Source organism: Plectropomus leopardus, chromosome 8 (genome assembly GCF_026936395.1).
Source record: "Plectropomus leopardus strain MGB_pleo_1.0 chromosome 8, ASM2693639v1, whole genome shotgun sequence".
NCBI classification, from domain to species: Eukaryota; Metazoa; Chordata; class Actinopteri; order Perciformes; family Serranidae; genus Plectropomus; species Plectropomus leopardus.
Window position 1 is genome coordinate 36301739 of NC_142183.1, and position 112261 is coordinate 36413999.

Here is a 112261-nt window from a genome sequence, read left to right on the forward strand (position 1 = left end):
CATGAAATGACTCATTAAACAATCTAGATTTAAGCCATCCAGTTTGTTAACATTTGGAAAGCCTATGAGAGCTGCAATATTAAATTCTTTAGACCACCATTCAAAGTAGCAAAGCACCAAACCAGATGTCAGTCACTCTGTAAGCAGAAGTTACCAGCTGGAGCACACTTGACCACTCTTGGCTGCTGCAAGTCTCTAGTGCGGATGTCTCATAGGCCTGTAGGTCTAGGTATTTTATAAAGAGCTTTTCTTGCTTCATGCACTATTGAGCAGCTCTCACATGAATGACCATGGTCCCTCCTCCAAAGCAGTATGCAGTCTTTCTTAATACATCAATGCCAAAAATGGATGTCCTAGGATGCTACCTGATTGCTATTCGCTACATGCACCTGTTAAGTGACTGGCTGCCTGGACATTGCTGTTGGACACTGCTGGACTTCAGCTCTCTCTGCTGGAGTCGTGGAATGGAAGATGACAGCAATATACACGAACCAAATGATCTTACAGCTGGAAGTTTCAGCTCTGTCATCAGAAACAATCTGCAGCATCAGGCTCTTCAGCTGCCTGACGCTTAGCTGGCCTCACCAGATACTCAACAACTTCAGTTACTTCACACTAAAGCAGAGATCTTGTGCAGCTGTTGAGATGACACGACACGGTCTGACGTCACGGCAGTTGCACAAGTTAAAAACGTTCCTGATCACAACACCTGGTGGAAGTTTAGTGTCTTTAGTCAGGTTATATTTCATGCATGCCTGGTGTCACTGCTGATGTGTGACGGTGCAGCAGCTCACTAATGGACATCTAGTGACCGCGTGTCGCTTTCGATGTTAAGCTTTGAGCAAAAACACAAGAAGATAAACAGCATTCTCCATGTTTGTGTGAGCCAACTGACACGACAGGACTTGTTTACAAACATGTGTCCCTTTAACGTGTCCACACACGATGAGGACGGGCATTAAAGCTGAAGGAGCCCCTGTCCACCGCACCTGTCCTGTCACACACCTTTAACGCTATCATGCTGTAAAGTTCAGTCTGCTCTTTGTCAAAGCTAGCTTACTAGTTAGCATAGCCACAGCTAACACTGTACACAAAGACAGAAGCAGCTCAGTAAACAGCACAGCAGACAAAAGGACTCACTGTGTGCCGCCTGATAGAAGGCCTGCAGCACAGGAGCTCACCTACCGGCATTTCTCGAGCCTAGCCGCGGTGTTGTGTCTCTTCAGCCATCCTGGGAGTGATTTGCTAAACACTGAGTTGCGCTCATGTTGCGCTCTAGCACTTGTTCTTCTTCTTCGTGTTCATTGGCGGAGCGCAGCTTGACGTATAATGTTCATACTGCCCCCTGCTGCAGGGGAGGGAAACTCCTATCACTTTAAGCACGGATACACAAGTCTGCTGGAAAAAAACAGCTTATGCTGGTAGCCAGTTTCAGCTGGTGGAAGATGGTCTTATATTATCCAGTTCTTGCTGGTCTTTGGTGTGAACACTTCCTGGTTCTTGCTGGTCAGACATGCTGGGGTGAGCAGCCTGTTGAGTTGCACTTATATCTTTATACATATCCCATGTACACTTAACCCTCTATGGTACGCACTATGATCCCAGTTGGTAAAAAAATGTTTGGGGTGTTTTTTTGTCTTAAAATAGACCAAGTAAACATAATGAAGAGACATTTTCAAAAAATATTATTTTTTTAGTAGTTTTTAGGGTTCGTTGCCATATGGCAACACCATACCATAATGGAAAGTAATGAAAACATGAGAGTTTTGTTTAAAATTGTATGTAACATTTATTTTAAAACTCATGTTATAGTATAAACAATCCCCAGTAGCCTGAACAGGCATCAAGTACTGGTAATACCTGTCACTTCACTTTCATCCTCACTGTCCTCCCTCTCCTCACTGTCTCCATTGCCCTCACTGTCTCTGTCCTCACTGTCCCCACTGTCCTCATTCTCTGGCTCATAATCTTCACCCGTCTCACTGTCTTCATCACTCTCACTCTGTGTTTCCAGCAGCTCATTTTCCTCGTCACTGAATTCTTTGTCATCTTCACTATCATCTAGTGGGAGGGCTAGTTCAGCCTTTTTCCGCGATGTACCATAAAAAAAATTTGCATTCATTCTGTAAATCGAAGAAAGATGTGTCAAATATCATCATATGCAATGTGGAAAGGACTCACAAAGTGAATTATTATAGTTTAGAGACTATAGAAGCATGCCTGGCATGTTGATAACATTTTGTATATAGGCCTACTTTGCAATTGCATTGGTGTACAGTACACCAATGCAATTGCAAAGTAGGCCTATATACAAAATGTTATCAACATGCCAGGCTAGCAATCCATAATGGTACGGTGTTGCCATATGGCAACGTACACATTTTTAACATTTTCTATTATTTATTGATCGACTACAGTGCAAGAAACTACATGATAATGAACTTAACTAACCTATTGTTGAGTGTATATTTTTTTTCCCATTGAAAAACTTCAAAAAAACACTTCTTTTGTTGAATTTTTAGGCGTCAAATGGTGAGGCTCCTCCCGTCGATGATGTCTGCAGAAAAGGGTTTCAAAATGGCCTATAGAAAGTAATGTGACAAATTTAAACACTGCTATTGGTTTACTTAGAACCCCACCTCTTTTTTAATGCGTTGCATCATAACTTAGGATGTATTATCTGTGTGTAGAAGGCTTAAAATGGGGTTGTTGCCATGTGGCAACGCTGTACCATAGAGGGGCCCTTTGCTTTTCATACTCGCCCCTCATGACACTGTTATTTCATCACACTCAAGGACATTGATTTGGCTTCAGTGTTGCAGGAACTTCCATGGATGAACCAGACTATCACAAGCTGGTACAACCAGCTCCATCAAAAATTATGCAAAAGCATACCTAAACAAGCTGTTCAACCAGCTTAACCTGATCAAGCTGCTCTTTTATTAAGCATGCACAGGGGCTACTTTTGCAAAATATGGAGGCCAGAGGCCAGTTGAACATGTACGCAGGAGTCTTTCTAAGATTTGAGAACACTGGGCTGTAGCCTGGACCACTGTTGGGGTGCTTGGGGGAAACCTTCCCTGGAGCTTTTTTTTTTAAATAAACAAATTTTACTTTAATGCTTTTTATGTGCACTCTGACATTTTATGTATATTAAAATTTACTTGAATTGAAAAATGGTAGGGCTGCACGATATTGGGATGTTACAATATTGTGATTATTTTGGAAGATATTGCAATTGCAATATGAGTTGCCATTTTAGTGGGAATGCTCTTTTTTTCATTTCACATTTGTATTGATTTTCTTTAATAATACATTCTACACAAAAAGCCATGACTTATAAAAGTAGAAAACAGAACCTAACAAAACAAAAAAGGACAGTCTGCAGTATACACACTTCATTCATGCACCCATACACACCTTAAAATCAAGAGCTTCTAATTAACAGAAAGAAACTATCACAGTCTTCAGAAAACTTCTTTCCAAAAAGGAAAGAGGTGCTGGGGAAAGGTTTGCACCTCTTTCCAAAAAGGACATGGCATGACATGACATGGCATTCCCATGTAGGATGTAAGAACGTTCCTATTGCGACCCTACATTCTCAACAATTTCTGTCATGTATCAGGCCCATTCTAAATAGCTTTGATGGGTTGTAATAATATCTATGTATAATTTTGTAATGTGTAAATTTACTTCTCATATCTCTTGTGGCCCACGCACTATTAGAGATTATACCCTGCCATGTCGACTCTTCAATATTTTGTCCCAAGTCCCTAATTAGGTTGCCAAATTAATTAATTAATTGCCAAATTAACCTTAAACTATCACAGTGATTACTTTGTATATTTATAATGCTTTTATAGAACAATGAAGCACTGTGTGTTTTGGCTGGTAAGTCAAAGACCTTCTGCATCATACTGGGTTCCTAAACCCTTGTTAACTTTGAACAGGCCCCCTATACTGCTCAGTAGTTGGAGATATTTCCAGAATTCTTCATTTCCTAGCATGTTAATAAGTTCCACTCTATCGTAAAAGTCATGCTATTCTGTATAAAAGGTATTGCAGAATTAAGGGCCAAGTTGTCTCACCTTTAAGCCACCACGGGAGGTAGTAATAGCGCCAAAATGGTCTTTGTATAAACACTACAGCTGGGAAGATGGGACCTTGGCCAGTGTTAGTGTGACACTTTAACGGCGTGTTACGCGTGTGACCGACCACAGGAGATTAAATAAGCAGCTGTTAGCATTTAGCAGCAAACACCAATAAGAAGAACTGCAGCTGTAAATATGCATGTGTTGCACTATGAGATTTAGGGGGCTCCTTATCCTCCAAGCAGAGATCAGCAGCAATATAACAAATGCTAAATGACATGCATGTAATTGCCATGTTATGCCATTGTTATTATTTAGAAAGCGCTGTCAACGCATATGTTATACATCACACTGGAGGCAGGTGTCACATTAAATGTCACGCCCGTCACGCCTCTGTTGGTCCCCTGATGTCAGAACCATTGTCAATGTCACCAACATTTCCCCCAAAGTGTAAGTTTTCAATCTTCATGACCCCCTGGTGTCTGACTGCAGTATAGATCCTAAAGCCCGCCCCTCCATGTTATTGAATGGGACATAGGCCAAACTAAAAACTCAAAGTACATGCCAAATACATTTTTTCCAAAGATGGTTTCTGTCACTGAAGGTAGCTCCCATCTCTCTGATGTTTGTTCAATGGATCATTTTTCTGATAAATTCAGTTTTAATGAGTTATTGAATTCTACAAAAAAGGGATTTTCCACCATCTTTATATGCAGTCTATGAGCCAGACTGACAGTTTGGCCGAGAAAAGGTTGCTGTACCAGCTGTACCTCTTTATAGTGTCCAGTCTCCAGCGTGGATCCTTTAATCCAGCAGACAGCAGCTTGACTCCTGAGTCTGCTGGCTTATTGTAGCTCAGGTCCAACTCTTTCAGATGGGAGGGGTCGGAGCTCAGAGCTGAGGCCAGAGAAGCACAGCCTTCCTCTGTGATCAGACAGCCGGACAGCCTACAAACACACATAACAACACACATGTCCCACAATATGAGTATACTGTGAGGGCTGAAAAGGTCCTGCAGTCCTGCCACCTACTGTTAGCCTGGTAAGACCATCCTGATGATGTGAGCTCAACATTCTGTTTCAGTCTCTGTCTCAGTCCGAACTCTCTTTCCCCTCAAACACTTTCCAGAAATTACAATCCAGTACAAACCCATGTTCACTGTTGTTTGGCTGATGGAAGAGCAGATATGAGACGCTGCAAAGCCGGGGATCAAGGCCATGCCAATCAGAGTTCATAATGCAGATCGATGTTCACTATGCTTCAGACAGACAATGCGGACGCTGCCAGCTGGTGATCAGCAAGCCAGAGGTAGCTGGCTGCTCAATTAGAAATGTTGAAATATGCTGGGAACTTCACTGTGTTGCAAAAACCTTATGGGGACTGTTGTAGAAGAGTTACACCTAACTGTTACTAATTGACAATATATTTGTATAGTAGAGGCTATGTGGTGTTTGTGATTATTGTGACTGTTTGTGAGTGTTTGGGACTGTCTGTGTGTATGCTTGGGTTGTCTGTCTGTGTTTCTGTGTTTCAGGGGCTGGGCGTGGCTTCTGGGTGCTGGAGCATTGGGCACACTCTCTCACCTGCACCTCATCTGCAATCATCTCCTCACAGCTTAAATACTCCGGCTTCACTTCTCCTCACTGCCAGGTTATTGCCAGCTTCACAAGTGGTAGATCGGCAGTCTCAGTTTGAGTTTCTCTTTGTGCTTTTTTGATTCGCTCTCGTGCTTTTTGGATTTTTGCTCATTGTACCTTTTTGTGTTTTCTCCAGTGCCTCTCGTCGCCAAGCTCCAGCGCCTCACCACCCAGCCCCCCGCCTCCGTGTTCAGTCACCACCTCGGGATCTTCATCACCCTCCACCTCAATGACCTCACCTGCCATCGCTGCCCACATGGTCCCCGGCTCCCTTATCCAACTACCATTCCCTTCCATTACATTATTCTAATTAAAAACATTCTTTGTTACTTTGTTTCTCCTACGCTAATCCTGTCCGAGTGTTTGCTCTGGGGTCATCCCCCATCCACGGATCCCACACCACCACAGGCTAGTGGTAAAGTCAGAGGTGGTCTGGTCTTCTAATTGATCCTCCATGTGAGCCTTTAAAGATGTCTTCTTGTCTGATTGTTGGTTTCTTGTCTGTCTGGTTTCAAGGATGCTGTTTCAATCTGTCTGACCTCATGTTCATCATTGACCTCTGCAGTCCCTCCCTTTGTGATATAGAGCTCTGGGTAAATCTCATTCACAGGGGTTGGGCTTCCGGCTTTAGCGATCCCCTCAAACATACATTGAAACTTCTTCTGCAGGTTAGATTTGAGTTCACGCTGACAAACTGCAACTGAATATCCTGAATGAGCATACAACAAAGAATATCAATAAGTTAGAATAAAGATTAAAAAAAATATTGTAACATGTAATTTCCTTAAACATTGAGTACATTAATTAATGTTGGTCCATCTCTTGAGACATTAGTAAATATACCTTTCATCAATCATGTTAAATCTTTAGAGATCTTACTGCTCTGCAGAAAGCCAGCTCCTTCTGCTTCATTCTCGTCAGGAAGTGCAATGTGATCTTCAAAAATGTGTCTCGTCTACTCCTCCTCTGCTCTTCATCCTCTCTGTCCAACTGCTCCTTGTCCTCCCTCAGACTGTCTAAGCATTCTGGGTTATTTGAACTGAGAACCCTCGGGATTTTTGTCAGCACGATCTTCACAAAAGTGACAATGTTTTCCTCCAGCTCCTGAAACAGGGTATTATATAAATGACACAGTCAAACTAAAATCATGGAACTAAAACTCAAATCCACGAGGGACTATCTGACAGTTCACTAGTCTAAAAAGTTCAGCATGGGAATGATTGTGAACAGAGTCTATATAAAACTAGTTGTTGTACACGTACAGACGATAAATATGGAGTCCAGGTGTGTTTGATGCTGTGGGCAGACTGACCACTGGGAACCTCTGACCTCTCCCAGTCCACTCTGTGAAGGAATTATGAAAAATGTGCTCAAAATATGTTTGTGCACACCGTGGACCTCTGCTGTTAGAATGCAACAGTGTCTGTGTGCTCTAATGCACTGCTGGGCAGGATGGTTTTTAATTCCTCCTCTAACACCTGGGCCCTATATTCCGAGTCTATAAAAACAAGGTATGATTCATCGTGCTCTCTCACAGTCTGCTTACCCTGTCTTATACTCCATCTCCCTCATTAACTAGCCAAAGAGCATGGTCCTGTTGAAGCTCTCAAAGTCACTCACAGTATGTTTCCTGAGCTGGTCAACTTGCTTTATGTCCTCAAGGGATGTGCTGTGCGACTGTCCTAAACTCTTAATAGTCCTAAGAGAACCAACAGCGCAGTCTACAGCTCTTCTGAGCTTTCAGCCAACTGTTTTCTTCACCAGTCAGTTTGGTTCACTCCCAACAGCTCTCCCCAGCCCCTTGGTATTGCTTCCCCTCCCTCACTGTGCACTGCTGAAGTCCCCTGGAGCAATGCACTCAGAACCTCCAGTGGCTCCAGTGGAGCTTCTCAGTGTCAGACTGGTTGTACTGGTCAGCTTCCAGATAAAACATGACAACAAAACAGTTCAAATTCTCTGAGTCAACAGTTAAAATATCAATCAGGTAAATTTAAGGTGTCAGGGTACTCTGACATCACACCCATCTCACTCACTGATTGGTTAGTTTTGTGGAGATGAGAGAGTGGTTGAATCTCCCTAATTTCCACCAGGTTCGTGTGGGGTCTGGCTCCGATCTGTCACCGTAGACAGACCAAATAGATTACACTCTAGTCTATGTTCTAATTTCTGCTGGCTCCGCTGCATTGCGGATTGACTCCGTCTCAACTCCGGCAGTCCAGAGGCTTGCGGATCAGATATGCAAGGCTCCTATTTTTGCTGGACGCCAGATCACTTTGCATAAATTCAGCCAAATTTAACACAGAGCAGACAGGAAATCAGACAGTGATACAGCATTAAAACATCCACCTACTTTTCAGAATAAAACATTCTGTGTTTACATCTGATTGTATTTCACTTCACTACATCAACAACAAGTCAAAATGAGCAGATCCAGGCATGTTGTATGAAAACTAATCTCAAATGCATTTTTATTAGCTTTAGACTTTTATCCTCCAGCAGCAGATTGTCTAAAAACAAGAGGAGGCTCCATGGATGCCCCACTCTTCAGGGACACACAGCTGGGTCCATGTTCAGGTTCAGCATCAGGTGATTCTGGTCTCTGGAGGATCCTGAAACAAAAACAGCAATAGTACAATCATTAAAGGTCACATGTTTAGTTAAAATGTCTGTGGTCAAAATACTACAATAATACTACTCTTGCTGACTAGGTCAGGGATCTACATCAGCAGATGTGAACTCTGTTTATTACAATAAAACTCAGAAAAGAAACATGCTCTCTGTTAATTTGTTTTTCATACTTAATTAGGAGAAAATACTACCTGCACCTGGGTACATCTCCTCAGCAAATCTGTTATGACCTCTTGTTAACATGCCATATCGTGTGCTTCTTTACTAATTTAAAAACTAATCTTTGGTGACAAATCTGAAAAAAAAAAAAAATCAACTCAAAAATAGAAGTTCATAACTTATTCTGTCAAAAGCTTCTATGAGCTCCAGTCATTAGCTGATTTGTTCACTGGCTGAGGTATGGTGTGTTGTAGAAATAATTTACGACCAGTCCAAAAGTTTGCTGTGGTGGTGTGAGCTCAAGAGTTTTTTTTTGAGTCATACTGGTGAACTGACAGACACAGAGCAGGTCTGAGTCGATGAGCTGACCCCAAACAAAGGAGATGAAAGCACATATGCTGTAAAGGCAGGATGTAGATCAAAAGCTGCCCCCAGACTTAGTGACTGGCAAGTCTGCAGTAGCCAGATGTGTATTTGCTTCATCAGGTGTTTATCTTTCAGTTGACACAAACCTGGCTCAATGTTTGTGACAAACAAAGGGAGGACACAGTCAGAAAACAAATGCAACAAAGTTCAATAAAGTAAATAATGCAATAAAAATAAGTATGTAGTGAAATCCAACAGAGTGTGTAGGAGCCATTAGTTATGTCTATTTATTTTCCTGTTTGTGTTTTCTTTGTAAATAAGATTCACCACGGTTGGCAGTGCAGGTCGTCACGGTTTTTATCACATACTCGCCCGTTTTTGTCTAGATAGTCATCACAGTAGGTTTGACTGCAATGAAATCTGGTCGTTTATAAATGTTTATCGCTAAAAGAAACCTCAAGTGAGAATTTTGCCCGAGTTCGAACCCGAACTTTGAACTTTAAAGGTTCTACTCGTCTTAAAAAAGGCAGTTGCTAACAAGTGGCTAAATGGGACTACAGTGTTTGTCGGGGACGTTAGATGTCATCACAGCGGACACAGAAACTCATTAATCCCACATGTCCACGTTTACAGCCTTATAGAGTCACACTGGTACATTTCTCTGTTTACAATATTTTTCGACTGTGTTTTAACTATAAGTCAGTGTTTAACAATGTTATTGGTCTGAGATTTTCTATAATTATGGGATCCTTACCAGGCTTTGGGATCAAAGTTATTATGCCTTGTTTCATAGCGTGGCGGAATGTGAAATTGTCAGTAGCTTCCTTAAACATAAGAGAAAATGGACTTTTTAACAAGTCCCACAAATGTTTAAAAAAGTTGGCTGTAAGACCATCACATCCTGGTGACTTATCCAAAGCCAGACTCTCTACTGCTATATTTAGCTCATCAGAAGTAATATCAGTATCACATAATTCTGCAAACTCCTTGTCTATATGGGAGTAAGATATGAGATATGGTTGAAGAAGGAGTCAGCATCAACAACAGAAAAGGCTGATGGGTAAAGTTTACGATAGAAGGAAACAATTTCCTCACCAATCAAGGCTGGATCAGAACAAATTTGGTCATGAATAAATAAGGCTTTGATCGAATTTCTTTCCTGCCTTCTTTTCTGTAATTGACAGAAATATGATGTACTCTTCTCTCATTCCCCTATCAATTTTGCCCTGGATCTTATGTAGGCCCCTTCAGCTTTTTTTCAATAGATTTCATTAAGTTTAGTTTGTAGAATTCGTAGTTTTTGCTTATCATTGTCAGAAAGTGATGATCTGCAGCAGCTGTTTATTTCTTTGATAATATTGATTTCTGATCATTTTTAACTTCTGTTGAGAGACTTTCAAAATTTAATAGTGTGTTCTCTGAATTTAAACTTCATGAATTCCAATTTAGAGATGTAAGAAGTAATAGATTTATGTAGCATCACTTCCATTGTAATGGCTTTTATATCTTCATGAAAGATCTGGAATTTTAATAAACTAGAATTAAATTTCCAGTAACCCTTGTTTCTAAAACATCTGCCAGGGGTAGTAAAAGACAGCTTAATAACAGAGTGATCAGTGAGAGGAGCTGACATACAACAGTCAGAAATATGGCTTAACATTGGAAAAGACATTAGCCAGAAGTCTATTCTGGATTTGATTGTGTCGTTTGGTTTGAACCAGGAATATTGTTTGATATTTGGCTGTCTAAGGCGCCATGTATCTAACAGATTGTGGGTGCCACAAAAAAACAGATAGGTCAGGATTATAGGAGCTGTTTTGAGATTTGAGGATTTCTATCAAGACAGTCATCAATAACCATATTGAAATCTCCTCCTATAATAATGCTAGCAATTGGATAAATAAGCTTAAGGGATTCAATGGCATTAGAGACATCCAAAATCAACTGTTTGTTATGAGTTAGGTTATTAAAGCCATAAATATTGACCAAAATGCAGAATTGCTCATCAGTTTCAAGGACACAGATTAGCCAATGACCTTTATTATTTATTCTAGAGGTAGTCAATTTACCAGGAGAGTTACAGAGCACAATAGCCAAGCCTGCTGATCTAGTGGAACCTTGGTCAAAGATAATTTTATCACCCCACTGATTTATCCAGAAGTTTTCATCCACTAGTTTTGAGTGTGTTTCTTGCAGAAAAATAAATTTAGCTTTTTCGCCCTTACAAAATAAAAATATCGATTTTCTCTTAGTGATTTTTCTTAAGCCCCTAGCATTAATTGAGATACAATGAACGCCGCCACGGCTGTATCCAGATTTCACTATAAAACATCCATGATCAACTCAACGAGGTCCCCTGTTAGTATATACACCTGTATTTATGTTTGAAATGCCATTGTGCTGCAGCGTAGGGCTGCTTTGAGGAAAATAGTTCACTGCATTCAAGTCATTATTGATGGTGTTGATTTTCTGTGGACTATGTGCAAATTAAAAAAGAGAGATCATTGCTCAACTCACATGAAAGTGCAAGTGTGTTGTTTGTACCCAGATCCTCAACATAGTGCAGCATGTTTAAGAGCTCTCTCTTAAAGGAGCAGTACGCATATGTGGAAAATGAATAAAATGGAAGGTGCTACTGTTGAAACCGTACCCAAAGAAATGCAATCTGATGTCTCTGAAACAAGAACAAGACGGTCTACTCTTAAAGGGATCTCAATGATTATTGAGAGGCTTCAAAATTAAAGGAAGTGCAGCTTTGCACAAGCAAGTCATGTAAAGACAAAAATCACCACATTGCCAATATCAAAATTGCTGAATGAAAATGGAGCAAATAATGTAAATGATGCCGATGATGTAAATAATGGTGAAAATAAAGATGATGATGATGAGCATGATGATGATGGTGATGATAACACTAAAAAAACTGAGTTTCAAAGTGACATTAACCCTGGAGACAGTGAGTTGAATGTATCCAGTCAATAAAGGTTATACAGGAGTGGCCATTTGAACAGGTTATCTGTTTCAAGTGTTTCATCAGCACACATAAAGGCAAAAGCAGAAAAGGCAGCTTTAATGGAGCAAGCTGCTGCTCTGCAAAGAAAACACAAACTTGAGGCACAAGAGGAAAAACTCAGACAGGAGAAAAACAAACTGAGAAAAATAAAGGAGCAACTGGAGCTTGATGCACAAATAACTGCTGCTGCAGCAAGACCTTCTGTACTGGAAGGCAGCAAGGTTGGAGGAAAAGCCTGTTCAAATGTCATATGTGAGCAAAGGTCTTAAAGAGCAAAGATATGAATTTAACCCAAACACAAATGAATTTGTGCCAAGATGGAACACCTTGACTTTGAAACGAGGCTCAAGAGTGCCACCTATTTTCTCAACATCTGATGTGAGGCCTAAAGTAAAAGTGCAACTACTCTACAGCATGAGTCTCAGGATGCTTTCACAGCCCCAGTAGCTGCATCTCTAAGAATGGCACCTACACAGGAACAACAAATACAAAAAACAAAGAGCACCTCATTAATGCAAAACACAGTTAAACAGGATGCAATTTGTGGAATAATGCAAAAGCAAAATGAAATCACCTCAGTGCTTGTACAACAGCAAATGTCAGTCACTATGCCACACAGAGACATAACTATTCGACGGTGATCCATTACAGTTTATCTTCTTTATAAGGACTTTGGAACATTGTGTAGAAGAAAGAACAAGCAGCTATCAAGACTGTTTATATTTTCTCGAGCAGTTCACTAGGGGGCAGCCCAGAGAGCTGGCAAGCAGCTGCTTGTATTTGGCACCACAGCAAGGATATCAAAGAGCAAAAGGTCCTCTGAAAGAACACTTTGGCAGTGAACACTGAATAGCAACAGCCTACATCAGGCATGTCAAACTGGTCCACAGGGGGGCCGGTGTGGCTGCAGGTTTTTGTGCCAACCAACCAAGAGCACACAGTTTGACCAATCAACTGTCTGAAGACGGAGATCAGTTGATTAAATGAGTCAAGTCTGGTGTGCTGCTACTTGGTTGGAAACAAAACCTGCAGCCACACCGGCCCCCCTGTGGACCAGTTTGACATGCCTGGCCTACATGGACAAAGCATTTCAATGGCCTGTTATTAAAGCAAAGGATGTTCAGGCACTGCAGGAATTTACACTGTTCTTAAGAGGTTGCTGATATGCTATGACAGAGATACAGCACATGGAGGAGATGAACATTCCATCAAACATGAGAAACATCATAATAAGGTGGCCATACACGCTGCAAGAAAGATGGACATCAACAGCTTGTGAAATACAAGAACGACAAGGTTACAGGGCCACATTCCCAGATATAAACTCTTTGGAGATCCAAGTCAAAGTCCTGTCTCATCCACTCTGGTGACATTTCAGATGCACCTCCAAGCACTTCAAAGAAGGCTGTAAATGACAGCAAGCTGTTACCCAAAAGCATAGTCAAAGGAAGCAGTTCTGCAACAACCACTGCTTCTCCTGACCATACTGTAACTATAAAGCCCACAGTGCACAAAATGCCAAAGCAACCCAACACAAATATGGAGTAATCAGAATCCTGCCTTTATTGTGAAGGGTCCCATCTGTTACCAATGTGTTCAAAGCTAGATAAAATTTCTCAAAGGGAGAAAAATGAATTCCTGAGAGGAAAAGGAATCTGTTTTGGATGCTTAAAGGTTGGTCACGTGAGCAAGTGTCACGGGATGTGTGTGTGTGACTGAGCCTTTTTTTTTTGTTTGTTTCTGCACAAGTCTACCGTCTTCCCCTTTCTCCTGGGTGCACGATCTTAATTTCTGATTTGGAACACCTGTTGGCACTGGGAGAACGCGCTTGCTGCGCGCACTTAAGGGTTGTGGGGTTTCTCGCTGGGATGGTGGGGCAATTGAACACAGGTGTGCAAGAGGGAAGCAGAGCAAGAAGACTAGAGGAGAAAGCACAAGGAGTGAGCCAGAGAGACGGACGAAGTGTACCATAGCGAGAGGACGAGAGGGTGAAGCAGCAGCAGTGGCAACGGGAGAGCCAACGACGCGTAGCCCCGTGAGGAGAATCAGGAGGCGCACCAGCAAAGTAGGCGACTGGGAGAGCAGCGGGGGCTCGGCAGCAGAGCGGCTCCAGCAAGGGAGTAAGAAAAAGAGAGAGACGCGGAGAGGAAGCGCACTGAGACACGTGGAGAGGTGAAGCACGCTTCGCCTCTCCTGTCAGTTAAGTACCTCTCCGCAATTTTGCCTGATCTTAGTCATTTGTCACGAAGAGAAGACCACGTTTTAGAACTGTTTTTATCCGCCAGAATTACTTGCCTGGGTCATTTATTTTGTTGTGTGTTTTTTTTTTTTCCTTCTCTCTGGTGGACAGATGCTGTGGGCCTAGGCAGCAGTTCAGGTCCCTGGTGGTGGTGGTTTCTTCACGATCCTGTTTTTCGTTGGTGTGCAGTGTCACGGGTGGTTAGTTTATGGACCCTTTGGTGCCCCTGCTGCCTTGGTAAGCCCCAGCCTTGTCCTCATTCCTTTGCTTCAGTGCTGATTTTGTCACTGATTTTTTTTTTTTTTTTAAATTCAAGTTTTGCTTTGTTTTCCTTTTCTGTTTTTTTTTTGTTTTGTTTTTTTTTTTTACTATAACTTAATGACACAGTGCATGGACTCCTAGCCTTTTTGAGTAGTCTGTAACATCTCGAAGCTGCCGAACAAACAGAACCCAATCCTTAACAAAACTTTCTGTACTCAGGCTCTGCACTGACCATCTCCTGGGTTCTGCATCTCCTAGGACCCCAAGAAAGAGGACTTGGATGTGGGTTCTGTTGTAGGAACAAGAGACTTTTGGCTGGGGCCCTTTAAGTTGTGTTTTGATCAAGCTGGCTTTTAATAAATTTTATCTTGTTGCACACCCTAACCCCATCTGTCTGCTGTTTTGAACAGAGTGCTCCCTATCAGAACAGAGTCAATTTAAAAAACTTGGGTTTTACCCTGTGTCACAAGTGTAGCAGGAGGTTGTCTCATTCCCTGTCACTGTATGGCACTGTGCCAGCCTTACTGGCACCCTGATTAAGCACCTGACAGCGGCGCTGTAAACGCTTATACAGTATATACAGGTGTGTGGCCACACTTCTGCGTCTGCGTCCATTTCCACTCACCTTCCATGGTGACTGCAGCCTGGTTTGGCTTGGCAGCTGTTGTGGCGCACAGCACGGCTGATTGTTGGTCCTGTGGTGGACGGATCGCTCCACTGGAAGCTCTCCCGGGTGCAGTTGGCAGTCCGTGCAGCTGCAATGTGGTTGAGCCGCAGACTTTGAGGCTCACCTTTCTGTGCTTTGTGGAGCTGTGAGCCTCAGCAAAGTGAGGCCACTGTTTTGTGCGTCATCAGCCTCCACTCCCTGAGTATGACTGCTGTTTAGCTCTTTGGGCCTAGCTGTTTGGCTTTTTGGGCATAGCTGTTTTGGGTCTTGGAGCACGTTAAGGCTGCTCGGACTCTGTAGGCCAAGTCTGTCCATACTTAAGGGACGTGTACCATTTTTTTAAATAGTTATATGTATTAATTTGTTTTACATTAATTTGTATTAATTGTGACATTTTTGTTTGTATTGTGTAATTGTAATTTTGACTTCTTTGTGAGACACACAACCTCCCACTGCCTCACCAAAATGTCAGAATTCAGTTCCTTTGCATTTCAACCACGTGAGACATCCTTCCCTTCTGTCTCCTCATCAAGATTCAAATTTGTTCGTATTTTGAACTGTGATGAGTTTAACTCATACCTTTTGATAAGAGACCAAGGGGTGTGTTTCTCCACAAGCATAAAATGTCCAGTTTTCCCCATGCTCGGGGTCTTTCTTCATCCTGACCGCTCACATGTTGATTGACCTTTTCTTTGCAATGGAAATAAAACCTTGTCGGCCGACAGAAGTCTCTATTTCATTCTTCACCAGCAAAAGCAGCAGAGAATTTCCACCACAATTTGGTGTCAGAAGTGGGATCCCTCGAGTGATCGTCTGGGACGGAACGCGGACAGTGACGGGCCATCCTGGAAGAAAAAGTCTTTCCAGTCTCCAACCTCAAATCCTCTTCTGAGAAGGGAGAACTGTCCGCAGACGCCCCAGATCGTCACCGCTGGGATTCCAAGAACGCAAGTCAGAGAAATTCATCTGGTGGGCATTGAAATATTGACATTTAAATTCTATTTCTTTAAAATTTGGGTTTAATTTGGCAACATACTCTTTTCTCATTCTATCCACAAGCTGTGTCTGAGTTAGGGTAACTTAGCTCAGGGGTCAAAGTTTAAAAACTTTGGATGCTTTTTATTGCTTGTAGCTTAACGAAGCAATCCTTATCAGAGACGTCTGTATTGTAAGTGTCGCGCACGGGTACCACATTTTTGTTGAAAAATGGGGGGTAATCTCTCCGGTGACATGCCTCCGGAGAGCCCAGTTGTGGATGTGATGAAAAAGAAGTATGGGGATAAAAGCTTAGAATATTTAAATGTCTGGACAGCTGAGATTGGGTTCCCAATAGGGTTATCCCTCAGTTTAAAAAACATATCAAAGTTAGAAGGAAAAAAAAAAAAAAAAAGAGCAAGAAATGAGAAGAAAAAAAAAGAAAAATTTCTGTTAAGAAATTAGAAACTATAGAGGGTCAAAAAGAATGTTGAAAGTGGAAAGGGGAAGCAGAAAAACTGAAATAAGAAAATGATGCAGAAACAATTACCTCTTTCACGAGAAACATTTGAAACAAACGACACTTCACATTCACAAAGAACACATGACTCGCAGATTTCGCCTTCTTTGTACCCACAGTTGACAGCTTTGAAGTTGGACCCAGACCTCGACGGCAGCCCACCCTCTCATCCCTCAGCTCCACCACCATACAACTCCACAACGCCCAGCAGAGGAAGAGAAACAGACCCCTCCAGCCTGATACAACAAAGGACAAGTCCAGGAACAGCTTCTTCTCCATCACAAGACACTACAGGCAAACCCTCCTCTCCAATTGCACAAAGACTGCGCAACCCAAATCAAGATGCTACCTTCAACATGCCCATGATTGAAGTGTCCGGACCAGAAGGTGCAACATTGGTCTTCCGTGCATGGACTTCTGCTGACATCACAGCAGCCTCTCAACACCTACCTAACCCCACAGCATCAGGAAAAATATTTGCTGAGCAACTCCTCACGTTTTGCCAGGAGTTTAAAACAACCACAAGAAACAGCACAAAAAGAACTTCACATGGCAGCAATAACCATGTATAACACAACCACTCGAGGACATGGAAAACCAGGTCAAGAAAATAAAGGCAGAGGACGTGGCCATGGAAAAAACAGCGAAAGAAGAGCTAGCAGACATCTCAATAATTTTGCCATGGATGCCTTTTATCGCTGTGGTGAAATTGGACATTGGAAACGTGACTGTCCTACTACACCAACATCAGATCCAGAGAATACTTCAGACTGAGGATGGTCGGGGGCTGTCGGAGAGGAAAGGACTCCTGCTGACAAGCCAAACCAACTTGTAAGGTCCAAAGAAGGTACTGCACCACACTCACACATACATACTGAACATATTAAAACACAATCTATTGAGAGCACAGACAATAGACATGTAACTGCTTTAACATATGTTCAGTACGCAGCTGAGCATTTCAAGAACTTCCCACAACATACGTTGACCATTTCAGACCAAAATGTTGTGTTCTTAATTGATTCAGGAGCCACACACTCTGTGCTAAAAGCTTTAGAACTCACTACAAAACCAGAACTAAGTGGACATTATGTGCACTCTATTGGTTCATCAGGTCAAACAATTAAAGAGAACATTACTGTCCCACTCAAATGTGAGGATGAGTTAAATGCAAATTTCAAACATGCATTCTTACTCTCAAAAGTCTGCCCCATTAACCTGATGGGCAAAGACTTGATGTGCAAATTAGGCCTTTGCCTGATCTCAACACCAGAAGGTGTAAAAGTTCACAGACTATCCGATCTGGAACCACACCTTTCACACTCCTTTGTTCACCACACATCAAATTTACTCTATGAATACCAATGGAAATTACAACCATCCACTGCTTCTGAGCTTGTAAATGAAGCCAGAAAAACAGTGTCAACAGATGCAACAGACTTCATGATACCAGAGGATCTGCATTGCACCTCTCATGTATCACCAGGACCTGATGAACCATATGAGGAATATTGGTTGAGAGACAGATTAGACAAACTTACTCTGACTCACATTTATTGAACACAACATAAATGTGCAGTATCAGTCTCTCTCACACCAACCCAATGTGATGTGTATACCATGGATCATTCAGTCCCACACATCACACTTGCAAAACACACATCAGATAACTGGGAAGATCTGGGCCCATTTGTAAAAACATGTCAGCGCGCAGCCGATTGGCAAGAAACATCTGATCGATCCATTTTTTTTTTTTTTTTTTTTTCCACCAACACTGCAGTGCTATTATAAGACTTTAACATCTGTTGTGCACACTCAAAGAACACCCCAGCTGGTACCACAAAGCACTTCTAAATCTTTTTTCCTTTTTGACTGAAGAACAAGCTTCAGAAATTCCAGCCCTACAGGAGATCCCTAAGACACTGTGGGCTGTCAGCAAATATGATGTTGGCCTCGTCAAAAATTGTGAACCTGTTGTCATCACTCCAAAATCAAACTTCAGACCTTGCAAGGCTCAATACCCACTTAAACAAGAAGCCATTGATGGCATAACACCGGTATTTGAGTCTTTTAAAGCAGCAGGAGTAATTGTTCCCTGTGAGGACTCTCCAGTGCGCACACCTTTGTTCCCTGACAAGAAAATCAGGGATAAGAATCAACCAACAGAATGGAGTTTTGTTCAGGATCTGCAAGCAGTGAATGCATCATTCCAACCTAGAGCCCCAAATGTTCCAAATCCCTACATCATCTTGTCTCAGGTCCCACTAAATGCAAAATTCTTTTCGGTGGTGGATCTTTCTAATGCTTTCTTCAGTGTTCCAGTTCATCCAGAATCTGCAGCCCTACCAAAGAGCAGTGTGAAGCCAATACAGTCAAACCCTTGAAACACTTCCCAAATACTGGTCACAAAGCCAGTTTGTCTAAACTTCAATTTGTCCAGGAAAAAGTTGTTTTCTTGGGTCACGTCATTACTTCTGAAGGAAAAACTCTTTCACCAAAAAGAGTAGATGCAATGCAGAATCTTCCAAAACCCATCACAAAGAAACAGATGATGTCATTTCTTGGCATGTGCTCTTATTGTAGACAATTCATTTCAAACTATGCCATTCTTGAAGCTCCACTTTCTTCTCTCATTCATGGCAAAGGTCTACAATCGCAAAATAAAATCCCATGCACTCCTGAAGCAGAACAATCTTTCACTGAACTAAAGCTTGACTTACAGACCGCTCCAACTTTGGGACTACCTGACCCCACCAGACCTTTCACTCAAACAGTTGATGAAAAATAGATGTATGACTTCTGTTTTGTTGCAGGATCACGGAAATAAACTACGCCCTGTAGCTTATTTTTCTTCAAAACTAGATCCCAAGATGTCTCAGCTTGTGGGCACTGCTGAAAAGGCAGTTATGGCCTCCAGAGACATTGTGGGTTACTCTGACATAACTCTCCTGGTCCCACATGCTGTGTCCATGATTCTGCTTGAGCAAAAAACTTCTCACCTCTCCACAGCACGATGGCTCCGCTATAACACAATACTTTTAGACATGCCTAACATCACTGTCAAAAGATGCAATGTTTTAAATCCTGCAACTCTCCTTCCCACACCACATGATGGAGAGGAACATAACTGTGTTGCTATCCTCCAACAGGTGTGCTCCCCAAGACCAGATCTACAGGAAACCCCACTAATCAACTCAGACCTGGTTCTTTTTGTAGATGGATCTGCTTCTCGCAACCCACAAACTGGTCGCAACAGAGTTGGTTTTGCTGTGGTCACTAATCATGATACTCTCATCTCTGGTCCACTCCCCTCTCACTATTCTGCACAAGCAGCAGAACTAATAGCATTGACAGAGGCATGCAAACTGGCAAGTAACAAAACTGTGACTATTTACACTGACTCAAGATATGCATTTGGCATTTGTGCATGATTTTGGCACACTGTGGAAACACAGGTAATTCTTAAAATCTGACAGAAAACCTATTCTCCATCATGACAAAGTCGCAGCTCTCTTAGATGCCATTTTGCTCCCAAAATCAATCGCTGTTTGTAAATGCCTTGCTCATACTAACGACTCAGATTCTGTTTCTCTAGGAAATGCAAGAGCTGATGCCGCAGCAAAGAAAGCTGCACTCCAACTCATGCGCTTTAATGCTGTGTTTGTTTCACTACCTGTCTCTATTCCTAGCTCTCTTACAGCAATACAATCTTTTGCCACACCACAAGAGAAGATGCTGTGGATGCTGTGGTGCCTCACAAACAGACGAAGTGTGGCGAGGACCAGATAACAAACCCTGCCTGCCCAAACATTTCTTCCCTCACTTTGCAAAATTGACACATGGGTTGGACCATGTGTCAAACGGGGGGATGTTAGATGCAGTAACTCAACACTGGTTCACCAAAAGTTTTTCTCTTCATGCGCAGAAGTTCTGTCATTCATGTATGGTTTGTGCAACGCATAACGCAGGTGAAATCCGCCCTTCCACCTCCAGCTTCCACATCGCTCCATAACTTCCAACCTGGTGACTGGGTGATGATAAAGGACCTAAGAAGGAAGCACTGGCATTCCAGACGCTGGCGAGGTCCATTCCAGATACACCTGACAACGCACCCTGCCGTAAAGATCGCTGAGAGAGCAACGTGGGTCCACGCCAGCCACTGCAGCGCGACGACGAATGAGCACCACAAAGGACGAGACGAGGGACAACTCTGAGAAACTCAACAGACACCATCTAGACGTGCAAGACCAGCAGCACAAAAACCCTTCTTCTTTATCTAACGACTGCCATGATGATACATTTTAAAATCCATGTGAATTAATGTGTCGGATAATCAAGTTGTAGTCATTTTGGAGTTGTGTTTATTTTATTTTTTTTCCATTTTGTTTTATTGTTTTTCTTGATTTTGTATGATTAATCAATAATCAAAAGGGAGGAATTGTAATTGTAATTTTGACTTCTTTGTGAGACACACAACCTCCCACCGCCTCACCAAAATGTCAAAATTCAGTTCCTTTGCATTTCAACCACGTGAGACATCCTTCCCTTCTGTCTCCTCATCAAGATTCAAATTTGTTCGTATTTTGAACTGTGATGAGTTTAACTCACACCTTTGATAAGAGACTGAGGGGTGTGTTTCTCCACAAGCATAAAATGTCCAGTTTTCCCCATGCTCGGGGTCTTTCTTCATCCTGACCGCTCACATGTTGATTGACCTTTCCTTTGCAAAGGAAATAAAACCTTGTCGGCCGACAGAAGTCTCTATTTCATTCTTCACCAGCAAAAGCAGCAGAGAATTTCCACCACAATTGTTATTGATTTTGTTTATTTTCATTTGTTTGGGTTTGGTTTCTTGTTGTTTCATTGTTTTGTCTGCACCAGACATGATGTGTAGTCCTGTATGGTGTGTTTTTATTAACTTCCTTCTCTCTGGTGAACAGATGCTGTGGGCCTAGGCAGCAGTTCAGGCCCCTGGTGGTGGTGGTTTCTTCACGATCCTGTTTTTCGTTGGTGTGCAGTGTCACGGGTGGTTAGTTTATGGACCCTTTCCCTTTTTTTTGGTGCCCCTGCTGCCTTGGTAAGCCCCAGCCTTGTCCTCATTCCTTTGCTTCAGTGCTGATTTTGTCACCACACTAATAGACTTGAATCCTAGTGCATGACATTTTAGCTTTCTGTTTGAGTGTTTTGAACCATTATTTTGTTAAATAAATTCTTTTTAAACCGAAAACCTGTCTCACGCAATGGTTAAAACTAATTGGTGTGACCTTCTTAATTTAAAAATTAGCTTTAGAATTTCCTGGGGGTGAACCTTCCGCAGGTGGAGTTGTCGCAACCATTTTTATCTGCTGCTCACGCCATACAAAGAATGCAGAAACCACTTGACCTGTGATGAATGTAGTTCAAACCCCAACTATTCTGCATGTCCCCAACAAAGACAAAGAAAATAAAACGCATGAAACACCAGACAGCAGTGTCCTTGTGTCTCTACAGGCATGTGGTTGTACTGGGGCTGGAGACCATGACTGTACCTGTTCCATTCAGTAACCTTTTGTACCAACCATTTCATGAAGAAGCTGAATCTACAGGGCACAAAAACCTACATCCTGCTGCACACAATGGGCCAAGAAAAGGTTGTCGAAAGCCACATCCTTACAGGACTGGAGGTGTCTAAATTGGACAGTAATCAATTTGTGGACCTCCCAGAGAGTCTTACACAGGAAACAATCCCTGTCTCAAAGAGCAATATCCTCACTCAATGAGATGTGGACAAATGGGAATATCTGCAAGATATCAAGATCCCAGAATTTGATGCTGATGTTGAATTCTTGATAGGGACCAATGTGCAAAACACATCCCTCCCTCTGCCCTTAGATCCTCACATCATCTAAGAAAAAACTCCCAATAAAGAACCCCTGTAACGGGGGGTGAGTGAGGGGGACCTCAGGAAGAGCGGCAGAGGATGATAAGATCCTTATTTGGTCATAGATCAAACTGCTCCTCAGGGATTATGGATTATGGGACGAGTGATAAAAGACTTACCCTGACAAGAAAGGATTTGTATGTGCTGTACAGTTGAAGACAAAGGCAGGACAGTTGGAGTGGCCCATATCCAAGATCTTCTTGCTTCAGGAAGCTGTGTAAAGGTCATGACCCAACGTTGAGTCATTCCCTGACTTAGAGGAAAGAAGAAAGAAAACAGAAGAAAATCACAGACTCTTTGAAGCCACTAGTTATGTCTGTTTATTTTCTGTTTGTGTTTTCTTTGTGAATAAGATTTAAGGGGCACAGGTGTAACAGCGAGGTAATCATGCATGGGTGATGGGGAGATTGCACGTTTTTTACCGCTCACTCGCCAGTTTTTGCTAAAGATAATCACCATAAGTTTGATTGCAATGAAAGCTGCTTGTTTATAAATGTGCATCGCTAAATAAACAGGAACCCCACCCAACTGAGAATTTTGCCTGGACATTTCACTAAAGTGCATCAGAAACAGGTCTCCACCCGCACCCAGCTGCATGGCCAAAAAGTGGGTCAAGATAGTAGCTACAGAGTGCATTTGTCAGTAGGTCAGTGTGAATGCAGTGTGAGTGTGTGAGTGAGTAGTCAGTAGTGAGTGAGCGAGTGTGAAACAGGAAATACAAACAAATGTCTGCTTCTGTTGCCAAGAGAGAGACTGAGGAGATCTTGCAGATCTGCTTTATAGCTCCCTGAGCTCAGCCTGCTCAGGTGTGCTGCATTTCTGAAATATAAAATTATGATTATTTTAAAGAACATCTACAGTTTTGCTTTTTGTCAATTAAAAAAGTAACAAGAATTCAAATATTTTCAATCTGCTTGGACACTGATAAATGCCGCTTGCAGCATTAATTTTGACCATATTTTGTACTGTTCATCTGAATGTACGAGTCGTGACTAAAACTGTCAGATAAATATAGTGGACTGAAAAGCAAAATATTTCCTTCTGAAATGTAGTGGAGTAGAAATACAATGTAGCAGAAAATAGATACTTAAGTAAAGTACAAGTTCTTCAAATGTGGGTGAATTACAGTACTTAAATAAATGTACTTAGTTACTGAGCACCACTGTACTTAGTTATGGTAACTTTATATGATAACCTGTGAGCAACTTAGTCAGGATGCAGATCAAAAGTCCTGAATTTTGGTTTGATGAAAATGAGAGGTCTGACTGAGTGGTAAAGTACAGGCCATGGTTTGATTTCCAACACCTTGAAATGTAGGTAAACCACACTATAATACACAAGAATGACAGCATACAGAATATACTGCTCATGTTTTTTTTTTATAAGTTGCATATTGGCTCTCATACCTATAAACATGGAAACTGATAGTCTGAGCCTGTTTGGGTCGAGTGTGATGCCAGAAACTACACTGGTATCAAAGTGCTGAGCCTCAAAACTAGGAAGGTTTTTTGTTGCTGGACATTATTTAGTCCATCTGATTGTCAATATATTTTAGCATTGTTTAGCTGTACATATTTTCCAGTATGAAATTGTGCTTGTCAGTCTGAGAAAATCAACAGTCAGGTAAAAGTCTGAGCAGCAGTACAAGGAGCAAAAATCTAGCAGTGTGTTGGTAATGTGCAATATTATTTAACTCTTGAATGTAGGCCATAGTCAACACGTTACACATTGTCCATCCATCCATTTTCTACCGCTTGTCTGGGGTCGGGTCGCGGAGGCAGCAGCCTAAGCAGGGAAGCCCAGACTTCCCTCTCCCCGGCCACTTCATCCAGCTCTTCCCAGGGGATCCCGAGGAATTCCCAGGCCAGCTGAGAGACACAGTCTCTCCAGCCTGTCCTGGGTCTTCCCCGGGGTCTCCTACTGGTGGGATGTGCCCTGAACACCTCACCAGGGAGGCGTCCTGGAGGCATCCTAATTAGATGCCCAAGCTACCTCGTCTGGCTTTTCTCAACGCAGAGGAGCAGCGGCTCTACTCTGAGCTCCTGACCGAGCTTCTCACCCTATCTCTAAGGGAGAGCCCAGCCACCCTACGGAGGAAACTCATTTCGGCTGCTTGTACCCGCAATCTCATTCTTTCAGTTACTTTCGGCCTTTCGGCACAGCTCACTCTTCACCACAACAGATCGGTGCAGAGTACACATTACTGCAGACACTGCACCGATCGCCCGCTCCATCCTTCCCTCACTCGTGAACAAGACCCCGAGGTACTTAAACTCTTCCACTTGGGGCAGGGTCTCTTCCCCAATCTGGAGAGGGCACTCCACACTTTTCCGGTTGAGAACCATGGCCTCACAGGTGCTGATTTTCATCCCGGCTGCTTCACAACTGGCTGAGAACCGATCATCAAGGTCAAGGCCTGTTGAAGCCAACAGGACCACATCATCTGCAAAGAGCAGTGAACCAATCCTGAGGTCACCAAACCAGACCCCCTCAATGCCCTGGCTTCACCTAGAAATTCTGTCCATAAAAGTTATGAACAGAATCAGTGACAAAGGGCAGCCCTGGCAGAGTCCAACCCTCACCGGAAATGAGTACGACTTACTGCCGGCAATGTGGACCAAGCTCTGGCACCGGTCGTACAGGGAACAGACAGCCCGTATCAGAGGTTTCAATACCCCATACTCCTGAAGAACCCCCCACAGGACTCCCCGAGGGACATGGTCAAATGCCTTCTCTAAGTCCACAAAGCACATGTGGCCCTGCCACCGAGGAGCTTTTTGACCACCTCGGCAACCTCAGCCCCAGAGATGGGAGAGCCCACTCCTGAGTCCCCAGGCCCTGCTTCCTCAAGGCATGTTGGTGGGATTGAAGAGGTCTTCAAAGTATTCCTTCCACCACTACAAAGTTGATCATCGACCTGTGGCCTATGGTGTCGTGGTGCCAAGGTGCACATATGGACACCCTTATGCCTGAACAACCCCTCCTAAGAGTGGTGTGTTTATGGGAAGGAGGTCCCTTGTTGCCTCTTTGGGCTGTGCCTGGCCGGGCTCCATGGGTACAGACCCAGCCACCAGGCGCTTGCCATCGAGCACCACCCTCAGGCCTGGCTCCAGGGGGTCCCTGGTGACCCACGTCCGGGCAAGGGAAACTTTGAACCATTTATGTGTTTCATCATAAGGGATCTGGTGAGCAACGCTTTTTCTGGTCCCTCCCCTAGGACCTGTTTGCCATGGGTGACCCTACCAGGGGCATAAAGCCCCCGACAACTGAGCTCCTAGGGTCACTGGGACACGCAAACCCCTCCACCACGATAAGGTGGTAGCTCAGGGAGGGGCATTACACATTGTATATTTTGTATATATATATATTGTTATTGCTGTTCTGTCTTATGCAGATGTTATTGTTAATGTAGCTTTGCACAGATACTTGTTTTTATATCTTAAACGTACATACTAGTTGATACATTTCATTGTTGTTGTTGTTTTTGTTTATTTACACGCTTTACACACTCAGCACATTACCGTTATTAGAATTTAAATTTTCACAGCTGAATGTATTTATCATTTATGTTACACACATAAACTGAGCATATTTATTTACATACTTTTTTAAAGATCTAAATGTTTACATATTGTGCCAATTGTTTGCTCTTATTGTATTTCTATTTTATATTCTATATAGGCTGTAATGGGAGTTCCCATTGCTCATCATCATCTCTCTCTCTATCATATCATAATGAGTAGCATTGTTTTTTTCATATTGTTAGTGTCTTGTGACGAACCACTGTGTGTTTATCTTTTGGTGTAAATCCTTGTTCTCTCTGTACTGTGCATGATGACGTATACTGTGTGATAAACCATGTCATTGTTTGTCTTTGTCCTGTTTGAAGGACAAAGTGTAACCACGTCAAGATTTTATTCCTGCATCTCCTCTGCTCCGGGCCCTTCCTTTTTGTGTCATCTCAAGCTGGAGCGAGCAGGGGTCCGTTTGCAAATGCATGAAGTAAATAATCAGAAAGACAACTGCTGGCTCAATGTTGTACTCAGCAACAAATTTCCAGAACAAGGCTTACTGGTGTTGGTGCTTATTTGTACTTGCTATAATTCTCTCTGCTGGCATCAGAGCAACTGTAACAAACTGCAGTTTCCCCCAGGGATCAATAAAGTATTTCTGATTCTGATAAATAGTTGATCACAAAATAAATAAATAAATACGTGTGCGTGTGTGCGCGCGCCTGTTATATTCCATTTGTGAGGGTGGAGTGCATTCTTCATATGTGTATGTTTCACTGTGAAGCACACTGAGTTTACCTGAGTATGAAATATGCCATACTGATAAATTTCCTTCTTACCTCTCATGATATTCACTAGAATTGACCATGACACACCAGAAGCAACCAATCAGAGCCTGACTAAGACTCTATTACTGCATTATCTTTTTCTCAGAGACACATCTTACTGAACTGTTTAGCTGTAAAATGAAAACATTTGTGACCCGGCTGCCATGTTGTATTTTATATGTGCAATTTTAATTTGAGGGTCTGTATGGAGTCCCTCCCCCAGATCTGTGGACCCCCTCAGTCCCGTTTAATCATGGATGTATGGGAATGGAATGTATTTCATATTTTGATGTGTGTTGTACATTTGGGGTTTCCTCTACTTGGAATGGTGACCTAGCTGTTGTGTGTAAGTGTGAAAATCCTGACCTACTGAAAACCCATCGAGACTAAACTAAGAAAATAATAATAATAATAATAATAAATAATTAATATTAAAAACTAACAATAATAATATTAATAATAATAAACTAAAATCTTCTAAAAACAGTGAATAAAATGAGAACAGTGCTGCTGGTGATAAACTTACAGAGAATTATTACCAGCTCTGCAGCTCTCCCCAGCTCAACAGAGACTCGGAGCCTCTTGACCTATTGTTTTAGATTTACGGCTCACAGCTTCATGGTTTGCATCAGTCTTACAGCTCTCATGAATCTTGTCTGCAGGCAGGGGTTTTAAATGACAAAACTCTGATAAAGCCACTGCACACAGACACCAGCTGTGAAACAAGTGAAACACCCAGCAGGTAAACACACAAACAAAAAGACATTTTCCAAAAAATTGGTAGAAACAGAGATGAGGTTTGGCACAACAACTTTATGAGGTGAAAATATGTATGTTACATTTACAGACTCTACTGTTCCCAACTGCCCAAAAATCAACACTGCTCCAAAAATAAAGACAAGCAGGAAATTCATGTCCCAAAGGTGGCTTTCTGAACCATAAAGTTGCAAACCCTAAAATTCCAGTTGTGGTCGATTTGGAGACACCTGCGGTTACAATGGTAACAGTAAGAGTGGTCTGATACAGGCAAGCAAACTGGCTTCGTTGTCAGAAATACAGCAGGAGATTGACAGGAACATGTTTCTACAGTGCAGCCAAACAAACACACTGATAACTGGCTGTTTCACACACAACATGAGCGACCAGGTTGTGACTTCATGCTGCACAGAGCACAAGGTTTCTACAGCCAGCAGGGGCAGTGCAGCTTATGACAGTGTTGAGGAGGTGGAGGTGTGCAGCCTGTCACACCCTGAAGGTAAAGTAGTGACATGCTGGGTTAGCTTTGACAGTGACAGCCCTGGTGCTGCTGTCACAGGGTGAAGAATTAACAGTGAGGCTGACATTAATCAGACAGGGTTAATACACAATTACAAATAAATCGGCAGGACTTTAAAGACCATACATTCGCTGAAATGACTTTGATACTCTTTATCGGTTCTTTTTCATTAGTATATAAAAGCTTTATATATTATTTAAAAATTATGAATTCAAAATGGGATTAAAACTTTACATTAAATACAATTTAGAAACTGGACATTATTTGTGAGAGGGGAGGGGCTGGTGCAAAAAGGGGGAGTTTGATATTTACAGAAAACATGTCTTTTAAACCTGTGGGCCTGCAGGTTTTAGCCTCCTTTTTTTTTCTTTTTGTGGGTTTTTTTTGGTTGGGATTTTTAAAGAGAATGTGCCTTCCAATCATTTATTATAGCCAGACACTGTAAAAAAACAGAAATTATTATTGGATTTTTAAAGTTCCAGCATTCCTTGATACAGCTTTGTGGAACAAAATTCCATGACTTCTCCAAACATTCAGGGTAAATTTCTAAAACTTTTCTGGGCCTGGAAATTTCAATTTGCAAATTCCATGACTTTCCAGGTTTTTCATGGCCGTACAAACCCTGATCAGATCAACTGACACGCTGCACTGGTTTCTATGATTCCCTTTAGTGTAGGCAGGTTGTTTATTTATATTATTGTTTATTTATAAAATTGTTGTTTATTTAAAAATAGAAAGGATTATAAATATAACCAAATTAATTTTTATATGCATTATCACAAAATTTGTTATAATTATTTCTGAATAATTTCTCTTGTATAAAAGCAGCTTTACAGTGAGCATATTTTCTATTCTTTGATGTAATTCCTAATAGGGATGCACGATAATATTGGCACGTCATCGTTATAGACAGATATTGGTTTTAAAATGAAAATCGGAATCAGCCAACATGCAGATTTCAGCTGATATCACAAACCAATATTTTTTGTTTTTAATGACAAAGTGAACATGTAGTGAACATCAACTCCAAGCTGAAGCATTTCTCTTTTTTTGAACAATGAATGAATATCACATTCAGTGGAAAACATTGTTTTTCATGTCTCCATCTGCTGGTGGTCCATCACAATAAGAGTATGCAGAATATAATGTTAATTCCATGACAGAAGAGACTGGATCATCACTATAATTAGGTGGGGAAAAAGTGGATATATCAATATCATTATCAATTAGCCAAATGAGTTGTTATATATCAGCATATCCGATACCAGAAAAATCCAATATGGTGCATCCCTAATTCCTGACATATTACAATATATCTTATGATATCCTGTGTCATTAGAATTCAGGGCTCAACAAAAAGGATTTCCTAGTTGGCTGCAGCAAGTCAAACACCATGTCAGGCTGGTAAATCTAGCAACTCCCTCTGCCAACCACTCTGCACGTGGTAAAAAAGAATTTAACCAATTGTTGTTGCTGTTTTTTGCAAAGCTACTTATTGAAGTAGCTGGGGAGTGAGCCATTTTTCTTCCTCATCTCTGTTGGAAGTTGCATGTGTACAGAACCAGCCAGGACATGATGAGAAAATGGTGCAGGATAAAATTCATGAAACTGAAGCACAAGAAAGCATTTCAATGATCCTGAATACAGGAGTTTACTTTAATAAAGCTTAAACGTGTCAGTTAACTTGAGGTTTTGTTGTTATTAAATAACAGTCAATTTATACATCATTTATATAGGGGCATGAAAAAATTGACCAAAGTCAATTTTATTTATTAATGGGGCAAGTAAAAAAAAAAAAAAAAAATGGCAAAAAAAGGTGCACCCTGATATTGTAGGAACACCTTGTACCTTCTTGATGTAGCTGTAATGTGCGTAGTGACACCACAGTGAGTATATATTTTGCTCAAATGATATCGGTAGAATATCACCGGGTGTGTCTCTATGTCCTGTTCACAGTGTCTACAGGTGAAATACTGAGGACACAGTACACAATACTGGTCCACAGCAGCATGGACAAGTCCATGCTGCTGTGGACCAGTGAAGACAGGGTTCACCAGTTTGAAGTGAAATTAGAGGCCTGAGTGTTACTTTGACAACCACATACTGGTGGGAACATCCAACAGTATTTCTGATGCTTTACACTTTTAGTCACTTTTATTGTTTTGGGTTAGTGTACCAGGGCACGTGGTAGTCTCTTTCTACTATTAGAAAATGTTAACATTAAAAAGCTTGTGATCTACGAACAGGCACTGCTGTGTCCACTGTCCAGTCACTGATCCTGGTGCGGTCACAGGGAGGGAAAGGCTTCAGCCTGCAGAGGCTAGTGCAGGTTGGGATACTTCAGGCAGAATCGGTCAAATGTGTCATATATGGCCTGTCTGCAAACAAAACACATATGAAATCAATACAAAACACGGCAAAAGGTAGCATGACTAAGACAAGATGCTGCATAAAAATGTAGTTTAGAAATACAGTCTGGAATTTAAGTACCTCAAGTTTACATTGTTTCTTTCCTGCACACACACACACACACACACACACACACACACACACACACACACACACACACACAGCTTGAGTGTTTCTGTAGCAAACACGTCACCTTGTTGTTCTTGTTGAACTACAAAACCACATAAATAACCAGTGAATATCTGAGAGACAAGATTCGCGTGTCATTCATAAAATGTTTTTACCTTTCCATCCATTCATTCATTTTATATTCCCAATTTCAATTTGCACAATTTGAGGGTTAAGGGAAACCTGTCTAGTGATAAATACCAAGCTTTGCATGTAAATGGTAAATGGTTCCAAGTATTCTGTTGTCCATTTGTTTAATAATTGAGTGCCAGTGTCCACTCATGACAGTAGAGCGATGTAGCCTGCAGAGCATGAACCAGATAAGAGCCAAATGTTTCTTGGCCTCGTATCATTGATGGTGATGATGTTTAGGTGATGTGAGCTGCTGTCAGGACGTTTGCAGCAGTCAGTCCTGCTGCCTGCATGTTTGAATGTCTGAATGGAACCATTTTGGAAACCTTCTGTGGTTCTACTGTAACACACCTTTTTCTCCTGCTTCTGCAAAGTGGTTGGCTTTATTCAAATCATTTAGTCTGGTTTGGGGAGTCATTTTGAGTCAAAAGATTAAAGTCCAAGTGCAGTCACAAGTCACAGTGTTAAAGTCAAAGCCAAGTGTTGAGACTTTTTTGACCTTAGAGTCATCATATGACTAGAGCTGCTGCTGGGAGGAGCAGGGAGCAGTGGAGGTAAGATAGAGCTTTACAGCTTTAGCTAATCATTGCACTGACCACCTACACACAGCGGTGCACCTGGAACACACTGCAGGTGTGAGCAGAGCGTGAGCATCATGGAACCTGTTGTGTCTTTTTTGCCGCATCCATGTTAACAAGTCAGAGCAGCTGCAACACCCCTGTGAACAGCGCTGCTCAGACGCGTCTCAGCTGCTTATCAGCCACAGCACATCTAGAGAACTGGTGGCTCGCTGATTTTTTTGCAGCATGTGGTTGTCAGCACAAATAGACAGTGAAAAATAGTGACTCTTTATCACCTTTTACTACAGTTTCAATGTCTTGATTTGTAACAGAGATGAAGAAATACAAACATATGTTTTACTCAAACTTCCTGCTGCCACTTCAAAATAAAAGCCATCAGAAAATGTCTGTTGACAGAATCCCATCAGTTATTAACACAGGGCACAAGATTAACACAAGATTATGGAACATTTGAAGGACCGTGACATTGACAATGCAGGAGCTGCATGGCTTCCTAACTCAGTGAAATTGGTGCTTATAAATGTGTACAGTATTCAGTATTATTCACAGCAACATCGCTGTCAGTGTGAACAGTAGAAGTCAAACTACAAGGGAGTCAGAAACAAAGTGTGTCACTAGCTGAATACTCAGACTGTTCTTTTGTAAGTACACCTCATACAGCTGATACCTCCCCACACATCTCCTGCTGTCCTTTGAGTCAGCAGCTTACCTGAAGACGTTCTGTTTGAACAGGTACGCACTGACGTGTCCTCCATTCAGATATCTGACTTCACATCCCGGCCAGATCTCCTGCAGACTGAGGACCCCTGTGCGAGGGATATAGGCGTCCTCTTTGGCCTGGACCACGATAATGAGACTGGTGTCTACAGGGACTGGGACAGATGGAAGGGCAGACCGCCTTTATTTCTCTATAAATGCTTCCACTGGGACATATCAGAAATACAACACAAAACTGTGCTATGGTACTAATCAGAATAATTTCCTGAGAATCAGTCTGCAGCATGACACTGACCTGAGAAATTGGCCATGTGTGTGCACTCGTCCATCACTCCCTTCATGAAGCTGATAGACTCTCTGTGTAGTGATGGCCGGAAGCATCTGACTGAATCCGTCTTCTTCTCATGCAGCGTGCCGTCTGCACCAAGGTTTCTAAAACAACAAACAACTGACAGTAAAACATATAGAAATACTAATGATAATAACTAACATTTTTACAGTGCCTTTAAAAAGATCCAACGATGCTTTGCACGGAGAAGATTATTTTAGATTTATTCCCAGCAAGTTTGTGTCTTTTTGTTTGATCTTGGAATTGGAACTGTGCTGTCATCACTATATAAAATCTAAGAGCTGAGCAGGAACTCGTGGGCGAGGCCAGCGGGAGAAACACTACTGCACATATTCAATGGGCTGAATACCGTGGACATCAACTGGCAAGCTTTTGGCCTATGTCCCAGGTGAGCAGCTCCACTGGGATGTGCAGTTGCTATCTTTGGTCCGCTGTCTAGGTATTATCAAAGTCTATGGGATGTACTCACATGCCCTTGACTAAGCACTGTTGTGTTGAAAATTTCCATGGTGAACAAGAGGGTCACCCCTATGCGTGGGATGAAGTTTTTTTGTGGGCCGAACCCAGAAGTTTGCATCGCCCTGGTTCCCTCATCAAAAAGCCTATGGATTTTTTCATTTGGATTATTGCAGAAAATAAGATAATGTTTATTATACTTACATGTTTTGTTCAGTAAGATAATCCTCACAAATGAACACCACTTTTAGAAGTTTTGAAGCCTAAACGCAATCGCCAAAAGTAAAAATCTAACGTTAGGCTAGAAACAAAATACACAATGCCACTTGCTTTGGAGTGCCACAAGGTTCGGTGCTCGGACCAATCCTTTTCACTTTATATATGCTTCCTCTAGGCAACATAATTAGAAAACATTCCTTAAATTTCCATTGTTATGCTGATGATACGCAATTATATCTATCTATGAAACCAGATGAAACTGATCAGCTATCTAGACTTCAAACATGTCTTAAGGATGTAAAAGCCTGGATGAGCCGTAATTTCCTGATGTTGAATTCAGACAAAACTGAAGTTATTGTTCTTGGCCCAAAACACCTCAGAAGCTCCTTTTCCAACAATTTAATTTCTCTAGATGGCATTACCTTGGCCTCTAGCACAACTGTAAGGAACCTCGGAGTTTTATTTGACCAGGATTTATCCTTTGCCTCCCATATAAAACAAACTTCAAGGACGGCTTTCTTTCACTTGCGTAACATCGCAAAAATTAGACATATCCTATCACAAACAGATGCTGAAAAATTAGTACATGCATTTGTCACCTCTAGGCTGGATTACTGTAATTCCCTATTATTTGGTTGCCCAAACAAATCTCTTAGGTCTCTCCAACTGGTGCAGAACGCTGCTGCTCGTGTTTTAACGGGAAGCAAGAAAAGGGATCATATTTCTCCTGTTTTAGCTTCTTTGCACTGGCTCCCTGTGAAATCCAGGATTGAATTTAAAATCCTCCTCCTTACTTATAAAGCTCTAAATGGTCAGGCTCCATCCTATCTGTCACAGCTCATAGTTCCTTACCAACCCTCTAGATCACTGCGCTCTGAAAACGCAGGGTTACTTGTGGTTCCCAAAATTTCCAAAAGTAGGTTAGGAACCAGAGCCTTCAGCTACCATGCTCCTCTCCTATGGAACCATCTTCCATTTTCGGTCAGGGAGGCAGACACCGTTTCAACTTTTAAGGGTAGACTTAAGACCTTCCTCTTTGATAAAGCTTATAATTAGGGCTGGCTCAGGCTGCCTGGACCAGCCCATAGTTAGGCTGACATAGGTTTAACCTGCCGGGGGACTTCCTCTGATATGCTGAGCTCCTTTCCTTCTCTCAATGCTGCCATCAGAAATCATGCATGTCTGTTTACTGCATTGCCATGTGCAAGCTTAACTTAGCTCTGTGATAGCCATGTGGTACTCTCACCACCTGGGGCTCGCGATTACAGAGCCTGGGTCTGTTGAACTGCACTACGCTAATCCCGTTGCCTCTCGGGAGCGCTCCTGCTCCCTTGTTTCCTAGTTTCCCTGGATCCTGGCCGTAACCTTGACTGTGCCTGACCGTGGTGATTGCTGTGCTGATGCTGCGACCCTGCCTTTGGTTGTGCTCGTGCTGTGGCTGTACTGATTCTGTGCCCTCCCTTTCACATATGCATGAGACTGTTATCATCTCTATCAACATCATCATAGAGAGCAATTACTAATTTCACACCTACCATTATTGTAATATGACATGCATCTGTTTCTATTGTTCTGTGCCCCCCCCCCTCCCCCCCTCTCTTTCTCTTTCCTTTTTTGCCATGATTGTATTTCACTTGCTATTTACGACATCTATTGCTCGTCTGTCCGTCCTGGAAGAGGGATCCCTCACTATCCTCTACCGCTCTTCCTGAGGTTTCTTCCTCTTTTTTTTCCCCGTTACAGGGGTTCTTTTGGGGAGTTTTTCCTTGGGTGATGTGAGGGTCTAAGGGCAGAGGGATGTCGTACACTGTAAAGCCCTCTGAGGCAAACCTTGTTTTGTGATAATGGGCTATATAAATAAAACTGACTTGACTTGACTTGACACTTGTCAGCAACCACCTTTTTTATGACAAATTCTTTTTTTCCCCCAAATCTATTTATTGAACAAGACAGTTAAGGACAGTAAAAAATAAAGTAATAATTGGTCGATCCAAAGAAGATTAAACAAAAGTGTCTGTAGCAAGTGAAAGAAAAGGCAATACAAAAGACAAATGAAGCTTCAAAGGTCACAGTAGGTTATTTACTGACATATTTTATGTTATAGAACAAAACCTGAAAGTCTCTTCAGCTTTTGTTAACCACAGATCTTATGTCAGACATCCAACCAAAAACGCATAAAAACAACTCACTGACTTTGAGACGAGGGAACCAGAGGTGCTGAAATGCTAACTCATTTCCAGTTTTTAGGACTCATTAATGGAGTTGTCTGTGTAATCTCATCTGCAGGAAAAACAAAGAGACTAAGCAACAAATTCAAAGTAGGGCAGGAGGGAGATCAGTGTTTGTTTCCCTTCTGAAACCAAAAGTTGACAAGTTTTTTTAAGCATGTAGCATGGTTACTGGATGACATTATATGTCATTGTGATCAAGCAACATCCCTAAGTTACTGCAAAAAAACTTAGTGATCTTAACACAACATCAGGACTGTTTTTCTAAACCTAAAAAAAGTAGTTTTGTTATCTAAATGTTAAGTAGGTTGCAAAACCTGCATTTCCTGTCAGCAAGAAGTTTATTTTGAAAGACACTGTAGCATGTAACAAGCAGAAATTGACACATCTAAAGCTGATGCTGGAGGGGTACCTCGAGCATCAGACTTTAAAGCATACAGCCACTGACCCAGCTGCTGTATTTAACAAGTTGAGAGTGAGAATAAGTTGGATCATTGTGACATCAAGTTTTCATATTGACCCATGGCTAGTTTCTCAAAAAACTCTCTTGGCATAAATGAGTTGTTCTCAGGATTTACATGTTAAATATCTATTAATAACTGCATCTTTAAAGAAAATGGCATGCCAGCAAGTATCGCAAGAATTACATCTAGAGATCTTAATTATAGATTATGAACAACAAATCAAACAATATGCTCAGTATATATATACTGACTCATCTATTAACCTTATGAACTTATACAGTAGTGTGCTGTGTCTGTTGATGCATGTGGAACATATGTCCAGCAATCAAAAAATAGAAAGTCACAGTCATTTGGAGCAGAAGTGGATTTAACAAATATGAAGGTGACGTTTGAAGGCTTGCCCTTAAAAACAGCAGAGATCACATTCAACAACTTTGACTCACAATAACTCAAATTGTTTACCTTGGTTGCGTGTCCATGCTCATCCCACTGCTGTTCACTGATGATAGCAATTGGTCTACTCTAGCCCCGCCCCCTGCAGGTCCTCCACCTATCAACAGGCCTCGTCCAGCCTCAGCTTCCCCTCCAGCTTTGGAGCTCTGACCCATTGATGCTCTGGCACCTCCAGACAGGCCCAGCAGATGCTCTAAAGAGTCCACATTCTTCGTAAATTCTGGACCCATCTTAAAGGAATCAGCCTGATGAATGTGGACACACAGACCAACACACAGACACAACCCACTTACTCAAGCTTATGTGTGCTAGGGTAAGGGTTCAGATCCTCGCTGCTCTGATTCTTGGACAGCGTCCTGACTCAAAGAGCCAAATATAACGGCAGAACCATTTGTTATAGATGGACTACTCCTGATGAATGTTTCTTGGACTGAAATATCATGTGACCATTCTAATGTGGTCTGACTGTTTGTCAAAAAAAGAAAAGAAAAAGAAACAGTGTCTTTCACATTTACATGACTCAAAGAAAAGCATGCTAATTAGGCTTTGCACGGGTTCAACCTTTTCATATACTCCTGAACTTTCACTAGGGTATTTTCCTTATTAAACTAAGAAATACAACTGTACACCTTTGGAACTCAACTTTCTCTTGGTTACTTAAGATTGATGAGGCTTAATTTGCCTCGTTAACTCATCATAAAACACACTATATTCACATGGGACAGAAACAAAATAAAACTCACCCAAACCATCTGGGTTACTCTTGTTCATAATCTAATTAATAAGTCCACTGTTCCAACAATCATCAGCTCTGGTTTGGTCCAAATAAATGATGTTAAAAATATGCCGGATGTTTACAGTAACTTCTCCCACCACCACTCTGTGTCACTGTGTCTTTCAGCTCAGCTGCCTGTTCCACCAGTAGAGACCAGAGAATGAGCTCTGTTGGTGCGTGCTGTGCACTACATACAATGAGTTTAACAGAAAGAGGAGCACGTGTATTTATGACTATTGGAAAAGATACTTTCCTGAATTCTTAATGCCCTGGTATACTGTGATACCACCAAAGCCTAATGCTGATGTAACAATGTGTAAAGTAACAACAAGCAGGTGTTTACCACTGCTTATAAGTAATTATTCTCATCATTATTGATACATTTTCCTGTGATTCATCAATTTATCACTCAGCTTATTGTTTGGTGCATGCAGTTTTTAAATTTATACTTACTCATTAGCATTGTTCAGATCCTTATCAAACTGAAACTGGAACCTTTGAGCCAAGTGTGCATAAATTCTACACTATGTGAAAGTATTAGGAAGGATAACATACCCCACAGTACTCCAACAGCTTAATGATCTCCTCTTCATACACGGAGTTGATGGCATACTGTTTCTCCAGCTCTGCCCAGTTCACTGCTTTACTCAGCACACCCTACACACACGTGCACACACGCACGCACAAAGTCATACCTCCATTACAACAATAAGTGATTGAAAACGACAACAATAATTATTATTATTAGTTTAATTCAGAATCAGAATCAGAATCAGAAAAAGATTTATTGCCAGGTATAGTTAACACAATACGAGGAATTTGTTCTGGTGGGTTGGTGCAACATAAATATAGAAAAAGAAAACAGATAAGATAGAAGATACAAATATAAAATATAAAATATAAAAAGTGCGAGTCTTACAGTGCAAAACAAAACAAGTAACACAAGTAACAGTCATAGCACAGTCATAGCTTCTATCAACCAGTATTAAGAAAAAAACCTGTGACCTCTGCTACAGTTTTTGGTTGTACTGTCAGTCTGAATGCTGTTGTAATAACTGAGAGCCTCCATATTGATGTATGTCAGGTAAAGAGAGCGTTACCGTGGTGAAGACACTGGAGGCCGTGGACCAGGATAAACAGGGAATCAGAGGGATGGGCTTTGGCCAGTTAGTCACTGCCAGGGACGCCATCTGTACACAGACACACAAGATTTCATGAGAAATAGGATCTGTGCTGGGATGAGGTATTATATTGGACTCACCACTGTATTTGTTTGCAGGCTCGCATGTAAAATATTTACTTTCAAATGTGACGGAAGGTACTGGTGTTTATGGGTTTCCATAATGACACACATGTTGGATAGTTACTTAGTTTGACACTGACAGAACAAACAGGTTTGATCAAAAGAATTCAAACTGCTTCTGTATACAGAGTGACAAACAGTGAGCTGGGTCTGTGACTCACATATCCTCCCATGGAGATGCCCGTCATTCCCAGCGGCCAGTAACCTTCTCTCTCCAGCCAACGGAGAAGCACCGTGGACTCCAGGATCAGAGCTCCTCCCATCACAAACAGGTCAGACACATTCTTTAGACAGGACCGCCTAAAATACTCACAAATAATGTCACTGTTAACTTTACAATGACTTCATCCCAGATTTAAAGCAGAAGTGCACCGAAAATATAACTTAACCATTGAAAATCATAAGGTATTTACATATATTTAATGTCAAAAACACCAAAAATCATCACATTTAAGGAGCCAGAGGCAGAGAATTTGGAATTTTTTGACTGAAAAATGACTGAAACATCTAAGCGACAAAGTAGTTGCTGATTCATTTTCTTTGAATTGACTGATTAATTAGTCAACTAATTATTGCAGCTTTAGGCACAGGTATAGATGCATTTCAAATCCTAAGCCCTACTTATCAAACTGTCACTATGAACAGGCCCAAAGTGGTCACATGTTCAACTTAACTTCAACAGTGTGCTTTACACACTGTGACACTAAAACAGTTTTAAGACTGAGAGCTCGCTTTTATCAACTTCTGTCTGAAAAAAATAAAACAATTTCCACATTTTTAATCAATCAGGGGAGTCCAGAGTGTGTGAATGGGAGCTGACTTACAGTTGGTCTTTTGGTTTACGATAGCCATGTAAAAGGTCGGTCAAGGAAAAAAAATGGTACACATACATCAGTTTGTGACAGTGGTTCTCAAACTTCTTATCTCATGCACAACCCCCCTCCACACCCCTGTGCCCTTCCCAAAAGGAGGCCTGCCCCAAACTTTGAAAGCCACTGGATGAAGATAGGGGGATTGATTAACATAAAATATATGTTTATGTAACACTGATATAGTGGATGCATGATTAACAATAAAAATACTTACCAAAAACTGCCTCAGTACAAGCTGAAGCACAGTAGTATACAGGGGTTACAATTTATGTTTCTAAGGACAATGAACAAAAACTTAAAACTAGAGGAGCAGATGGGAAAAGACAAAGGATATAATAAGGGTTCTCCAGCAGCAGTGAGGCCATTCCTGCCTCTTTGACCATGGGCCTGGCCATAAGGGTCCGCCGACGCCAGAAAAACTACACACACACACACACACACACACACACACACACACACACACACACACACACACACACACACACACACACATCCTTAATACTTGAGAGTCAGAAAGTCCAGAGAAAGTGGATCACGTTAACATGACAATTATCTGTCCAGGGTTCTATTGCTACAAGGTGTTAGGGTCAGATCATGATACAGTGAAGATGTGCATGCACAATGACTTTGACCTTTGACCCATGATCACCAAAGTCTAATCACTTCATCCTTGGCTGAATCCAAATGTATGCACTTTGCTGGCGTGCTCACAGAAAGTGTGCTGAGGGCTGTCTAAATCCACAATTCATCCAGTCCACAAGGAGCCTAAATCAGACTTTCTGCAGACCTCCAGAGAGTCCGCTCAGGGTGCAGACCATGGATGTATTATAGGGAAGTCGGTACAGACTTTGCCCTCTGAGGCAAATTGTGATTTGTAGTAATGGGCTTTGTAAATAAAATTGAAATGAATTGACATTGATCATGATACAGAAATATGTATTAATTTAAGCATTTTGTTATGAAACTATATGCTAAAAACTGTGCAGTGTAACACCCAGTATAAGAAAAGTGACATCAAAAGGTCTTCTGATGTCAGTAATGCCCAATTCAATGAGTCATAGTTTCCTTATTTACAAACATTTCTGTATTATGTAATATGTGTGGCCTATATGTTGTATAGAAACGCATGAATATCATTTTGTTCAGTCATGAAAAAGCCTTTACATGGTATTCATATTTGCAGAGACAGATGAGCAGACTGTGACTGCAGCAATCACCACTCAAATGTTTCCACGGCAACTAATCAGACAGACTGCAGGCCTGTCTATCTGCCTTCGCAGACTTTACATGAGGACAGGGAATTTGTCACAGTAGGTAAGACTGAAGTCCGCCATGGCTCAGTCTGTGAGCCTGCGGACATTTGGATTCAGCCCTTGAATCCAATGGACATCTGTGCCACAAACGTAAGGACAAACAACCCAAAAATATTTATATAAAATATAATAAAGTCATTATTCATATCACACGGCTAATGGAGAAGAACCCCAACAAGAGAAACAAGGCGGATATCAGGAACTGAAGGTGAGGATGAAAGGTTTTGAGTCTTACATGGTCTCCAGTCCCTGCCAGGTGGATACATACTGGTCTGTTCTTCTGCCACCTCTTAGGAACTATAAACTGGAAACTGAAACAACAACACACACTGTGAAGACTCACATGACTTATCAACACCTTTTCATTTGAATTTTTTTTCCTACAGTGAAGTTGGGCCTTTTCTAGTCCTATTCTTGTATTTCAATAGCGTGTTGTCAACATGTAGATTATTCTACTGTCTGTTGTCTCATGCTGTTCAGGTTGTATCACTGCTCTTTTCCTATATTTGTACTTCACTAGGAGTAAAAATATTTATCTTCCTGAGGTCACAGTGCTCATGTCCACTGCTGTGACATCATGACATTTAGCCTGAGGAGAGGGTCATTACGGTCTGTACCTGGCTTTGACAGCCTCCGGGGGCAGGATTCCAGGAACCAAGTGCTCCAGGGGAGAGATGAAGAAGCCTTCGTGGATCTGACAGTCAGAGTGCTCCTCTGTCTGAACACAAAGGCACAAACACAGACGTATATGTGTAAGAATACAACTACTTGGTTACACTACTGAGCAGTGAAGTGGAGTACCTTGTTGATGTAAACTGGGTAGTCCTTTGGCACCAGATACCTGCACCTCTCTCTGTCTCCAATGATCTTACGGAACTCAAATATTCTGCACAATACAAACAAGAGAGAACATTTCAGTTCAACATCACTACACATCTGTTTCATCACTTAACTGGCTTAACTGTATGACCTCAAATCCATATCACGCTAAACTGTCACTATTATTTTAAAAAGTAGAGGTAAATTAATGAGTAGTCTGACTACTATAGTTTGATGATTGCGGACACGCAGTCAGAGGGCAGCTGACAGGATGCAAAGTGGGAAACAACTTCTCTCTAGAAGAAAAGCTTTTCATCAACTACTTGCAATAGTGTCAGTAGTAAATGTTACCTCGTCTACTGCAATGTGCATCTTGGTGGCCAATTCAAAAAGTATTTTTAGTTTAAGAAAATTACAGAGTGTTTAGGCTAGTTTCTGCCTACACAGTCACACTCCGATCCACCAGCCTTTGACTAGATTCTCATCCTCTGCCTCCTGTTACTGACAAAGTAATTAACCCTGAGGGCCCACTGTAATATTATACACACTCGTGCTTTGAGCACAAAATGTGCTTTTCAAAATCAAGCTTTAAAAATACATTAATACATTAATATCATTCTCTTAGTTCACTGAGGTTTTTTTAACCATCAGTCCTAATCATAAACATGAAATGTTCAATAATTGTCAGAATTTCAACCCTTTAAATTCCAAGTTTTTGTCATGATCCCACTATGTTTTTAGATGGAAAAAAAACACAAAATTAATCAATTTTAATATTCTACATGCAAAGTAGATTTTTTTATGATGGCAGTCTGGGATATGTCAGTGATTAGCAGCAACATCGACTGTGACAGTGCAGCTACAGAAAAAAAGCATGTATTTTCTCTATATGCCAAATATGGTAAAAATGCTATCATCAGATGGAAAACAGCAAAAATGACAAATTCCAAGGCAAAGTCCCAGGATGACACCCAGAAATAATACAATGCATGCTTTTATGCTTTGATGGCTGTGGGATCAGAAATGACAGTTTGAATGGGTTTCAGTGGAGCATTTTTTGACCTTAACAGTCTGAATGTAACAATTTCCAGTTTCCACAGTCTCTTTTAGACTTATTGTAGGAGCTGAGCTGGAAATTCACTGAATAAACAAAAAAACACAAACTGGGCAAAATGTATGCCATATTCATGAACGCAGCCATAATGATCCAAAAATTAAGAAAGAAAAGTGCATAAAATGCCCTAAACAGTTAATGTATCATAGGCTTCACATTATCCCTTCAGACACTGTTCTGTTTCATCCAAAAACACACTTAAAACAATAAATACCTCAATGAAAGATCAACTTTTTCAGTAATTAACTGTGATTACACTCTGCATACTGCTGAGTATCTCACAATCTGTTTTGCAATTATCTGCCCAAACCTGTTTGAGGGATTAGTTCAGACTTGCTTTAGTTTTTTCTAATCAATCTAAATCACACACAAAGAGAAAACCTTTCAGTCAACATAGTACAAATATCTTCCTCTGAAATGTAACCGCTGACCACAATATTACAGACAGTGCAAGGTAAGAAAAATAGCTCTTTTAAGTAGTCAGTGATGGAGTGATATAACATCTATATTTTTTTCAATATATCTACAATCAACACTGACACTTCCCCACAAAAAAGGAAATTAGAATAATCCCTCCTGGGAAAATATGTAATCAAACTGTCTAAGAGAGGAAGGTGTTCAGCTCTAAAGCTCTGTTCGCGTCTGAGATCTGTAGCACTCATTCATTTCTGCAGGACCACATAACTTCTAGATAACATAAAACTATACAAATACTGTACAAAGGCAACATTTGATGCACTAAAGTGAAAACTAGTGGACATATTCATTTTTGAAAATGAAAGATTCTTCTTTTGGGAAATTTCTTTTTATTTGATGACTGTAAAAATTTCAGTCCATTCCAGTGAAAAATAAGCAGCTGGTGAGGCCTTAAATACAACTGCAATATGAATGAAGTTAGCCACGGGGACAAACTTCAGAAATTGGTAACTAAAAAAGTATTTGGAGTAGAGCTAACAGATTTTACAAGGACCAGGAGTTTAATAGACATTTTAACATTTACCATTTTGAGAAAATCCATGACATGAACTGAAAGAAGTTCTGAATTCTGGGTGAGCTGGCATTGACGGACCCTACTTTTTATTGTTTGTACTTTTGATGAATAAATCAAAAGTGTTTTTGGAAACTGACAAGATGATGATGGAGCAGCAGCTGCAGGTGGTGAGCTAAAACAGCCATATTCTGAAAATACATCCAGCTCAAAATAACATACTGTATCAAAAACATGTCTGAAGAAATGTGATAAATGGCTTATATCATCATGTTTGTGAATAGGAGCAAGGATGTATTCTTTTATGTTACAGCTGAGTCCAACATTTGACTTTGAACAGTTAAAAAACTCTGGCCATGGAGGAGAGTAGAGATGGGAGGAAGAGGCTGCTCCTGTGTATGATGACAAGCTTCTCTACTTTCTGATACAGTATTTCTAGCTGTATTCTGTTGTGTTCTCATTTTTTGTGTACCTCTTGAGGTCTTCAGGCTTCCCCCATCCCCCAATGAAGAGTTTGGTGAGGAGCAGCCTTCTGTAAAATACATCCAGTCGGCTCACACCCATGGACCAGCACCTGGCATCTACGGAGGGAGACAGGCAGACGCCTCATTCAGAGTGGCCAGAAAAGACTTAATCAAACCAGCAGCTAGCAACAAGTCGAGCGAATGAAGTCAAGAATGCTAAACAGAAAGTCTCAAGAGAGTGGGATACTGCACTAAAATTCCTATCAATTTCCTCCTACTGTACAAAAATGAAAAAAATGTCCGTCATTAAGCCAGGCTACGCTCAAGAAGTCCAAATAATAACCTTTCCAAATCCTTTTCCTTAACCTCCATAGAAAAAGTCAAGGTCAAGGACAGATGTGACAGAGAATCGATAATGACTTAGGAAAAGACGACTGCGCGTCTAGAGAATCCGACTGCTCTTCTCGGCTCTGTGATGATGTGACGGTGGATGTTACTGACATGGATCTGCTGTGATCAAACTACAATAACACAACACACAACACAATACAATAATAGACGACTAAAAGCACATCCTCACTGGATCAGTTTTTATGCACAACATAGTTGTTTTTTTTTTCTTTTTTGTGATTTTATTTATGTTTTTTTTTCAAACTTAATTTGCTGCCTTAAGTACTTTGTTATGTGCATCAATAACAATTATGCAAAATATGTACAATGTGTAAGACTCACTGCTGTGCATATCTTACATTTCAAACATGTTGAATTAAAAACATCCTCAGTCTTAAAACACCTTCTGGTGTTCTGGTAAATGTGCAGATTATAATCTAAATAAATACACCAGATATAAACACAGTTTCCTCAGAACAAGACAATGTCCAAAAGTCAAAATTAATAGGAGATCATTTCCAAAATTCACAACATGTTATCGAATGAAATATTCTGCTTTATTCTGCCTCTTGGTGGCCTTTCAGAAACAAGGTTTTCACTGCGGTCTCAATCACTTTGCCTATATTTCCCATCATGCCCAGTGCTGGACTTTGTTGTTTTTGGTTTCCAGAGAAATTTGCTGTTTTATGTTCAAGACTTTCGCCTTTGGTCGCATTCACTAATACAGTAATGCAGTGAGCTGTGCGGAGCTACTGAAGCATTTGACCGCTGACAGAAGTTAGAATGCACACAACAATGACTGACAGCCGGAGTCTAAAAAATGACAAGCCGTGACCTTTCGAACTTTAACCAGGTTAACGGTTCATCGGGTCTCCTCTTCTTCGGGTTGAAAATGAAAACCAATGACATTAAAGACAGTGAGCTCTGAATCGGGCTATAAAACAATGACTTACCTACTATCCTCAATTGAACTTAGCACAGTTAGCTAACTTAGCCTCCACCATTCATTGTTTCAGGCGACGGAAGGACAGACGGACAGACAGGCGGAGGGTGATTGGGACAGACAGACCGTGGACAGAGACAGGAACATGATACTACCTCACACTGTACACACACGGCGGTTCTCCTTGGCGAGGATTTCTTCGCTCTGCTAGCTACCAGCTAACACCGTCCTTAGAGGGCGAATGACAGATCAGGCTGTCTGACAAGCTGCCGGGAACCGCGAGGGACTTCCGGTTAGATTTTCTAAATAAAACTGTTCAACCAGCAACTTAGCATGAAATGTCCATGTATGTATTACAGTGAAGTCAATGGCCTGCAATTTGTGAAAAAAAAAGAAGAAAGAAATAAAAAGTCGTTAGAACCCTCCCCCCCCAAATATTAGGTCGTTTTGTTTTTACTTATTTCTTCTAATTTCTGGGTCATTTCTTTTTATTTTAAGTTTCTTATTGTCTGCTTTCCACGTTTTTAAACAAATCAAGCCAATTTGCTCAGATTTCAAATGATCAATTCTGTTTCTGTAATTCTGGGTTAAGTAAACTGTGGGTTACTTAAGTTAAGTAACCTTCAGTTGAGGAGCAGTTTTACAATGGCTGCCTTTTTGAGATGGATTGAACAAAATAAACGAGTTAATCTCGTATAATAAAATTTAGAGACAGACTCAACCCAATGCCCTTGATAATGGTAATGATTTCATGTGAAGATAACTGTTCACCAAGGAAAATGTTTTGGAGCTGAACAGGAGGATTGGACCAGCTGCTCCCACTCATACTCCAACTTCTATCCATCCATCCATTTTCTTCTGCTTATCTGGGGTTGGGTCGCAGGGGCAGCAGCCTAAGCAGGGAAACCGAGACTTCCCTCTCCCCGGCCACTTCGCCCAGCTCTTCCCGGGGGACCCCGAGGCGTTCCCAGGCCAGCTGTGAGACGTAGTCTCTCCAGCGTGTCCTGGGTCTTCCCCGGGGCCTCCTACCAGTGAGACGTGCCCTGAACACCTCAGCTAGCTTCTGCAGCTGAGGATCGGACCGTCAAGGTCACCGCCCTCGGCTGCCGCCCAGCTCACATTGCACCTGACCCCTACGGCCTCTCCTACGGGTGGTGAGCCCACGGGAAGGAGGTCCCATGTCACCTCTTCGGGCTGTGCCCGGCCAGGCCCCATGGGTAAAGGCCCAGCCACCAGGTGCTCGCCATTGAGCCCCACCCCCAGGCCTGGCTCCAGGGGGGGGGGGCCCGGTGACCTGCGTCCGGGCAAGGGGAACTCCGGACCATTCCAACTTCTATCATTTGTCGATATTGATCCTTTATTTCAGCCGACAAGTTTTTTCCCAAAGAAGGAAAAAGTTGAGCCTTTCAGCAGTTCTAGCACTTTTGTTGCGCGTGACGTGCTTATTAGGTGCTGACATGCCGACTATGTATGTATTTATGTGTTCAAGTATTCATTTAAATTTCACCATTTATTAAAATGTCAATCTGGTGCTTGTCCCTGTTGATTAAATTCAGTAAATTTTCAGTTTAAATAACATTGGCTTTATTAAACTGAGATCCATTTTTAATGTTGCAGCAGAACTCATGGCATGCTTTTTCAAAACTTGTACAAAAGCTTGTACCAGCTATGTTATTATGTTGTATATACCTGTATATGTTTTTATATTATATGTTGCACATTTGAGAGCATCCTTTTCTTGTAACCATCCCAAAGCACACTTGTGTCATAATGATGCTGTTTAATCAGCCGCACCTGTCAGGTGGAGGGATTATCCTGGAGAAGGTGAAGTGCTTACTTACACAGATTTTAACAAATTTGCAACCAAACTTTGAGAGAAATAATTACTATACTATACGTACTATACTAATAACTATAAAGTGTATTTAAAAAAGTCTTCCATCCTTAAGCGCGAAAAAAGCTGCTTTAATTATATGACTGAGCTGGCTTTCATAGAACTTACAGATGTCCAGCTCATTTGATGTACAAACTACCTGAAATCTCTCTCTTTCAGTATATTGCTCATTTCCTTCTTTCAATTGCTCAGGTTTGAAAGGGTCAAGTACATCTTTGCCTTTTGGGGATCTGGGTTATTTGTCTTCAGTAATGCTGAGATCTTTCATATCAAACTCTTTTTTCCTTTCATGAAAGGATTGGTTCCAAAAATATATCCAATCAAAAGTCATTTGCAGTTACTGGCTAACCCGTCCCACCACATAAAATGACACTTGACTGTGAGCTAGTGGCAAAGTAATATAGAGAAAGTGTGTTTGGATCTGAACATATCAGACTGTTAGCAGGTTGTGTAAACACCATGGTTTGTTGAGACTCTTTATTTGCATTGACAGTGTTAGAGGAATACACACAACACAGCAGAAGCATTGGCATTACAGCTGGGCTCCATTCAGTCCACATCAATTGTAGATTTTTACTCAGATTCACTGAAAAACACCACACAGACTGTTGAATCTCACCTTGTTAACTGACAACAGAAAATAGAACATCAGTGAATCACCTTGAGGGTCCATGAGCCCGAAAGGGTGTTTGGCAATGCTGTGGTGTGTTTCTGGTTTGGTAACCTTCTCAAACCAACAGTCTGGTGAATCAGGATTGTGAAGAAGGTCCTGGGCTGATTAGAATAGAAATGAGGACAGAGTTCAATCTGTCTGGGGACACACGGTGTGGGGATCAGTTAGCCCATGTTCTGGCGGTTCCCATAACCTCTGCGATGAGTGTCTTTCCAGTCATCCCAGTTTCTGGCTTTCAGCAAAGACTCCTCATCATCGTTTTCAGCCTTTCTCTCTTTCTCTTCTTCCTCCCTCTCATTTGCATCAGTGTCCTCTGCAGAGACCCTGCTGGGTATCCCCTGGTCAGGGAGGGCTCCGTGCTTCCTGTGCTGCTCATACCAGTCATCTACGGTCATGGTGGGGAGGCTGGGGTATCCCGCCCCGAACACCTGAGCCTGTGGACCAAACACACACACTTTGTCACACATTGCTGCACCGCATGTTAAAAACTGGAGCTGGTAACTGAATAAAAGCTTTTTGACATTTTGCATTTGCTGAAACACTACAGCCACAGTGTGACATGAGACAGATCATGTGTGTAGTGTTATGATCCAGTCCACCAGACAGTGGGTGGTGTCATTCTCTCCAACTGATGAAGACATTAATAGAAATGAAAAAAATGGGAGCTGGTTGCACAGGAGGATAATATTGCTGTCTGGTCCACCCAAGTCAAGTCTGTGTGTGGGAAACACTGCTACTGTAACACTACAACCGAACTGGAAGCGATACAGGCAAACATCAGCGACTCTAAGGCCACGTTTAGACAAGAACAACCCTACTAAAAAGGGAAAAGTCTTTCTTTTGTGTTTTACAAAGAAATATGTGTTCATATGATAACAATGATCCTCATATACATGGCTCCACAAGAAACAGTTCAAAATGCTGTAGTATGTATGCCAGGCCAGTAGCTGGCAGTGTAACTTTGTAATGACACACCATATAGAGGGCCATCATGTGCCTGCACAAAGTGTGGTCATGACCTTACAGTTCTCGCAGGATCTGTGCTAGGGGTGCGCAATATGGCAAAAAAATCATATCACGATTTTTTAAAGGCAGAATCACGATTTTATCACCATTCTTTTTCATTTTGGATTTTAAGACTATTGTGTATGTTACTGAATGGTACAATCAAGCAAATTTCCCAAATTAGAAAGTATGGCCCTGAAATAAAAAAGAATAACAGAACATTTAGGCCAAAGTACCTTTTCGCAAAGATTTTAATCTGTGTGTATTTTCTTCCACTGTTTTGATGGGAACCATACCTTTTTTCAGGTGAAAACCCGTCAAGACAAGACAAGACTTGACGGTTTGTGTTGATTGGTTTCTGTGATTCTGGTTCTGGATTCTGTGTATCTATAGGGAAGGCATGAAACAGACTAGCAAATAGTGTACTTCGGCTGATAAAAAAAACAAGACTAGGTTAAAACCTAGTATATGGCTGGACCATGTACAGTGGTTCCAAAACCTTTTCCTTCAGGGACTTATTTACTAGAACACAGAGGACATATTTTAGGGATATTTCAAATTAAATTTAGAGAAAATTTAAAAATAAGGCAATGTGCTTGTGGCCCCAGGCCCCCAAATCACTATGTCTGACCCTGGTAATAATAGTGAGAGCTCAGTGCCTGCGGCTGGATGAGAAACAGAGAGATGCGCTCTAAATACTTCCATCAAAACTCTGGCTGAACCTGAAAGTAACACAAAATAGTCTGTAGAAATCTAAAGAAGTCCCTTTCCACCTCTGAATATTTGTTTGTTGGTTCATTCAGACACTTTGGTGCTGTGAGGAGAAGCTCCGCTCTGTCTGTCTGTCTCTCTCTAAACGCACTGCTCTGTCGGGCGATTAGCTGTTTGATCCGTGATAATGACACGGCGGTCGGTTGTCAAATAATTGGCTGTATTGTAGTCAGTCGTTCACTGCATTACATGATTGTTCAGCACTTCTGGTGTTGCGCAGTGTTTTGGCCTGAGATTTGCTCACACGTCAGGAGTGTGAAAGTTGGCAACGCTGAAATAAGGTAAAATGCAGAACAATACACTTAAATCGTTAGATGCAGTCACACAGTGAATGGGAGCTGCTTTCTCTGGAGCTGTACCCGCTGTTCATTAACACATCCTCCCTCTGCAGCTCCGCTCAGACCCAGGGATGGACGTCCCTGTGTGACTATTATTCATCACTAATTGAGGAAAACAAAAACAATCCCAGGTTTCTTTTCAACACTGTAGCCAGGTTGACTCAGAGTCACAGCTCTATAGAGCCCTGTATTCCTTCGGCCCTCAGCAGTGACGACTTTATGAATTTCTTTAATAATAAAATCATAACTATTCGAGATAAAATCCATCACCTCTTACCCTCAACTGACCTGACCCCGGACTCAGATAGCCTGATTATGGCAGCAAGACCCGAAATTTATCTAGACCATTTCTCCCCCATTGACCTTCATCAACTCTATACTTTGGTTTCTGCATCTAAGCCATCAACATGCCTGCTAGACCCCATCCCAACTAAGCTCCTTAAGGAAGTTTTACCTTTATTAGACAACTTTTTATTAGATATAATCAACGCGTCTTTATTGACAGGTTATGTACCCCAGTCTTTTAAAGTAGCTGTCATTAAACCTCTTCTAAAGAAGCCCACTCTCGATCCTGAGATTTTAGCTAACTATAGACCGATATCTAATCTCCCCTTTATTTCTAAAATCCTTGAGAGAGTGGTTGCTCATCAGCTCTGTGACTTTCTCCAAGACAACAGTTTATTCGAGGACTTTCAGTCAGGCTTTAGAGTTCATCATAGCACAGAGACGGCACTAGTAAAAATTAATAACGACTTGTATCGCTTCTGGACACAGGTCTGGTCTCTGTTTTAATCCTATTAGATCTCAGTGCTGCATTTGACACCATTGACCATCAAATCTTACTGCACAGACTTGAATCCTCAATTGGCCTTAAAGGAACGTCCACTAGCCTGGTTTAGGTCATACTTATCAGATCGTTCCCAATTTGTTCACATCAATGATCAACCCTCCGCACATACAAAGGTCTGCTTTGGAGTGCCACAAGGTTCGATTGCTCGACCAATCCTTTTCACTTTATATATGCTTCCGCTAGGCAACATAATTAGAAAACATTCCTTAAATTTCCATTGTTATGCTGATGATACATAATTATATCTATCTATGAAACCAGATGAAACTGATCAGCTATCTAGACTTCAAAACATGTCTTAAGGATGTAAAAAGCCTGGATGAGCCGTAATTTCCTGATGTTGAATTCAGACAAAACTGAAGTTATTGTTCTTGGCCCAAAACACCTCAGAAGCTCCTTTTCCAACAATTTAATTTCTCTAGATGGTATTACCTTGGCCTCTAGCACAACTGTAAGGAACCTCGAGTTTTATTTGACCAGGATTTATCCTTTGCCTCCCATATAAAAAACAAACTTCAAGGATTTGCTTTCTTTTCACTTGCGTAATCGCAAAATTAGACATATCCTATCACAAACAGATGCTGAAAAATTAGTACATGCATTTGTCACCTCTAGGCTGGATTACTGTAATTCCCTATTATTTGGTTGCCCAAACAAATCTCTTAGGTCTCTCCAACTGGTGCAGAACGCTGCTGCTCGTGTTTTAACGGGAAGCAAGAAAAGGGATCATATTTCTCCTGTTTTAGCTTCTTTGCACTGGCTCCTGTGAAATCCAGGATTGAATTTAAAATCCTCCTCCTTACTTATAAAGCTCTAAATGGTCAGGCTCCATCCTATCTGTCACAGCTCATAGTTCCTTACCAGCCCTCAAGATCACTGCGCTCTGAAAACGCATGGGGTTACTTGTGATTCCCAATATTTCCAAAAGTAGGTTAGGAACCAGAGCCTTCAGCTACCACGCTCTCTCCTATGGAACCATCTTCCATTTTTCGGTCAGGGAGGCAGACACCGTTTCAACTTTTAAGGGTAGACTTAAGACATTCCTCTTTGATAAAGCTTATAATTAGGGCTGGCTCAGGTTGCCTGGTCCAGCCCATAGTTAAACTTGACACAGGTTTAACCTGCCGGGGGACTTCCTCTGATGTGCTGAGCTCCTTTCTTTCTCTCAATGCTGCCATCAGAAATCATGCATGTCTGTTTACTGCATTGCCATGTGCAAGCTTAGCTTAGCTCTGTGATAGTCATGTGGTACTCCTCTCACTGCCTGGGGGCTCATGATTACAGAGCCTGGGTCTGTTGAACTGCACCACGCTAATCCATTGCCTCTCGGGAGGCGTTCCTGCTCCCTTGTTTCCTAGTTTCCCTGGATCCTGGCCGTAACCTTGACTGTGCCTGACCGTGGTGATAGCTGTGCTGATGCTGCGACCTGCCTTTGGTTGTGCTCGTGCTGTGGCTGTACTGATTCTGTGCCCCCTGCCCTGATCGTAGTCTGGTCCTGGTTGCGCCTGGATGCTGTGATCTTGCCTTTGGACAACTCCTTTCACATATGCATGAGACTGTTATCATCTCTATCAACATCATCATAGAGAGCAATTACTAATTTCACACCTACAATTATTGTAATATGACATGCATCTGTTTCATTGTTATTCTGTGCCCCCCCTCTCCCCTCTCTCCCCTCTCTTCTCTTTCCTTTTTTGCCATGATTGTATTTCACTTGCTATTTACGACATCTATTGCTCTCGTCTGTCCTGGTCCTGGAAGAGGGATCCCTCACTATCCTCTACCGCTCTTCCTGAGGTTTCTTCCTCTTTTTTCCCCGTTACAGGGGTTCTTTTTGGGGAGTTTTTCCTTGGGTGATGTGAGTGGTCTAAGGGCAGAGGATGTCAGTACACTGTAAAGCCCTCTGAGGCAAACCTTGTTTTGTGATAATGGGCTATATAAATAAAACTGACTTGACTTGACTTGACTTGACTGGCAGAGGCTGCGCTGCCTGCGGCCACTCTCAGAGCCAAACCATATTCTGCAGTCCAGCCAAAAAGTCTGGATGCGTCGCGTGTATGAGCATAGAACTACATTAGATAGAATGTGCACTGTAGCACGATACAACATTCTCTCCGTGATGGCGAATCGTGGACACATTCTAATTCTTCACGATCTAATATTGTCATATCGCACACCTCTAATCTGCGCATTGCCAATTTACACAGCGACAGAAGAGTGGTGTTTTGAAAAGGTTACACTTTACGCCCCTTAATCAGTTTGATTGCACTGTTTTCTGTTGGACTGTATCAGCATGCTGATGTGAGCTGAACTTTTGTTGGACACCCTGTCTACTTTACCGTCGCTCGCATTGGAAGCACCTCAATTGTGCAGAAATGGCTTATTAACCGTACAATGCCCCCTGAATTCAGTATTAAATCTCAGTGTGAAAATTTTCTCAGACTAGAAGACAGGTTAACAAATTCATGAATTATACACCATGCACGTTTGGCAGCGGGAACAGACAGTGAATATGGTGTTTTGATGATTATATTGACTCTGTACCACATTTTACTGCAGTTTAACGTCCCTCTCTGTCACAGTCTCATGCTCATGACTCGCTGTGTGAAACGGCCTTACATTCTCCTTGTGGCACGTCGACTCGTTACGTAAAACGGCGTATCCCCGTAATTGATAACGTTGACGTGTTGCCCCAGCCCAAATTATATTATCATAAAAGTATCTATTGGGTTTACTGACAGAGGTGGGAAATGGCATTGCTGGACAGTTTTCTTGGTGATTTTGTATTTTGTATTTCCCATTCTGGATGTGAGATTCCACCGCTTGGATTCCCACCATGACGAGTTTATAAAGGGGAATTTATTCATTTCAACAAAAAAACATTCACTAATTCTTTTGAGATTTTACAAAGTAACGTGAGAAAAAAAATCCATTAAATCGTACTTCCCATGTCTGAGCATTTTAAAAACTTTTGAAAGATTAATCTAGGTTGTTTCAATACCAATGATGGCCTTTATTTTAGATCGATAAATTCAACGCATTTTAAGATATTTTAATGATCCTCTGGAACCCCGATGAAATTAAATATCTGCCCATCATGTCACTGCGTGCACAGCTGATAGGTAAAGTGGATTGTTTACATGAGGTAACAGAGTTCCATTATATGTACTGGAATCAAAGTGGACTGAGAGCGTCTGATGTAACACGATCTGACGCTTGCAGTTGGGATATGGTGACTCTGTTGTTTAATGACCTCAAACCAAGTTTAGCATTTCTGTACAGCAAAACAGCTACCTCCTCGCTACCAGCTTCCATACTGGCTGATACATTTCAGACTGGCTGATTTTTCGGTCTAACTCTACTCTGTTTGCTACTTCTGCACTCTGCAGCAGCTCTTTTTGCTAGTTGTGTCAATAGGCGGGTTTCAATTAACCCTCAAACTGCGCAAATTGCAACTGTGAATATAAAATCTACCTAATAAAAACATGTCAATTTCGAAAAAATATCTCCCATTTATAGTAAAAACATTTTTATGCTTGCATGAAGTTTTATTTTAGGTGATTTGAAACAGCCATATTTGGTTTAAATGTTCTGTCTTTTCTAGGTCACATGATGCTATGGCTATGTGCTTGTCAGTACGAACTGGAATGTTATCACCAGAGGAAAACCAGAACATCACTCAGTGGAAACACAGTTATCTAACAGTTTTCAATGTTTTATCGACATTTCGAAAATATTGATTAGAATTTGTACAAATCTGTGATGGAAACCCGCCCACTAAATGACTTAATGTGGCTGATTGAGTAGCAGCCAGGTCTGGTTTGTCTCCTGCACATAGTCTCACCTGTACAGCGTCCTTGGTGAGAATGAAGGGTTTCATGGGAGGCCGGGCTGGCTGAGCTGGCTGCTTGGCGGCACCTTGCTTCAGACCGTCCATTCTCTTAAGGATCTCCACCTCCTGGTTGATGCTCTCAATTTCCTCCAGACACACAGTGACCCATCTCCGCACATTCAGGAGGTAATAATCTCTGATGATTTCATCGTCAGCCTGTCCGCTGTCCACAGCTCTCTGTATGTCTGACAGTCTGGCCTCCAGCTCCTTCTTCTGCCGGTACCGCTCAATCTTTGCTTGTCTCTGTGCTGCCATGGAGACCAGGTCTGAGGGACAGGGGGCAGCCTAGAACAAGAAGGACACATCACAAATGAGAGAATGGCCTGCTTCATTTTTAGGTCATCATGAGTCCCTGTTTGTTCCTGTTCCCTGCAGACAGTCTGTCACTCACACAGCACGCTCAGTCAGGACTTCATCACTCTGTTTTGCTCTGCTCACAGTCAGCTGATGTTTATATGTGAAGCTACTGTTAATTTTAATTAAACACTTCCTGTACGTCCTTCCACAATGTCAAGTCAATTTTATTTATAGAGCCCATTATCACAAAACATGGTTTGCCTCAATAAAAGTCTTTTAATTTGAAGGCAGTCTTAGGACCCAACAGTTGACAGCAAACAATTGCCTCTATTATTATAAGACAGTTTCAGGACATTTTGTCAGGAAGAATTAAACAATGCACCATTTGAATCCATCTCTCATGCAGCCCCGTAGAGTGAGAGTGGAAAACAAGGAGCGACCCCTGATTTGTGTCAGCCAACCATGTGTCAGTCACCTGCCTACACAGCTGTTTCCCAGCACACACTCAGGTGCCAATTTATTAGGTACATCTAAAGCTAAAATGATTCACTCTAGCTCAGCAGCCCTGTAATAAATGACAGGACGGTTATACTGCTCAAGTTTGGGTTGGAAGAAGTGTTCATGACGTGTTTTTATTTCAGCACCTGCACGTTGTGCTGCTGTTGAAGTTTACTGCATGATACTGAGTGTCTTTGTGTGTGTGTGTGAGAGAGAGAGAGACACAGTCTGACATGTGATGTCAATTTACAGCCTTTGGGCAAAATCTGACCCCTGATGGCCAGGTGGGCCCCCCAACCATTTTCTAATTCACAATAAAAGTGACTGACATTGATTAAAAAAAGTGTCAGCGAATGATCCCCACACCCCCTGTCAGAGGTCCTAACCAAGCCCATTTTAATGTCCTAAAATTCTAGAAACATGTATGGGGCTGCTGCAACTGGCCCTTGGCCTCCTTTCATTTTACAAAAGTGGCCCCCAAGCAAAGCAAGGTGAATATTGCTACTCTATATTTGACATTAAGAAATGAGACTCAATAGTCTTAAAAACAAAACATTATATAAAAACCTGTATTGTGCTAGGACAGACTTGAGCAATGTGAGCCCATCCTTTCGGTAGAGCTTCTGGCTACTCTCTCCACCTCGGACATCAGGTAGAAGGCAAAACTGAGAAAGTGTCCAATCAAGGTGAAAAAGAAGGGGCCAAAACCTTTGAAAAATCTGGGGGACTAAATTGTAAATGAAAAGCCAAAACATTAAACTGAAAGCTAAAATGTTCGACAACCCTTAAACATAACTGACGTAAAACACCAATGCTATAATGTATCAAGACTAATGGTAAAATGCATCAAGCTAACTCTGTGGCTGATAAAGTTAGTTTAGATGGCCTTTAGTGGGTACTTTTTTTTAATAACAGCCCCTGAATCTGTCTCAACTTGGTTATTTACAAATTCGTTCATTTCCTGTTTTTTTCCCAGTTACTTTCTTTTTATAAAAATCTTTTTATTAATTTCTTGCTGTTTTTTGTGGTCTTTTTTGCTATGTTGCTTATAGCCTTCTTTCCATGTTTTTGAAAGAAATCGAGTTTGCTCAGGTTTCAAAGGGTTAATAGGGCTGGGCATTATGGAAAAAAGCCTCATCACGATAATTTTGTTCATATCAGTCGAAATCGATATATATCACAATAAACATCAAATCACTATTTCAGTCAAGCTTAAAGGTTCCCTTTGACTCCTAAGTGAGATATGTAGATATCATAAGGTTAATTTTGGTTTAAATATTTATTTTCTGTCAGACACGGGACAAGAACATGACAAATATACTGTATAACAGCATCACCAACTGATGGACCTAACCAATTAAATTCAAAGAGGTCCAGTTACTAAAATTTCCTCCCAGCAAAGGTCTGAACCTCATACCTACAATCAATATCACGACTGACTGAACATTTTACTTTGATTACGATTAATGAACGAGTATTTTGCTTTTTGCTTTTTTTTTTTGGTTTGTTTTTTGCCCTCATAGTTCACTGACACAGCTTCATTTCACCATGATGTGTTGGAGTGTAATAAACATATGATTTATTATTATTCAACTGTCCAGCATTATATAAAAATTAAAAGCCCCATCTTAACCAAACAGGTAAATGTAAGCACATAGTGCTGATAATAGGCCAACCTCACCTGACTGCAGGACTCTGACTTAAACTTCTTTCTCTGATTTATCATTTTACTCAGGAATTAAAAACTTTTGAGTAGACCTATTTCTCCTATAGCTACCAACAGCCTGCCAACTTCCCAGTTAGAGAGAGGGTGAAAATAAGTGTGTGTGCTTGTGGCCCAAGACCCCCAAAACAGTAGTCTGTAGTCTGTAGAAGTCATCTGCAAATTTGGCTGTTTCAGACACTTAGGTGCTGTGAAGAAAAGCTCCGCTCTGCGCTGTTGTGGGACCATCAGCTGATTGATCCGCCATAATGAAACGCTATGGAAGCTCATAGGACTCGTTGCCAAACACTCAGCTTTATTCTAGAGTCAAAGTCGTTCACTGTGTTTGATTCGCTGTGTTGCTACTCTTATTACCATTGGCTGCTCCTGTTGTCCATCCAAACATGACTGGAATGCGCTCTATTCTATTGACTATGTGTCATATTTCAATCGAGGAGAAGTTATTTCGCCATTGATATCGTAATCGTTTTATCGCCCAGCCTTAAGTTAAGCAGCGACGGGAGCATGTTACTGATGCTCCTGTCGCTGCTGCTTTGTACAAACTGTTGCAGTACCTGCTTCTTCGACGGTGGATGTACTTACACTAATTCTCATTCTACATGTTGGAGCATTGATATGTATTTTAATGCGCTGGTTCTGTTGGGGTGCGGCACAGTATCAAGCTGTATGTGACTGAACGGTACATCTGAAGTGGCAGATCATCTAGCTGCGCACTTACCCTGGCTGAGCAGAGTCCATTTTCTGATGCTTCATCGGGACTGCTGTCACTCGTCACTTTTGGCAGTTCAAATTGTGACACGTTATACTCTTTACATCTCTTCAGATAATCCACAAAGTAAGCCCGGGCTGTCTGCACTATCTCCAGCCGTTTGTCCCGACCGCTCTGCTTCATGGTGAGGGCTCCCAGCAGGGCGGGCAGCAGCAGGTAGCGGAGGTCCGCCGTGGCCACCTCCTCCAGCTCCTCATTGCGGCTGAACAGCTCGAGCTGAGCCACCATTCTGGAGGCTTCTTCCAGCGCGCTGATACCGCGCCTCACCTTCACCTGGACAGCGTTAGAGCCCAGCGGCTCGCTCGTGCTGTCTACATCCTCAAATATCTTCCAACCACGATCCATCAGCTCGGATAATTTGGGAGGTCCTGCGTCTGAGACATCGTTGATGTTTTCACATTCCGCCATCTTGTCATATTTTCCGGGTTCTTCTTCCTCTTCGTGTGTTTATTGCGGCGCAGTGCTTTACGGAACATTACAGCGCCACCGCAGGTCAAACACTGACACTACACTGTAAGCCCAACCTCTTCACCTGCAGGGATTCTCAACTTGCTTCTACAAAATGACAAGAGGCCAGGGGCCACTTGATAAAGAAACATTCTAATATTTATCACAAAGTGAATAAACGAGGCAAATCCAGTTGCACAGGTCAGGTACATGCAGGGGCGTCCTCAGGAATTGAGGGGTTTTGGGCTTAGCCAGGACCCCAAATCCTTCCCTTCCTTTTTTTATCATTATTTACTTAATTATAAATAGGCTCTATTTTGATGCTATTTTACATGCTGAGACATTGTTTTAAAATTCATATTTTGACATCTAAAGTGCAAAACAATAAGTTTCCCTATGTAAATCACTTTATTTTCACTATGAATTAGAAAATGGTCAGATGAGCATCACTGATATACAGGGTTCCCACACATTTTATGGACATTTCAAAGCTTTTCCATGACTTATTAAGGAACCATTATAATTCTTTTCTTGCTCCACATGCAATATATTTTTCAAACATATCAGATTCAAAGTCTATTCACACAATTCCAGCTCGTGGGCATACATGGAAGGAGAGACAGAAAGCATGAAGAAAATGAAGACTCATATGCGATGGTGAACAAAATGTTGTCACACATCAAAGCATGCCAGAAAAAAATGAATATGCCCCTATGTTACATTCATCACCTGGAAGGTTATTCGTGGAAGGTTACTGTGAGAATTTCATCATGCACGACAAAATTCCAGGACTTTTCAAAAACTTTCAATGGTTTTTACTCATTCCGTGACTTTTCCAGGCCTGGAAAAATAATTCGTGAAATGACATGGCTTTAAAAGGTTTTCCATGACTGAAGGAACCCTGAATATACTGTGTGAAGCCGTGTGAACCCGACTCTGATACAAAATGACTGGATACAGAGTTGGGGATCGCTTCATTGACAAATCAGACACAACATGCCTGGAGGCACTTCATCTGTTCCAAATTTTTTAGTCCATGAGTTTTCATGACCACACATGCTTCTATCGAACTTGGACATGCGCATTCGCCACAACACTCCGCACACCTGGGGAGAGGCTCGCCCTCGACTCCGCCCCTCGCTGACTGCGTGCACCGAGCCTCGTGTTTGCTCATTGGCCAAACAGCTCCGAGTCGCCACAAACAGATGTGACAGGGTGGAGTCAAGAGCCTCACCCCAGGTGTGGCGAGTGTTGTGGGTAATACAGGATAACAAATGAGTCAGTACGGACTAAAAACTCGATTCAGTTATAAAAGAGGCTTTGGTGACAAAAAAAGCAAGTAATAGATATAGGAGATATAGGAGCTCCAGGAATGTTGCGTCTGATTTGTCAATGAAACGATCACTGACGCTGTATCTAGTCATTTTGTATCAGTCGGGTTCACACGGTTATACTGTTGCAATAAGAATTTATTCTCCAAAAAAATGTAAAAACAGAAAGATAAAAACTGACGGGCAGTTAAGGCACTTTAATATTAGAAATAATTACTGCAGATCAAATATTCTCTCCTGGTACATTAGAAAGCATCCACAAACATTAAAAGCACTTGGTTTGACACAACAGAAAATACGTTTACTTCTCATGAATGAGTTTGCGTATTTCTTATTATGTATACAAACTGCAAAATCTTTGAGCTTAAGGCCATTCTTACTTCTTATCTTATTCAGTTTGTAAGACATGTCATCAGACCCAGAGGCTCAGCAGTGTAAGGCACAGAGCTCAGAGAGCAGCAGAGTGGGTGCAGCTGCAGGTTCTGCAAGGATCACAACGAGTCTATCGAAAGACAGCGCAACACCTGCACACTAACTAAAACACTTCAACCCTTGAACAGCTGAACGAACTGGCCTAATTTCTTAAAAGAACAAAACAACAACAAATAAGTGGGAAGAGGGCAACGAGCAAGAAATGGACGAAAAAATAGGCAAGAAATTAGTAAAAAAAAAGTTACAAGAAAATTACCTGAAAATAACTAACAAAAAGAAAAGCATATGAATGAAAAAACAACAACCCAAAAACCAAACATAACCTAAATAGAATTTCTTTGAAATTAAAAGATAAACATACATGTATGCTTTTTTTTCCTGTAATAATATAATAATAATAAACTGTGGACATTGCCTCCATTTGACAATTTTCTTGTGATCCACCTTTTTAAAGATAGTTTTCAGGGTCAGGGTTCTCCATATTTTCCATAGAAGGAAATCTTTTTTCTCACGTTTCAAAGCTTTAAATGCTTGTTGAAGGTTTCTGAGAGCAATACTACAGTTCCCATGAGCCAGAGTGGCCATTGCTACTTGAAGAATGCCAGAGAGGAGCCAAAATATCAACTGCAGATTTCCACAGCGTTTAGATGGTGTTCAATGTGCTGCAGCTTGGCAACTTAGTAGCTAGCCAACAAACTGCAAATTACCCCAAATTAATATGTTTGGTGACTTGTTAACCCCTTGAAGCCCTTTCAAAACAAACAAAACAAAGGGAAAAATTAAAACAAGGAACAAACAAGGAAATGGCCTGTAAAAATGTGCTAGAATAATCAGTAAAATATTTTTTAAATACATAACTAAGATAATTATTATGTGTTAATATTTTTGGGACATTTTTCCCCCAACTTAAAAAAAAATTCCAAAGCTACTAATTTCTTGCAATTTGTGAAACCTTTCTTGTCAAGTTGCTCATTGCCTTTTTTCCCATGTCTTAAAAAAAAGCAAGCCAATTTGCTCCGTATTTGAGGATTCTGAGCTTCTCGACATGACGTGTTCATGACTCAGTTTATAGAGAGACTTGTGCAGGCCAGCTGCTGTGGTTGTCTGGATCGCTGGCAGCTATGAAGAGATTTGGAACACAACACTGTAACTTTGTGTTGCTTATTGAAAATCTGCTACATGTGATCACTACTGTTTGTTTTATTTTATTATTTTTGTAAAAGTTTGAAATAAATGTAATTCAATTCAATTCAAACCCTGGTTGAACATAAGGCCATTTGATTGGCTGTATGGACACAAGTTCCTCATCTACGAACACGGAGAACTAACAGTTGTGTGACCAATTATTACAAAAATGGCCGGGCTATCATGAAATGAAAACATATTAACAGAACTTTTAGGCAGGTGGTTTATAAGGCACTAATGTGTGAAGTTAGATGCATCACCTTCACTGTGACACAGTGTAGTGCCGTTATGTTTCATGTTTCTGGGTTGTGTTTAACTCTTTAAAAGCTGGAGCGACATCGGTTTCCTTGTGCTTTCAGCCGTTTTTATTCAAACCTTTGAACTCTGACAAAATTGGTTGATTTTTTTTCAAAATCATGGGAAAAAGGAAAAAAAAATGTAGATTTAGAATTTTTCTTTTTAAAGTTAGGAAAAATTCAAATCAAAATTCCATCTAAAAAAATTATTTTACAAAGTTATTATAATTTAAGCACTTTCCCCTGGTCATTTCCTTTTTTTAAACTTTCTTTTCATTTTTTTCTGTGTTTCCCTCTTATTTGAATAAATGTCAGGTAATTTTCTTGTACGTTCTGGTAATTTCTTGCTATTTTATGTGTCATTTCTTCTTTTTTTGATCAGGTTCTTTCCATGATTTTGAAAAAAAATCAACCAATATACTTAAATTTCAAGGGTTAATCAGCAAATTTGGGTCGATACAATGGAGGTAAATCAGTCAGATCACTTTTGCACTTGACTCTTTCAGTTACTCAAACCAAGCACTCAAAAGCTGCTTTTTTCAAGACTCCTACTATTAAGTAAATGGAAGAGCCTGCTGATGGAGGTTTCGGTCTTTTTTACAGAGCTTTTATGTACGCACTGACTCAAATCTGGCTTCATTTGTTTCACTAGTTCAAAATGGCAAACAGATTATTTTTCCTTCATCTCTGTCATTTTGTAACGAGCAGATCGTGACAGAGAAAGGAACAGAAACCCAACTGTATATACAGTACTTAGAGTCCGAGAAAGAAATATGTAATTTGGTGACAGTTACTAGGGAAATTAACATTGTTCAATTGTTATATTTGTGATTCATATTTAGCAAAAATGGCATCCTTTAGTCAGAACAGAGCAGCACAGCTCAGCTGAACATGATATAAAGTTACATTTTTCATGAAGTAAGAGTAATATCTTAATGAGTTTCATTTGATCCAAGCAGTCAGGAGTAGCTTCTAAACCCACTTTTAGGTCTAGGGGAACTATTTAAGTCTGTTGATTCTTTCTTAAAAACTTGATAAATGAGTATGCACTCTGTGTTTGTACTACCACAGAAAGCTCTCCCAATCTCCAAAATGTTTCTTTCCAGAAAACTTCCTGGGACGTTGTTTCCAAGTCCTGACGAAGATGTTACCAAAATGAGTTATTCCCAGAACTCCCGCTAAGAGAAATAACAGCTCCCGCTTTGCTACTCCACAAATATCACTCCCTGGTTCAAGTTAAGCAACAAACTAACAACAAAACAAACAGAACAGAGTCCATGGCCTGATTAAAAAATAAGACACGCTGAGATTTGTGTCCAGTAGGAGCTGGACTGAAAAACTGAGATTTGTGTCCAGTAGGAGCTGGACTGAAAAACTTCCAAAATGTGCATGTAGAAAACACCTTTTGGCACAAAACGGTTTAGAATGCATACTGCTGATGGTTGTGTTGTTGGCAAATTCATAGCTTGCTGAGTCTTTGAGAAGGCACAGTGTTTATTTCTGTGTGCCGGCACACACGCTTTTGGCTCAACAGATTAGAAGACAAACCGTGGCTCAGCACACACAGATGTGGCGTGGCCGTTCCCAGCAGCAGCGCTCCGTGTGATGACAGCACTTTGGGGAAGTTGCTGTGAGGCTGGAAGATGTCGGTCGCCTTTAACTCATCAGGAAGCTGCAACACACACACACACAAGAGGACTTTTAGTCGACACACTAAACACACACACACACACACACACACACACACACACACACACACACACACACACACACACACACACACACACACACACACACACACACACACACACACACACACAAGGCCTCCGCTCAGCCAATGGCAGCGCAGGTACAGATGTGTCTCTCCGGAACTACCTGTACGGGTATCCATGGTACTTTGCTCTGAAAATGGACAGCAGCCAGCTGAAGAACAGCATCACCAGACCGATACCTGCTACACACATAACTGACACACACACACACACACACACACACACACACACACACACACACACACACACACACACACACACACACACACACACAGTTAGTTTTCCTATACAGCACATTTGTGTGCTTGTGTAAGCATTGTTCAAACCTATTGGTAGCATACTCATCACTTTTGTATTTTTTGCCTTGTAACTTTATTTGTTTCTTTTTTATTTTAATTGTTTTAAACTCTGATCTGTGCCCTACTTGCTGAGCCCTCGTGTTTTTTACTACTACCACACGAGAGCGCCAGCGTGCCAGCCAACATAGATTTATTTATTGTCTCTGACATGCTCCTTATTTCTGTCTGCTGTTTATTTGTGAATGTTTATGGTCTGTAAACTGTTAAAAACCAAACTGCCCTTTAGGATGAATAAAGCTTTTTCAACGGAATTGATAAATGGATGTGTGCAAGCAGCTGGGGCAGGGGCGGCGCTGGCTGAAAAGCAGTAGAGGCACCGGCAGTGTCTCCCAAAACGTCAGCCAGTGTCTGATGTGCACAAGTTCCAATGGCCTCGTCTCTGTGGGCTTCACATTTTCAGGTGAGGGAAGAGGAGGAAAATCCTCCTCCTCATTCTTCTGTGCTTTCACTATCCATGCTAATACACAGGCTATCGCTATCCTTGCTGCTGATGTTGACCTTGACATGTGCTCTAAAACTGCAATCAGGAAGTAATCCATCATCACTATCACCATGGTAACGCTGATGGATAACTTCCTGTTGTTTTGTGTAATGAGTGGCTGGAGTGGGGCTTTAATAAAGCAGCAGGAGGACTGAGATCAAAGAAATTACAACATGGATATTTTGAGGGCTCCCTGACTTGAAAATGGAAAATGTCCAATATTTGGACAACTTAATGGAGAAAAACAATATCAGTGAATACAACAAAGTCAGGGAAAACAGGAATCATCGGAAAGTGTCTGTGTGCACATACTCTTCCTCTTTCCAATGTCCATGTCCGAGGTAGCAGCCTCACACAGCAGCACTATTCCCATGGTAACAGCAGCATCTGGCAGTGAGGTCAAGGTTCAGATAACAGCTGCATGTGATGCATGACGTCAGTCTACTCACACCGAGCACTTCTACAAACTACCAGTGTTGTGCTCAGGTTTATGGTTTTTTTTTTTTTGTTTTTGTTTTGTTTTCCTCATTATTCTTCCTCAACATACACAGTGCGTAACATCATCGTACTTAATACGTAACAATAAAAACAAAAACAAATTAATTGGTTTCCAAACATTGGGGAGAAAAAGGCAATGTCCAACCTGGTTTTGACTCTTTTTATCCATTATTTTCAGGTAATTTTTGTAACTTTTCTTTTACTAAATGTTTGCTAATTTTGGGGCTGTGTCGTTAATCGTTGCCTTCTCCACGTGTTTTTGAAAGAAATCAAACCAATTTGCTCAGGTTTCAAAGCGTTAAATGATAATCTAAACTTTCAAAATTATTATTAAAATTTTTTCTTACAGCTCTTAAAATCAAGATGGCCTAGTAAACCCACCCCACCCCCCCCGAAGCTTTGGCGACCACTAATGGGGCTTGGGACCCCCAGGTTGGGAAACGATGCACTAAGGAATGGTTTTTGGTTTTCAGAGTGTTCAGAGTGCGCTGACTGTCTGCAGACAGCTGAAGGATACTGAAGAGGAGGACAATGTGTGTCTCTGCCACAAACTGGGCCTGACTGCTGCCATGGATGTAACTCTGAAAACACACACACACACACACACACACACACACACACACACACACACACACACACAAAAAGTCACACACTACTATGAAAATGAAATCAAATTAAATTTCGAACAAGCAGAGATAAATAATGTGTTTCTATCTTACAACTTGTCCGGTGCTGGGGTTCTTGTGTGCATACGGAGGTCCTCTGATGTGGTTCCACATCTGGCCTGAAGTCATGATCAGGACGAAGCACTGAAACACACAAGAACCATCACATAAATCAGGATATGTTTGAGCTAATATTTTATTTCCTCCACACTTAGAGACAAAGGCTGGACCCAGATATTCATCTACCCAGGTATCTGTTAATTGGGTAGGTACTGCTATACTATACTATACTATACTATCTATCTATCTACACACACACACAACTGCTGCTGTGCCTGTCACACACACAGTGACAGTAGGGATGATTATCTTATGCAGTGGTTATTAACAAGTTTTATAAACTGAGTCGAGCCGTTTCTGTGTCGCTGTGAGCAACACGTGAGCCCTCCCGCAGCTCACCACGAGTGGAGCTCTGTCCTGCAGCACAGATCAGGTGAACACTTATCATTTCAGATGCACAAAATTTAACTAACTAAATTAGACCACTGAACACAGATTACTGAATTGTGAAACTGTCTGAGTTTTTTTTAATTTATTTTTACAAATTATAAAGAGATACAGCCACTGACAAGCAGTCAGAGGCACATCAGGCTTGCTCTCAGGTAGGAACACTGAAGCTCCGTGGCACATGGTTTCTCTCTCTCTCCTAAAACACTGAAGCTGCCGGGGATCGGGATCCCACCTTTCCCTCACCTCCCTCATTCGTGAAGCGCACAGTCTCTCCCTCACACACCTTATGGTGTAACTCTGGGGAGCAAGGTGTCGGCACAGTCTGTCTGTCCACCCCTTCCCCGTATAATGTATGTGTAAAATTATACCTTGAGTTTAAATGCAGAGCGGGAGAACAGAAGTTTGATATGTTATTATCAATAGGTGTGCATTAGAGGACTGCACTGGGACTCACTATGTAGTCATCTGTGCATTGAAGTGTGTGTGTATGTGTGTACGTGTCTGTGTGTGTGTGTGTTAGTTCATGTTACCAGTGCAGAGAAGGCCCAGACGTTCTTGTTAAAGAGGAACTCTAAGTTGTGTCGTCGCAGATATGCCAGTCCTCCGATCACAGCCAGGAGGAAGCCCAGCAGGAGAGGCCCGGCGTAGTTGGGAGGACGAATGATTCGAATCTGAAAACCAGACAAACAGGAGCACATTTATCACAGGTTCCATCATCCCCATGTCTGAGTGTGACAGTAGAGTTCAGAGTTGGGGTCAAATGTATCAAAGCAAACGGTCCACACAGTGGTGTGTTTTACAGTTACCTGCACATCAGTCCGGTCTGCCACCCATCTGGCCAGCTGCTCCGCTGCAAAGCCTCGGACCTGCAGCTCGTAGGTATCTGACCTGCGAGGTTTCCCTTTGGATGGGAAGTGGAGGAAGGTCGGAGCAGAGTTCATACTGAGCTGAAACACACAAACACCACTACTTTCAAAACACACAATATATGTAGAAGGGAGCTATCGTGGAGAATAATAATAAGTTGTCTCACCATCTGAAAGACGTCTGATCCTTCATCAAAATCCACAGATGCAAAGAAGACTTTGTTGGTAAAGGCCGAGGAATAACGCCAGGAGTTGGCCAGGACCTGGAACTCCTCATCAGCTTGTCTGAAATGAAAAGGTGCATTCAGATCCATAGGTGCAAATTCAAACAGCAGCAGTATTCTCCTGCTGCTGCTCCTGCTTCTTACCTGCAGACTCCACACTGTCTCTGTGGCTGCAGCGCCGTGAACATGATGACCACCGAGTAGTTCCTGGGAGGAGCCTTGACAAAGCGACGAAACTTATCTCCATTCATCCTGATGACTGACCGCTTAGAGGCCCACTCCATCATCTGAGTCACCTTCTCCGACAGAAGAGTCTACACAGGACACGGACACAAAGATGATGTCAGACAAAACAAAACGTAGGTTTTCTTGGTTTTTACATCACAGCATCTACGTCACTTATCCACTCCCCAATCTACTGACATTACAGATTAAGCAGTGTTATTTAAAAATACTCAATGCATCAGTTCTTAATAAATACACCCCAAAAATAATTTAATTCATAAAAGGTTAAAAACCTAAATTCATGTTGTTAAGCTGTCAAATGGTACATGGTATATTTGTAAAGATTATAGCTTTAGAGACCAGGCATAGAGCGCGGTGTGGAAGGGTGTTTTTTGTTAGTCTCAACTTTGTTACTGCGTAAGGCTGAAGTTAGAGTGTCGTTGAAAAGACTTAATGCACAGTCGAAAAAATTTGAAAAAATGAGCAACTCACAAAAAACAAAACGCAAATTTGTGAAGGCAGCCTCGGCCACCAGTGTGTGACTGTGTGTGTGAATGGGTGAATGGGAAAATGTAATGTGAAAGCGCTTTGAGTGGTCAATAAGACTAGAAATGTGCTATACAAGCACAGCCTATTTAACATTATCTGTATTAACACTATTTTTTTCTGTTTTTCTTTCAGTCATGCACCCCGAATCTCTCCGCAACATTTGAGTAAATCACCTCTCCCATCTTTTCTAACCTCTCAACCACATTTCCTCTAAGTCCACCTAAGATTACCAACAAGTCACTGTTAACCTCCTCCCACTCTTTACTATCATTTCCCCTTGGCCATCTAGCTCTAGCCTTCTGCTCCATGGTTCTCTCTTTGGCTGACCTGCTGACCTCAGTGTCAACTGCATCCCCTCTCACTACCTCCTCCTCCTCAGGGGCAGTGTTACTGATATCCTGCAAACTGTGGTTTTCTACCTGCCGCTGGACATCACCCAACTGACTCGACTGACTTCTTAAAAAGTACTGATCGATGCGGCCACTCTGCCCTTCCTCTGCTAAACACCTTTCTTCCTTGATGAGTTTTAAGGCCTCTGACTGATGTGACTTTCTGCCAGCCACAAGGACAAACCTGAAGCATCTTGAAGCACTATTGTACTACCTTTTACCTCCACAGATAAGCTCACCTTATCCCAAATGTTGCTAGTTTTAACCCTAGCGGACAGGTCCGTGCCCCATCCCTCACTGAGTCACGTATTTGATGCATAGTCATGTCCGTTCCGATGTCTTTTGCTGTGTAATCCACCTGTGAGTCATCTTCCACCCCTGCTCTCGCTGACTCTTGGGGTATGTTGGCTGTAGCTTATTGTGGCTGTAGAAAGGCTATTACTGGTTGCTGGCCCATATCAGTATGTTCTCCTGTCAAATAGTGTTTCCGCCTGTTAATCTTTCCCTTCTCAGTGGTTAGGTTTGATAGAGGCACTGGTGTTCAAGGACCAAGTGTGAACAAAATGATTCAAGTTTTCCTTATAAAAACCATACAAAATTATTTTTCTAATAAAACAAAATAAAAAAAAAGGTTTGGTCCACATACTCTGAGGATCAGAGGAAGGATCAGTTATATAGCTCCCCTGGGTCACCAGTGTTTGGGAGCACTGATCAAAGCTGTAGTGTTAAAATGACTAATACGCATTTAATAAAATATAAATGCATAGTAATAATAAATATATAATAATAATAATAAGTAATAATAAATATATATATATAAATATATATATATATATATATATATATATATATATATATATATCCTAATGATAAAGCAAGTAATATAAAATATAGCTTGTTGTATAAAATATGCAAAGTGATTATTTCATAGAAAATAAATAAATAAAACATACATAAAATAAATAATTTAAAATGGAATTGTGTAAGTGCTTCATGTAAAACTAAGCGCCAAATTTAATTAAAACACATTAAAACACACTTAGTGTCGTAATAAAACCATGACGTGATGAGTGCTTCAAGTATCAAAGCATTAACAGCTGAAGGTTTAGACGAGGACAAACGAGGAACATAGACGAGAAGACAAGCTAAGACACAAAACCGGAAGTGGTTCTTTATCTGAAAACTGTAGCCTACTTTCTGCGGCACTTTGAAGCAGTTGTTCGGTTTCTGCCTTTTTGCTGTGTTAAGTTATTTAACGTCAAATGAATGAGTCCTGAAAACATCTTGAAGTGGGACTCTCACTGGGTAAGACACTTGTGCTTTCGTTAGAGCGAGTCCCACACCACGTTCGTACCTGCTGCCAGACAGAGCTTCACGATAGTAACCACTGAGTGTGAGTGGAGACCACATTCGTGTCATCTGTTCCAAACTAGTTCTTTACTCCGTGACGAACCAAACACACACGTTCACGTTAGCTCATTTCTGGTTAGCTTAGCTTCGAAGGTTGGCACGGGACAACTTTGAAACCGTCGTAAACATGTCAGCCAGAGTGGAGGAACTTTATCTGCGCGGTGTTACTGAACACATGTTACCTCTTTCTTCTTCTGTGCGTCCGCAGGGTCATGGTAGAAAAGAGTGAGGAGAAAGAGCGAGAGGGAAAGTTTTCCAAACATTCTGCAACACCGCTGCTCACACTGCTGCCGACTATATAAGCGCGCGCACGTGCATGCATGCACACACACACACACACACACACACACACACACACACACACACACACACACACACACACGCACACCTCCTGTCAGCTGCCCATTGGCCAGCTCTCAGCCAATCACAGTCCGCTTCTTCTTCTTTTGGCTTTTAATGGCGGCTGATAAAGCAGCCTGTATATGCACTGCTGCCGCCTGCTGGACAGGAGTGTGGAGCAGAAGATTGGCAGGCAACAACACAGACCGCTTATGCTGCAGTGCATTTGCTCCTGTTGGCCAACATAGAAGTCAAATGTTAGCAAACTTATTTGTTTTTTAAAATCAGTAAGTTGTCAGGATTTCCTTAAAATGAAGGTCTTTTCTGTTTCCCCCCCATCTTTATCTAAATGAATTGAGGTGAGCAAAATATGCAAACTATATTTTAGTGATGCCAAACTATGAACACACATTACTTGACATGTTCCCAGATGTTTTGAGGTTGACTTACCTTTCAGTGTAAGGGCAGCATGGGGACTCAGGGGTGACACCTTTGTGTTCCACATGTGGGTTTTCTGCAGGTGCTCTGGTTTCCTCCCACAGCCCACACATGCCAACTAAGCTGGTGTGTTTTTGAAGTGGCATATTACTCTTTAATTTTGCTTAAATAATAATAATAAAGATATCAGCAACAACTTAGCAGATAAACAATAACAAATAATAAAAGAATACAATTTGGTATAAACTTGCAAAACTCATCTATTTCTTCCCTTTTTTGTCTGGAATTTCTGTCAGTCTTACAGTCTGCACACATTTCCCTTTTGCTTGATTTTTTTGACTGGTGAAAAAAAGAGAAGAGGAGCAAATGTTTTGCTTTTAATTTTGAAGTTGAATAAAAAAAAAACATTTCTAGAAGATGACATGGGAACCGCAACACAAAACTTTTAGTTTGACATAATTAGAGACTTTTATGCCAAAAATAAATATATTTAAAAAGGGGACAAATTAGTGCATAAAAATCCACCAGGATGTAGGAAATGAAGTGATCAGTGCTAGATGTTTTAAAGATAGAATCTCCCTGCCCAATTTAGAAATGAAACCTATGTTCTTGCAATGAAGGCACAGTACTTTTTTTTTTTAATAAAACAGGATTTTTAAGGGCTATAAAGTGACACACTAAATATTATTTGAAAGCCTTTAAATACATTAAATATAAAAAGCAATGCAACTGTTTACCATCCATCCATTTATCCATCATCTTCCACTGTTTACCATAATAGATCATTAAGATTTACATTTACTTATCCTTTAATTTTCATTTATTTTTTATAATCCTTATTTAAGAAAAACCCAAACAATTTACTACAGTAACCTCGTTTTTTTCTGTTCATTTTATATAATTTATAATCTTGTGCATAATATTACGTGAATAAAGTTGTAATTTCAAGAAAAAAGCTAAGAAAATTGGTAAACTTCCTAGAATTAGTTTTAATATTACAGCATTAAACTTGTAAATATCTGAGAAAAAAAGCTGTGATATTACAAGATTAAACTTGTGAATTTACAAGAAAAAAGTCCTATTATTATAGTCAGCAGGACGGTAGGAATGGGCATGGACTAGATGGGAAGAAGCACTGCAGCCAAAGATCACCTGGTCCAACATCTGGCGAGCAGATTTCCAGGGTGTCCCTGGAGCTGTCTGCAATGTCCTGCCAAGCACATCAAACCTTCACGTCTGTGGAAAAAGCGAGACCCCTTCCTGCCCTCTGTGTTCGGGGAGAGGGACCGTGGAACGCCTCTTTAGCAGCTGCCCAAAGGCCCTCAGTGACAATTTTTATGTGGACTAGATCTTTCAGTTAGGGACAAATGTCTATCAGAATGGACTGTTACCTGTGTGCATGTAGCTGAATGTAGAGTAGATCATGGTGTGAGGTACAAATATCTATCAGATTGAATCACTGCCTGTGTAAATGTGGCCTTATAATTGGAGGTTTATCATTCTGTGTGCATTTGCTTATCTACAGTAATAAAAATAAACTGCAATTAGACGGATATCTCTCCTGCATGTAACATCTGCTGTACTGCTCCACTGCCTGTCAGACTTTTTACACATACTCCCATCTAAAAATGGTTTTAAGTTTTAATTAATATAAAGCAGTTTTATACAAAAAACACACACTGTGGTAGAAATTGTTAATAGTAACTGTGTAGTACCATATGCAGTTTAATAGTGATATTTCCTGAAACAATTATTGTACCATGAAAGTCACATAATGTTGCAACCCTACTGTCTGTTCTTTTGTACACTGCTGAACCACACACCAAGCTGCCCATGAGCAAGGCATGCCACCTCCGGAGAATGTGTACAGCAGCAGTCTGAAACACAAGGCATGCATACTGAGCAGCTGCTCCAAGCTTTGGCTGGCTGATGAAACAGGGTCATGTTTACAGAGACTCTTGCACCTTCATACATGATACACGTCACATTAAATTCATATCAGGCTGTCTCATTAACATACATCTATTTGTAATAAAGGCAAAGGGCAATAACAGCCATGACATGCAGTATCCATGTAAAACTGCTGCATTGTTTAAGGTTAAGTGGACTGATTAAACGGTAGCATTGTGTTGCTAAAGATGAATGAACAGAAACACATCTGACACATCATCCTATAAAGGTGAATCTGTTAGCAAAGAGCTGCTCATTTCTCATTTCTGAAAACCAGAGCCGTTACATTTGTACATTACTATGTTGCAGATGCCTTGAAACTTTACGTTTCTGAACATGTCAGCCACACTGTGGTCCACGCGTGGTTAAGAAATACAGTGGTAGATACACGTCCACTGAATTCAGGTGAGGAAGAAATTTATTTTAAGTCTTATTTTGGTGCAAAGATTAGTTCATTAGCAGGAATGCAGCACAACATAGAGGTGAAAGAATTTTATTTAACTTTTTTAATTATATGTGAAAATCCAATAAAACATTTTGTTCCTAAAAACAATGAATGGTCATGGTAAATAATAGTAATCCCAATGCTAAACAAAATAATGGCGGTTCTTATTTTGGCCATAATCGTGCAGCCCCAGGCGTTTGGCTGAAGATGTTTCGATGCGATTTGGTACTGCGTATTTTGGGCGATACCTTAAACATGTTGAGCACCAATTCCTAGCCCTAGAATGAATAGATCTCTGTGTCTGTGTTTCTGGGAGAAAACCTACAAAGAAAACTATCCCCACGTGCTAAACCACATACACTCCCACAAGCTTTAGGATTCTGTCATATAAATGGGGCTCCAGCAGTATCACAATATTAAGGTAAACCAGGATATTTAGAAATCCTGAATATGTCTTTTTAAATGGTATTGTAAATACATGTGTTCCTCTTTCTTTTAAACTCACTGTATGTAGTGCACAGCACGTACCACCAGAGCTCAGTCTCTGGTCTCTACTGGTGGAACAGGCAGCTGAGCTGAAAGACACCACGACACCTTGTGGTGGAGGAAGAAGTTACAGGACTGCAAACAGCCGGTGGCCAGCAGGGAGAGAGAGACTGTGGGGAATAGCAGCATGTTTTTTTAATCTAACTTGGTGAATTACGGATTTATTTGGACCGAACCGGAGCTGGTGATTGTTGGAACAGTGGACTTACTAACTAGATTACTAGCAAGAGCAACCAAGACGATTTGGTTGAGTTTTATTTTGTTTCTGTTCAGTTTGAAAGAAGAGTGTTTTATCCCGAGTTATTGAGGTTGTTAGGCCTTGTCAGCCTTCTGTGACCAAGAGAGAGTTGAATTCAAAAGGTGCTCAGTTGAATTTCTCTGTTTAATAAAGAAATAGGTGATAGTATTACTTTTCTCAACATTTTATGGGTTTCTATTATGCTATATTGTATTTATTAGTCTGAAAAGCTGAAAGTAAGTAGCGCTGCACACTTACACCATAATAAACTGAATACCCTGGTGAAATTTCAGGAAGGTATGAAATATAACATACCGCCAAAGCCTAATATAAATTAGTGTTTTCAATGTCTCTATGATAGGAAATCTTTAACTGACCACACATCCAAGACTAATGTGATGAAGAGAAATAATGCCAGAGGAGCAGTACTGGACTGGGCTGGAATGAGGACTGACTGGTACCAGTTCTGCAACTCTACACCAGTTTAGAAAGTCTAGGAGCCACTTCTTATCTGATGAATAAAGTCCTAGCAGAAATGTGTTGGCAGCAGATCAGTGTGTCTCAGGGCAACCGCTAATGTGAGGGATGTTATGAGTGCACTGAATAAAAACTGTCACCTTTTGTGGTTTAATGCACTTCAGACCAGGGAGTTACTGGGCTTACATATGATTATTGGAGGTTATTTTGTTAAATGTCTGCAAAGCCTCTTTACCTCAGAGCTGGAAATTACATCACACCCAAGTTGACTGTAGTCCAACAACAAGTCGGAAACCAAAATGTTAGCAATACCAGTTCTAGCCAGGTTAGCCACTGTTAGCAGTATCAGCATAAAACAACACATTACGTGGTATCCTGAGCATAGAAACACCGTAGCAACATGTCCACAAATAGACGTTGGACAGGATTGCGTGTATGACTATTTTAATGAGACACAAATAAGACAAGTGCTAATAAAACATATATTACTACAGCTTTCACCACTGTTGATGGATGCACAGAGCAGTTATCTTGGATTTTGAGGTCAGAAATTTGACTTCAGGGGGGTTTCATGTTAAAATTTTCAACGGGTAACAAAGATATTCCATCTTCCCAGAGCAAATAAAGCGTGACCTTCCACCACCAAGCATTACTCTGTATCCTAATATAAAGAACAGGTTTGGGACTAAGGGACAAATCACAGCTCATTTTTAAATTCATGATAGAGACAAACTCTGAGATGTGATTAGGCAGAAATAAGGTAGAAACCAGTGACAGTGGTGGGGCGGGAAACAGACATTAAGTGCATTCTGTCTGGATTATAGACTATATATAAAGATGGACAACATTAGACCAACCGGACCAAAGATGGCACCTTTTCATTTCAATGGAGTTATTCGCCTAGCGCATATGCCAGAAGTTTTTTCACTACCGGGTTTACTTCTGTGATATGCAGCCCACAAAATATACACATTACTGTTTGTCCTGCTGGCCCCGCCCACATGTTCCTGCTCGCCTCATATACTGCTTTTCCACCAAAATTGGCAGTGCATGTGGGCTTTTCAAACATGGGTTAACACACTAAAAATGGGCTATAGACTCCTTGCGTATTGCCAGTTGAGTGTACATGGCTCTGCAGCAGAATAGTATGACTTTTTCTGTATATATACATATATATATATATGCTTTTGCAGTGTAATTATATGTTGTGCGGATGGCTGGACATCACCTATCACTACTTCGTGATATGCTGATGTGTGGTGTTGGTTCAGCATGCGGCCAGACGGCACCTGTCATGTCTTCATGATCCCCTCCAGGAGTGTGGTGTTTCCTTCCCTTCTGAATGTGATGTTTTTTTTCTACCATGTGCCTCTTTTGTCTAAACCTAACCATCCGTGTCAGCATGGGCTTTTGTTAATGTCCTGATATTGGTTGCCATGTGCTTTTGTTGCCTAACAAAACCACATGCAGCATCATCCCACGATGTGCTTTTGACATCACAGTAGGGGCATATTGAAACATCAGCAGCAGGTGCAGATAGATACCTGGAGCGTGATATGTAGACACGGAAGTCCACTGCAAAGTGGCAACATGTGACTGATGGGATGAGAACATGTTGCCGATTCACTGACGTGGAAGGGGCGGGGTACACTGCAGTCAGTCACCAGGGAGCAATCCGAGATGTTTTTGCTTCACATTCGGGGAATTGTCATGTCGTCCATCTTTATATACTGCCTTTGGTCTGGATAATCAAATAAATACTTAAATCAAGTGAAAAATGAAGATTCTTAGGAGTTATCAGTGGGGTTATGTCAATCCCTTTAGAACCAGAGGAAGCGTGTGAAGAGTGTGATATTTCACACCTGATTAATTCAGTGAATAGTGTTATTGTGCTGAGCTTTTCTATGTTGGCCAATGAAAGGGTTCAACAGAGAGGACTATTCAGTTCCCCCCAATTCTTCACAAAATTCTAATAACAATAGAAACACAGAGCATGGAGGTGTTTGCATTTGTAGTCAGTCATGGTACAGGATGGAGCAGACAGTTTACGTGTGTTTGGATGCAGTTAGCTTAATAAGTTGCTTCTTGTCCAGCCTGAAATCAAACCATGTGAGAGAATTCTTCCTCTGATGGTTTCACGGGGGAACAGACTGGGAAGAGGAAAAAAAGAAAACCAGAAATATCTTTTATTGCACTACGAAGTTTGCTGTGACTTCACCAATAGTAACTGGGTCAATCACCTGCTGTCTATGGAGTAACCATGGTGACGGGCTCTCATAGTTTCATCTGTCTGCCATGAAGGCCAGCATGTTGCCTTCAGCAGGCTGAATGATGACACCATCAGCCCTGATCACACCAACTGGCAATGTTTCTTCCTTCATTCCTTCCCAGTCCTAAGCTGTGATGATACCACACAGTGTCATTGCTCAGTGATCTCTGAGCCAATGAGCAGTGAGAATAGAGAGGACACATGAGGAAGGGCTCCATCAGATGTCCTCAGTCCTGCAGTGTGTGTTCGGCTGAGCTGCTCTGTGCAGCTCGTTGCTGTTTCTTCTTGTAGCTTGGCCAGCGACAGACGGGGCAGCAGTGTCTGCCTGCTGCCAGCCACACCACGATGCACTGCTGGTGGAAGGCGTGGCCGCAGGGGAGACCCATCAACAACTCCTCGCTCACAAAGTTCTCCAGACACACCACGCATTCTGAGCACTGCAGCATGTCACAGGGCCATGCTGACCAGTCGCAGCGCTGATGGTTCGAGACGCCCTCAGGTGGGAGGCAGCCATCCTCCAGTGCCCTGTCAGCTGATGGTGAGCTCCCATTCCCATGACGACAGCAGGATGATGCAGCGGCAGCACACTGACAGCAGCTGGGGTCCATGTTGTTGTCCATAGAGAGCTGTGTATCTCTGTCCTCGCTGCTCAGTGATCTCCTGTGTGTTTGCCTGCTGTGTGGAGGTTCCCTTGGACCTGCAGGACAGGAATCCATCAGCTCGCCGCTCTCTGTGTCCGACTGTGAGCTATCTGTCTTTTCATCAGACACCTCCCCCCTTTCCTGACGGACCGCTCTGAACCTCCAGGTGGGCAAGGCTTTCATATAGTCCATGTTAACTAACGGGCGAAGCCAGAGATCAGGGAACGCCAAGCGCTCAAATAAGAAGTTGGGGTCGTCCTCCCAGTCTGAGTGGTCAGATGGGACCTGCTGCAGTGATGCGATTGGGTGGAGCAGGTAGGAGGTATACCAGTCCCACAGACTGGCCAGCCACTCCAGGTTGGTGGTGCTGTCCTCCTGGCTCCGGATGCCACAGCGGCGTTTCTTCTCAAAGTAGTCGACCAGCAGGCCGTGGGCCAGGTAGGTGGACAGGAAGAGAGCTGGGTGGGAGGAGTAGAAGGTCCAGTCAGCTCTCACCAGGCTGGCCAGTGTAGTGGTGTCAGCATAACGAAGCAGCTTCAGGCTGTACCCATACAGAGTGTCCAGATAGGGCAGCTGGAGAAGGGCCTGGAAGGAGTCATTAATCACTTATTAGTGATCAGCTTCAATCAATTCAACAATACATTTATTAAAAGATGTTTACATGATGTCGGAAAAAGTGGAATCATTGTGGAATCAAACTGGACTTTTAAAGTACATGTAAACATGTTAGTCTGACTGAAATCGGACTAAAACGAATTTCTCAAAATCAGACTAACACACCCACATAATGTGATTGGAAGGTGAGCTGTTCCATCATGTCAACACCTCAGTCAGACTTTGGTCTCGGCGTTCAGCGCATGCTCCTCATTGCCAAGCTGACTTCCCTTGGGTAGTGAATCAGGAGATGAATGAAATATCAAACTCGGGAGTGATAAACTTGAGTGCAATCTTTGATCTGTCTTCACTCCGGTGCTGACGGGGCGTGTCGGCAGATAAAAGACTTCCGTAAAGACTGCTCTGGAGGGTCCTCACTCATCGCCCCTCAGAGGTCCCTCCTCGATTCTCGATCCTTGGCACAAATAAGTGCTTTGGTACGTCCTTCAAGATGGCGCACCAAGACCGACTTCCAGTCCCAGCGAGGATTGCGGAGCAAGGAAATGAAAAATAAGAGACTTGGGATCCAGCCTATACCACTTTATACTGCAGTTTAAAGTCTCTCTCTGTCACAGAGATGAGGATATACAAAGATGTTTGTTTTAACTCAACTTTCTTGCTTCCCTTTCAAAACAAAAGTCCTCTGACTGTGTCTCTGTGGACAGGATGCCGTCAGTTGCTGATACAATGTATTTTATTTTGAAACATTTACAGGATGGGGTTGTCAGCTGTGCAGGAGCTTGGACAACTTCATAAATGAGTGGAATATGTGCTCATAAATATGAAAATACAGCACTCATATCAGCAGGCAGCGATATGCTTTAAGGCCCAGTTCAGGCTGGACTATTTTGATGCAGGAAGAATGAACTAGTTATAATTACTTCTGTTAGATAAAGTTATAGTGTTATTCAAATTGCACTAATTTTATTGTAAGATGTTTTGTTGGACTGCTAGATTTGAGGTTTGTTACTGTAACAAAGAGTAACTGTTTTGTTACTCCTCTTAAAAGTGACTTGATTTTTACTTTGTTTTATTTATTTTGCTGTTGAATTGCTAAATGTAGATTGTACTACATTTCTTTTACTTGAGTGGAACAAGCTCTTGCATTCATTTTATTGTAAAACACAGATTACCAGTTAAGACTGAGCTGTGTTTTGTTGGGGAATAAAGCCCTGCAGCACAAGACAAGTTTTAAAATGTTATTTTCAGTAAATTCGTTGTTGTTGTTGTTGTTGTTGTTGTTATATTATTCGAGTAATAAAAAATAATAGTTAGATCAATTTAAAAAATAATCAATAGATTAATCGAAAAAAATAATCGTTAGGTGCAGCCCTAGATGCATGGCTGTGGCACAGATCAAAATAGCAAACAGAGCTCTTCAAGAAGTGTTGAACAAATGTTTTCTGGACTTTTCTTTGTGCTGTGTTCAGACACCTTTTACAAATACTTAAACCTCTGGACCTTGAGCTAATTGATTTCTTTGGAAAACTTGGGGAAGAAGGCAATGAGCAACTTCGCAAGAAATGATTAGATTTAAAAATTCTATAGATAAAAAAGAAGCTAATAAAAATTACATACATAATTGTCATTATTATATTTCAAGGACAATATATGCCCTGGCCCTTGCCGAAGCACGATGTAATTAACGCTGGCTCTTGAGCTTTTGCTTGAACTACAAGCTGTACTTCCACATTTTCGTATTGCCTGCCAACCCTGCTGCTGCCAAGGAGTATACAGCTGATCAAGAGATACACCCGCCCCTCTCTCTGCCATTAAGACTCCGCACGAAATCTGATCAAACTGTAAACTAGGAAGCGCTGATCAATTATGAATCGATGTTTACATGCACAAAATAGTCACATTTTTGCACTTATTCTGAAAAAGACAATAATCCTACTGAGCAGTTTGTATGGATACTGAAAATGAATATTGCATTAACACTCGCATTTACAGATAAACGTGCAAACTCTGATTAACCTGCTCCAACATCATTAATCATGTCATTTTTCGTCTTAGTATTGTGATATATTTTTTCACAGTTTGGGGTAGACTTGTTGGACCATGTGAACTCACAACAGCATCCCTCTTTCATTCTTTCAGCATCTCCTTGAAAAGGTTGGTGTGATATAGTATATGCTGATATCTAAGTCTGTCATAATGAATCAAAGTAGGTGTGTTTCTCTTTCAGACCAGATATGTGGGATATTCTTTTGAGTAAGCATCTCTATACCAGCCTGTAAACTGTTGGCCAGTTGGTTTTTATACAATGTATCCATGACAATGCACAGAACCAACTGTAAGCGGACAAAAGGCCATGTGTCGCATACTGCAGGCAAAAAAAAAAAGAAAAACAGATGCATATTCTGAATTGGCTATATAAACATCCAAATATTGTTACGAAAAAAACAAATAATACTGGCATGTCCCACATGTCTTAATTGGAAATTGCTACATTTGGAAAAGGGCCTAATTTGGAATATTTAATTGGAATATGCTTTTTACATGACCCGCATCAAAATCAGAATATTATCATAGTTGGAATAATAGGGGAACATGCATGTAATTGTAGGCACCCCAACACTGGGAGAAGCAGTTGTTCAACAGAAGAAGAATTTGTGGAAGATGTCTGCTGTGAGAAATGTGTGGTGTGAATGATTTCCTACCACAACAGGTAGCCAGGACACCAGCAGGATGGAGTTGTAGGTTCCAAGTGTTCGGATCAGAACTACAAATCGTTTCACTGTTGCTCCCTGAACATAAGAAGGAAAAAATGTTAACCAGAAGCTGGACATGAATGCAGAACTGACTGCATCTCTGTATTCTCTCCCTCCAGCACTGTGGAGAACCGATTCAGAAAATGAAATGAAATAAAGTGTATAAAAAGTATTCAGATCCTTTAAATAAAACTAGCTGTAGCATAGCACAGTGTAGAAAAACGGTTAGTCCTGCATTCAAAATATTACTCCAGAGTCACCTATAGAAGAGAGCAAAACATCCGCAAAGACATCCAAAAATGCATGCCAGGCCTGTAGTTGGCAGTGTAACTTTGTAATGACACACCATAGAAGAACATAAAGGTGTTCTTCTACAGAGCAGTGAGTATAAACAACCAAGAAGATGACTGTGAACACACGCAGGAGAACGGGAAGCGTTAATAACCTCAGTGGTCAGCAGTAGAGATGGCAAATTCAACACTTTGAAACGTTTCAATACTTTTAAACCATTGTTTTGAAACGTTTTCAAACGTTTCAAAACCTGTTTGCTCTACATTGGCATCTCCTGGTAAAGCTTGCATTGCACCCATTTATCATTGTTTATATTGTAAGCTCCCTTTTCCCCAGCCTAAAAGCCTGTATAGCTATAATATAGTTACATGTATCTATATAAATCTATAAATATATCTATGTGTGTATATTTATTTATATATAATATGATTATATTATATTATATGTATGTATGCATGTATCTGTCAATCTATCAATCTACCAACAACTCAGTTCAATTCGCACAATTCTCCCTCTACTTTTCGCCACAACACAACACTTCAAACGCTCTTTTGAAACTGTCTGTCAGGGTTTGCTACCGATCACGTAATGTTTCAAAACCCGTCTCGAGCTACGTGCCGAAGCCGGAAGTGATGAAACGTTTCGAAACAATTTGATCTTGGGTGTCGAATTTGCCATCTCTAGTCAGCAGCACAAACACAGCTCGGTAGTCCGCCATTTTTGTTATTGTTGTCTTCCTGCTCGTGCATGGCTGTTTGTGTGAAACGTAATCTGCATGCGTGAAATGCATCCTTGCATTGGCAGTTTACATGTCAACAGAGGGGGTGGCGTTTTCAAAAGATTATACTCTGGTCTCAAAGCTTTGCGTTTTCAGGCCCCCAAAATGCTGTTGTAGTGTGATCAAAGGCCAAAACTGCACTAAAAGTTTAATGTTTCATGCAAGAACTGTTGCCGTGTAAACAGCCCCAAAGTGTGGAGTAAGTGTTCAGATCCTACAAATAAGACTAGCTGTAGCACAATGTGAAAAACAAAACAAATTCAAACATTATTCTAAGTAAAGTACAGTATTTCCACAACCACGTTTTAACCAACAAATTGTAAGCATCAAAGTTCTTCAGAATGAACCTGTATAGGTCAGACCTTGATATTTCAAAATTCAAGAGACAGGCTGCACAAACATGTAGGCAGCCTGAGCATGAAGCTCGCAGAATGCAGCTGATGTATGTAGTGGAATACAAGGTTCATTATTTCCCTTTTGGTATCTAGAAGAGGAGGATCAAGTCAAATACCCAGGGGAAATGCATGTACCTCAAAATTGTACTTAACAGTCAATGCACAGTTAACTATCACCGCTGTGTCTACTGGATAAACAGACAGTGACCTGTGTAATGAAGAGGTCCATCCAGGCCAGCAGATTGATCAGGACCAGACTGAGGACAAACAGGTCATTGACCTCCGGCTGGACTGAACGCAGGAACGTATCCATGGCAGCCAGGGACAGAAACTCCCCAGTACTAAACAGAGAAGAGGAGGAGGGAAAGAGGAGTGGAGAAGAGGTAGAAAAGAGGAGAGAAGAGGAGGAGGAGTACAGGAGAAGAGGTGGAGACAGGGAGTAGAAAAAAGAAGCTGAGACAGCTGATTGACATCTGTATTTGTTTGTAGAAACAATAACCCAGTCTAATGCTGCCTTCACGTGCTCCTCGGAAACATAGCATTTAAAAGTAAATAGCACATGAACGGCTCTCTAAAGTTATAATTACAAGTCAGAAATTGAGAAATTGCGATGACACCCGAGTTGTGATGTTAGCGGGACATTTCAGGGCAGCAGAAATGGTGGAAAGCTTGAAAACAGTGTCAAGAACTGATGGGAAAGAATTACATATTTTGTAATTTTCTTCCTAGTAGCTATCGTATACTTTTAGTAGTTACACATTTTGGTAAAAGCATCTATTAGCTGTAGCAAGCAAGTAAACTTGAACTATAAAGCATGCCAGGCGAGTATACTGACATTGATAACGTTAAATTAGCTTGCTATAATTAACAATACAACTTTGATGAAAGAGTTTAAAAAATCATCTAAATGTCTAACTATCCCTTATTATGCATGTTGCATTATCTTGTATTCCTAGATGCAGAGTCAAGCCTTTTTTTTTTTTGGTAAAACATCAGCCACAAAAAAACAACCATTTTACTTCTAACGTGTATGTTTGTTGCTTTTTTCTGACCACAGCACTCGAATCCGTGTTGTAATGATGACTGTACGACTGGGAAGTAGGATATTTCCGAGGAGCACGTGAAGGCAGGGTAATTCCCACGTTTGATCATCACCTGTTGCCATAGCGATAAATGCCCTCTGGCATCTTGAGAATGTAGGCGGGGCTCTGTGTCACACCGATCTCTGATAGGCTGCTGTGGTTGTCCCAGTGACGCACATCCACGAAGATGAACTCGATCCTGCCGGTGAACTTGACGGACAGTGAGGAGAAGAAGGCGGGCGGCTGGGACAGATGGGCGAACAAGAACATCTTCACCGGGTGGGTGGGGTCAGGGCGCCACTCCTCCACCAACTGCTCAGAACGACGCAGAGTTTTGACTCGATGAGCCACATGCGAGGTCATCCATCGAAAGATGTGTTCCGTTTCAATGCGGCGGCCATTGTACTCTTTAAGCATGACTTTGCCCTTCGACGCTGAGGTCTGAGGAACAGACATTATGAGGGTGGAGCGCTGCCAGCCACGCTTGATACATGACCTGCTGGGCGGAGCAGAGAGCGCCATGGCAGACGTTACCCAAGGAACACATGACATGTATGAACTGACCATTGCTGGGTGATCTTTAACCCTTAGGGCCCGCTTTTATTTTACAGACACTTATATTGCTCCGCACACAAGATGCACTTTTCAAAATCAAGCTTTGAAAATATTATACATTAATATTATTTTTACTTTCATTGAGATCATTTTTATCCAACATAAGTCCCAATCATATATATATTCATTCATTTTCAGAATTTTAACCCTTTAAATGCCAGATTTTTGTCATGATGTCACTGTTTTTAGATTAAAAACACGCGCGCGCGCACACACACACACACAGAAAATACATTATTTTAAACATGCTAATTGCGAAGTAGATTTTTGCTTCTGACAGTCTGGGATATGTCAGTGGTTAGCAGTAACATTAATTGTGACAGTGCACCTAGTGGAAATAGCATGTACTTTCTCCATATGCTGAATATGGTCAAAATAACATAATCAAGTGGAAAATAGTCAAAATGACAAATTCTAAGGGAAAAGCCCAGAATGACACCCAGAAATAATACAATGCGTGTTTTTATGCTTTGGTGGCTGTGGGATCATAAATGTCAGTTTGAATGGGTTTCAATGGAGCATTTTTTACACTTCACAGTCTGAATGTAACTATTTAGTTTCCACAGTGTATTTTAGACTTATTGTAGGAGCTGAGCTGGAAATTCAAAGATTAAACAAAAATACACAATCTTGCAAAAATGTATGCCATATTAATGAACACAGCTAAAATTATTTAAAAAAAACAAGAATGAAAAGCGTGTAAAATGCACAAAACAGTCTCACTGTTTGCTGCCCACACTTACAATGATAGTGATGACATCACCACATCAAATGTCCTGTTCCACCAGTGTGTGAATGTGTGTGTGAATGTGACATGAAGTGCAAAAGCGCTTTGAGAGGTAAGAAAACTAAAAAAGAACTATTCAAGTACAGGTCCATTTATCATTTCAAGTACATCGGATTTAAAGTCACTCAGTTATGGCCGTTTCCATGAGTGGTGATAATGCACTAATAATAACAACACTTGCATACATCGTCAAATCTTTATACGGCTGCATTTAGCATTCAGGAATGAAGGCATTGTGAGGGAAATCTGCCTGACCATTTTTCTTTTCTCAGTCAGTAAGGACAAATTTTAACATTTGATTTGTGGGAGGGAGGCCCTGCTTCTCACCTGTAGTCATTAGAGCAGTTGAAGGTTCCAGTTCTGATCCCAAACTGGGACACTTTCTGCACCATCTTCCCCCAGTTGGACTGGCTGAGCAGAGCGTCACGGTCCTGAGCGATGACCTGCAGGTACACACAGGGACATGACATGCTCACACAACTAGCACAACGCAAATCTCATGAAAGCCCCCCTGACAGGCTCATCTGGCATTGCACTCTGCTTGTTAGTAGTTACTCCCGAACACATTTTTTTCCCCGATCCGAGTTATTTGATATTGAGTATGTGCAGATATTGAGTCCCACTCCGCTACTCGTATTTACCTGGATAATCCAGCTGCACACTTCAGCTACTTTAAAGTTATACAGATCAAGCCGGCATATGTGCTTGACAGTTTCATAGCTCTGCAATGCAATACAAGAAAAAATCTCTGCATCCAAACCAAACAATTCCTTCAGGTTATTTTTTTATTTTTTTACTTAAATAACAAAGTAATTAAACAAAAAATATTAGATATGGCTCTCATCACTATTCCACTTAGTGCAGCACAAGAAACAAAGTAAAATGTGTCTTCAGAAAATGCTCTCAAATCCACTTACTGCAGCACTTTAAATAAAAGTATACGGTATACTGGAGGATTTAGAAATCCTGATGGTATGATTTTCAATACAGTCAAAAGCGTCACACACAAGTACTGTCTTATACTATGTAAGCCCTCTGTGAAATTCAAGGAAGGTATGAAATCATAAAAAAATAGATAACACCCAAGCCTAGAGCTCAAATTTTAAATATACAATTAGCTATCACTCATGTCAATATTATTGTTGACAACAGTAATATTAAAGAGGAGATGTCGAGGCAGAACTCAACAAAAAATATTTTAGTCAGACAACCTGACAGTTCTCAGTTCAGTTCAGACCTCAGTTCAAGTTGGTTTCGCCTAAAGTGAAGCTAAGAACCAACCTGACCAGGACCAGGCTACTTTGGAGGGATACGTTTACACTGTAGAGAGGTCAGACTTATTTAAACCAACTTAACGAAGAAATAAAATAAAGCCATGTTCAGTGGAAAATCTGGTTGAACTGGTATTCTGACTTTATGACACACCCCTCAGATCTCAAAATGCAAATAAAGAAGGCAGAACTGGTGCACCTATCAACAAATGTGGTGCATCCCAGCTGCTGTACTTTATCTACCTCTTTTTCCTCTGTAGAGGAAGGACTCAGCTGCAGTTTTCTCACAGTCACTTCAGCGTAGCAGGGGAGGCAGTTAGTTGTCCCTTTTTCGAGTGCTTTTACCTGAACAAGCCATATCCCGTCTTTAGTGTCCTCCACTAATTCATAGAAGTGCATCTCCCCGCTGAAGTGTGTAGTGCTGGCATCTCCTGCCTCTGTCTGCTCCGACTCTTTCTTGATGGCTGAGTACAGCTCCCCCTGCGTCAGCTCTCCTGTGGGGGGACAAAACAGCGCAGTGATGAGACTTATCCAACCAAACCAAAGCAAACATTTAAATACAAGTTGTTACAGTTTACACTAAACTGTAACATGAGTAAGAGTTTGAATACAGCTACCCAAATTTTACTTGACCACCAGTGCAGATATTGACACATTTTCCTGTTTACTTTCTTCACTGCCCAAGCTTGATATGTTGGAATTTTCAACATGTGAAGCATGTTTATATTTGTAGTAGTCACTGAAATTTTCTGCACTGCTGCTAATGTTAAATCACGTGTCACCAAACGTTGTTATTGGGCCATTTTATATTTTCTATTGACTTTTACAGACTTGCAAATATTAAAAAAAAACAGCTTTAACTAATGTTAACTAATGCTGCTCCAGTCTGTAAATGGTTTCCCCGAACCCACACTGGGACAGCTGATGGATATAACTGCTGGAAGATACAGTGATTAAATGAATTTATGTGTCACAGCAATGCTTTTGAGTTTGAGGTGTAGTATTTGTTGTCTTAATATCAGAAAACAATAGGATGTGAGTAATCATGACCCTTTTTGATTTTTAACTTTCTATTTCTTTCTTTTTTCTTATTAAATAATTTCAGGTAATTTTCATGTACTTTTTTTTGAATTTCTTTCTCATTTTTCGGTCATATACTCTTTTGTTGCTTATTGCCTTCTTTCTATGTTGTTTGAAAGGAATCAAGCTAATCTGCTCAAGTTTCAAAGGGTTAAACAATGTTGAAGAAAAATATTTAAGTTGGTGTGATTTCTGACAAAAAATATGGGACACAAAGGCAATGAGCAACTTGGTGATTAATTTTTCACAAATTTCAAGAAATTAGTAGATTTAGAAAAGCATTTTTTAAAAGCTAGGGTAAAATGTCTAGGAGAAAAAATGCTAATGGAAAACTATATTTATAATTATCATAATAACATATATGAATTATTTATTATTCATTATTCATTGTTTGGTTCTTTTGTTGTTTTTTTAGACGTTTGCCTGCTCTTTAAAATCATTCATAATGCTGCTGCTCCTCCTTTGAAAAACTTAATTACACTCAGCTCAGAAAAAAAAACAACACAAGTCACTTGGTCAGGGGAAAGTGCAGTATTCCAAAACCCAAGACTTCTTTTGGGAAATTATCTTTTTCTTTTGTGGCCATAAATGAAGAAAATTCTGGTAAGAAACTTTTCATGATGAGGTTCTTCAGGACCCCGCTGATGACCCGTATGTTTAAAAATAATTTTACCAACAAATGCTGGAGAAACTGTGGTATGGTCGGCAACCACATCCACATTTTTTGGGACTGCCCAAGAATACAGACATTTTGGAAGAACGTTGAAGGATAAATGGAGAGAATCCTGAAATTGGTCATTCCTTTGGATCCATTGGTTTTTTTATTGGACGTATTGCCTGATCACAGGTTTACCACAAACAAGCGTCATATGGTGCATATTCTGCTGATGACTACAAGAAAAACAATAACCATCAATCGGCTGAAACCTAACCCTCCTACGACTGTTCAATGGTTGCAAAAAGTCAAACACGTCTATATGATGGAGCGCATGACAGCTCAACTACAACTAAAACTCCCTATTTTTAAACGAAGATGGGCATCAGTAGTTGATTATCTTGGTAAGAAACCTTTTTATTTCCCTTAGCCTTTGTTTTTTTCCCCTCCTTTTTTATTTATTTATTTTTTAAAATAATTTCCAGTTGTATATGTATGTACTGTATGTGGGTGTGTATGTTTGTGTAGGTGTGTATGTATATATACATGTATGTATATATATGTATGAGTATGTTTGGATGTGGGTATATGTACATGTGTCTGTATATGCTTATATATTTTTATATACTTTTATCCTTATTGTTTTTTAAAATCTTTTTTAAAGTATTTTAAAGCTTGGTCCTTCATGCACTCCTGCATGTATGTCTGCATGTAGGTATATTATGTATACCAGCATGTGTGTAGTATGTGTATGTGTATACATATGAGTTATGCTTAGGTGTATGTGTATGGATGGATGCATGTAATTATGTTCATGGAAGGTGTATACATGGGTATGTATGTATGTCTACTATGTAAGTATCAACTACGGTGCTATGGTGAATCTTTGCCCACTTGTGCAATTGTGTAGGGTAAGACAACTCTCCAGGCTTCTGTTCTGCAATGCTAATTGCCTGTTCATTGATGTAAATGGCAATAAAGTTTAAAAAAAATAAAAAAGTTTTTTTTCACAAATTCCAAGAAATAATTAGGTTGAAAAAATTATCTTCAAAAAGCCTAGGAAAATGTCTTGAGAGAAAAGTAAAATGCGAAGGGAAAACATTTATCATTATTGTAATTACATATATAGATTAACTGTTGTATTTTTAAGCACTTTTCGAGATCATTTCCTTGATTTATTTTTTTTGTAATTTCTATTTCTTGCTATTTTTGGCAAGAATAAAACAAAAGATCTGTACACCATATTAAAAGCTCCCATTAAAGGTTTTAATTGTACAACATTTTCGATCAAACAGAGATTTGAAATACTGCACCTGTAAAATACGTTCTTCATAAACATCAAAATATGTTGAAGAGATTTTTATTTTTTTAATTTTTAACAATTACATAACATTTTCATTTAGAGAAATGTTGTGTAATCTCAGGCCTCAAACATGTTATGAATGTTGCTTTGAAAATGTTCTTCCTTTGTTCTCATGTAACATTGTGGGAACATGATCTGCCACTTCTCAATATCAACAGAATAACCTCAGAATGTTGCAGTTAAAGTTTTGCGTCTCATCAGTCCGCATTAACCTTACAGGGAAATTATTTGAAAAGATAAACATCCTTAAAACGTTCTTTGAACATTAGATGAAAAGGTTTTCTTTTAAACATTGTTGCAACTTGTAGGTAACGTTAATCAATGTTGTGGGAACGTTCCCTGCTAGCTGGGAGTACTAACTGTAATAACAATGTGAAGGATTCGGGCTCTGACTTGGTGTCAGACTGAATCCAGATGATGTGGCATCTCCCAGCCCTTAAACATGAAACCAGCAGATGACTCATCATGTGTGACCTTTACCTGATTTCTCCACCAGCTCGCTGACATCCTTCTTCTCGGCCAGTCCAGAGTACCCCAGCCCCCGACACTCCAGGATGGTCTTTAACTTCTTATAGCTCAGAGTAACTGGATCCACCAGCTGAGTTGCGAACATGCCTGTCTCATACCAGACTACCGCCTCAAAAATCCTCGCTATTGTAAACAAGACTATGAAATACAGCAACAAAAAGAAGAGTTTCAGCCACATCTTGCAGCTGGACGAGAGCGCAGCTGGACCACACAATGTCTGTCTGGGAACCCGCACAGGCTACACGGGCTTCATCAACTTCCCAGCCATTCACAGCGAATATTAGCTTTATGTTCAATATCTGTACGTCGCTCGGAGCTTCATCGTTTTATCGAGTGTGGCTGGAAAGATATCTTCCGACCGTTCCCTTCCTTCCCCAGTACTTTACATTCAGGAATCCTGCTAACAGTGACAGCTAGCTAATTAGCTTAGCCTCGCAGTTAGGCCTCGGTATGAAGCAAAACAAACAGGCCTCGCTGCGCTCGAGATCTGCCGCACGCGCTGCAGGTTCCTGCTGAACGTGTGCGGGGACCGAGCCCTACCGCCGCCGAGCTCCCAGATGTTCACAACATCAGAAAACGACAGTGATGACGGATCTGATTTTGCTCCGATCAGCTGGTGTACACAGAGGAGCTGACGTATTTTCCGGCTCCAACTCACATATGTAAACAAGCTACAAAATAAAAGACTTGAAACGAGTTCACTGGTAGTCCTGCAAAAATACAGGGATTAATGTGGGTGTTATACTGTAATGCTATGTCTAAGAACGATGGGGCAATGTAGAAACATTTTTCCCACCCCTTCTTTAAAAAAAACCTGATAAACAGAGTATATACAAAACATCAGTTAAAAGGTACACAGATTTAAAAAACAAGTTAAGATGCAGTATACAAATAATATAGATGACACAGTTAAAAATGCAGGTAAAAAAAATAAATATTCAAGCAAGAAAATATAACAAGAAAAGTAAATAGATGTGCAAACTAGTACACTGGAACAAGCAGAGTACTGACAACGGAAGTTCAAAATGCTCCGGTGTCTCGTGACACATGGAGGCTTCGAATAGTTCCCGGAAATGTCTGGCGGGCCATTTGAATACATAATACGGAGAGACAAAACTCAATTTTTCGCTAAATAGCACTCAATAACTGCATTGATTTACAATATACACGAAGCGCATTGAATGTAGTTTCATTATTATATTGTTTTTTTTAAAAGTAAAACATGCTTATATTTGAAGATTAATGTGAATAGCTAGGGCTAGATTAGACTGATTAATGTCACACTTGAGAGATTCACACATTTCAGCAGCTCAAGAATAGAAAAGAATAGACTGAGTGCTAAATAAGGGTTAAATATGATTAAAATACAAAAAAATATATTTTAAAATGCAAAATATATCAAATCTATACACACATACTCATATATATACTGTATATGTATAGTACCTATATATGTAAAATGTATAATAACATAGTATAAATATGAGTGATGTGGATATGACATATATGGTTATGCTGTCATAATTTTAGACTAACCATATCATGGTAAAGGAGCAGGTTGCTGTTTATTGGTTATATATATAAACGTGTATTTTATTTATCTGATTTCATGTGATTTCATTGTTGACAGTTTTAACAATAAATTAAAGACAACACTGGACTCAGTGGCCCCACTTCAATTGAAGACAAAACCTACACCGCCCTGGAGAAATATGAACATCAAAAAGCTGAAGAGAAACTGCAGGAGTGCTGAGAGGAGATGGCGAAAGTCAGTTAACAGTTCACGCATTTAAATATTCCGTGAACACCTCAAAACCTACAATAACACTGTCAAACAGGCAAGAATTTCTCACTTTCAAAAATTAATCAACGACCATAAAACCAACCCAAAATTCCTCTTCTCCACAATCGACCTTTTAACAAACGCAAATTTTAATAGACCCTCCAAGATACCAAGTGACGCCCTTTGTGAGGATTTTGCAGACCACTTCAGAAGTAAAATCAATGACATCAGATCGAGTCTTTTACCGCATCAGATTTTAAGTGTTTACTGACCCAGATCATTGATTTTACCGGAGGAAACACTGGAGAGTTTTGCCCTGGTAGATGCGAGGACACTTGGTCGAGTTTTCTCCCAAGTAAAGCCCACAACCTGCCTCTTAGACCCAATTCCCACTCCATTTTTTAAAACGTTTCATGCATTCTTTGAGGAACAATTGTTATGTAGAATTGCTCTTCAGACGGGTGTCTTCCCCACCTCCTTTAAAACGGCGGTGGTGAAGCCCCTTCTGAAGAAGAGCAATTTAGATCCCAACATTTTTAATAATTATCGGCCTGTATCGAACTTACCATTCTTAAGTAAAATCTTGGAAAAACTTGTGTTTAACCAAGTAAATGACTTTTAACCACAAATAACATTTTAGAGAGGTGTCAGTCTGGTTTTAGGATGAATCACAGTACCGAGACGGCCCTTGTAAAGATTTTTTAAATGACATCAGGCTCAACTTAGATAACCATAAACTCACTGTCTTGGTACTACTGGATCTAACCGCCGCCTTCGATACAGTAGACCATCACATTTTATTAAATAGACTGAGGAACCTGGTCGGCCTCTCTCTGGTACTGTTCTGAACTGGTTTGACTCCTACCCTCACAGATCGACACTTCTTTTGTAAGTATGGATACATGTTCCTCAGGAATCCATGAGATAAAAGTGTGGGTTCCCCAAGGGTCAATTTTAGGCCCAACTCTTTTAATCTATACATGCTTCCCTTGGGGGACGCCATCAGGAGTCACGGCATCAGCTTTCATAGTTATGCTGACGACACTAACTGTACATCGCTGTGTCTCCTGATGACACAGGGCCTATTGATGCCCTTTTAACTGCATTTCAGACATAAATTCATGGATGGCAGCAAATTTCCTACAGCTCAACCAGGACAAAACAGAGGTTTTAGTCATCGGGTCCTGAAGGCCAGAAAGAGAGACTTTACCAAAGTTACAGGCTTTTAGAACATCACAATCTGTAACAAATCTGGGTGCGATTTTTGACTCTGAGCTTACTTTTATCCACACATCAAAAACACAACAAAAATTGGTTTTATCATCTAAAGAACATAGCCAGAGTCCGCCCATTTCTCTCTCTCAGGCCAGCACGGAGGTACTGATGCATGCTTTTATCTCTTGTCGCCTAGATTATTGTAATGCCCTGCTCTCTGGTCTTCCCAAAAAGAGCATTTCCAATTTACAACTATTGTGCAGAACTCGGCCGCACGAAAGTGCTGACGAGGACCAGAGGGCGGAGCATATTACACCGGGTTTTAAAATCGCTTCATTGGCTCCCCGTGCTTTCAGGATTGATTTTAAGGTTCTTTACTTGTTTTTAAGTGTCTCAAAGGTCTTGGGCCTTCTTACCTAACTGAGCTGCTTTTTACCTTATCAACCCCTCATGGGACCCTGAGGTCCTCCCGCACTGGCCTTTTAACCATACCACAAGTTAGCTCTAAAAGAAATGGGGAGGCGGCCAGTTACTATGGCCCCGGCTCAGGAACAGCCTGCCGGAGAACCTCAGGATCACAGAACAGTGTTGAGGTTTTTAAAAGAGGCTCAAGACCCATCTTTTCAATCAGGCTTTTAACTAACTAAATAACTATTTATTTATTTATTCTACTTTTTTATTTTATCTTATCCCACTGTTTTAGTCTCCCATTTATTTATTTATCTAATTATTAGCGGTTATAACCTTTAAACTATTTTACTGTGCACTTGTATTCTTTGTCTTATTTTACTGTTTCAGTCCCTTACGTTCTTAGCTTTTATGTTCTTTACCTTATTTTATTGTGTTAGTTTTTAGCTCCAGTGTTTCCTCATCGGGGCCTGCCGGACTGGGAGTGGTCTCTGGTCCACCATTGGGGGTGCTGTACCGTGGACTGTTTCGGCCCGGGTGGCTAGAGGGCTCGGCATCTTGGTGCGGGCACTCCTGTCCGCCCGGGTTGGGATGGTCTCTGTGGCGCCAGCTGGTGCTGGACCGTGACCTTTCTCAGTGAGGTTGGCCCCCAAAGGTAGCTTCTCCTCGCCTCAGGTCTCAGTGCCCAGCCGTGTCTCTCTAGCCATCTTTAGTAACAATTGGTGTGTGTTGGTGTATGTGCGTGTGTGGGTGGTAAGGGTGGATGTTCGGGTGCCTTTTGCTAATATGTGTGGGGAATATCTACATGATTGTGTGTGTGTTGTTGCGTGCACGATATGTGGGGGTGGGAGGTCAGGCTGTCTGTATTTTTCTTGATTTTCATTGATGTTTTTCATTTCTGTTATTGTTTTTAATCTCTGTTAGGCACTTTGTGTTACTCTTTGTATGAAAAGTGCCATACAAATAAAGATTTGATTTTTGATCTTTGTCTTTATACTGACTTACTGCAATTAATTAATTTCATTAATATCTAATAAACTTAGAAACATAAATAGTACATCAAGCAGTTGGTATATGTCCTTCTTTTGTGGTGTCCTCTCAAATAGACCATGCTTTGCTGTCCTTCCTTATAATACATCCATGATTGCTGTGCTGCTACTTCCGGGAACTATTGCGATGCTCCACGTTCTGTTGTGAAAAAAACGGTCCATTGGAGCGAACGGAGATGACGCGACTCTCCCTTAAAGGGCTCTGGTGCAAACGTACAAATACACATTATACAACAGTTCGTTCTGACCAAGCAAATTGATTGGTTAAGGGGCATTCCATGAGTGCTGATACAGGAGTACAACATCACTTGGACTGTTAACTTTTAACTCTGCATGTATCACTCAGCTTCACGGCCGTTCAAAATCCGATAATTAGTGCAAGAGTGAAAGTGGGATATGTTTATAGTACGGTGTAAGCATAGGTTCAAACTGTTGGTTTGCGCTGTTCACGCAGCTGCCAGTTGGCCAGTTGGACAGGTTGAGGGAGGAGAGAAGAAGAGGAGAGAGAGAGAAAGAGAGAGAGAGAGAGAGAGAGAGAGAGAGAGAGAAAGAGGAGTGGGAGGCGAGCAAGAAAGGACGGGAATTTTGAAGTGTGGTTAGAGCTGACTGTTCATGCATTGGAGTTACTAAAAGTTATGAGGAAGCCCAGGAGGGAGCAGCTGTGACGGACGGGTTTTGGTAAACTTCCGTTCACTGGGAGTAAACCAGCTGTCACAGATGTTACAAGGATGTGGAGTGAGACAGGGACACACTCGTCTGAACCTATCCACAGCCTCACACACACACACACACACATGCTGATACGGTACTCGAGGTAACGGAGATCACAGCAACGAGCGGACACACACTGCAGCGACGATCTGTCTGATCTAACTAGCTCATCTGAATCACACAGGCCACCAAAGTGTCTGTTAACAGACTGATTTCACTGAAAACACAGAGATAAATGTTAATGATACTGAGCAGCTGCTCTTTGCATAACATGAAGACCTAGCTAACACAGATGAGCGAGCAGCGTGCAGGAAAATGTTAATGTGTTGCTAGGCAACAGCTGTCACGTCCAGCGGTAGCGGAACTATTTGTTTCGGCGTAGCCAAAAAAAAAACTTTAATTAAACAAAGAAATCATAATCTGTTTTCGCCTGTTACTATTGACAAATAAAAGATGCCTGTAGAGCTGTTGTATAAAAGCAATATCACACTCGAGGTCGTGTGTTGTGCTGTAGCTATATCATCACGGCTGTGATTATCTTCAGCACTCGGCCTGCGGACTCGTGCCTACGACCGAATCACAGCCGTGACGATATACGAGCTCAACATCACTCCCTCTCCTGTCATATTGCTTAATTAACCTACATTCGGTCAGATGATTCGGGGAAGAAAGCGTAACACTTTTATTGTTGATAATTGTTAACACCACCTTCTGAACATATATATCATTATGTAAATAGTTATAGTGTACCCCTTTTAATTGTTTTTAAACTTGTTTTCTGCTTGTGTCATGATTTGTTTGTTATTTACTCGTGTGTAACATTACATGGAGGACAGGTAGTTGTATGTGCCCGTAGGGGGTACTGAGTTATTGGAATCTGTGGATATGAGCACCTTTAAGATTAAGTGGTTGAAAAAGTGCTTAGAATATCCTGAGTCTTTAGGCTATTTTATTCCACATTATGTCCTTAAAAAAGCTGGAGGCCCAACATCGGCATGAACTTGGCTTCCTGGAAGAAATGAGTCAGGACACATCTAGTTGCCCATAAATGAGACCCCAGAACCAGGCCAAGTAAACTGGCTCAATTAGGGCTGCCAACACTGGGCCGTTACAAAAAAAAATGACCTGGCCTTGTATTGGCCCAAACTCGGCACGCTGGAAGAATGAAGTCGGGCTACATCTGGTTGCTAAACTCAGCTGATGAAAGATGCCCCAGAGTCAGGGCAAATAAACTGGCCTGATTGCAGCTGCTATAACTGCCATCACTGGACCATTATCAAAATTGACCTGGCCCAGCACTGGTCTAAACCCGGCTTGCCAGTAGAAATGAGTCGGGCAGCATCCAGTTGCCTGACTCATCTAAGACTCAGGATGAATGACGCCCCAGAATCAGGCCAAATAAACTGGCCCAATGTTTGGGTAATTCATGCAATTATCATATCATTACAATATCATCATATCAGCAGGCATTTATTGCATAGAATATGTTTTGTACATGACTTTTTACCCAATAAGACAATTTTGTGGAATAACTGTGAAATCACTAGTAAAAGCAAAAGTATGTTCTTACAAGCATGGATCAATAAAAAATATCATCTTTGTTACTGATGTGTTTGATAGTGGCCATTTCTTAAGCCATGTAACCTTCTTAAAGTTAAAGCTTTTCCTGTGACTTACTGAGAATTTAGTCTGTGGTTGAGGTGTTTCATAAATTTTAATTTACCAAATAATCCCCCTCTTTAAAAGTTTTTTGATTGATTTTTTTTGTTTGTTTATTTAATGAAGTCTCTGAAACATAACGAGAATAATCCACCTTAAATTATTACAGCTGGCTTTTTGGTAATTTTTGCTCTTTTTTCAAAAGTGTTAAAGCCAAGACAGGCAGCAAGTTAGCCTACAGATGTATAACACACAACAAAAAGTACAAAATCAGAATATGCAACTCCAAAACAAGCAATATAAAACAAAAAGAGTAACTAAAAGGAGTAAAAAGTATGACAAAACTGGAAAAATCAAGACAAGCAAGATAGCCTACACCTTGAAATTAGCATATAAAAGATGGCTAGTCAAACTTAGATTGTAAGCAGGCTAACTTGCACACTCTTAGTCCTCTTTGCTCCAGTTTAACCAACTGTAATATGATTAACTGTGTTATAGTTGGTTTTATTTGTGCAAATTAGGCTCGGGGAGTTCCCGCAGGTGGCGCTGCTGAGTCTTTTCTCTAACTTTCAGTGGAGGCTAATCTTTTTCTTTAAATGGTCTATAATCTGTCATATCTGGTGAAACGGCTACACATACGATGGTACAGAAATCATGGCACCTGAATGCGCGGCTGGAGAGAAATAAATTAAAGTGGAAATACTTTGAAACAGACTACTGTGTGTGTGTGTGTGTGTGTGTGTGTGTGTGTGTGTGTGTGTGTGTGTGTGAGGCTCGAGACAGCTCCAGCCAGTCAGACGCCAGCAGAGTTAGAGGAGCGCGAGCCCCCCTCTGCTTTGTCACTGTAGATCTTTCCTGTGTAGCGGCAGGCTGAACCCTGCACGCGCTGCAGCGTTTAAAGACCGTAGAGGATCCAGAGACACGGAGGGGACCGGAGCAGAGCTACCGGTGTCATCAGAAGACACCGTTTGTGGATTTATGAAGTGTGATTAATATCTGGTGCAGAGCCAGCTCACTGAGTGTGAGCGTTGGAGCGGCAGCGCATACCGGAGCTTTCTTCAAGAGGGGACCGGGAGTTTCACAGAGGGATGTGTCGGTACCGGGACAGCGTGTAGAGGACTTACGCGTCTTGGAAAAGTAACGTTACAGGCGTTCTCACAGTCAAGCTGACAGCTGAACTGTGACCTGTGACACTTTTCACAGTTTGCTGGAGTTTAAAAAATGTTTGTCTCAATTTGGAATATGATGACAAAGTGACAGCCCTGGACAAATAAGCCTCATTTTGTCCACTTTTGTAATTTATCCAGTCATATTATGGTCGCTTTAAAAATTTATGTTAAACAGCTTCTGTGAGACCAATTCACTTTAATAACAGCACCGGTCAGTGTGTTTGGAGTGTTGATTTTGCCTCTGAACAGTTGTTATTCCGTTCATGTGCTGTTCCCGTTATTGTGTCCAGCAGCTGCGGGTCCACTGCAGCCTATCTGTGCTCAGTGTGTGTATCAGTGTGGGTTATTCACAGAGCTGCTATGCAGACTGAGTGGAGCCGCGCTCAGACAGCTCCACAGTAAGCCCAGTTCTGAGGCCTCACAGAAAGAAACCTCTAGAGCTGAGTAACGCTCCCTGCAAGTCTCAATCCAAAGGGACGACTTGTGCGGAATAGCAGATGTTACACAGCTTTGTGTACTAATGTGGATCATTCAGGATGCTGCTATGCAGACAGAGTGGAGCCACAGAAAATCTGCTGCTGAAGTTAAAGTAACACACACGGCTGTGCAGCTTCTGTCAGTGCAGCTGAGCAGCTTGTGTTACACAGTTGGCAGCTGAGAGTTTGTCAGGAAGGTTGGGGTTTTCTGCCGAGTTTGTGTGGTACTGAACACAGCTTACACTGGTTAAGTAGGCTATGTGTACATTAAGAATGTGAACGTTTCACTCAGACTGGGACCAAAAGTTCAGTCTTACACAAACGTCCTCTTAGACTTTTTTCACAGTAATGAAGCAAAGCTTCCAGGAGGTGAACGTTTGGAAAAATGACACTCACACAGTGAGAGACCCTGTTCAATACCAACACTCTTGACAGTTTTGAAGACGTTGCAGAATTTACACATAGTTCAGTGTAGGGCTGTACCTGATTCAGAATTATTACAGTTGAATCAGACTAGGTTGTTCACTACAAATATTCAACAAATTATTTTGTTTTCTATATAAAGGTTAAACATACACAGTGGGATGTTCAGTGTGAGCAGCATTCACGTAATATAGTAAACAAGCTAACAGCACTGGCAGCACGTCGTAAATGTGGAACAACATTTTTTGCTGTCACTAGATATCAAACAAAAGCCAGAGACTGTATTGTATGAAGTTTCTGTGAGCTGTAAAGTCACCATCTCTAAGGAGAAGGTCTCTGTGTTGTAGAGTGCTGCTGTTTGCATGTCTGCAGCTTTGTGAATGTCAAGAGCACTCACACTGCAGCAAAATCTGGGGACCAAGACATCCCCAGAAGTACACTGCTCAGGAAAAAACACAACGACTTGACTTCAAGTAATTTCAGCTGACAAAGGGTCTCCGACTGATGATTCCAATCTCTGACTTTCAAGGGGCAGCCCTAGTTCTGTGTCACTGATATTTTTCTTAGTTGGAAGTACATTTGTTGTACAATTAATTTCAGTTCAGGAGCTTATTTGTGACACTAATTGTGGGAAAATGAAGAACCCTCATCCCCTGAGTGGTACCTGGAGCAGATCCATGAACAAAGAGCCAGTACTGATGTCTGTGCCCGACACTAACAAGAAGTTCAAGAGGAAGTCCCGGGAGCCTAAAAGGGTCTTCAGCAGCCCTGAGCCTGAACACATGAAAACGTACCCAGCAAACATGTCAGATGTGGACTCTGTAGATGACACCCAGGCTGAGGGGTGTCATGTGAGCAGGTTGGCTCCTCTAGAGAGACAGCTGATGGTGTCACAGGAGGGGATGTCCAGTTCTACAGGGGCTCCTTCAGGACCACCAGAAGGCAGCGTGGCTCCAGCTCAGAGTGGTGCCATAGACATGCGAATTGGCATCAATGTGCCAGCCATCACTTCCAAACTGTCCCAGCTACCTGCCTCGCCATTCTCTAACTCAGAGATATCCCACTGGCCCACTGCCATCTCCCAGCCTCTGTCCAACAGACTCAAACTGGGCCTCCGCTCAACCTTCCCTCTGTCATCATCCAGCAGCAGCAGCCACAGCCACTCTCCCAGCCACCGGGCCTTCTCCCTGGAGCCCTCTCTTCCAACCCAAACTGGAGCTCCTCCTGCCCCCAGAGTCTCCCAGACCTCCCAGTGTCACGAACATGTGGAGCCCCAAGTCCAGTCACCTAAGGTGAATGAAAACCTGTCCTGATAAATATTACCTTGGAAAAATATCTTTGTATAGAAGTTGGTGAAGATTTTCAGTCTTCTAGGTCATTATAATTCTAAGTGCTGAAAAACCAATAGAATATGCACTGGACTTTAATTTATTGGTTGTTTTTCCATTAATCCATGGAGAAATAGAATACAACAGTCATAGCTATGCTTTCATTCGTGCATAACCACCTGTAACTAAGGATCGTTGTGTTTTCGCTAACGTAGAATTAACTGTTTATATCTACATATCCTCTGTCTGCCATGTTGTTTCTACAATAGCCCAGAAAAGACAAACCAAACACTAACCCTAAAAAGGGCAATTCACATTTTTACATGAGCCAACATCACCACTAGGTAGGGGTGGAGGCAAAATCAATATGGCAATAGTATCACAATATTTTGGCATGTCAATTAGGCTTGGGAGGTTTCATGGTATTACGATATTCTGGGGTATTTAGGAATCCTGAAGGTATTTTTTTCAATACAATCATCAATACAGGTGCTTTTCTTCTATAACAGTAATTGTATTTAGTGCACAGCACGGACCACCAGAGCTCAGTCCCTGGTCTCGACCGGTGGAACAGGCAGCTGAACTGAAAGACACCCCACCTAGTGGTGGAGGGAGAAATTACAGGACCGCAAACAGCCGGTGGCCAGCAGGGAGAGAGAGACTGTGGGGAATAGCAGCATGTTTTTTTAATCTAACTTGGTGAATTGCAGATTTATTTGGACCAAACTGGAGTTGGTGATTGTTGGAACAGTGGACTTACTGACTAGATTACTAGCAAGAGTAACCAAGACAGTTTGGCTGAGTTTTATTGTGTTTCTTCAAACATGAATCAAGCATGTTTTATGATGAGTTAACAAGGGGTTGCAAGCGCGGGTAAAATTTCAGGAAGGTATGAAGATGTGAAATATTATATATCACCAAAGCCTGAACTGCTTCCTTCTATATCTGAAAGGGTTTTAATCGGCCGGAGTTGGTCCACTTAAGTCACGGTGTGCCGAGCTAGCAGTAGGGGAAAACTGTAATGTGCTGCTGTGGTCCACCTACCTGTGATGTCCTCCTCCCTGTCTATCCAGCTGTGTGACTATTCCAGAGACCAGAAAGAAATATCTGTTCTACAAAGTCTCTCTGCGTTCAGTTCTCAGTGCTTCTGTAGCGTCTAACTGAATGTCTGTGGTTTGGAGTTTAGTCTTCCTCCTTTGTTCTGTCTGAACTCTCAGATATCAGATTGTGATTTTCCTGATTGCTTTCAGCTGGACTGGAGCTGTGTGGAGTTTCCTTTCCTACTGTTCACATTAAAACTATCCACTGATGAACTGGCAGGATGCTTTTATTGTGAAGAAGGAAATGAAATGTGTTTTCAGCAAGTTAGCAGAGCTTTAGTGGTGCTATTTTTTAACAAAAACAGGTCTAATCGAGCAGTTCCGGACATATTCTGTTCAGCAGACGAGTTTTAAATACTACAGCGAGGAATAGTATAACTATGGAAGCAAATAAGAAACTATAAGAAACGGGACTGAAAACTTCATATTGAATTTCTAACACCATTGACTTGAAATATTTTATTTTGAAAGAATAGAATATTTCAGAATTTCAAGTTTTTGAAAGAAATTAAGTAAGAAAGAAAATGAAAAAAGGTTGTTTAATTTCCATGGATTAAATTCAGATGCAAAAATTCATGTTGAAAATTTTCAAAGAAAAAAAAACTAATTTGATTGGTTAAATTCAGATCTACAAAGTCGAAGTAAAAATAATTCACATAGCAATATCTGGGCTGCCCGGCCTATCCTGTCCTAGGTAGCAAGGATGTTGCCATTTGAAATCTTATAAAGTACATGGTTTTCAAAGTAAAATATTTTCATTCTATGAATTCAGTGGTGTTTAAATTTTAATATGAAGTATTCAGTGGCTGTTAAAATACACGTCTGTGTCGGATTTGTTTACATACACAAGCAGAAACAACCACAGTGAGCTGAAAGGAACTGCAGGTGACAGGCTGTTACTGTGGTAACCCCCCCACTCTGGAGAAACCCTATAAGTGACATAAGGACAAGTTCAACAAGTGTGCTGATGTTTTGTTGAGTGAAACAGAAAAATGTCCTTCTACTCTCAGGAGTTGACCAGGAAGCGGGTTGGGGTGAGTGCTGATGGACCTGGGCGTCTTCCAGAGGTCAAAGCCATTCAGCAGACCAGGAGGCTTCTAGCCAACGCCCGAGAGAGGACCCGTGTCCACACCATCAGTGCTGCGTTCGAGGCCCTGAGGAAGCAGGTCAGATTACAGCCAGTTCACCCTGAAAACAAACACCAACAACAATGTATGTAGGAGCTCAAACACACACATACTGTACACAGAAACATTATGCAAAACTGCATACATGGTGGTTTTGGTTTCCTTTGACAATAGATGTGTTTATGGTGGCTTCAATGTGCAGATACTAACCATACTATACCTATGACTAAGACATAAAACAAAAATAAGTAAGCCTGTCAATAATTATTTTATTGACTTATTATACAATAGACTTGACCATGATCATTTTGGTGACCCTAAGGGGCAGAATACTATTGAGTTTGTACCGATTCAGTATTTTTTTAAAAAAAATTTACTTATTCTGTCGCTTAAATTGCCGTAAACTGAAATAAGCTCCAGACACGAAACATGACTTAAATGAGGTGCAAATGCTTCTCAAGAAATATGGGCCAAATTTGCCACATGGTGGGGGTATAATTTAGGCCTAAAAAATAGTATTCCAAAAGGCCACGACCCTCACACCGCACCTCAATGTGCTCTCCAAAAAAGCCTTTTCGACCATACCAATCTGGTGTGGTGGCTTCTTTTGCATATTTACTACATACATTACATACTTTTTTTACATACTGTTTTTCACACCTGTGTACTACACATTAATGCACCTGTGTAGTAATGATGCTGTTTAATTAGCATCTTGACATGCAGCACCTGTCACGTGGATGGATTATCTTGGAAAAGGAGGAGTGCTCACTAACACTGATTCAAACACATTTGTAACAGAAATTTGAAAGAAATACTATACTATATCGATTGAGTGCACAAAAGAAGTCTTTTATTTGTAACTCAAACCAATGAAAAATGGGAGCAAATATAACAAAAATAACTTTCTTTGCACATCCTCCTTCATTTCCTTCTCTCTCCAGGTGCCGTGTTACTCCTATGGGCAGAAGCTATCCAAGCTGGCTATATTGCGTATTGCCTGTAACTACATCCTGTCCCTGGCTCAGTTAGCTGAGCTGGACTACAGTTCAGACCACAGCAGTCTGAACTTCTCTCAGTGTGTAGAGCAGTGTACCAGGACCCTGCAGGCCGAGGGCAGGAGCAAGAAGAGGAAGGTAAATGCTGCACTCTCTCTGTATATAACATACATTCTTAAAACAGTGTCTGTGGTTCCAGTAACAGAAAGAGACAAATTCGTCTGGTCTCTATATATTATTCTGCCTGCTTCATGTTTATTTTTGATCATATCTCAGTAAGAAGCCCTCCTTGCTCCTGTCTTAATTTGCCATTGATTATAACTTGACGCATTCTCCATGTTAACCTGTTTCCTTGATAAATTCTTTACAAGACATACAGGACGAATTCCACCACACACATTTTTAACACAAATACTGTTTTTACTCATTAATTCCAGTCATTTCTACTTTGCCATCCTTTTATGTGCAGTAAAAGTAGATTTATACTTGTGTGTCAGCTCTATGCAGAGCTTACGTAGCAGCCTATGCAAGTGGCCTACACCATTTGGAACATTTACACCTGTGCAGTGTCTATTTTGCACTGCAGTTACACCTCCACAACACTAGTTGACGATGGAGTTTCTGTGAAGTGACTTAGAGTTTGATTGATTCAAAACACACCTTAAACACACATTAAACATGGCTTAATAAGGACAATATTAATCACAGGTACACTAATTAATTTCTTTATAACTCACAAGCTTCACAGACAAAACAATAGACTTCTGCTGGACACGTTTTCCCACAAAATCAACATGCTTATGTTATTAGCATAATCCTATGACATAAATTTTATTACTATTGCATAAATTGAACTACCTTCACTGTTCCCTCAATATGCACAGAGCTGTGTGAGTGCGCATGAATGTTTATAAAACTGAGTACAGGTGGCACCTTGTAATGTATCCTTGGTCAGTATATGAATGTGTGTGGTGTGAAAGTGCTTTAAGTGGTCAAACAACTTGAAAAGCGCTATAAAGGTGCAGGTAAAGGTAAATACCTTTACCTTTGTGATACTCAAAAAAGCATCCACTGATTTACAGATGTCTGGTTTGCCATGGAAGTCAATGGGAAAATGTCTTTTTGGATCACAGGGCATCATGTGATGATGTATTTTACTATTACTGTTTATGGCCACTACAAAAAAAAAAGAAAAAAAATCAAAGCCTGGCATACTTCCTTGGGGCCTGTGTAAAATTACCATCTACTACTATCAGGATTGTGCATCTTCTGCTCGAAAGTGCAGCTGCGTGCTCCTTTGTATTATTTTTCTTCAGACTTGCACAAATAAGCAGGGGTGGAGAGGTGAAATAAAGGAGAATAGATGCCCCAAAGTTCTATAATGGTGAGGAACCATGCTTTTTATTCTGGCAGCATGTTGGCAAAAATGTTGGTGACATTCATATGTAAGCAAACACGCATGTAAACACAATGGCCAATATGAGCCTATCCATATATCATACAATGGGTAAATCATGTCAATGTGTCAGCCCATGAAATGTAGGATACAGCACAAGATTGTTTACTAATGAGTTCCCTACAGCAGTCAGCACATTTACAAGGTACAAGTTACAAGATAGATTTATTTGTCATTTTTCTTAAACGTAGTTTAAGAAGAAATTAAATTAAAAATTATCCTAAATCCTTCTACATCTTTTTGGTGTGGAAGGAGGAGTTGAGGAGTCTCACAGTCTGGGGAAAGAAGCTGCTCTGTAGTCTGGTGGTTCTGCAGCAAGATACTTCTGTATCTTTTTCCAGATGGCAGCAGGGTGAGCAGACTGTGGCTGGGGTGGCTGCTGTCTTTCAATATCTTTTGGGCTCTGTGCCACCTCACTTCACAGAGGTCACTGATGCTCTGTAGATGGGAATCAGTGGTGTTCTCGGCAGTTTTAATCACCTGCTGTAGAGCATGCACAGTTAAATGGAGCTACACTTAAAGCTCAATAAACTGGACTACTGTTCTTGTCACAATGTACAAGTGCAGGGGGAGAATCCATTAACTGACAGAAGTACGTCTGACTCCACCACAGCAGGTGGAGATATGCCCCCTTTCAGCAAGGACCTTCTTCAGGTTGACCGATTACATCACATACAACACAAGTTGGCAAACGGGTTGCATGTGGAATATTGACAACATGGAAAACTTTTCAGTGCTGTACATTTCGTACGTACTCTACACTTGACTTGGTAACTTTGTTTTGTTTTCTTCCCTTCTTATTTTGTTTTTCACAGCTTTTATCTACAAATGTTTGCTGTTTGACTTGTGGGCCAAAGCCCATGCAGGGATTATGGAGTATGTGCAGAACGCCTAGGCCAGTTCAGGCAATTACATGAAAGAGTAAATCAACCCCCAACTGCATAATCCAGGTTTGTTAGTACGACTTTGAGAAATTTGACTTAAGAAAAAATCCAGTTTTAGTTAGACTAACACAATAATTTGATTCCAACATCATGTCAATGTTGTAACTGGTCCAGTCATGGGGTATAGATTTCTCCTTAGTTGTAAGTTCAAGGTTCAAACATTATTAATAACCATATATTCAATTTTATTTCACAAAATGTTAACAACACATTGGCTCAGAGCATAAGAAATAAAACATCTTGAAAAAATAAACAGAAACAGCACTTCGAAATAAAAGCTCTGTACCAGGAATTCAATGTTCAATTCATTCAAAATGGACCCGCAACCCACCGGTTTGGAACCACTACCCTACGGTGTAACACCGGGACTCTGGCAGCCTGCCAGCTGCTGTCAGTCAAACACAGACAGGGACACTCCCCTCCAACATTTCTGATGTTTCCCCAAAGACCTTTTCTTTAAAGTATACAAAATTATGAAACATGAATGTGAAACACATGTTGACTTTATCTTTTACTACAAAGAGGGATGAGTTCATGTGATTTTCATATTTTTGACAAGACTCTAAAGGAGCATGACCCAAACGGCCATCTCAGAATCAGAATCAGAATCAGAAAAAGATTTATTGCCAGGTATAGTTAACACAATACGAGGAATTTGTTCTGGTGGGTTGGTGCAACATAAATATAGACAAAGAAAACAGATAAAATAGAAGATACAAATATAAAATATAAAATATAAAATATAAAATATAAAAGGTACGAGTCTTACAGTGCAAAACAAAACAAGTAACACAAGTAACAGTGTAACAGTGCAAGAAACAGAACCATGGAATTAAAGTATATACAAGAATGGTTGGAGTGCAAGATATATATTGATATTTACATTGAAATTCACATTTATACAGGTTTGAGTGCACTCTGAACACATTCTGCACCCTTGTGGTTATGGAATAAACCTACATTAAAATAAATAAGCCTGGGTGAAAGGTTTTTATTAATGACACACAATCACAGTGTACAGCTTTCATATCCAGCTTCACACTTGTGCACTCATGTTGCTCTTTTAGATGTAAACTAGCTGAGGGCTTTTTCCCTGCTCGCTGGCTGTTTTTCACCGTGTGCATGCCTGCATGTGTGTGTGTGTGTGTGTGTGTGTGTGTGTGTGTGTGTGTGTTCTCAAAGTTCCAGACACCAGATGTTTAGAGTGGAGGGGAAGTGGAGCTGGCGCCATGAAGGGCAGAGGGCAGCGAGAAGGCACGCGAACTGAAACCACACAAATGCGCGCACTCACACACACAGACACACACAGACACACACACACACACACACACACACACACACACACACACACACACACACACACACACACACACACACACACTTGGCACATTCCCCAGCAGTCTCTCCAACACATTCCCCCACTCTGCCTCTCCAGGCCATCTGCTCCAACATACTTTGAAACAAGGAGGGGAAAAAACACAGTCATCATCAGCCTGTCAGACATCAGCAGCTGGTGGAAACACAGAGAGGGAGAGAGAGAGAGAGAGAGAGAGAGAGAGAGAGAGTAGGCTGTGTCTGTCTGTGTGTGTGTGTGTGTGTGTGTGTGTGTGGAGGGGAGATGAAATACTCTTTTTTTATATTTCTCAGAGCCACTTAGTCTGTGTGCACAGTTATCAGGAAAAAAATACTTGTATTACTTCATTGTGACTTTGATTCTTGCTAAAGCGTATGCCTGAGGTCACACAAATATCACCTGACTGATGGACATCCTGTCAGTTCTAACAGTTTACACTATTTACATTGTAGTTATAATGCCACATAATGTTAGCACTTTTACAGATATGCTTTTTCTGCAGAAAAATGTAGCTCATATGTGTTTACTTTCTTTTTTTTAGGGCTGTGCGATGGGGCTTTAAAATGACATTGTGATATTTTAAAGCTATACCGCAATACACGATATATATGTCAATATTTTTAAATGTCCTTTAAACTAATGTTGACTACTAAAATCCAAAATTAATGAATGAACTGCAGTCACATTAAAGGTAAATTATAAGTTATAAAATATAATAAAACTGAATACACTACTGTTATAATAACATTTAATGAAATACAGTTATAAGGAAGTTAAATAAAGTACTTTTATAAGGAAATTATAATTATATAATTAATTATAAGAATTGTTATAATTAAATAAATCAAAGGGGATCCATGGTGCTTTTAGTTTGAAGGACCTGGCTTCTCTCAGACAGGAAATGTCGATGTTTTTGTTGTGCACTTAAAGCTTCTGGTCAACAGTTGGATGTTAGCTCACACACCTCACCTGCTCACACACTACCACCACTACGAGTCATTAGGTTAGACTGTTACTGCAGTGCCATTAAGTCTGATGATTTATTCTCTTTAAGCTGGAAACAAACTAACAGCTTCATATATTAACAGTACTTGCAAATCGCAGTAGAACTCCATGGTCACAAAATGTAAACTTGTAAACTTATGCAAAATGTGGTATTTCAGGCAATTTGAAAAAGCCATATTTCACAAAATTGCAATGGAAACATTTTTTTTGGCTTTTCCAGGTCACATGATGCTTTAGCTATATGCTTGTCAGTAGTAACTGGCTCCCTCATGATGCAGCAGGAGTTACAAGAGGTGTTATTGCATCACATAACTCTTCAAAAGTTGAGTGGATCATCCAGAAGTTTTAAATCCTGAATTCCTCTGTAAAATCATGGAGTATGACCTCCCAGAAATGCATACCTAGCCGTTCCCACATATAAGGGGCTCTTTTTTCCATTATGGCTCCATAACACGCCTACGTAGCCTTGGATTGTAAATAATGACGGCTAGTGTGGTGGCTGCAATAGAAATAAAGCTGCTAATGTTTTCAACATCCATCACACCATGCTTCTTGGAGTGTTATCACCAAAGGAGAAGTCGCAAAACATCACTCAGTGGAAACACAGTCATCACCATATTGTGTTTGATCAACATTTTTAAGTACCGCTTTAGTTTTGCGCAAACCTGTAAAGGAAGTCCGTCTAGTAAAAGCAGCAGCAGTCAGTAATGGGATCATGGCAGCATGTTTTGAATGACTCATTCCTTTCTGTGTTTCAGGAGTAAAGCTGGTAGCGATGGACACGTTCAACACACACAGCTGTGAGGAGAGCACCGGGAGGACAGATGACGAGATGAGGTTTAGAGAGAGGATGAGCGAGAGGTTAAACATGAGCTGCTCTCACCACTCATTAGCAGATAAACTAACGTCAGTACATATCTGAGGTGCTATTGTGAAAGCTGTGTCAAGGCCCACCAACAACATTGAAAAACTTCAGCCCTGAGCAATAACTTCCACTCATAACTCCACTGCTGAGCTCCATCTCTGTGTTGGAGCCATCTAACAGTTTCTATTTCATGGCAGCCCTGACCTGTGAGCTGCAAAAATCCCCATGAGCAAGAAGCTGGTCTACTCATAGAAAAGGTGAAACACCAGTTTAATGAGGATCAAACATCTGAAGTCAAATTATACAAACGTTACTGCAGTTCAAGCAACTCATACAATATGCAGTTTGTAACAGTAGATGTTTTATAGTTTATAAGCCTGTTATAATTCAGAATATGCCAATTATGTTTATGCAATACAATTAAAAAGATTTTGAAAATTTTGACCTCCAGTGTGATTTTTCACAATATGCTTATGAAATACATCGACTGTACATTGTATGTGTTCTATATTCATTGACCCTTTGAAACCTGGATTGACCCTTTGGACAACGTGAAAACAAAATGCCTCGGGCCTTGGCTATCGTCGGCGAGGAGGCATGAAAATGTAAAACTACTGCCGACTCCATGACACTGTGGTCCCCTAGAAGCTTCTGGCTAAGTGTTAGGGACAGAAAACAAACAGGGAAAACACCTGTGGCTGAAGCCGTCCTCATCAGGTGAACGGATGCTGCAGCTGAACTGTACTTTCAGACAGTGGCTACCCAGCTAGCAATTTTTAGTTCTAAAAATGTTTTGAAAATTGTACAATGCAATGTTTTAGTAATGTTTTAGCGGCAAGTTTTCTTTTAGTTCCCAGAATGTTCTTCTTAAATTAAGGTTAACATTCTTTAAATATCAAAAAGGAGGAGAGCAGCCACTGTATTATGTGACGTTAAATGATTGTTATTGCCATTTTGTGTCATTGACATTGTTTAGAAAGGGCTACTGACTTATAAGTCACACTATTGGCAGATACTGATATGTTAAACATCACACCTGTTATGCCACTTTTGGTCCCATGATGCTGTAACCAATTTTACATCACAAGCTGGAGCAGTATGATTTCACTGATGTTTGGTTCTGTGTAAACATGTTAAGGAGGCAGAAATAAGGGACTTTGTTGGGACCCTACAGTGCCATCGGTGTAAAAATGGCTCTGAATGCTCAGTTTACCCCCAGACCTTAATGTGTACCCTCCCAATGTTGGAACGAAGGCTACGCCCTTGGCATTGGCCCTTGGCATTGGCCCTCATGGAGTTTCTGAGAGAGGGGTCCGTCAGGTCACCAAAGACTCTACAAGACAGCAGTGCTGCACCTGCAGCCCCACATAATCCACCCTAACCCCAATGGATGAAGCAGCTGGCCCGTATCCTACACAGCATTCATGGTTCAGCCTGATTTAGAGCTTAAGATTATGAAGACAGAGTCAGATCAATCATATCAGCCCGTGGAATGGAGCTTATGGAAATGCCACATTTATGTGCAAGATACTTTAAAACCTGCTGAGATTTTGATTAAATATGGTCAACAATTAGGCCATGTGTTAACCACAGAGTGACACTTTCAACAACACAGGACATTTTTTAAAAGCTTTCACCATTTACTCATTCTGATATTTATACTGATTTAACATCTGGCATTGAGGATAGCACAGCTTTATTCTGAAGGAGTTCTTTTGTAGTTTGAAATGGATCTATTTTCTACATTGTCTAAAGTCACATTCATATTTTAAATAGTTCAAGTCTTGTGCTTTGAGTTTTGATGGTGCAGTTAGTTTACATTTGTAGTGCAGAAAGTACCTCACTGTCTTTACTGCAAGTCCTAGAGGACAATGCAGGACACTACTGACACAAGCTGTATAGTTTTTTTTTGAAAGTGTATCAATAGTCCTGCCAGTATTAGACAACCCATACTAGTGTTGTTATGAAATTCAGTATCACAGTAACTCTACAGTGTTGGGATGTAAACACAGTATTAGCTGTCGCTATACAACACCTGTCCCTCACTGAGACAGCTGCCCTGCTGTCCACCACTTCTCCTCAACTCTACAGGCCTTTCCCAAACTACATTCTGTCCACTCCCACTGCACGCTGAGTCACTCTGTAGTCGCCTTCACAGCCAAATGAAGTGTTTTGTTCTTTAAGTAGTTCTTACTCTTGTGATCGAAAACATTGATCTGAAGCTTGTGAATCTGTTTTGTAATTTTAAACAGTAGCAACTAATAAGATAAAAAAAATGTTGTTTAAAAAGTTTTATTATTTTTCTTATTTTAACATTTCTGAAGCTCAATTCTGAGGCTGTTCTGAAAATAGCTTTCAAAAAATAATAAGTCTTGGAGTCTCGGAGTCAATGGAGTGAGACGGAGCCAGAACCTTGAGGCCACACAGTGCTGGATGCTGTTCTGCAGGGGCTACAGCGTGATCTTCATGCCTCCATTAATGTCTGAACATCGACTTCTGAGAGCCAGTGGTGAAGGAAAGCATGGCCAGTTTGTCCTTGAAGACTACCTGGCTGCATCACTCCTTGTGAGAGCCAAGTGTGAGCACCTGCTCCATCCAGCCGTTCATTGTGACAGGAGCAGTGAACGTGGGAGATGATGAGGTTTGCCTCAGTTAATTTGCTTCTCATTGATGTCAGTGGACAGTTTTCCTTCCTTTCATGCCAGTTAGGTCTCCTCTGCATGACTGAAGGGGTCTGCATTCTTAACTTCTCCGCTGATGTACTCAGCAGTAGCTTTAAACTTGATGGCATACAGGTCAGACACTTCTGCTGTGAGCTTTGAATTAGCTGCTGTGTTGATAGAAAGAGTAAAGAAAACATGCATGGATTTGGAGGGCAAAAACTCTGGGCCATTTTTTTCTTTATATTTCGTTGTGTTCTCACTGTTGACTGTCTTGGCCAGGTCTCTCTTGGAAAAGAGATATTTGGCCTGCTTGCCCCTGGGAGTTTGGGGGGTGTTGTTGCGGCCCCCCCGTCAACTACAAACCACATCCAATGACAAACCCTCACACACACACACACACAACTGTTATACAATCACACACGTACAACAGTTACAAATGTTGATGTTATCCATGTCAAGGTTATTTTGGGTGTTTATGCAATCTGTTTTTTTTAAAATTTTTGTTTATTTTTTTATTCATTTATTTATTTTTTTCTTTTCTTTTCCTCTTTTTTACTTACTCATTTTCTTCCTGCTTCCACCGTTAATACTGTTGTAAATACTTGCAGCTGTCATTATTGTAGTTAGCATTGTTGTCATCGTTTTCATTGTCGTTGTTGTTATTGTTGCTGTTGTTTTTGTTGTCTCTTGTGTCTTCCCCTCCCCTCTGTGTCCCCCAACCTCTCTCTTTTCTCTCTCCCTATCCACTCAGATGTTGTGCTGTCCGGTAGCCTTGCCAATAAATCTCAGTACGGACTGCAACAGGAAGAAGTATATCAGACTCCTCCTTTGCAGAGCAAATCTGTTATGGCACCTCAAGGCATCCAGACCTCTCATACTGCATGCCTAAGCTGCCGAACAGGACAGGTTAAAAAAAAAAAAAAAGGAAAAGAGATAATTAATCTCAATGGGACCAACCTGGTTAAATAAAAGTTAAATAAAAACTTTTTTGGTGACTGGTTTAAGAAGGCATGTTTTCCTTGAAAATCAACAAAAATGACACCATTTCTCACAGCCAGAAACTGTAAAAACAGAAATTATTGTTGGATTCTCAAATTTCCAACAGTCATTGTACACATCATATATTATTTCACAGGTTCATTACATAAAAACGATATGACTTTTCCATAACTTTCAGGGTATATTTAGTTTTCCAAACCTTTTCCATACCTGGAAATTCCTATTTGCAAATTCCATGACTTTTCAAGGTTTTTCAACGTACCAACCCTGGTTTCAGAGAGTGGGACAGAGTGCAGGGGCCGGTTTGGGAAAGGCCCCATGTCACACTGAGGGTCCATATTTCTGTTCATCTTGTCTGTTGGTCATCTAGCAG

The 112261-nt window shown here is 41.1% G+C and overlaps 6 protein-coding genes and 1 long non-coding RNA gene across 9 annotated transcripts in view; 2 read left to right on the top strand and 5 right to left on the bottom strand.

Annotated features, from left to right (window-relative positions):
• The window catches only part of fbxo38 (F-box protein 38), a 47160-nt gene extending 45835 nt beyond the window's left edge, over window positions 1-1325 (bottom strand). The window contains exon 1 of the mRNA XM_042493131.2: window positions 1186-1325. The gene's annotated coding sequence lies outside the window, so the exon portion shown is untranslated. The remainder of the gene's footprint in view (window positions 1-1185) is intronic.
• Window positions 1326-13643: 12318 nt separating this feature from the next.
• LOC148189026 (uncharacterized) lies at window positions 13644-14778 on the top strand. Its single transcript, XR_015777146.1, has 2 exons — window positions 13644-14370; window positions 14614-14778. It is a non-coding gene; the product is annotated as an uncharacterized LOC148189026 (long non-coding RNA).
• Window positions 14779-27608: 12830 nt separating this feature from the next.
• abhd18 (abhydrolase domain containing 18) lies at window positions 27609-45538 on the bottom strand. 2 transcript variants are annotated; one of them, XM_088081404.1, is made up of 14 exons: window positions 45404-45538; window positions 43924-44032; window positions 41332-41416; window positions 41148-41248; window positions 40766-40841; window positions 39550-39636; window positions 39170-39195; window positions 38507-38645; window positions 38143-38232; window positions 37598-37699; window positions 36277-36512; window positions 32394-32530; window positions 32091-32253; window positions 27609-30469 (listed from the first exon to the last, which is right to left on the bottom strand). In XM_088081404.1, the coding sequence occupies exons 2-14, from the start codon at window positions 44013-44015 to the stop codon at window positions 30412-30414; spliced, it is 1392 nt and encodes a 463-aa protein (XP_087937530.1). In that variant the 5' UTR covers window positions 44016-44032; window positions 45404-45538; the 3' UTR covers window positions 27609-30411. The 2 variants fall into 2 exon arrangements, with proteins under 2 accessions (XP_087937530.1, XP_087937531.1); XM_088081405.1 differs by lacking the exon at window positions 45404-45538 and adding an exon at window positions 45259-45375.
• Window positions 45539-47605: 2067 nt separating this feature from the next.
• Window positions 47606-58395, bottom strand: igbp1 (immunoglobulin (CD79A) binding protein 1). Its single transcript, XM_042493407.2, has 3 exons — window positions 57911-58395; window positions 54627-54959; window positions 47606-48249 (listed from the first exon to the last, which is right to left on the bottom strand). Exons 1-3 carry the CDS (start codon window positions 58367-58369, stop codon window positions 47980-47982), a joined length of 1062 nt encoding a protein of 353 aa, XP_042349341.1. The 5' UTR covers window positions 58370-58395; the 3' UTR covers window positions 47606-47979.
• A 1526-nt stretch (window positions 58396-59921) lies between these two features.
• Window positions 59922-69936, bottom strand: magt1 (magnesium transporter 1). The gene is made up of 10 exons (XM_042493115.2): window positions 69783-69936; window positions 67172-67341; window positions 66971-67088; window positions 66744-66884; window positions 66468-66608; window positions 65482-65571; window positions 65280-65343; window positions 64577-64651; window positions 63528-63618; window positions 59922-63324 (listed from the first exon to the last, which is right to left on the bottom strand). Exons 1-10 carry the CDS (start codon window positions 69861-69863, stop codon window positions 63309-63311), a joined length of 987 nt encoding a protein of 328 aa, XP_042349049.1. The 5' UTR covers window positions 69864-69936; the 3' UTR covers window positions 59922-63308.
• Window positions 69937-72804: 2868 nt separating this feature from the next.
• rnf103 (ring finger protein 103) lies at window positions 72805-89805 on the bottom strand. 2 transcript variants are annotated; one of them, XM_042492877.2, is made up of 7 exons: window positions 89109-89805; window positions 85876-86024; window positions 84587-84702; window positions 82931-83356; window positions 81984-82116; window positions 80261-80347; window positions 72805-77528 (listed from the first exon to the last, which is right to left on the bottom strand). In XM_042492877.2, the coding sequence occupies exons 1-7, from the start codon at window positions 89332-89334 to the stop codon at window positions 76530-76532; spliced, it is 2136 nt and encodes a 711-aa protein (XP_042348811.1). In that variant the 5' UTR covers window positions 89335-89805; the 3' UTR covers window positions 72805-76529. The 2 variants fall into 2 exon arrangements, with proteins under 2 accessions (XP_042348811.1, XP_042348812.1); XM_042492878.2 differs by having other exon boundaries at window positions 82931-83353; window positions 89109-89804.
• A 7009-nt stretch (window positions 89806-96814) lies between these two features.
• atoh8 (atonal bHLH transcription factor 8) lies at window positions 96815-108670 on the top strand. The gene is made up of 4 exons (XM_042493983.2): window positions 96815-99341; window positions 101488-101643; window positions 102549-102740; window positions 108120-108670. The coding sequence occupies exons 1-4, from the start codon at window positions 98685-98687 to the stop codon at window positions 108123-108125; spliced, it is 1011 nt and encodes a 336-aa protein (XP_042349917.1). The 5' UTR covers window positions 96815-98684; the 3' UTR covers window positions 108126-108670.
• The last annotated feature ends 3591 nt before the right edge of the window (window positions 108671-112261 follow it).

Excerpts from the sequence above, each read along its gene's own strand:
- abhd18 (XM_088081404.1), bottom strand. The coding sequence starts at position 44,015 with ATGGGTGTGAGCCGACTGGATGTATTTTACAGAAGGCTGCTCCTCACC. Across the intron at positions 38,646-39,169 it reads CGTAAACCAAAAGACCAACT|GCGGTCCTGTCTAAAGAATG; the intron begins GTAAGTCAGCTC and ends TGAGTATTTTAG. Across the intron at positions 32,254-32,393 it reads ACACATGGCCAATTTCTCAG|TCCCTGTAGACACCAGTCTC; the intron begins GTCAGTGTCATG and ends CATCTGTCCCAG.
- igbp1 (XM_042493407.2), bottom strand. The coding sequence starts at position 58,369 with ATGGCGGAATGTGAAAACATCAACGATGTCTCAGACGCAGGACCTCCC. Across the intron at positions 54,960-57,910 it reads ATGGACTCTGCTCAGCCAGG|GCTGCCCCCTGTCCCTCAGA; the intron begins GTAAGTGCGCAG and ends TTCTTGTTCTAG. Across the intron at positions 48,250-54,626 it reads TCACCAAGGACGCTGTACAG|GCTCAGGTGTTCGGGGCGGG; the intron begins GTGAGACTATGT and ends TTTGGTCCACAG.
- magt1 (XM_042493115.2), bottom strand. The coding sequence starts at position 69,863 with ATGTTTGGAAAACTTTCCCTCTCGCTCTTTCTCCTCACTCTTTTCTAC. Across the intron at positions 66,885-66,970 it reads GATCAGACGTCTTTCAGATG|CTCAGTATGAACTCTGCTCC; the intron begins GTGAGACAACTT and ends TGTGTGTTTCAG. Across the intron at positions 66,609-66,743 it reads CAGACCGGACTGATGTGCAG|ATTCGAATCATTCGTCCTCC; the intron begins GTAACTGTAAAA and ends TCTGGTTTTCAG.
- rnf103 (XM_042492877.2), bottom strand. The coding sequence starts at position 89,334 with ATGTGGCTGAAACTCTTCTTTTTGTTGCTGTATTTCATAGTCTTGTTT. Across the intron at positions 86,025-89,108 it reads CGAGCTGGTGGAGAAATCAG|GAGAGCTGACGCAGGGGGAG; the intron begins GTAAAGGTCACA and ends GTCCCCCCACAG. Across the intron at positions 80,348-81,983 it reads TGGACCTCTTCATTACACAG|GGAGCAACAGTGAAACGATT; the intron begins GTCACTGTCTGT and ends TCTTATGTTCAG.
- atoh8 (XM_042493983.2), top strand. The coding sequence starts at position 98,685 with ATGAAGAACCCTCATCCCCTGAGTGGTACCTGGAGCAGATCCATGAAC. Across the intron at positions 99,342-101,487 it reads CCCAAGTCCAGTCACCTAAG|GAGTTGACCAGGAAGCGGGT; the intron begins GTGAATGAAAAC and ends TTCTACTCTCAG. Across the intron at positions 101,644-102,548 it reads TCGAGGCCCTGAGGAAGCAG|GTGCCGTGTTACTCCTATGG; the intron begins GTCAGATTACAG and ends TTCTCTCTCCAG.